General features: G+C 43.5%; 5 protein-coding genes across 11 annotated transcripts; 3 read left to right on the top strand and 2 right to left on the bottom strand.

Moving 5' to 3' along the window:
* Window positions 1-2,148: 2,148 nt before the first annotated feature.
* Window positions 2,149-13,543, top strand: LOC309342726 (serine palmitoyltransferase small subunit B-like). 2 transcript variants are annotated; one of them, XR_014156996.1, is made up of 3 exons: window positions 2,149-2,249; window positions 9,750-9,795; window positions 11,839-13,543. XR_014156996.1 is itself a non-coding variant. In XM_081863557.1 (3 exons), the coding sequence occupies exons 1-3, from the start codon at window positions 9,176-9,178 to the stop codon at window positions 12,080-12,082; spliced, it is 330 nt and encodes a 109-aa protein (XP_081719683.1). In that variant the 5' UTR covers window positions 9,074-9,175; the 3' UTR covers window positions 12,083-13,543. The 2 variants fall into 2 exon arrangements, 1 of the variants encoding a protein (XP_081719683.1); XM_081863557.1 differs by lacking the exon at window positions 2,149-2,249 and adding an exon at window positions 9,074-9,215.
* A 6,602-nt stretch (window positions 13,544-20,145) lies between these two features.
* NMD3 (NMD3 ribosome export adaptor) lies at window positions 20,146-39,319 on the bottom strand. 2 transcript variants are annotated; one of them, XM_081862573.1, is made up of 16 exons: window positions 39,250-39,319; window positions 37,685-37,774; window positions 35,661-35,795; window positions 34,040-34,136; window positions 32,601-32,681; window positions 31,096-31,224; window positions 30,550-30,640; window positions 29,975-30,053; window positions 29,398-29,494; window positions 28,481-28,598; window positions 28,088-28,233; window positions 27,038-27,150; window positions 25,437-25,509; window positions 23,900-24,006; window positions 21,996-22,066; window positions 20,146-20,482 (listed from the first exon to the last, which is right to left on the bottom strand). In XM_081862573.1, exons 2-16 carry the CDS (start codon window positions 37,726-37,728, stop codon window positions 20,349-20,351), a joined length of 1,515 nt encoding a protein of 504 aa, XP_081718699.1. In that variant the 5' UTR covers window positions 37,729-37,774; window positions 39,250-39,319; the 3' UTR covers window positions 20,146-20,348. The 2 variants fall into 2 exon arrangements, with proteins under 2 accessions (XP_081718699.1, XP_081718700.1); XM_081862574.1 differs by lacking the exon at window positions 39,250-39,319 and adding an exon at window positions 38,852-39,059.
* Window positions 39,320-52,290: 12,971 nt separating this feature from the next.
* On the bottom strand, window positions 52,291-67,071 carry SPTSSB (serine palmitoyltransferase small subunit B). Of its 4 annotated transcripts, XM_081862899.1 has the most exons (4): window positions 66,894-67,070; window positions 64,879-65,094; window positions 63,616-63,676; window positions 52,291-54,308 (listed from the first exon to the last, which is right to left on the bottom strand). In XM_081862899.1, the coding sequence occupies exon 4, from the start codon at window positions 54,274-54,276 to the stop codon at window positions 54,034-54,036; it is 243 nt and encodes an 80-aa protein (XP_081719025.1). In that variant the 5' UTR covers window positions 54,277-54,308; window positions 63,616-63,676; window positions 64,879-65,094; window positions 66,894-67,070; the 3' UTR covers window positions 52,291-54,033. The 4 variants fall into 4 exon arrangements, with proteins under 4 accessions (XP_081719025.1, XP_081719026.1, XP_081719027.1 ...); XM_081862900.1 differs by lacking the exon at window positions 64,879-65,094 and having other exon boundaries at window positions 66,894-67,071; XM_081862901.1 differs by lacking the exons at window positions 64,879-65,094; window positions 66,894-67,070 and adding an exon at window positions 63,951-63,974.
* Window positions 67,072-77,397: 10,326 nt separating this feature from the next.
* LOC309342204 (uncharacterized protein) lies at window positions 77,398-88,501 on the top strand. Its single transcript, XM_081862592.1, has 3 exons — window positions 77,398-77,483; window positions 82,771-83,376; window positions 86,948-88,501. Exons 2-3 carry the CDS (start codon window positions 82,773-82,775, stop codon window positions 87,835-87,837), a joined length of 1,494 nt encoding a protein of 497 aa, XP_081718718.1. The 5' UTR covers window positions 77,398-77,483; window positions 82,771-82,772; the 3' UTR covers window positions 87,838-88,501.
* A 6,488-nt stretch (window positions 88,502-94,989) lies between these two features.
* Window positions 94,990-110,667, top strand: OTOL1 (otolin 1). Of its 2 annotated transcripts, none has more exons than XM_081862629.1 (5): window positions 94,990-95,034; window positions 104,030-104,404; window positions 106,083-106,172; window positions 107,135-107,206; window positions 109,440-110,667. In XM_081862629.1, the coding sequence occupies exons 2-5, from the start codon at window positions 104,038-104,040 to the stop codon at window positions 110,336-110,338; spliced, it is 1,428 nt and encodes a 475-aa protein (XP_081718755.1). In that variant the 5' UTR covers window positions 94,990-95,034; window positions 104,030-104,037; the 3' UTR covers window positions 110,339-110,667. The 2 variants fall into 2 exon arrangements, with proteins under 2 accessions (XP_081718755.1, XP_081718756.1); XM_081862630.1 differs by having other exon boundaries at window positions 94,998-95,034; window positions 104,027-104,404.
* The last annotated feature ends 14,074 nt before the right edge of the window (window positions 110,668-124,741 follow it).

The following is a 124,741-nucleotide window of genomic DNA, read 5'->3' on the forward strand; positions in this document are numbered from 1 at the left end:
ACCCCCATCGTTCAACCCGGACACTGAGACCCAGCACCGAGGGCCTTCTGGCGGTTCCCTCATTGCGAGAAGTGAGGTTACAGGGAACCAGACAGAGGGCCTTCTCGGTAGTGGCGCCTGCCCTGTGGAACGCCCTCCCTTCAGATGTGAAGGAAATAAGCAGCTATCTTCTCTTTAAAAGACATCTGAAGGCAGCCCTGTTTAGGGAAGTTTTTAATATTTAATGCTATTTTGTTTTTAACACTTGATGGAAGCTGCCCAGAGTGGCTGGGGAAACTCAGCCAGATGGGCGGGGTATAAATAACAAATTATTATTATTATTATTATTATTATTATTATTATTATTATTATTATTATTATTATTTTAAAAGGCACTCACTGCAAGTGCTGACTCAAAGCAGGCCGCTTTGAAGTCCATTGGCAGGCATGGTTTGGGTTCAAATTGCACCTGCAAAGCTGGGCTCACTGATCACAGAATCTTAGGCTTGTAAGGGAAGGGAAAGTACCCCAAGGGTCATCTAAATTCAATCTCCTGCAATGCAGGCACCTTTTTGCCCAGTGTGTGTCTTGAACCCACAACCCTGAGAGTCTCATGCCCTATGACACTGATAGAAAGCCTGTTTGGTTGCACCAGCGTAGGGACAGGGGAGCCTTAGGCCCACAGGCCAAATGCAGCCCTCCAGGCCTCTCTATCTGGGCCTGAGGAATCTCCTCAACCGACACAATCTCCTCAGCCACACCCCTCACTAGTATCTCTCAGAGAACCTTTTCACTTATTTATATACCACCCTTCCTATGAAGATTGCAGTACAGTTTATAGTCTAAAAACACAAAAGTACATAACAACAAACAAAGCAATACCTGCCCTCGTTTTAAAAGACAGATTAATTATCCAAATATGCTCCCCAGAGATATTTCCCTCATATCATTTCCCTTACTATTTTTTTCTTTCTTTCTTTATATAGATTTTTCGTACTCTCTGCTTCTCTTGTTTTAATTTTCTTCCTCCTCTCTTCTTTGCTTCACTGGTGCAGCTCCCATGAGGGCTGTGTGGGCAGTTACTTGGGAGTAAGTTTTATTCCAAATCATGTGGAGTTAATTCCATCAAGTTTCCAAACACCAGCAAAGCAATTAAAAAGAACTACAATAACCAGAATGAGAAAAACACCAGTTGCCAAATTACTACTATTTTTTAAATAACTGGTTTTCCTCCACAGTCTTTAACAGCAGTCAGTCCCACGGAAAATTAAACAGAAGAAGCTTTTCTCACCATTTGTCTCTGTGTAAAAGGAAAGCAAATAAATGTCCACTGCTTTTTTTTTTTTCCATGCCAGAATGCTGTTAAAGGCATAAGAGCCGAACCCTAAAAAAGAAGTTGGCAACCTTAGAGCCAACAAGCTTCAGGAAAGAAAGAAAAAAGTCGAACTCCAAATAATGTGCAGTTTGTTAGAAATTGGCATAATTAGGTGCTTGGCTATTTCTCAGCCTCTTTTATGCTGAAGGGTTATGACCTGAACCTAAATCACATTTAAATACCCTCCAGCATTTCTCCGATGAAAATAGGAATTCTCTTCTTCATATCCTACTCTTGTGACTGGGTTGCCCCAGCGACTCTGGGCACTTCCAACATATATAAAAACATTAACCATTAAACATTTTTAAAAATTCCCTTTAAAGGCCTGTCTTCAGATGTCTTCTAAAGGTTGTATAGTTACTTATCTCCTTGGCTCGGGGTCGCATAACTCCATACCCTCCAACATTTCTCCGATGAAAATAGGGACATCTTAAGGAAAAGCAGGACATTCCAGGATCAAATCAAACGGGACAACTTTGGCAAATCTGGGACTGTTCCTGGAAAATAGAGATACAGTACTTAGAGGGACACTTGAAAGTGATAATTTCATGCACACCAGAGGAGGTCATTTTCCAGAAAATGTACCTAGGTCAGGATAACAGCCTTAAAGCTCAGCCATATCCTTCTTTATGATGGAACAACAGCTGTAACACCTGCTTTGAATAATCTCTGATTTATTCATTGGGGCTTACTTCCTAGCATCTGCTCTGCTCAGGCACCCGAAGGCAAAGGTGTAATTTAGATTTAGCCCTCAAGTGGGCGGGCAGGTAGATCAAGCCAGCTATGCCTCACCGGGCTTGGGAAAAATGCTTAATGACTCTCCTTCCTCAGTTTGCAATCAGTTAGCTTGACAGCCGAGTGCATCTGCAGCACTCTCTGATCCGGTACTTGAAAGGTGAGACTTTATTCTTCTTCTTTTTTGAAATGGGCTATGGGAAATACAGCACACCCTTTTTTGTCTGGAAAGGCACAGGATAACGTTTTATTTATTTTTTTGTTTAAGGTGCTTTTGTTTTTTGTTTTTAAAAAGTAAAGATGTATAACTTGGCGGAGATCCACAGTAAAGTAATGTGGGGTCGCAGTTTCTTTCCTCTGATTCTTGAAGGCAGTAAGAAAGTCAAGAACCTTAGAGATCAGGCAGTATCTTATCAGTTATCCAGTTGGCAAACAGAAAGAGATCTTCCCCAGTTTCAGTTTCTGTCCCTAGTTTCAATTACTGTTTGGTTCTCCATCCTTGTAGAATTCAATGTTTTGCCCTCCTTCAAGTAGTGTTTAAGGGGGGAGCTCTATCTTTTGTGACAATCTCCATTAGCCACTGTTTTAGAAGGTTCCAGCGAGACATGGAACCTAGAATACAGTTTTGTACTAAACCAGGGTTACAGATTGCAGATATTCCTGGCTGTTCCTGGAGAGCCTGGGGATTTAACCTTCGGTCATTTGCATGCAAGGCAGATGCTGTACTACTGAGCTACCACCTTCCCTATGATTTTGCCCTTAACCTCTTTCCAAGGGCAATCCGTGGTGCCGTGGTACCTCAGGTTACAGATGCTTCAGGTTACAGAGTCCACTAACCCAGAAATAGTACCTCGGGTTAAGAACTTTGCTTCAGGATGAGAACAGAAATCGTGTGGCGACAGGGGGAGGCCTCATTAGCTAAAGTGGTACCTCAGGTTAAGAACGGTTTCAGGTTAAGAATGGACCTCCAGAATGAATTAAGTTCTTAACCCGAGGTACCACTGTAGATGAATCTCGTAGCCTTCCTGGATCTCCACAACCAAGTCTTTCTGGGGCTGGTGGAGAGCAGCGGTCTGGTCTCCCATCTCCGCTTCGCTTCCTTACTCAGATTGTCTGTTTGGAACCAATCACATTCAGTGATTGAATTGCAAAGACCTCCCCCCACCCCCGGGACACGGGTGGCACTGTTGGTTAAACCACAGAGCCTAGGACTTCCCGATCAGAAGGTCGGCGGTTCGAATCCCCGCGACGGGGTGAGCTCCCATTGCTCGGTCCCTGCTCCTGCCAACCTAGCAGTTCGAAAGCACGGTCAAAATGCAAGTAGATAAATAGGTACCACTCTGGTGGGAAGGTAAACGGCGTTTCCATGCGCTGCTCTGGTTCGCCAGAAGCGGCTTAGTCATGTTGGCCACAAGACCCAGAAGCTGTACACCTGCTCCCTCGGCCAATAAAGTAAGATGAGCACCGCAGCCCCAGAGTCGGTCACGACTGGACCCCACACCCCCAAGTACTGTCCAAGAAGTCAGTAAGGGGGCTGAGCTTAAACTGGTAAGGGGCAGGTGAGATGTGAGGCATGTGGACTTCTTAACCTCCATAATTAAAGCAGCCCCATCAATCCAGGGATGGAGGATAAATTTTGCTTGGGCAAAATAAGAGTCAGTTTAGGCATCAGACTGATCAAACTTGCAGCTGGATCTTCCTTCATCTTTTACCACACCTGAGGTATAGCAGACAAGGCAGCCTCAGACTGCATACAAATATAACATTATCTGAACAGTGTGAGCTGCTGCAGAACATTTATTTCTTCAAGGCTGAGCATGGGAAACATTTATTCTCTGAGTCTGAGCTCTAGACACTGGCTGTGTGCAGCAACTGATTGGCTAGCACCAGTGCTGCAAACTCCCTTCCTCTTTGCTTGAGTGGTTTTGCATTTCTTTCTTGAATAGCTTTTGTAAGAAGGAAAAGGTGAGGGGTGGACCAGAGACAGGGACAGGCAACCCACAGCCTTATAAGTATTGTTGGAGCTGTAACTCCCACCCCCCTGACCATTGGCCATGCTGGCTGGGGCTGATGAGAGTTGGGAGTCCAACAGTATCTGGAAGTCTGCAGGTTTCCCATCCGTGGTTTGAATTAATGAAAGAATAATGTGGTGCTTTATAAAATGTATATAATGTACTGTGCAGATGTCAGACTGATGTCCTGAACTGGAATTCAAATTGCTGACATATTTGTCTTTTACATAGCAAAGTCGAAAAAAGATGAACTCACATAATGGCAGGAAAAAACTCATTAAATGTTGTAATATTATGTTACACAAAGCATTATGAATTCCAGGTGCTGATGCTTACAGGTTGCATGTGGTTTTCAGTATGCACTTGAGCAATGCTCTCATTTCCTTTCTCACTGACAGAGCAGAAAACTTGACTTCTGACACAAACCTTGAGTTGTTGCTGCAGTGAGGGGCGGGGAACCTTGTGAGGAGAATGAGGAGTCCAAAGGGACTAGCACCTTTTCGCTTTCTTACAATGTGCAGTCTTTCCTGGTTTTACAGGCCCCATCTGCGCTATACATTTAAAGCAGCATCATACCATTTTAAACAGTCATGGCCCCCTCCTTCCCCGCCAAGAATCCTGGGAACTGTAGTTTGTTAAGGGTGCAGAGAGTTGTTAGGATACCCCTATTCGCCTCACAGAGCGACAATTCCCAGAGTAAATTTAATCAATCCCTCCACCCAGGGAACTCTGGGAATTTTAGCTCCATGAGGGAAATAGAGGTCTCTTCAGAAGAAGAAGAAGAAGAAGAAGAAGAAGAGTTTGGATTTGATATCCCGCTTTATCACTACCCTAAGGAGTCTCAAAGCGGCTAACATTCTCCTTTCCCTTCCTCCCCCACAACAAACACTCTGTGGGGTGAGTGGGGCTGAGAGACTTCAGAGAAGTGTGACTGGCCCAAGGTCACCCAGCAGCTGCATGTGGAGGAGCGGAGACACGAACCTGGTTCCCCAGATTACGAGACTACCGCTCTTAACCACTACACCACACTGGCTCTCTTCAGAACTCTCAGCTCCCGTAACTGTAGTTCTCGAGATTCTTTGGGGAAAACCTTGACAGCTTAATGTAGCATGACGAAGCTTTAAATGCATTGTGTAGGTGGGGCCACAGTCTGTGAGAGAGTTCTTTGTTGCTCCCATTTTACAGATGGTGAGAAAAAGGCTAGGCAATAAAATGTCCAAGACCATCCATCTATTCCCTTGGTGGCTGGTGCCCCCTGGGACAACTAGGGAAGAAGGCAGGGAAACTAACAGTAGGTTAGTTTCCAATGATTGGCAGAGCCACCCTTTGACTGGTGGTAAGGAAAAAGTTGAGGGAAAGCTGAGATGGATCGGCCTTCAAATGATCTATATTTCCCACTGGCCTTTAAAAAAGCACCGAGCACATTGTTAATGCTGCAGGGTCCTCTGAGGACATTATTTGAAATTTCAGCTCACCTTTGGCAGGGCTTTGTCCATCCATCCCATTGAGATACTATTCCTGCAGCACCAGAGGAGTAAACGAAGTGCCTTTGTGCTGATGCTAAAACATCATCCTTTGCTTCCTCTGACCTGTTGCATTTGTACAAACAGATGACTGAGCTTTTTTTTTTTAAAAAAAAAAACTCCCCCAAAAATGAAGTTTTAAAGCTATTTTTAAGGAAATTTGCAAAAAACAAACACTCACTTCCAGCATGGGTTGCCAAACTCCTGGGTTTCCCTGGACATTTTCAGCACTTTTGGACAGTCTGCCTGGACAAATCCTGGATATATCTGGGAAATCCCAGATGTATGGCAGCCCTAGACTGAATCAAATCAGTCTGGGGCACAGGAGAAGTGGAACCATCCCCCTGTAGGCTAGCAACCCAAGAAAAATAAGTAATACATCATTCAGAAAAACCCTTCTGTGTTTGCTCATACAGGTACACTTATTTACATCTAAAGGCAGCTACGTGGATATTGCCAAAAGGCACATACAGCATTTGTATGAGCAGGCACTGTGTCTGAATTGCTTTAGATGCCTGAAAGTGCTTTTGGCCCTTGTGCCAGATACTTGCTCATTTCCCTACCAATGACGAACAGCTCAGCAACTGCAAATAAGAGCCTTCTAAAAGCTGAAATTAAAGCAATTAAAAGAAGGAGTCCCTTGAGGGGGAGTCTTTGTTATATTTTGAGTTGACCTACAGGCTGCAGTCTTATGTACTATTAATTCGAAGGTCTTGCTTACAGATAAAGATACTTGGGGCTGAGTTGCCAAATCAAAATTTCCAACCTCTTTGGATACGGACTTTACACGAGACCTTTGTCAGCAAAGCTATACTGAAGAATTATGAAAGCCCATGAAGGCAGATCTGTTGGTTTTGATTTCATTTCCCAATGTGTTTGTATTGCTGGGAAAACTAAGGCTTATAAAGGGTGTTATCTGTTGAGAAATGGTCAGTGGGATTTTGCATAATAGTTTTTAGGTTTCAAGACAGATGTAGCGGTGCTTAATCTGTGGAACTCACTCCCACAGGGGTTGGGGCACCGACTTGCATGGGTTTAAAAGACTGGACAAATTCATGGATGAGATGACTTAGTTAGTGGCTACTACTCAAGAAAAATATGCTTTGCCTTCATAAGTGGATGAAATATGCTTCTGAATATCATTGGCTTGATCCAACAGGCCCCTCTTGTTTTCTTCCATGCTCTGGAAATGCTAGTATTTCCCAACCTGCTGGTGTTGTTTCTGTTCCACCCTCCATTAAGTAATGATCAAAGTCCTCAAGTAGGTGGATTATTTCCATAACAGCCGTAAGTATGGAAGTCTTGTTTCAAGCTTGTCTTAAGGTATCCCTCCAATTGAATATGTCAGAAAGGAGACATAAAAAGATTGTTTATTATTAATAGGGCATAGGGTTGATCTGCAGAACTTGTTACCAGGCTAAATGCAGACCAGCAGACAAGTATGGCAGTGCACCGCAGAACTGGTAGGAACCAAGCTAGATATGGCAGGGGTAGGCAAAGTGCTGTGCTCCAGATGTTACGCTCCAGCTGCCATACACCACAGGCCACAACAAGCCTGGCCATTTTCCAGGAACGCTTGGAGTTGAGGTGCAGCAACATCTCAAGGCTTACCTTGGAGATGCAGTGTTAATTGCATGCAAGCAATTAGCACACACGTTTGTTTGTTTTTTGAAAAGCTAAAGAGCTACCACATAGGAGATGGGGACAGGATCTTGATTGCTGCACACTTGATCTTGATTAAGAATGCTGCTCCCTGAAGCTGCCATTGGACCCGGGAAGGAAATTCATCTGCCTAAGGCTGCAAAAATGGGGGAGCTGAGTATCTTCAGGCCACTGTGCTTGTCTAAGAGGCTGGCTTGGGTTGCCAAGTTGAACACTCTATACTCAGGTAGGGTTTTATTTTAATGCTGTGGGTTACAGGGGAAGGCACTTTCTGCCTGCCGCAGTCCAGGCTGCTTTCAGATTGCCCAGAGGCCTGTCTCAATGTGGAGGGGGAGGTTTCATTTATTAGACTTATTAGTCGCTTGTCACTCCAAGGTCTCCAAGCAAATTAGAGCAAAACAAAAAACAAAAAACCCCACCCAAGATAGACAGGGTTGCCTTCACCTGACAGGCAACTTGGCCTTTTCCAATACCTGACTGTAATTCACCTGCTTGGAAGATTCTGCCCCGGTCCACTTCATGCATGAATTGGATGAAGGACAGTGTCTTGTGAATAAAGGCCAGCCCTTGGAGATCCATGGGTCTCTGCTCATGTCAAGATGTTGCTCGTGGCTTGGATATGCATAGGATGAATGCTTAGCATACGAAGGCCTCTGTGAGAGATGGAATCCCAGTTGTGCAGGGCTCCTGTGAAAGGGTTCATATGTAGCAGTCTAGGTGCATAAGCTTTCCTTCTCCATGTGCGGATGTCAGGGGGTGGGGTGAGAAAGCCACATGACCTCAGGAGTGGGGCTCTTCTGTCCTTTTAATTGCATGGCCCCCCTTCACATGATTTACGTGTGAAGGGGGCTTCCGTATTACAGACTGAATGCGGTGCAGGCGTCTGGTAGCTGAATGATGACAATGAACGACCTGTGGGTCTGCCCAGGTCTAAGATGCTGCAAATGTAGGCAAGGCCAATGTTGCGTTGGAGTTGGATTCAGCTAAGTTATTGCACTAGTGGAAGCCACTGCCATGAATCTAGCTAGTGCAACAGGACTTCCTGTCATCCCCAGATGGGAGAGAAGGAGGGAGATTGTTCCATATGGCAACATAAATGCATGTTCTGACTGAGCAACTGCCTGAGCACATTGCTGGATTCCACCCTTGGGTAAGGTAAAAAAAAAGAAAAAAAGAAAAGGTAAAGGACCCCTGGATGGTTAAGTCCAGTCAAAGGCGACTATGGGGTTGCAGTGCTCATCTCACTTTCAGACCAAGGGAGCCGGCCTTTGTCCGCAGACAGCTTTCTGGGTTATGTGGCCAACATGACTAATCCGCTTCTGGCGCAACGGGACACAGTGACAGAAGCCAGAGTGCATGGAAACGCCGTTTACCTTCCTGCCGCAGCGGTACCTATTTATCTACTTGCACTGGCGTGCTTTCGAACTGCTAGGTTGGCAGGAGCTGGGACAGAGCAACAGGAGCTCACCCCATCGTTGGAATTTGAACCTCCGACCTTTCAATCGGCAAGCCCAAGAGGCTCAGTGGTTTAGACCACAGCGCCACCCGCATCCCTTGGATATACCCTTCACATTGTGGGAAATGGAAGGTAGCCATACGCAGTGCTGATGAGGGTGGAGGAAGTACTTCCCTTGAAACACAGTTTGCCTCCTCTAGCCATGGGGCAAAGGCCACAAGATGCAGACCTGTCTAATCCAGCATCTTGTTCTCACAGTGGCTGACAAAATGGCTGTGGGATTTGAGAACTGGAGCACTCCTCCCTCCTGTGGTTTCCAGCAATTGGTCTTCAGAAGCATTTTTTCCTCCAACTGTGGAAGCAGAGCACAGCTACTACGGCCGGCGAGCAGCCATCAAGAACCCTCTCCATGAATGTGACCAATCCTCACTGAATGCCATCTAGCTTGGTGGCCATTACTGCTTCCTGTGGCAGTGAGTGCATGAAGAAATGCTTTATTTTAGCTGTCCTGAATCTTCCAACACTCAGCTTCATTGGGTGCCCATGAATTCTACCATTATGAGAGCAGGGGAAGACCTTTCTCTATCTACTTTCTCCATGCCTTGCATAATTTTTTAAAAACTTTGCGGGGAGGAAGAGACCCTCGAACAGTGATGGCCAAACTTGGCCCTTCAGCTGTTTTGGGACTACAGTTCCCACCATCCCTGACCACTGGTCCTGTTAGCTAGGGATGATGGGAAATGTAGTCCCAAAACAGCTGGGGGGGGGGGGAGTTTGGCCATCACTGCCCCAGAATCCCCAAAGGAGGCATATCTCAGCATATGTGTGTCCCCTGGGCTTTTGTGCTGGTGACCCACCCACCTCTTCTAGGTCAACTGCCTGATCCCTAATCTGTATTAAATTATTTAGCATGCTTTCTGATACAGGTTTTTTTTTTTACACGTTACTTTATTTTGACACTTCTGGTGTTTGTAAGTTGCTGACTATGTTTCTCCATTGCTTCCTAGGAGTGGCAAGAATGACTAATCTTCAGGAAATCGTGAGTGGATACAGGTAAGAATGAACTCATAATTTAGGATTATTCTTGCAGAGAGCACACCAAACTTCCTTCTGTTAGGAAATATAAATGTTATAATTCCTTTACGTACTGAGTCGTCCTTCGTTAAGCCCTTCTGGATGAGTTTGAATGCGGTCAACTTGTTTTTAATCACTGATTTTATCTGTACTTTAAATAAACACCTCACACTGTTTTATGAAAGGACTTGAAGGCTTTTAAAAAATCATTGTGGCACGTAACTCCTCTTAAATAAAAATTGAAAGGCCTCCGAAATATATGCCCTTGATTGCATTTGGCAATCATTCTATATACTGAACCTTCCAAATGTTTTATACTAATATTGTTCTGACAGGTTCATATATAGAGCTCAATAGGTTGGCACATCTGTGCTTTAGTACAGGTCAAGCAACTTGATTTAGGCAGGCTTTTGCAGAGGCTGAAAGAAACTCAAGCCACTTCCAGTTATTGAGGCTGCTAGCCATAATAAAAATAAGAATAACAACATCCAAACACAAAATAAGGCATCAAAGACAGAGTGAGACATACTTTGATTTAAATTTTTTTTTTAAGAAAGACTCTTTACCTGAGAGTGTATGTCTGATATGCTGTAAAACAAGTTGTGAAATCTGTCGGTTTTTTTGGCATTTTTGATGTGTCTGAATTTCAGGCACACACCTGATTAGCCCTGAACCTAGGTCTGTTGATTTCATTGGGTCTGCTCTGTGTAACACTTATTTAGAGACAGCTTTGCAAGTTTGATGAACTGAATGCATGGGTAACTTGCAACTTATGCCCATTTGACACGTGCAATTTCAACTTTATGTGGTTGGAATTGCACAAATTAAATGCATGGGAGGCAGAGTGCTTTTCCCAGCGTAGAAAGAAGGTTTTCAGCTCTTAGACTTGCTTGCTGGGCTGTGGGAGGCTCTGGGAAGCTCTTGCAAGATCTCATGATAACTCAGGAACAGCCCTGCAAATTCTCACAAGAGACTCCTCCCAAAGCCTGGTAAACAGGGCAGAAAGCTTAAAAACTCATTGACTTCCTTGAAACATAATGACAACAACAACAACAACAACAACAATTTATTTATTTATACTCTACCCATCTGACTGGGTTGTCCCAGCCACTCTGGGCAGATTCCATTACACATTAATAGCTTTCCTATACAGGACTGTCTTCAGATGTCTTCTAAAGGTCATATAGTTACTCATTTCCTTGACTTCTGATGGGAGGGCATTCCACAGGATGGGTGCCACTATGTAGAGGCCCTCTGGCTGGTTCCCTATAACTTCACTTTTTGCAGTGAGGGAACCATCAGAAGGCCCTAAGTGCTGGACAATGGGGGTGGAGACGCTCCTTCAGGTATACTGGGCTGAGTCTGTTTAGGTCTTTAAAGGTCAGCACCAACACTTTGAACTGTGCTTGGAAACATACTGGGAGCCAGTGAAGATCTTCCAGGACTGGTGTTCTATGGTCCCAGTGGTCACTCCCAGTCACCAGACTACCTGTTGCATTGTGGGTTAGTCGTAGTTTCCAAGTAGCCTTCAAAGGTAGCACCACGTAGAGTGCAAGTTCAGGTGCAGTTCCAAAGGAGTGGTTTGAGTACAGTCATACCTTGGTTTTTGAACAGCTTAGTACTCAAATGTTTTGGCTCCTGAACGCCGCAAACCTGGAAGCGAGTGTTCCGATTTGTGAATGTTTTTTGGAAGCCAAACATCTGACACAGCACCCGCGGCTTCCGATTGAGTGCAGGAAGCTCCTGCAGCCAATTGGAAGCCGCGCCTTGGTTTTCTAACATTTTCGGAAGTCGAACGGACTTCCGGAATGGATTCCGTTCGAGAACTAAGGTACGACTGTATGCGTATCTTTGTTTATCTGCAACCCCCGGGGATGTAACCCCCGAGCAAGATGCGATTGCCCGTATCACTTTTTGAAAACGAAAAATAAAACCCCTAACCCCAAAATGATTGTTCTGTCTTCTCTGTTTCCTCTGCTTTCAGTTCAAACTGTATCACCCACACTTTTGTTGCTCCAACAGGACGAACTTCGAGAAGCAACGATTAATGGCGGCGAGAACGATGAAGGGCGTGAAGGATTTTATCTACTGGCTTTATGTTCAGTACATGCTGGTCACGTGTGCCTTTGACATGGAACCCTGGGAAGAAGTGGTGATGCATTTTTTCACTGCCACCACTCTAACTATGTCAGTGTTCACAGTTTATTTGTTCATTCCTACCCGTTTGAACCAGGCTTTCCAGTTCTTTCTACAGCTAGTCAAGTAGCTGAAGTGGACGCTTCATGACTGAGCTTGGATAACTAGATGTATTTTTGCCACATTTCTGTAAATAGAACAATTTGGAAGTATGCGCAGGTCTCTTTACCCCTCGCCACTTTTAATCCAGTGCATCGGTACACGCGTTTGCCAGTTGTGATGACCATTTTTTTAACAACAGTGAATCACAGAGGAACACAGGAAGGTGAATCAGAGCACTGTTCCACCTGACCATCCCCAGAATTTTAGACTGGTCCCTTCTCCACCCTACTTGGAAATGGCTGGACTTGAACCTGGGACTTTCTCCATGCAAAGCTGATGAAGGAACACTACATGCCACCTAGTCCGGCAACAATTTCTTTTCATTGTTTGACTCTCTTCTAGTGAAGAGGAAAGAGAAAAGAAAATGAGGCGGGAACATAGAGAGAGGGAAGGAGGGAGAATTCAAAGTATACATGCTTAAAAACCATTGCAGATAGGCCCCATGTTACAGGCTGGCACTAAAGATGGGCCCTTGGGTTTGAAAGAAAACTGAAGGCTGTTGAAATAAGCTATGGTTCTATGAACGGGCACCCTACATTATGGATTTATTATTATTTTTTTGCAAGCCACACTCTTACACCTGCAGTTGACTAGAAGGCAGCGTTATGTGTGGACAAAGAGAGCCATTGTTGTCATGACCTTAGCGATGTTTCCTTGGCCTGCTCAAACATCCCTGGCTGATACATGCTCAACAAGTCACTGAAAACTCAAAGGGAAGTGATGCCATAAAAGAAAGAAATCCTGCCATCATTAGCTTGCAGGGATTAAGGTTACAGGACTAGTTGTCCTAATAAGGTAACCTTGCTGCGAGAGTCCAGCTGTAGGAGCAGGAGCGTAGGAAGGGGGTTGCGGTGGATGCGGCCCGCCCTGTGTGCCCCCACTGGGGGGGGTGTGACAAAATGCCAGGCAGCACTTACCATGGGGCCTGCAGCGTGCCTGAGCCATGTATCTCTCCTGGGAGTGACGCAGTGGCTTGAGCGCCCGCAGGCTCCACACTGCCCCAAACAGTCCGCCTGCTGCCTCCCCCTCAGCTGTAGGGTGGCTGAGTGGGAGGAGGCAGGCAGACTCCTCCGAGGCCCCGCGGTGCCCCCATGGACGGTTGGCCCCGCCCCTGGGCGCAGGGCACGCACGCTGCCTCAAGCGTCCGATCGGCTTGCTCTGCTGCTGGCACCAGGGGTGCTGAGTACAGTGGTACCTCGGGTTAAGAACTTAATTCGTTCCAGAGGTCCGTTTTTAACCTGAAACTGTTCTTAACCTGAAGCACCACTTTAGCTAATGGGGCCTCCCGCTGCTGCCGCACGACTTCTGTTCTCATCCTGAAGCAAAATTCTTAACCCGAGGTACTATTTCTGGGTTAGCGGAGTCTGTAACTTGAAGCGTCTGTAACCCGAGGTACCACTGTATTTTAATAATAAAACTAGTCACCCAAGTTTGAAATTGCCCTTCATTTAGCTACATGCAGTAACTACTTGGGCCCGTGCCATCTGAACAACGCTGTAGAAGTAGGACCTATGGGATATGGTTCTAGCACAGCAGAACAGCTCAGCAAGAACATAAGGGCTCTTTGTGAAGGTCAAACATCCTTTTCTTTCAGTTGCCAGCTGGGAAGCCAGCAAACAAAACCCGGGTGCAACAACACTCTCCACATTTGTGATTCCCAGCAACACATTCAGAGGGGCGTTTGCCTTCAACAGTGGAGGCAGATCATAGGCTTCTCTTCCATACACTTGCCTCCTCTTTTAAGACATCGCTATAACTTGTGGGAGAAAATTCCACAGTTTAACTGTGCACTGTTTGAAGAAGCGCTCTTTTTGGGTCTATCCGAAATCTTTCTGCTTCGTTGAATGGTCCCCGATTGTACAGTGGTACCTCTGGTTACAATTTTAATTCGTTCCGGAGGTCCATTCTTAATCTGAAACTGTTCTTAACCTGGTACCACTTTAGCCAATGGGGCCTCCTGCTGCCAGCACGCAATTCCTGTTCTCATCCTGAGGTAAAGTTCTTAACCCGAGGTACTACTTCCGGGTTAGCCGAGTCTGTAACCCAAAGTGTTTGTAACCCAAGGTGTTTTTAACCCAAGGTACCACTGTAGTTATATGAAAGGGGGGGGGGGCGGGAATGATACTTTTGTCATTGCCTCCACATCATAGATAATCTTGTACATGTTCCTCCCTGCCACGCCTTTTCCCCTACACTAAAAAGCACCAAATGTCACAACCTTTCCCCATAAGGGCGTTCCTCCGGTGCTAAGTTGCTAGAAGTTGCATCATAAACACATATAGGAGGCATTGGGGATATGATGTGAGCAGAAACTCACTTACACATCATCCCATTAACTCTGAAGCCTTCAGAAGCCATAGGAGGTGCTATGGAGATCAGTATCAGCGGGCAAACAGCAGCTTAACAGTGATTTATCTGGCTGCGTAGGGTGCTTAAGCTCTTTATGATGAAACATAATACTGGACTGTTACTTGAGTGTTGAAAAGATGACTGAGAGAATATATACAAATTCTAAAAGTAGCAGTACACACCGAGAGTAATAAAAATAGAACAGTAATGGCAGGATGATAGCAGTTAAACTGCAAGTTGGGGCTTAACCAACTGCATGTAGAAAATGTTCAGAAAACGCCTCCAATGTGCAATTTTTCTTAATGCATAGTTTTGTTTTTGTTATCACAGGGAAGCCCTATCATGAGGGAATTGAAATGTGCCATGTCTCTAACAGAGAAATGCACCCTATGTTTTCTTACAAGCTTTCTTTCTGCCTGTTGGCGGTTGGAGTCCTAATATGCAGTGTCTCTCTCATGTAAGAACAGGAAAAACTCCTGCAGCTTGATAAGGCTGATGGGACTAGAGACCCCTGAAAGGTGCAAAATGGAAGCTAAATGATTCTGCCGCCTTTGCTGGGCTCTGAAATATTTTCCTTCACTTGCGCACAAAGGTCTAGTGGTTAGATGACTGGGGTTGAACTGAAGAGACTAATAACAAAAAAATGATTTTTAGAATTGGGAAATCAAAGGGAGCAAAGAAGATATTGCAGGAAGTGGACTGGTGTCACCCAGACTGTTGAATCCTGCATGCTGTTTAAATTAAGGACATTTATTATATTTTACACGATTTCCCCCTTCTTCCATGGGCTGGTGGCAAAGCAGAAAATCCCATCTTTCTAGTGGTGAGCCCTGCTGAGCTAAGCCTTAGCACTGGCTCAGCATGTCGACTGAACAGGGACACATGGTTAAGCTCTCTCCTTACTCATATGTAGCCCAAAACAAACCATGGCGCAACAATAAAAAGTACAGAGAAAGAGCTGGTTCAATGTTCATGACTTGGTTTTCCCCCCAGAAATAAAACTTTTCAAAAACACATTTAAATACAAAAGCAAAGGCGTTTGCAATGTTCCATTTTCTTTCCATATTCAAGAACTTGAGACATACTTCCTACAGGTGCAAGTGACAAACCTAGAATTGTGTAACACAACCCCCATAATTCCTAGCATTACAAAACCGTATCTTAGCATTCATCATGTTTGGAGATTTTCTTTAGTACTTATGTCCTAGTTGAAAAAGTCCTCTTCAGCCTTCTCCTTCCAGCTATCTCCTAGTCACCTTACTGCTTGTTTCAGAACTTCTTGGGGCAAGCTGTGCACATTCTCAGCGCTTACAGCTGACACTCACTATGCTAGTGGGGCAATCATGACAGTTACAGGCAAGAAGAGCACTAATCCAGCCGTATCATATGGTGACAAGGTATTATTATGCAAACCCACACCGTTTTATTGGATTATATCTAAACTCTGAAGCAAAGCCTCCAACGCCTGAGAATGCTGTTTTATCAATGTAGATGTAATAGTCACTTTCATAACTTATTTTGTATACTCCCAACAGCTGTAAAACAGGACCTACCTATCACTCTCAAAGAGCATAAAACAAGCTTATACAGGCTAAGGCAATCTTTTTCCTCAGATGTGGCTGTGATTAAAGACAAAGGTACTGGTTATTTATTTACAGACACAAGTACACAAGTGTCAGAGCCGCCCCCAGGTCCCAGCTCACAAAGGACCAACGCCCGGCTGTAGTTATGTACAAAAGTCTTTATTGAAGTTCAGTTTCCATTTCAAAGCCGCAGCGTGCAACTCTACGTCTTAAAGCCTAGACCGGCGAAGTTCCGTCTGACTCTCCTCCCCTTCCACACCAGTTTAAGACTCTAGCCTTGCTCCACCTCTTCCTTAGCTCCTTCCTCCTCTGGGCCCTCCTGCCCGCTGGGGTTTCATCCTTTCTGGACTCTTCTGACGCTGACCCCCCTGATTCTTGCCCCTCCTTCCGGCGGGCTTTAGGACCTGGTTCCCTATCCGGGCTACCTGCTGTGCCGCTCGCCTGTACATTTGAACTTGGCGCGCGCGCCCAGCCGGCAACCTTCCTCTTGACCGTTCCCTCGCTCTCCGATGGAGGCGTGGCCAACCCTGACTCATCTTCTCTCGCTGGTGGTGAATACACTGGCCCTGATACCTGGGACTCCTCCCCCCCACTACGCTCTGGTGGGGAAGTTGGTCCTGATTTCCAACTGCTGCTCTGGGAGTCCCTGCTGGCCCCTTGCTTCTGGGGTGTCCCCCTTGGGGCCCCCCTTGCCCTGGCCATCGGCGCCCCCTTCTGTGAATCTTCCGATTCGCTGGAGAGGCTCATGGAATCTCTCGGGCTACTGTCATCTTCTCCTACGCTGCCCTCGGATTGCTCCCCCTCGCTCTCCATCTCCTCCCCTCCCTGCGCTCTCGCTGCGTCCCTGACAACAAGGTTTAATTATATTATTACTATATAATGAAAAAATCTACTGTTGAGATAGTAACAAATGAATATTTCAGTTTTTTCTTCACACTGTCATTAAATGTATCTCTTTTCAGCCCAGAATCACTAGCATATGCTTCTCATCAGTAAAAGATTATCTCTAACCTACTAGTGTTTTGTTTTGAAACATGCCTCAATTAAGCCTTTCCATACCTGTATTTGTCTTCACATGAAAGCATTAATGGATCAATTGCCAGCTCTTATTGCGTAACACATTTCTGACAGATGACACTCTGTAATAGTAGGGTTGCCTTTTCTTTTGCTGACAAGTCTTCTGTAGCTTTCACAAGTGCACGGCAGGAGCAAATTGCAACAGCCAAAGTCATCCTATTACTTCATGTCCATGAAAGGAATTTCTGCCCGACACACAGCTACAAAAGGCATCTTAAAACCAACCTAGTTCATGCTGATTTTTCCCAACTTCCCCTCTTCCTTCCCATGTCTCATCACTATTCTCAATGGTAAACCTATGGGCTGGTCCTATGCGCAACCACATCTTAGGCACTTTATTAATAAAGTGTTAAAAGAGCAGGAACATTGTCAGGGAAAAGACAATGGTTGAAATAAATGTGTTTGGGCTGACGACATGGAACTCCCTCAAAAAACCAGCACCCTCCCAACAAGCTGCATAATTTACAACACAGCCTCTCCCAATTGTGTTGAGATCACCTCATGGAAAAGCATCCCTATTTGAAATGGTTGCATCTTGACAGGTACCTCCAAGGTCAAAGATTCCCCAATTTATTTTCCCCATGAACCTCTTGCAAATTGTTGAGGGTCTTGGGAGAACCACTTAACAATGTTTCTGCCTGTTGTAGTAATTGCAGTGTAGTGTGCTAGATGCTGTATGGTTTTTATTTGTATTTTTGCTGCTGCTTTTATTTCTTATACAGTGATACCTCGGGTTAAGTACTTACCGTATTTTTCACTCTATAACACGCACCAGACCATAACACGCACGTAGTTTTTAGAGGAGGAAAACAAGAAAAAAAAAATTCTAAACGAAATAGTGGATATATGATTTTTGTGGTTCATGCTGTGGCCACAGACATGTGATCTGACAGTGAGTTTGGAGTAGCCCAATGCAAAAATCCTGAGGATCCATGTGGATCCATGCTTTGTAACCACGGAGGAGGGAAGGAAGGGGAACCATGGATCCTCTGCTCACGACTGCAGCAGATCCCTCCCGCCATCCGTAGGCATTCGCTCCATAACACGCAGACATTTCCCCTTACTTTCTAGGAGGAAAAAAGTGAGTGTTATGGTGCAAAAATTACGGTAATTCATTCTGGAGGTCTGTTCTTAACCTGAAACTGGTCTTAACCTGAAGCACCACTTTAGCTAATGGGGCCTCCTGCTGCTGCCGCGCTGCCGGAGCCTGATTTCTGTTCTTATCCTGAAGCAAAGTTCTTAACCTGAAGCACTATTTCTGGGTTAGCGGAGTGTGTAACCTGAAGCATATGTAACCCAAGGTACCACTGTATCTTGTGTTTTATTACACTGAAGCCAAAACATGATAAGCTGGAAATGAGTGGCAAGACTCATGAGATGTCACACACTGGCTGGACACAGAAGAACAGTGGGACGCACCAGCTGGGTAACCCCCAAGGGAAGAAGGCTCAGAGCCAAGGGACTGGTGGTGAGACGATGACTAGCAGGAGGGGGAAGATTGGGCGGAGGTGGTGTTGGAAGCAGAAGAGATAACGGCTTCGTGAGTTCAAGGGAGAGTCTGTGGCAGAGAGAAGTTCAGAAGTGGAAGCAGCCTGCTTTTATTGAAATGTTGCAATACGGTTTTGTTTCTCTGCCTACAGTTTTACTCATCATACTGTCTGAACCAGCTCACCCAGAAAAGAGTTGTTGTTTCTAACGAAATGAGTATTACTTCAGGCCTATAGCAGTGTCGGTTTTCTTTACTACGTGGGTATAACCTGTGATGAAGCAGTTCCAGACAGAGGTTTTTAAAGAGTCAGACAATGCTGGTGGGCTTAAAATGGAAGTGACCAAAGACTTATGAATGAAAAGTACTTACACCATATTGTGCTCTTGCCTATCACCCACCCTGCACCCAAATTTAGGAATCTCAATGAATGATCATAATGCTGTACTATGAAGTAGCCAATATACAGGGGCACAATTTTTATTCTTAACACAAGGGAAGATTGTATAATAACTTTGATCTGGGATCAAATGTTTAAAACAAACATTTTCAACTACAAGTTACATGAACTCCGCCACTCCCAAGGAGCTACTTTGGTTGAATAAAGAAAACGGGTCCATGTCATTCTTAGAATCATAGAATCATAGAGTTGGAAGAGACCACAAGGGCCATCGAATCCAACCCCCTGCCAAGCAGGAAACACCATCAGAGCACTCCTGACATATGGTTGTCAAGCCTCTGCTTAAAGACCTCCAAAGAAGGAGACTCCACCACACTCCTTGGCAGCAAATTCCACTGTCGAACAGCTCTTACTGTCAGGAAGTTCTTCCTAATGTTTAGGTGGAATCTTTTTTCTTGTAGTTTGGAACCATTGCTCCGTGTCCGCTTCTCTGGAGCAGCAGAAAACAACCTTTCTCCCTCCTTTTACACACGCACATCAGTTCCCTTCACCTGTGCAAGAGACAGACATGTAGAGATGGATTTCCAGAACAAAGATGCAACCTCCTAAGCTTCCCTTCCCTTCCAAGAAAAACAGTAGCCTGCCTCAACGGGACTGACGCAAAGTTAACTTTTAGAAAGCCTGAGCCCTAGATAGAATGTGGCTAATTTTCAAAGCACACAGTAACATCTCACTATGGGGCATCAGCTGCCAATAACGCTAGAGGGAATTAAAATTAAGCTTCTTGTAATCTAGGGCCTATATTCTAGACAGTTATTAGATGCCTGTATTACAGAAATATGAGTTCCATCCACTTTCCTCCACATTCTTCATTTCCTGCAGCTTCATATAGCAACTGAATGCAAGATTTGTATTTCTAACTAAATGGTAGTTTAAAGTAGATTAGAAGAGTTTATGACGTTACTGGGAACAGCCCTGCAATACACATAAACACACCAGAGATCCCAGGTGCAGATTACAGATTGCCAAAGCATAAACAAATTCAGGGAGTGACACGGCTTTGGAACTATCTTTGTATTTGCATACCTATACAAATTTAGAAACAAGTAAAAATAATCATAATCACACAGTCTGAATGCCGTTCAGGTTTAGTATATATCACAATGAATTTATTAGCCATTAATGACACTTTCCAGCATGATTTATTGTTGAACTGTTGTTCAAAATTTACTGTGATTATAACTTTGTACATCAAGTCTATGAATGTCTATAATAGGGTCCTGTAATAACTAGTTTTCCTTAAGGAAGAAAAATATTCACATTAACAAGACCTATTAGCTTATTCCGTCAACATATCAGCGCCTTCTCCGCCAGTAGCATCTTGAGATATCTGAAGATCTTCCAACATTTCAGCAAGGCTGATCCGGGGAATACCCTCATCATCCGTGTCACTTTCTACAGGAATGACTGCATCTATAAAAACATAAAGCAACATAAGACCTCAAAAGATAAAATAAAATAAAAATCACTTTATTTAACCAACTGAGCTAACTGTCAAACGGCTAGCCATTCTTTAAGAAAACAATGGAGATTCTTTTCAAAATATTTGCTCTCTCCCTGTACCTCCACAATAGCTTTAATGCCTGCTTTGTAGTCTAAACCTGAGTGATGGATAATTATAGTGCAAGATTAATTAGGATCAGAATAATTAATTAGGAATAGAATACTAATTATCCTTCCCCCAAAAGGTTGAAGAGAGCAAGCAGCAGACCACTTGCTTCCCTTTCGCCCAGGATTCATACCAAGTGCTTGTGTCTATTCTCTGCCCTGCTATTGTTAGTTACATGGCGGAATGAGGGCAGTATACACATACAGCCCTTTGTCTCCTACAGTTTGCGCTCCTTTCTATTCAAAAAACAAACAAACATAGACATAAATTCTGCATATCAGGGATGTTCAAGTGTGCAGAGGTTTCTGGATGGTAATACACTTCATCACTAGAGGGAACAAACTGGAAGACCACAAAGAAAATAAATGTTTGGGGGGCCCTGTCCCCTCCATCAGAAAAATAATGCAAGACTGCTGAAGTTTGGGACTAAGTGAGCTGCTTATCTAAGCCTTATCCTGAACAATGGGGAAAGGGGAATATATTTCTCTTCCCCTCCTTGTGTACAAAAGGATTTGGAGAGGAGTGGGGAGACCTGGGATCAACAAGAATATATCCCTTACTCTTATTTTGATTTTTAAAGGATACATTAAGCTGTTAGGGTTGCTGCCTGCATCACAGCTTAAGATCTCCTTGGAGCAGGGAATAATTAGGTTAAGACAAAGTTCCTTCTGACTGCCCCTAATTACTGCCCCACATCCTTTTAGCTTCAAAGGAGCCCAAGTCCTTAAAAGCTTACAGCATCCTGGTCCTGGGGAGAGAACCCTAATTTCATTTGCTCCTCCAGGGTACTCTTAAGTTGCTAAGGGCTTGGTCAGGCGGTCAATTTCCTCATCCTGTTTGCCAACTTCAGCTCATCAGATACTCTACTAATGTCAGACAAACTGTGCCTCCAGGAGGCGATTAAGTGTGCTTGCAGGAGCACAGTATTTTCCTGCATGCCAGGGAATGCAGCATGGTCAAGACAAAGCTTCCTTAAGTTGATGTAACCTGGGGAGATAGATGATGATGCATTACCAGTCCTAAGCTGGTCTAATGCATGCTCTGGGAAAGGAAGAATGCGACAAGAGATGCCGGCAGTTATTATGTACTTCTGTAGCTTCTCATCCTCCTAAATGTCATTAAATTGGCTTGGAGCATTTAGCTCCAGATACTTAGATCATGACAATAGACAGAAACAGTGGACAGAAGACATATTAACTAGAAAATTTAAGAGTAGCCACCATTGGTTGTGAATTCCAGACACCACTGTAGACAGGCAATATTTCTGGGCATTACAATACCGTAAAAAAAGGTAAATACTTCACGTAGGAAACTTACTTTTATAAATATTGACATTTTTTCTAATAGCCTCATCTTCTTCAAGATCTTCTAGGAAGTCCTGGTATTGTCTATAAAAGTAGAAATAAAAGTGAGCAATTTTACTACTTTTTCTGGGGATTAGGTGCATTCTAATACCATTATACTCATAAACTATAAACAGAACACAGAAAACTAAATATTTTTGCCTAGAGGCTATATAAACTATGTCTGACTACTGGGAAAGATGAACATTCACAAGCTGAGCAAGTAAAATTAGTTTGAAAAATTCAAATTAGAAAGTGCTAAGATGTGACATGGGAGATTCCTCATTGGATCTCTCCAGAGACTGACCCCTGCCATCAAACACCTCCTGCTGCTTTTACACACTGTGGGAAAAGACTGGTATCTGTAAAGTTATTATAATTATAATGATTATTTGTACCCCACTCATCAGACTGGGTTGCCCTTTCTTACCTTTCTTTCCCCCATCTGTTTCCATCAGTTTTTCAATTGTTTGACTATCATGCATTGATTTTGTTATACACTGCCAAGAATTCCAATAGTATAAATGGTATAATAATAATAATTTATTATTTATACGCCACCTATCTGGCTGGGTTTCCCCAGCCACTCTGGGTGGCTTCCAACAAAATATTAAAAAAAAACAACCATCAAACATTTAAAAACTTCCCTAAACATACTAAAATGGTAGTATAAAAGTGCTTTAATAATCACTTGTAGGAAAACAGGGTTTGTGTGGGAGGGAAATGGTTAAATATCCCCTCACCCAAGACATCAAAATTGGAGTCTGTTGTAGCTGTTTTACAACCGGAGGGGAAAACCACTCATGAGATTCAACCACACGTTACATCAATTCCAGTCTGAAACAACATCAATGTAAATTTCTAAAATGTTCAAACTCTGCGGCATCTAATTTACTTGCTGCATGTAGCAACTGGCGTTCTCGTCCAGATTCCAGCAATCAGCTTAGCCTATAATATTCCAGAGCTGAAAGGCTATTCAGTTCCTGCACTGAGGAACAAAGCTCTGGTAGCAAACTTTCATACACTAGTTTAGTAGGTAAGATGCACCCAAGATCATTCAGTTTATATCAAGTTAACAGATCCATGGGAAAACTGAGGTCGCCCATCCTAGAGCACACTATGTTGCATACTACTGGAAAACCACACTCCCGCAAAGGTAGAATGCAGTTAGGATCCTTCCACAAGATAAAAGTTCTCTTAATAATTTAGCAACAGCCCATCCTGCTATTTCAAGATGAGGCAATCTCCAATGTTTGAAATAATCTCAGTTAAGTCCTGTAGCATAAGCTGAGTTGGAGTGGATGGGTTTTGGGGGGTCTAATATAGAAAGACTGCTCTTATGTTCCATCTTGGTTTTGAAACTCAGTGAGTTTTGAGCTCACTGACTTCTTGGGAGATTATAGAAGAACATTAGTCTAGAAATCACCTTGTGATTTCCTGTCTAGATGTTCAACTTTTGCAAACTTTCAAAATGCAAAATACACAAAGGGCCAGTTCTCTCCCCCTCTGGGTCTACTGTCCCACATTTGCTTCATTTTGTGAAATCCATGTTGCAATTTTTATTACAAAATATCTTGTAGATTGTAGGTTTCAAGACTTAACAGAACTCTTCACATGGCACCCATGATGGAATTCAGCCACAAGCCTCAGCATTAGTCTAAACTCAGGGGGAGCCAACTTGGTGCCCTCTAGGTCAATGGTCAGGGATGATGGGAACTGGAAATGAACAACATCGGGGGGATACAACTTTAGCTACCCCTGGTCTAAAGAGCATGCATGAAATCAAAGTTGTTTTCTCTACCACCTTATTTTGCTCATAAAATTATGTAATGGGTGGTTGAACAAATGGGAGATAATACAGAACAGCCCCCCCCATACCTTTCATCATCTGTATCCATGCCCTCTCTGTCTCTTTCTAATTCTTTCAGTTTCCAGTTCCTGCGACGCTGACGTTTTGTGCGATCATAGCTCTTCTTGATCAAAACCTAAGAATGGAAAGGGGAAGGTGAGGTACTGTGTCAGAAATACCACTTACAGAACAATACTAAGGGATCCATTAAAAGAGAAAGCTTAAATGAAAATTGGTATTCAGGGCCGTCTTTAGCATATGCGCTGCCAGGGTGCAAAGATCTGCCCAGCGCCCCACCCCCCATTTATTTAGCCGCCCCCAATGTAGTTTAGCTGCCCCAATTTTTTTTAGGGGGGCAACTCCAAATTTGTTGAGGTTTTTTGCCCCCCCCCCCGAATACATTTGGCGACCCCAGAATTTGGCACCTGGGCGCCCTGCACCCCTGGGTAAAAACAGCCCTGTTGGTATTTGAAGCAACTACAGAACTGTAGTGTTAAAACTGACCACAAGGGGCAGTGGGGGGAACGAATATTGAAGGAAGCTATTAAATATTTTTGTACTGCTTTGCATAAATGCTCAAAGTACTTCATATATATTGTATATTACTGTAAGATTTGCCAGCATTACTGCCTCCATGTTAATGTCTGGGAAAGGAAGACAGACACGGAATGTGACATATTATACACACCGTCAGTTCATGGGTGGAATGACATTTGAAGCAGAGACTGAACTCATCGCTCATACTCTTAACTATTCCACCAGAATATTCAGGTTTGCAATCATTAAAGTGGTGTTAAGATTTCCATATGACAAAAAAAAATAAAGAAAAAACAGAAAGTATAAAAACCTCAGTATAAAAACACCAGAGATATATTGGCGGGACTAAATAATGCATCTATGAATAAATGAACAAAGGTACAAATTCAGGAAAAGCAGGAGGGTGATTTTTATTTTTAGCAGTATCAATGACACCAAAGGCCACTATAGCAGGCTAAGCAACACAAACTTCATGGGCTGTATGTGGACCACCAAGGCTCCAGTTTCTGCTTCTGGAATGACTACACATACTGGGAAAGGTATAGTGAAGTGAGCCTTCATGACCTAGACAGAATCGACAAGGCTTCCATTGTCTAGCATTATGCAGAAGCAAAAGATTTGGGGAGGATTTTCATCAAATGACACTTTTCTTGACCTAACAGGCAGAAAGCACAGAGACACTAGTGGGAGACAAAGGGAGCAAAGTTGTGCAGGATGGGCATAAGGCTTGACAGACAGCTTAGGCTGACAGGAAACGAAACCCAGACATATAAAGGGAATCAAAGACTATATAATTTCCTATGCTAGCAAAGAGATTGAGATTCTTGGTCTATATCATGATGATCTTAATAATAATAATAATTTTTATTTATATCCCGCCCTCCCCAGCCAAAGCCGGGCTCAAGGCGGCTAACAACAATAAAACAGTACAACATTCTAAAATCATTTCATTATAAAATTAATTCAACTCAACTGTTCATCAGTGCCCAAATGTTTGTTTAAGGAAGGAAAGAAGTATCAAAAACTTACCACATCTGGAACATTATGTGGGTTCATCTTATTTGCAAATTCATCATTTAGATTGCAGTTCACTAAGTCAAACCTAAAATAAGAATATGCAGAAGGGTTTCTTTGTTAACTGTATCATACTTCTACACAACTCAGAAATGTCAATATTTCTAATAGAAACAGAAAAGCAGAATGGGAAAGAAAATGTAACAAGAACAGCAGCAGCAGCAGCAGCAGCAGCAGCAGCAGCAACAACAGGCACTGCTGGTATGTAAGAAGGAAAAGTTTTGAAAAGCAGAGGATGTTCATACAGAAAATGTAACAAATAATCAAAACAGTAACAAGAATGGAGACTTGCTAAAACTCAAGACCTTGTACCTTTATTAAATGTCAAATTATCCACCTACTTGGGCTGCCTTAAGACTGGCATCGAGAAGATTTTAATTGTGTTTTAAAATTATATAAATATGTCCATTTAACAGCTTGGTTTGAGATATGTTATAGAGGCTTTGATATAATGGTGACAGATCAGAGCTCCATACATTTTGGCTTGGCTTACTTGCTACTTTTATTATATATGGTTGCCATTAGCCCATTCTGCCCTGCTTCCACTGCCTCAAATCCTCTGCATGAGGATTTAATCTCCCTGCATTCTGCATGGGACTTTGGCAGAAGCCTGGAGAGAAACAAAGTTTGTGGAGCATTTGGTGCGAAAATGATTTGTAATAGCAATACGACAATATTTATTATGGGCATCTAAGGAGTCAGCATGTGAATGACACGTTACAGCCTTCAGTGTTCTCTTTTAATTTTCCCAATCCTGAAGGCATGGCACAATGCCACCTCTAAAAAGTTGTTGCAAAGGGATGTTTTTAACTGTGGAGTCCTGAAGTGTGTATAAGGGATGCTGGAAATGGAAGAAGAAAAATTCACTCTAAGGGCTCTAAGAGGACAGGTCTGGCATCAGAAGGGCAGAAGAGCTGAGCATGGCCTTGAGGCTAAACTGGTGCCATTGTTGTCCTGATTAGAACCTGTTGCTAGAACATCTCTGCTTGATGACGGTCTCCAAGAGAAAAACAGCAGCATTTATCGCCAGGATTAGCATTTACTGGGGGTATGCACAGAAGTCCTTTAAATGGTTTGTTAAAATTCAGAGAACTCAGGCACTTGCTAGAAAGGGAGAGGCACTCACCATTAGGGAATGGGTTTGTAGAACCCTGCCTCCGACTAAAGTAAAAAGCCTATTACAAACAAACATTGCTCTTAAAAGATTCAGCTTTGTGAATTACTCTGCCTTTTAACAAGTAGGTGCATGAGGGTAAATACTGCCCACTGTATTTTGCACTAGCTATTAAAAGGAAGTTCTTCTCAAATTTATCCTCTTCCTTTTAATGCAATGTTGTCATCAACTTTCCCTATAATCATTATATTGCAGAAAACGTTACCCAGTGCTGTCACACCTCCCAGCTTTCAGAGTACCTTAAGGTTTCAGAAAACCAGCTCCAATTAGCATCAATTAGCAAAGTTATTAGTTCTGAAGGGGCACAGCCCTGCAGCCTTCTAAAGTGGTATGCAAGAATGGAACTGAACATCAACCAGAAGCAGAATAGAGCATTACAAACCCCAGCACAAGATCTCCAGGATTCAGAAGATGCCCCAAGTGAGTACGACAGAAATATTGGGTATCGGTATTCAACTCTGATGTTTTCTGCACCCAGGCTTCAGCAAGTGTATGCTTCAAAATAACAAAGAGAAAAGAACACATATGATTAAAAATGAAACCTGGATATGTTAAGAGTTGAACCAAACCTTCTCTCACATTTTATAATTCAGCATCTTAATTTCCCCTCAAACTGCCAATTTCCCCCAATTTATCCTTAAGGAAGTGTGTATCAAATATATTCGTTGTATGGTTTTTCTAGCAATGTACTGAAAATGCCACTCCATGTATCAATGGTATATGCTGGATGCTACACCGACCTACAAATTGATTTTGCAAAGCATGTCATGTCATGTCATGTTGAACCAAAGCTGACTAAATAATGTAAAAATAAAGTAAAACCATGCAGATTTGCTTAATTTATACGCCACAAAGATAAGTTTGCTTCACATGGAGTCTGAGTCACTTTGATGCAGAATTGTGATAGTTAATGCACTTTGTACACACAAAGTGTACAGTAAGAATTGATTCATAATAATTAAAAAGGATTCTCTTATTTTTCCTTCTTTATCCACAGCAAAAGTTGGCGTATTCCAATGTGCATAAATGCTTTTAATTTTTATCTACCTGAGATATTAAATGGACAAAGATGGACATGACCTTCTTGGGAGTGATATCTCAAATGCAGAACTCCCTTTCAAAAGAAGCACACCTCATTCAAAAATACAAGAACTTAGACTAACATGTAATTCAGTGACATAGCTTAAAGGCAGAGCACCTACTTAGGAAACAAAATGCCCAAGGTCAATCCTCAGCTTCTCCAGTTAAAAGGTTCTTAGGGAGCAGATATGGGAAAGAGTTGCTGCCAGTTAGAATGGCAAACTGGGCTAAATAGATCAATGGTATGACAGCTTTCAAATGACATGTGACAGAGTTAAACAATTCCAAGGCAGGGAGAAAGATCTGGCCAAGCTTCTAGAAGAGGCGCAAATAAGAGAATAACAATTCTTACTTTGTTGGATTTCATGCCTGCACCAGCACCTTGTTTTCTCCCATGGGCCTTGCTGATGTCCATTACAATAAATTCCTCCAACTGCTTTGGCTGGAACAAGCTGTTAAAAGGATGACGCCAGTAAGTGTTTCCATCCACTTCAGCAACTGAAAGACAAGAAATATAGAAGTAATGCAGATGTTACTTGTAAGCCACTATTCTGATTTGTGTGTGTGGGAAAAGTCACATAGGACTGATATTCTCTTCAATGCACCTGATGCCATCATAGTAGCCTGTAGCTTAGTTTTTCAAATACATCAACCTCAGGCTCATGTAAATTTCTGCTGATGGGAGTGTGATTCCTATTAGCATTACTGGATTACATTTTAATATGAAAAATATCAAAAAACTTACTCTGCAGTGTATTAGGATCAATGAGGTGAATGGCACTAGTTATTCGGAGGCAAATACAAATCTGGCTCATATTCCCAAGGCTTTGAGCCAGCTTCGGAGACAAGCATACAACATTGTCCTGAACAGAGAGAAAAAAGAAGGAAAGAAAGCAAAGCAATTACAAAACAAAAACAAAAACAAAAAGCTCATCAATTCCTATTGTAAATCTGCTGTTAGAATGACTAAAATGCTAAAAGGAGGCCTGGGAGGCCTGAGGATTAGGAAACTACAAGCAACTAACTAAATCCTTTAGCTGAATTTCTGTAAAAGCTAGTAGTTAAGATTTCAGACCGTAAGAACTGTAGGCGCATTTCACTTGTAAAATTTCTTAATCTCTGAAATCGTTAGAGCATATTCTCCAAGTCTTTCCCAAACACAAAAGTTCCAATTGAAAAACAAATACTTCAATATGGATTTTATTGCCATATCAATGTGTTGTACCAGCAGTCTAGAGGAAAAACTGTTACTGCAGTTCAATAATTAACATTCTCAAGAGGATTCACACATACTTGTTTAGTACTTGATGACTCCTTATGTGTTGTGTTTGGATACTGGATGGTATGAAAAATTCTAGCTATGACATCTCGCTCACTCATGAAAGTTATCCCTTCAAACTACACTAACCAGAGATGAAGATGTATGTGTAAATCTGTACACAGGCCCTTTGAAATCCATGCTAGGATTGAAATAGATAGCTTGTTTTCTCATATTATTGTGGTTTTAGGCTACAATCCTATATAGACTCATTGAATAAAATGGAACATATGTCTTAGCAGATTTAGCTTCTACAGCACTGGCAGTGCAAACAATCCATTTAGCAGGAAGTCCCCCAAGACAGTTTCTTCTTGATTACGGGCTAGGAATCAAGTCAAAAATACCTTGCATACTGGAACAATCTCCACAGAAAATGTGCTTTTGTAGTTATACGTATTGCTATGAATGTCATGAGAGATCAAACGCTGGGATGACTTAGACCTGAAATTTTAAAAAAACAAATCCAAATCAGAGATAACAAGGAAAAAAAAAAAGGAAATTCTATGGCTACAATAACAAACTGGGCAGGAAAGTGAAAACCCCACAAATGACAAAAAATAGTGAGAATCTTTGGTTATGTTTAACAATCCACTCCTAAGTTCTCAAACTGGAGGTGTGTGGGACAAGGGACCCTAAAGGGGAAGTTCCAGGATGGGTCAGCATCTTGAAGGCAGAAAAGAAAGCTGCTTTCTCTTGACAATTAAAGTTTAGCATTGTAGTTGTTGCAAGCACCTACAAAAAGGCAAGAGGCAAAGGCACTACTGCCACCACTGCTGCCTCTGTGATATAAACAGATTCCCTGATCCAGGTAGAGCAACACTGAAACTACTTCTATGCACTAGCTTCAGTGGGACTAAACTAAAACACTTTAATTCATGATGCAGCTATGCAAAGGATCACACACTTTAAAGACAGTCTTACCTACAAGGAACTGTGCACTGAAGAAAGTCCACCATCTTTTGAGCATGTTGTTTTGAAGCATAGTAGAAATCAAGGCCATCTGAAAGCATGTATATGGAATTAAAACTCATGGCGGTTCATATTGATATATTATCACAGGGATCTATATTCCTCAGAGCTTTTATGGATTTTCATGCAAGTGCCAAGTCTACTTCTCCCTTCATTAACAATATATTATGCTTATCACAAACAAGCTGTGAGGGAATGGAAGGTTGGATGAGGTGGTGGCTTGGTGAGCAACACAAGCAGGCATGGCAGCCCCAAGTAATAAATATACTTCTCTTCATCTCTATGCAAAATATTAATTATATGGGTGATATCTACTGTTAGCCACTGCAGAACCATTGAAAGCAATGAAGCCCACTGATTTCAATGGGTGTACTCCAAGTGTGACCAACGTTATATACACAAAACATCATATTTATTATATGCCAAAGCTCTGATTTTGAAAAACCTAGCCTCTCCTTCATGCCTGAAAGTACTTCATATCATATTTGCTTTTACAAGAACTTAGTCGCTTCATAAACATCACTCACCATGAATTTCTTTAATCCGAAGAGTATTCTGGTGAAGCCTATGTTTTAAAATCAATTGCTCCAAGTAGTAGAAAGTCTTTTTATGTAGAGTCTAAGAATAAAAATAAGATTTGTACACATCACTTTCATGTAAAGGCCCCCAGGGCATCTGAAAATGTGGCTGATCAACAGGGTTGCTATTTCACCCAAGGTCCAAACAGATCATAAGACCCTGGAAATTACTTAAGCAGGAATACATAAATATGCAGCACTATATTGTATTTACTCAGCATTAAGTTCGAGCAAGTTTAGTGGAACATACTAGGACCTAGGCACATGTATAATTGCCAAAAACATTGAAGCATTTTGTAGCTTATTCAAAATTCATTAAATTTCCATACCACTCTTCACCCAAGCATCACAGGGGAGATTACAATATAAAATATGTACCATAGTAAGAAACAAAAACAATACCCCGCAACTCAGAGTTTAAAAAGCCATATATTTTATACACAAGTTCAGTACACGAGGCAACCACAAATGCATGTATATATAACACAAACATACCTTCTGTCTAATTTGTACCACTGCTTTCCAGAAGTCCTTAGCTTCAACTCGATGGCAGTCATCACACATTTGAGACTGAACAACATACTCTATTATAAAGACTTGCTGAAGAACTGCCCCATTGATCACCTATGGAAGGAAGTTAAGTGCAAGATTAAGTTTTTCTGTCATCTCTACTAGGTTGTTTCTGGAGAGTAACCTTTGACAGTCTACCTGTGTGGTTGAAGCCAAAGAGTAACATGGGAGAGAGTTCTTTGACCCCCTGCCACCTGTGTTATGGGGTTCCACAGGGTACCATTTGACCCCATTGTTATTTAACATCTATATAAAGCCACTGAGAGCGGTCATTAGGAGTTTTGGAGCAAAGTGCCACCAGCCTGTTGATGGCATACAGCTCTCTTTCTCTTTAACATCTGAATCGGGCTTTGCAAGGCCTGGACCTTAATGAAGTGGTGGAGCAACTTGCCTCAACTAGAAGTCAGGTATTTAGAGTTGCCAGCCCCATGCTATGGAATACTCTTCAAGCAGAGATTTGCCGGGTATCCTCACTTTTGACTTTCAAGCATCTGTTCATGTTTTTGTAGCAAAAGGTCTTTGCTACTACTTAATTTTTGATTAGAAAGTCATCTAAATAATTATATGCATTTTAGAAAAATTAAATGGTATTTAATGTTCTATTGTTGTTGTTGTTGTTGTTTAGTCGTTTAGTCGTGTCCGACTCTTCATGACCCCATGGACCAGAGCACGCCAGGCACTCCTGTCTTCCACTGCCTGATGTTCTATAGTTTATGCCATCTTCTATAACGTGGTGGTATAGAAATACTTTCATATAATTTTTGTATTTTATCATTGTAAACTGCTTACAGATGATTGAGGTTTGGTGGTCAATAAATTGTTTAAATAAATTAAAATTAAAAAGTAACTGGCATTAAAAGAGATACAGCTAATAGCCCAAATGCTCTGAGGCAGTGTTCCCCAACCTTGGGCCTCCAGCTGTTTTTGGACTACAACTCCGATCATCCCTCACTAGCAAGACCAGTGGTCAAGGATGATGGGAATTGTAGTCCAAAAACAGCTGGAGGCCCAAGGTTGGGGAACACTGCTCTGAAGTATTGAGTCTTAGCTCAATACTCCAAGCTTTCTACTTAGCTATTTTTTCTTACTCTTACTTTCTTACCTCACAATTGTGCTATAAAGCTGACTGATGGAAATGGAAGGAATACAAGTGGAAGGAATACAAATATCATTAAGTCCGGTCCCCAATCCTAAGTCTGGATCCCTTCAATGTACAGAAACCTCTAGCCTGGTTCTATACATGCTTATATGGAAGCAAATTCTAGCATTTTAATGGGACTGACTTTCATGGTCCATAATATGGCTGTAACATTGTTCAGAACTCAGCAAGTCACAAGCAAGAACATCCTTGACTTCCTCTAGCTAACACAACATACTCCTGGGTTCCCTAATAATTTTGATTTATAAAAGTCACTCCAAAGTCTAATCACCTCTTTTTGTACAGTCAGCTTTACTTTAAGTCTTTTGGAATGTGGTTCAGTCCATACAAATCCTGCTTCGATCAACCGCACCTGTCAGGAGGAAAGAGCATGCATGATTACCATTACTGTATATTTCTACAAATGCTGAACAACAGAAATGGTGCCACATAGGTCTGGGCTCTTACATTCAACTAATGTCACTGTTAAAATACAGGAAATGATACATGGCATTTATTAAAACTTTTAATATTCCATTTACTATTATGTATGTCTCCTAATCAACAAATGATGACAATAATCCCTGCTTCCACTTCATGGCTTGCTTCTGCCCATTGGCTTATTGACTTTTGCGTTGAACGTCAGCTCACCTTCATGCACAAACTGGAAATTCATGGAGTGAAATCCTGTACAGAGCCATAAACTGCTGTTTAGAATATACCCCACCCAACTGCTATAAGAACCCTCTAAGTTAGCAGCAAATACTTTACCTTACATCAATGGAACCCTGACACCAATGGAACTGCTACATCAAACATATCCCTACACCTATTAGCACTTTAAATAAATCATCATCTCTTTGCCAGCTACATAACAGCATAATTTCATTTGTCTGAATGCCTATTCAGACTTGGACAAGATGGATGAAAACATATTTCATAACTTAATCACATTATCTGTATTTTTAAAGTTTTATGCTGTGCCTTATAGTGTAGCCCTGATGTTTTACAATATCGTGGTAAATAAATCTTTTTACAAATAACATTTCACCCACATGTTCCTACTACTCTACTCTGAATCTCTTGGGCACGACAGCTCTCAGGGAAAAAACCACAATGTTGTAGCCACCTAACTTTAAGTGTCCCTCACAGGTTGGGGTTTTGTCACCTAGGCTATTACTGCTGATGTCCTTCACAGCTTGGGACACAAGGAGCACTGGGAGAAGTGGGGTTTTTACTCAGATGGTCCAACGGCCATTCTGCTTCTCAATCTCTCATACAAGACTGCTTGTTGAATGATGAAGATATTTCAGGCGACTTCCATGTCTAGCCACATCATGAAAGTGGTATTTCTTCAGTGCTTCTTATAATTTTAATTATGCTTTTTTCCTCACAAACAGAACTGGTGAAGAATGATAACCCAGTCCACTATGTTTCTGTGGATGCCTATGGGTATAGATTCTAATGGCATAGGTACTTGTGAACACAGAATCAAGGAACAGCTCTTTTGTGGTAAACATGCCCGAGTACATACCATTAAGGAACTATCATTGTATGCCGTGCCCCCAAAATAGAACTGGAAGGTACAACCAAAGTACATCTGCTTGGAGAATCAACTCATTATTAGTGGCTAACTCCACGTAAGAATCACAGCTTTCACAAGCAGAATGAAGTTTACAGAAATATAGTAGACTCCAATTTCATATAAAAATATAGAGCTACAAGACTAACCTTACTAAGGGAAGCTTTGATTTTTTTAAGGCATAATGTCAGAAGTTCTCTTGATTCCAAGGCACACTGAATCCAAGTTCCTGGTGGTTGAAGGTATCTAAAATTGAAAATAAAAGCAATACATGAAATTGACTCAACCCAAATATATACAATGATGTGCCTATATTTAAATAGCATTATAACTACATAACACTAATAAGCCACAAAAATAATTTCCTAGTCTTTTGGATCTGAAAATAATTCCTCATCATCATTCAACAACTCATTGCTTTCTACTGAATGCCACAAAAACAGAGGTTTATGGTTCACAATGTTACAGCCAGAAATGGTCAAAGAAGTTGTGATTAAGTATGATGCATTCATATGCACCTGCTAACTCAGCTGATCAACATGCACAACAGATGTAAACAGTGAAAGGTTTTAGAATTTTGACTAACAATAAGGAAAATTTAAGTCAAAATGTCATTAGAGGCTGGAGGTAACTGACAACTCAACAACTACCTCAATTAAGACAAACTGACCTTCAAAGAATATGCTATACAGTGTGAATATAAGTTTATTGTGCTAGCCAAACTCCATGATGAAGGCAGAAAAACACGAACAATTTCAAATACAAAATATAAATCAAGGCTTATTAATTAAATTTACACATCACCCATCATCTGGGGACCCATGTGATGGTTTACAGTATAAAAACACAGAAATACATAACATAATAATGAACAAAACAATAACCCCCTCTACAAAACAATACCCCCCAAAACAATAATGCCTCCATGGTACATTATAATGATATTCAACATTAATGTATACTAATTATATTAATGTCCTTATGTCAGACAGCTACTTCTTTAAATAAAATGTAATATCTTGGCATGAACAGCAATGATGTATAGTCAACGCAGCAGTCCTATTCACTTTAACTGCCCTTATGTATAAGAAGTTTCTGGTGGATTGCATCTGACTGGTGACACCAAACAATAAATTTTAAAAAGATGAGACTGTCTCACATCATGCAACAAAAGAACAAAGCACTCTGTTTCAGAAGACTCTCAATCTGTCTGCCCATACCTTCCACAAAGTATATTCCATATTTCTTGGAAAGTATGCAGGTAGCTACATGCCCCCTACATGACATTTCTCTGTTCAGCAACTATGCTCTGAAAATCCCTAATGACGTTGTGACAATTGATGTTCTGGTGATTATGAAGTGCTTCTTTCCCCACTACAAGACTTACTATCTGTCTCTGCAATGTGTGCCACAAAAAGAAGGCATGGTAATTGACAATTTTTGTATTTCTAGAGAGAGGGAACTAGCCATTGTTAAGCTGATGCTTCCAAAACCCTTGTTGAAACCTTTTATCTACCGAAACATGCAGAACAATCCTTTTTGAATACCTGCTAATTCTGCTTAAGGACTCTGGCCACAAGCAGACTCAAGGCCTTTGCACACTATTTTGCATTTTTTTCCCTTAGCCTAAAAAAAAGTTTTGCTTGACTGTGGATTAAGGCATTTTTTTCTGGATCTACACATCTACTTTTACTTTTTAAAATGTTTATATAAGCACTCAGGAAAGTTATGTTATGTCAGTGCCCTTAAGATTGAGAAAACAGTTGGTACCTTCCACATTGTTTGCAGAAATGAACAATGACTTGCTTAGGAATTCCTTCAGTTATGTCCACTTGAGTCCGTAAACATGCTACACACATGTTGGCTGGATTGGGTGGAATTGCAATGCCACACTGGCAGCACAGGCTAGAAGGAAGAAAGAAAATGACCATTGAAACCGAAATGCACAAAAGACAAAGTCATGATTATTCCCTGGATAGTGTTATAATTCAAACATATGAGACCAGAGTTCAAATGCTACTGAGGCAACTCAATGGATGGCCTTCAGTAAATAGTTCTCAGTTGCATGTGCCTAGTTGGCTAGATTGGTGTAAAAACAATCTTGTTTTGAGGATGAACAAGGTAAGAATTGAGCTTATTCAAGTGCTTTGATGCAAATATTAGTAATAATCTGAGAGTCAGGTCTGTTCTTGCATTTCACAATTCAATTATGAAGCACTTTGTAGATGCACCTGACAAAGTAGGTTCTGACCCATGAACAAGTAGGCAAAATGACTATTTGTTTCTAGCACTACTAATTTCTAATGCTTTGATATTCCGACACATCTGAGAGTATAAATAACAGGAGGACATGTATGGGGAGAACTGCTTCTTAGAAAGTAGCCCTGCATGGCAAATTCTTGCATAGTGGAAAGCAAATAGTCCTCCACATATAAGTTTTAGTCCTCCACATATAAGGAGATATCAACTGATTTCAAACAAGCAACTTATTCATTTATTTCATTTATATCCCACCTTACCTCCAAGGTATCATACAGAGCTCCCCCCCAATCTATTCTCACAATAGTGAGGTAGGTTCAGCTGAGAGTGAATGACTGATCCAAGGTCACCTTCATTGCTGAGTAGGGATTTGAACCCTGGTTCCCAGGTCCTAGTCCAACACTCTTAACCGCTAGGGCTGGGTGATATCAGCTTTTCAACATCATGGTGTTTCGCCAGCCAAACATCACAGTTTGGCAATATACCGTGATGCTGAAGAAACAAGCTGCATTCGCCTCTGCCCACGAGGCACCTGGTGAAACTGCCCCAGCTCTCACCTCAGGAACTGAGGCGGTTTCACCCAGCGCTCGTGGGCTGGGACAACACAGCTTGCACAGCTCAGCTGGGGATCGGGAAGGTTCCCGCTCCCCAGCCTCACGGATTCAGCTTGCTTCTTCCTCTGCATCATATGAGGGCAGAGTGCAATGGCAGTTTCACTCAGTGGTACAGTGGTGCCCCGCAAGACGAAAAACTTGCAAGACGAAAGAGTTTTCCGTCTTTTGAGTCATTCTGCAAGACGAATTTCCCTATGGGCTTGCTTTGCAAAACGAAACGGCTTGTGAGTTCTTGCGAGTTTTTTCCCTTTTTCTTCAAGCCGCTAAGCCGCTAATAGCTGCTAAGCCGCTAATAGCCGTGCTTCGCAAGACGAAAAAACCGCTAGACGAAGAGACTCGCGGAACGGATTAATTTCGTCTTGCGAGGCACCACTGTATATCGCTGGTGAAACTGCCACTGCTTCTGAGTCCCTCTGCTGGCACTGCCACTGGAGGAAGGAACGCTGGCGATATACCGCTGAGTGAAGCTGACATTGCAGTATGCTCCTCATACTGATCCTGGTATATCAATATACCGTATTGGCCTGAATATAAGTGTCACTTTCCCCCCAAATTCCGACTGTGAAAAGTTAAAGTGTGGCTTATATTCGTGACCTTACAGTATGCAGCCAGGAGTGCAGGGCAAACAGGGCCCCTGCGTAGTCCTCCGTCCTCTCTCCTAAGGCCAGGAAGGGAGGGAGAGAGGAAAGGGAAAAGTTGCTCCCCCTCCCCTGTATGCAGCCAGGAGCAGCGATGAATGGAGCGGCTTCTATTTGGGTATTTTCTCCCCCCCATCAATTTTAAAGATGCGGCTTACATTCGGGCCAATATGGTATCACCCAGGCCTACTAACCACTACACTATAGTGACTCTCCAGCACATATATCACATGAAGGACAATACTCCTTCCTGTATGGCTGTCAAAGACAGTATGTTACTCACATGTTCCCCTGGCTGACCGTTGCAGGCTCTTTCATGTATTCCATCTCTAGCTTCACACGTGTTTCCCAAGAATGAGACACGCATTAGCACCTAGTAAGGTGAGAGCACAGGTTAGGGTCCACCTATTAAAGAGAGTGTCTAACATAAGAAGAACCCAACTGGATCAGATCAAAAAGCCAAACATTTAAACATCTTGTTCTCATTGTTGTCAACCAGATATCTATGTGGGTGGGATGTTCTTATGTTTTTGATACTGATGAAGCTCAAATACTGAGATGCAAGTACTAAAGGAAATGGGATAGGGTGGTGACATATGTGAAGCACCACTTTAGCTAATGGGACCTCCTGCTGCTGCTGTGCTGCCGGAGCATGATTTCTGTTCTTATCCTGAAGCAAAGTTCTTAACCCGAGGTATTATTTCTGGGTTAGTGGAGTCTGCAACCTGAAGCGTATGTAACCTGAAGCGTATGTAACCTGAGGTACCACTGTACATTTAAAGCAGCTTTATACCACTTTGCCATTGACTCCTCCCAAAGAATCCAGTGAACTGTAGTTTATTAATGGTGCTGGAAACAGTAGTTCTGTGCTGGATAAACCACACTTCTCCGGATTCTTTGGAGGAAGCCATAGCTTTTAAAAATGGTAGAAATGTTCTTTAAAAGTATGGTGTGGATATGTGGGGTCCCAAAGCTGCTAAGGACATCAGTGCTGGCATGAGGGGACATTGAGCTGACTGCGTACAGCAACAAATTGCCTGTCTAAGACACTATTAACATTATTATTATTATTATTAATTAAATTGGCTAGTCACTTCCATGGCAACCCAAAGTGACTTGCAATACAGTACAACACATTTGACATCCAGGAAAGCAGGGGCTTTTTGACTGGCTGTAAGCATGGGCATAGCCAGCATTTGTGTTGGGGGGGGGGGCAGCACCTCCGTTAGTTAAGTGTTTTTATTGATTTAGGGGGGCAGCTGCCCCCTTTGGCTATGCCCATGGCTGTAAGCCCAAAGCAACACGTAGTGGGGGGGGGAAGCAACACAGTACGGTACTGAAAGAAAACGAAACACAGATGCCTCTTTCGAGCTTACTCAAACGAGATTTAGATCCTTAAAAAAGCCCATCCAAGTAGACGATCATTTTTTTTTTAAATCCACCAATCCACCATATATGTGATAAAGCCACGTTCTATGGCCCGCTCTAGATAGGGCAAAGGTCGCGGGGTCCCTTGGCAGCAGCAGCGATCTGCACCCGCTCAGAGGCACTCTTGCCCACATGGCAACGCGGCAAGCTCCACAGTTTCGGAAGCAGCGATATCCAGCCCCGGGTGGAGAGGTGATGTAGCACTTCGGGCCGGCGGTTAAATTAAGAAGAGGAGGAGGAAGGGAAAGAGGAGCGGAGGCGGCACGTGGCGGTTGGGCCCAGCGCAGCTCAGGGCGCCAACGGTCGTCTTGCGCGCGCCGAAACGGCCTCCCCCCTCCCCGCGCGCGTTCCTCTCCCCCCCCCCCCCCGCGCAGAGGCCCCACAAAGCGACTCGCGCTCGGTTTCCCCCTCGCCTCTTACTTACTTTCTCTTCACGGCCAGGTCTACGCCTCGCGTTCCAACGTCCTGGAAGTGGAGAGAGAGAGAGAGAGAGAGAGAGAGAGAGAGAAGGCACAGCTCTCGCGAGAACGGTGGGAAAAGAACGCCGAGGGGGGAAACGGGAAGTCGCCATGTGAGTGGCGACGTAGAGGTAAGGAAAGCGTGTTTTCCCCCTCCCCGCAGGTTCAGTTGAGAACCGGAGGCGTAGGGTTGCTGTCGTCGGGTGTTGCTAAGCAAGCCCCCGTTGTTCAGATGGAGGCGGGAGAGATAGAGACAGAGGCATGGGCAGGTGGCGGGAGAAGTGCACTCTGCAGATGCTCAGGGGTCCCTTTTTCTTTTCTTTTTTCAAGGCTGACTTCATTAAGCTTGACTCGTTGTAACAGGGAGATTGCATCTCGGCAGAGCAAGCGTCGCTTTCCTTTCCGTTCTTCACTTCCAATAAGAATTTTATTTTAAAAGAGCAACGAAAGTATCACCATCATTCCTCATCAGTAGCATTTTAATATATCGCTTAATGGGCAAAATCCCTAAGCGGGTTTGCATAAAACACAGCAAGATAATAAATAAATAAATAAATAATAAATAAATAAGTAAAACCCGAAAATACAAAGAAAGGCAACAGTAGAAACAGAGCAGTCGTTAACAAAGCTTTGAGCTAAATATCAATAAATAACAAAACAGATATGTGCATGAGATATCTATTTTGTAATTATGCAATATAAGCAGTAAAACTGTTGGCATCCGTGTATAATAATAATAATAATAATTTTATTTATACCTCTCCCATCTGCTTGGGTTGTTGTGGAATTCCCATCTAAGTTTTTTACTCAGACTCATCAAAATTAATGGGTCTAATTTACTTGTGGTCACTGACTTCAATGAGTCTACCACAAATAATTTGGGCCAATTAATTTCAAGTGGCCAGATTCGGCTACCTGGTTCGGAAAGTGGAAGGCACCACAAGGGTTAGGGCAGTGGGGCTTTCACCTCTTCCCCTGCCCCACGCCGTCCCCAAATCCGCTCTGGAGGGTTAGAACAGACCTTTCCAAACTTTTCATGTTGGTGACACACTTTTAAAGATTTGTTATATGTCTCTGCCACCCTTCATTCAAACAAATCTCCAAGCAAGCAAGAGTCCAAAAATCCATCATGGTGTATTTCTCCTCTGTCTCATTTCTCCTCTGATACCAACTGTAAGACCATCTTTTAAGCATGAATTTTACTACCCCTTTCTTATTATACTTGATTTTCAACCATGTCACCATTAACGTTGCCGGCCTTCAAGTTTGCAGGTACATCTTTGTAACACAGAGCTGGTCTACCATTGGGCCTGGTGCTTCAGCCACTGATTTGGAATTTTCACCCTTAAAACAGGTCTACAATATTGACTGCAGCCTTGGCAAAAACAAACAAACCCCACTGTTATACCCAGGCTACGGCTTAAAAGCAGGAATTGGCTTTGTCCGTCCTTTGCCAGGCACAAGTGCTTTGATGGCTTGAATGAAATTGTGGTTCTGAAGGTGCCCAGCATATGGCAGAAATGCTGTGTCTAAACTAAAGCAGCTACCAACATCTTTGCTGTAGCAATTTGGACTAAACAGAGTAGTCACTTGCTATAGACCCTTTTCCAATTGTTGCTTTTTAAAAGTTTATTCATACAGTTTGGTTATTAGGTAATGAGAACAAAAGCCAACAGCAGTCAATCTCATTGATATGTTATATAAGATTAAAAAAACTAAAAGAAAAAGTGGGAAAAAGAAGAAAGAGAGGGAGGGAATAACAGGGGGTGGGGTGTGTGTTCAAATATTACTACAGTGGTTCCTTGGTTCTCCAACAGAATGCATTCTGGGAGTCTGTTCAACTCCTGGAACCGTATGAAAATCAAGGCGCTGCTTCTGATTGGCTGCAGGAGCGTGAGCTATCCTGAGAAGATAGGGGTGGGAACATTGGTGTAGCCAGGATTAAGGGGGTACTTTTAACGCTCTTCAGTAATATTTGTGGATGGGGGGGGGGGCTGCTCAGCAAGCAGAAGTTCAGGGACACATTCTAGCCTGGCCAAAGCACTCACAGAAGGAAGTCAGGTGAGGGATATGGCCTGAGGACAGTTCAGTGGGCCAGATATAAAGGTTTGGAGGGCCACATTTGCCCCACCACCAGCCTGAGTTTTCCCATCCATGTCACGGAGGCTGACCTTAAATGCCAGTTATAGGGCAATGCCTGAGACAGTTTTAGAGGGATAGCTGGCTGTGCTACAATATTGCATGAAAAGCAGCAGAGAATCTTCTGGCGACTTAAAGACGAATGGTACGTCTCCACGAAATTCTTCATTTTTTCATGAACTCACTCTGCTTTGTTTTGCCCTGTGGTAAGTACCGTACCCTCCTCATTTGCAACCCTTTGTGATTCTTTTGAAGCTCAAAATACAGCTTTGGAAATTACAGGCTTTCGCTTAGTGCTAGAAGAGATGGTGCAAAGCCTATCCTTTGTGTGAAATGGGTCTATTTTGAAGTCAGAACTGTCTGACGTGACTCCGCTTCCATTACAGGTTTATTTTTAACCACAGATATGCTGAACTTCAGGTCTCTTCACTCAAAATAAATATTCTGATCCCTTCGTTAGCTCGGGACATTGGCAGTGCTTTCATTTGCCACATGAAGATGTATTTGTGTTTGCTTACAAACCATGCTAAGAAGCTTTTGTAGCTCCTAGGAACCAACCAAGGACATGGGTGGCACTGTGGGTTAAACCACAGAGCCTAGGGCTTGCCGATCAGAAGGTCGGCGGTTCGAATCCCCGCGATGGGGTGAGCTCCCGTTGCTTGGTCCCTGCTCCTGCCAACCTAGCAGTTCAAAAGCATATCAAAGTGCCAGTAGATAAATAGGTACCACTCTGGCGGGAAGGTAAACAGTGTTTCCGTGGGTTGCTCTGGTTTGCCAGAGGCGGCTTAGTTATCCTAGCCACATGACCCGGAAGCTGTACACCGGCTCCCTCGGCCAATAAAGCGAGATGAGCGCCGCAACCGCAGAGTCGTCTGCAACTGGACCTAATGGTCAGGGGTCCCTTTACCTTTAGGAACCAACAAAGCAGCCTAGACCAGGGCGCCAAGCTGTGGAGGGTGCAAGGAGGAGAGTCTGGGGAGGGGAGAGTGGGAAGGTAAGCGAGGCGGAGCGGGGGCTTGGTGCCTGCGCGCCTCCAGTGCCCGTAGGAGGCGCTAGGACCGTGTTTCCTTCCTCGGCTCGCTGTAAATTGTGATCTCCAAACTAAGCAGCCTTGCCCTCTCCCCACTTCCAGCGGATTTAACTTTCTACACCAAGATCAAGGGCTCTCCCAACACCGTATCTCTGCCCTAGCACCCCTTTCCCTAGCAAAGCCCCGCTCAGCACATGCTCCTGGGGTGAGAAACCGGGAGAAGTTTCTGGCTCAATCGGAATCCGGGAGTGGTCTGTTTTTGTACCTCCCCCAGCATAAAAGTCTCATCACCCCCAGCCTTTTCCGCCCCTCCCTGCGCCGAAGACTACTGCGCAGGATGGGCGCTGGCAAGGGTGTGCTCCCCGCCTCTCCGGCTTGCTCAGGCTCGGTGTTAAGGCTCTCCCTAGCATCCTCTGCTCCTTGCACCTCTTCTCTACTGGAGGTGGGGCTTTCCTCCTCGCTGGAAGAGGAACTGCTTCACAAGATTTTTGGAGGCTCCCTATAACACAACTGCCCTTCCATCTATCGTCTCTGAGCCGGTGGCAGTTCCCTGACACCTATTTTTTTCCATAAAGGAGAATCCCCCCCCCCCCCGTCCATTATATAGGACAACCTCCTCCACAATGCCAGTTTAACACATGACCTGAGGAAATGAAATGCTACTTTTATAGAGAAATAACTTAACCAGAGTTGGATCACTTGCCTAACTAGCTCCATAGTGTCTACACTGACTGACAACAGCCCTCTGGGATTTTTACACGGTCCTGTCCCAACATATCTGGAGATGCCAGGGACTGAACCAGGGACCTTCTGCATGTGAAGCAGATGTTCAGCCGCTGACACCAGTTCTAGACCACACATTTAAAGCACATGGCTTTCTCTAGAGAATCCTGGGAAGTGTGGCTCTATGAGTGGGAAGCTACAGTTTCCAGGATTCTCTGGGGGAAATCATGTGCTTTAAATGTGTGTTGAATGTATGATGTGGGAAATGGGGATCTTTGCACCACAGCGCCGGATATGCTTAAGACGGCCCTGCTGGAGTACCATTTACCATAGCAGTGTCTGCTTTGACTGGCAGAAGTCTTTCCCATCACCTGCATCCAGATCATTTTAACTGGACCTCCTGCATCATTCAAAGCATTTTCTGTACCACTGAATTATGGTCCATCTAGTTGAAAGGTAAGGCTTATCAGAGTGACAGGGGCTACAGTCAATCCCATTCTTCCCTAAAAAGCCATCAATTTCTGCCATACCAATGAAGTCTCCAAAATTTGGTGACAACTTAGCTAAGCCCCAACAGTGTGTGTCTGTTAAGGGATGGTGGAGGCAGAAGGGTGCACAAGCTAAATAACTTCTTCCTGGGAGCCTGGTGCAAAGTGAATATTTGCTTGGTGGCTGGGAGTTATAGACCTACAACATCTGGAGGGCACATTGCCTACTCCTGATATTTCCATTGGGTGCTTTGTTGTTCTTTAGTTGTTTGGTCGTGTCCGACTCTTTGTGACCCCATGGACCAGAGCACGCCAGGCACTCCTGTCTTCCTCTGCCTCCCGCAGTTTGGTCAAACTCATGCTGGTAGCCTCGAGAACACTATCCAACCATCTCATCCACTGTCGCCCCCTTCTCCTTTTGCCCTCCATCTTTCCCAACATCAGGGTCTTCTCCAGGGAGTCTTCTCTTCTCATGAGGTGGCCAAAGTATTGGAATCTCAGCTTCAGGATCTGTCCTTCCAGTGAGCATTCGGGGCTGATTTCCTTAAGAATGGAGAGGTTTGATCTTCTTGCAGTCCATGGGACTCTCAAGAGTCTCCTCCAGCACCATAATTCAAAAGCATCCATTTTTCAGCGATCAGCCTTCTTTATGGTCCAGCTCTCACTTCCATGGGATGTAGACTGATCTTCTCCAATCCTCTGGCCATTGCTGAGTTTTCCAAACTTGCTGGCATATTGAGTGTAGCACCTTAAACTAATTCGCCACGGCAAGGCATTGATCCATGAAGGAGTTGGATGCTTTAGAGTCCTCAAATATTTATCCACTGTGCTTTTTATTAGGGTCTATAATCATACCGACCAGTGATTATCGCATTATCTGCGTGCAAACCTGTTGCAACTCTCTTAATCACAGACTTGACTTATCTCAGCATCTCTCTCTCTGTTCACTGGGTTGCCAGAGGGCAAGCCGGGGACCTGTGAGAGGTAGGAAGGGTTGGTATGTGCAGAAAAATGGGGGGAGGATGTTTAAACAGCAATACAAGCCAAACCTGAACTGCCAGCTTTATCAGGCTTGACCATCACTAGACCAAATACAATCCGGCAACACCTGACATATGCCAAGTATTTGGATACAGGCTGTTACTCAACCTGCAGGAAGACTATTGTCAGAGTCACCCGTGGTCCCAGCTCACAAGAGACCAAAGTCCAGTCCGGCTTATGTACAAAAGTTTTTATTGAAGAACATTCTTAGCTTCACAGCCGAGCTCCGTGACTCTACGTCTGTTACGCTTAGACCGCTGTTGTCGCCTCTGAGTCAGTCCCGCCTCTACACCAGTTTAAGAGGCTTGTACTGGTCCACCTCTTTCTCTCTTTCCTTTTCCGCAGGGTCTTTCTGCCCCCCTGTGTTCTCTCCCTTCGGGACTCCCCAGAGGCTGAATCCTCTGGCGCCTCCTCCCCCCTCCTTCGGGCTTTGGGACCAGGCTCCTCCCCAGGACTCTCTTCACTTCCGCGCGCCTCCCATTTTGAACTTGGCGCGCGTACGTTGCTCCTGACCTTCCCTTCGACAGTTACACTGCCCTCGATACTACTTTCCTCCCCTTCCGGCAGGACGTCTTGCCCTGATCTCCTTCCCCTCTCTGCTTCCTGTTCTGCTCCTTCTGACACACTGGTCACTCCACCCCCTTCACTCCGTTCCGGCGGAGCAGCCGGTCCCGATCTCCAACTCCCACTGGGGGTTCCCCCTTCGTTTCCCTGCTCCTGACTGCTTCCCCCTCTAGCTCCCCTTGGCTTGACCAGAGGGGCTCCCTTTTGGGAGTCCTCCGATTCACTGGACGGACTCATGGACAATCTTGGGTCATTGTCGTCCTCTTCCTCGTCACCCTGGAATCCTTCCCCCTCGCTCTCTGTCTCCTCCCTCATCTGCGCCTCTCTCCCTGAACCCCTGACAACTATGAACATATATTTTGATGATGCATCCTGAGATGTATTATGGGAAACTTTGGAAAACTTTGAAATGTAACCCATTGATTGGGGCTTCTTCGATGTAGCTGGGAGCCTAGTTGCAACCATAAAGATCAGGCCTCCTGGCTGCTGGTTTGCTTCAATTTCTTGGCTGTAGTCTTGTTTGACCTTCCAACCTAAGCCTGCGGAACTCACTGCTGCACTCTTTCAAAGTCATCCAAGTTGGTGGCCATCATTGCCTCTTATGGTAGCAAGTGCCATAGTTTAACCATGCACCAACATTCAGTTTCAATGAATGCCCACAAGTTCTAATGTTATGGGGGGGACGACTTTCTCCACGCCATCCATTATTTCATCTGCTATCATATCTGCTTCCTCTCACCTTTTCTCTAAACCAAATGCAGCAACTTTTCTTCACAGAGGAGACACTCTGCCCCATTGATCAACTGGCTCGCCCCTTTCTGTAACTTTCCCCACCTCTACAATATCATTTCTGAGGTGAGGTGAATGAAACTGCACACAATATTCCAAATGCAGACAGACTATTTTGTTGTTTAGTCGTTTAGTCGTGTCCGACTCTTCGTGACCCCATGGACCAGAGCATGCCAGGCACTCCTGTCTTCCACTGCCTCCCGCAGTTTGGTCAAACTCATGCTGGTAGCTTTGAGAACACTGTCCAACCATCTCATCCTCTGTTGTCCCCTTCTCCTTGTGCCCTCCATCTTTCCCAGCATCAGGGTCTTTTCCAGGGAGTCTTCTCTTCTCATGAGATGGCCAAAGTATTGGAGCCTCTGCTTCAGGATCTGTCCTTCCATTGAGCACTCAGGGCTGATTTCCTTCAGCATGGATAGGTTTGATCTTCTTGCAGTCCATGGGACTCTCAAGAGTCTCCTCCAGCACCATAATTCAAAAGCATCATTTCTTTGGCGATCAGCCTTCTTTATGGTCCAGCTCTCACTTCCATACATCACTACTGGGAAAACCATGGCTTTAACTATATAGACCTTTGTTGGCAAGGTGATGTCTCTTCTTTTTAAGATGCTGTCTAGGTTTGTCATTGCTTTTCTCCCAAGAAGCAGGCGTCTTTTAATTTTGTGGTTGCTGTCACTATCTGCAGTGATCATGGAGCCCAAGAAAGTAAAATCTCTCACTGCCTCCATTTCTTGCCCTTCTATTTGCCAGGAGGTGATGGGACCAGTGGCCATGATCTTCGTTTTCACGGCAAGGCAGTGATTCATGAAGGGGAGACAGACTATAGGTTTGTACAATGGCATTCTGATTTTGAAAGTTCGGTTTTTCCAAGCATGTGTGATTAGATACAGTATGTCATGCCTCAGTCCCACTGAAATCAAGCTTATGTTAGTTATGACTTAATTAAATCCCATTGGTTTCACTGAGACTAAGGCATAACTAACTTAGCCGAGGTCGAGCCCACAACAATGCAATGGAACAAGTGAGGCCCTGCTACAAAATGTTGCAGCGTGGAGCCTTTTGTTCAGGTTTCCAAATACTCTTGGCAGGTCCACTAGTGCAAGGTGCTTCTGGCTGTGCAGTGGAACTTCCCCCTCTCCTCTCCCCATGTGCCCATTGCAGCCCCGCCCTCCCATCCCTTCTGGGTGTTTCCCCAAGCCTCCTGAGCAGATCTGGGAAGGCACAACCTGTGCATGGGGAGAAGATGTTCCATAGCACAAATGAAAATCCTTATGCTGATGGCATTACTTCATCAAACTAATGCAAGGCAGGATTCTTTTGCCAGCACCAGGACAGCATTCCAGGCAGGTGAAATAAAAAATTTAAGGTCTTATATATATAATAAATGTTCATAAATGTACCAAGCAAAACATGTACATAAATATATGAACCACGTGTCTGAAGCAGTGCAGGAAAACAGCCCGGAAACCATTTTGACTCCCAAACTGACCAAATGATTTCTCTGCAAGGTCAAGGAAAACAGAAAAGCCTCCCCATGGTCTTTTCATTCACAAATCCTGCCTTAAGGGCATGTCTGTGTATGAATAGGGTGAGCCTGTGACCTGTCTCAGGAACTAAGTATTTATCATTACAAAAGACTGGCCAGGCTCCCCAGGGTATCCAATCAAGTAAGCATTAACATCTTAAAAAGTAGAGACATCACCTTGCCAACAAAGGTCCGTATAGTAAAAGCTATGGTTTTCCTAGTAGTGATGTATGGAAGTGAGAGCTGGACCGTAAAGAAGGCTGATCACCGAAGAATTGATGCTTTTGAATTATGGTGCTGGAGGAGACTCTTGAGAGTCCCATGGACTGCAAGAAGATCAAACCTCTCCATTCTTAAGGAAATCAGCCCTGAGTGCTCACTGGAAGGACAGATCGTGAAGCTGAGGCTCCAATACTTTCGCCACCTTATGAGAAGAGAAGACTTCTTGGAAAAGACCCTGATGTTGGGAAAGATGGAGGGCACAAGGAGAAGGGGACGACAGAGGACGAGATGGTTGGATAATGTTCTCGAAGCTACCAACATGAGTTTGACCAAGCTGCGAAAGGCACTGGAAGACAGGAGTGCCTGGTGTGCTCTGGTCCGTGGGGTCACGAAGAGTCGGACACAACTAAATGACTAAACAACAACAACAAAGCATTAACAGGTAACCTGCCAGATAGGAGATAAACAACAGATTTCTGGTGTAGACCATCCCTTTTTGTGATGTAGGTATGATGTGTCTGGGGGTGGTGGTCTTGAGCTACACCCCTTCTGTTATGTATGTATGATGTGTCTGGGGGTGGTCTTGGACTCCAGGACAGGCAATTTAAAATGTCTATACAAGGGTGGGCACACCTGGGTTCTGGGTCCTCCTCCTTCTCCTGCATGTGAAGGGGGCACCCTGTTTCAACAGTTCAATAAAGATCAAGCTGCTTTGCTTCTCAATATTCTCTGGTTGGCCTCTGTTATTTTCTCCGACCGATGGAGAACCTACAAAGTACTCTATAAGGCCTCCAGAAGGGAATAAGGGCAGATTTTTGTTTATTGCACAGGAAAGCCTCATTGCACAAGCGGCTTTCTGTTCCTAAAGGCTCCATGCAGCCTCTTTCAAGGACTGTCTTTGCCTCAAAGCACTTTATCCTGATGTTTGGTTAATGGCGACTGCAATCAAATTGTAGAGGCATTCCAGAAGCATTGCATGCATTCATTCAAAATGAGCAGAGGGACAAGAAGGAGCTAATGAGACAGGGGACTCGGAAGAAGTATCACAGCAGTTTAGGTCAGAAAAGGGAAAACAACTGAGGAAGACGGGCTTTCACTGTCAACCTGTGCCTGAAGCTCCTGCCTTCCAGGGATGTTGCAACAAAGCATCAACAAAGCCTTCAGACAAATAACTATTTCCATGCAAAGTAGAAACAGCCATGTTCCTCCTCTTCAGAAGCAGAGATAATCAAGAAAGGAAATTGTGCTGTAGAAAGTTACCTAGAGACAGACACAGGATGAATTTAAAACAGGCTGCATTGGCTGCTTCCAGACAGGGAGGTCTTGTACTCATAAATCACTCTTCTTCTGTAGCCTATAAGCAGAATCTCAATTGGCTTTCCACACTATGGATACTGCATTTTTCTGCATGTTCATCTTGTTATGTTCCATCTACTGCACAGTGTTAAGTGTAACATACTTTCTGTAAGGAGAGGAAGGTCCAATTTACCTCAGTGGACATTTGGGGCAGGGGAAATTCTGAGCAATCCTTAATAATAAGAACTAATTATTAATTTTGCATTAGGCATTTTATTCATTTAAGCGTGATAGCTTTTTGACATCTCATGGGTAGTAATGGGCTAAATGTTCAATTATTGTTTTTGAATTAGAACTGTTTAGTGGAAAACGTTGCTAAAATGGTGATGATCAGAAAACAGCTCTTTTTTAAACATTTACTGCTGCTACAGTGTTCTAAACCTCCTAGAAAAGCGTGGAACCACTATTATATTTAAACATATATATAGCTGGGAAAGTATTTTTGCACTAATTAATGTACTGATTAAAACATTAACTGGCCTATAAAATAGTATTTCTGGAAAAGTTAATAGTGAACATGTGCCAAAAGCTGTAATGGGTTCATCCTTGCCCACATCAAAACCATAGCTTTTGAAAGAAAGAGAGGATGAATGGGAAGAGCATCTATTAACTGTTGAGTTTGCACCAATCTTCTGTCCTCCTTAAAAACACACACACACACACACACACACACACACACACACACACACACAAGCAGGCAGACTTTTTGTGCCAAGGAAAAAAAGATGGAAGCAGAACCTGCAAAATGTGAGTGAATGAGGCATGGCAATTCCACAATAAACGCATCATACAGAAACAGCCACTGCAGATGTTAACACCTCTTCCAACCTGGGCTGCAATCCTGCACCTGTGTGCACAGGAGGACAGGGTGAGGAGTGGCTCCCATAGGAGGTCTCCTATGTCAGAATGCAGCTATATTGGGCACATGGATTGATGTGCTTGGAACATTGAACACAGATGATGAATATCTGCAGAAGCATCCAACAACCCCTTCTTCCCCAGATCTGCTGGCAGCTCACACAATTAGGAGGGGCTGTGGGATGCATCTGAGCATGGGAAGAGCTCCCAATGGACGTATCATTTCATTTCTTCCCCATTTTGTATATCTACTGTTTCTTCCAGAGGAAAACCCAAAGTAGGAAAACAGTACTAAATATAAAAATGCGGATCACTCAAAGCAAAACATAACGATTTATCAAATGCTATAAGCAAAATGTAGCAATCTATCAGAATAAAAGGGCAAGTCAAAACTCCAGAGTCATGGCATCTGTTAAATCCTTAGGAATTCATTTAACAATTCCCACTGACAGTAAAATAAGGCTATGTACACACCAGCAGCTTAAAACTCAGGAAGGTGATTTCCCCCTGCTCCACACACCAGGAGGAGAGAGAATGGGGATGTCTTCACCTGATGCACATTACCTGATTTGTTTTCTGTATAATGGAGTTGTCATCTGCATGTGTGCAACAGGGGAGTTGAACCTGGAGCCTTCTGTATGCTCTACCACTGACCTATGGCCTTTCCCCTTTTGTCTGAGGTTCATCTCTGGGACATCTCTGGGCAGGGCTGGGAGAGAACCTTTCCTGAAACTCTGGACAGCCACTGTCCAGCCACTGGAGATAATACTGAACTAGATGAACCAATGCGTGGCTCCACATAAGGCAGTTTCCTGTGTTCAAATGAAAAGCATAACACTACCATATGCACACAATACAATGATTATATTATCCACCTTTGGTCCCCACCCTGCAATCAGCCATCACCAGTGGCTCCTAGAAGCTGTCAGCATGCAACACAGGCCACACCCCAGGAAAGGGTTTAGACTGGTTGGTTAAACCAGGTGAGGGTAGCCAGTGGGTCTCAAACCCTGGGTGAATTAGGGACTTCTCCTGCATGTGAAGACAGGCTCTGACAGTTTGAGCAGATGAGGCCAATAGTGGGTCCAATGGTCAAGAAGGTGGCTTCTGCACATGCTGTAGAGGGGGCAGATGGGTCTTGTCAACCTGGGAAGGTCTTCTTCTTCTTTGGCAATCACTCGTAGCTGAGTAAGATTGTCTTCCATAAACACAGTTCCTAAAAAGGGCTGCTCAGTCATGGATACAGCTGCTGAGCTGCTGAGCTGCCTCGTTCCTTGAGTCAGAATGACTGAATATGTATCCACTGCCCATGTGCTGGTTCATGACTAGGGGCTTCCAGATTTCACAATCCTGCCCCCGTTACCATTTGCCAGTCGCCATGGGACTTTTGGGGTTTGGGTTGGGTTTTTGGAAGACGCCTGTGTGTGAATTTGTTTTATGTTGTGTAGATCAGTGCACACTGACCAACGCACAGTCTTCACAGTAGGGCTCTGTTCCGATGGCATGAAGTAGTCACGACTGCAGCCTTCATCTGCCTTCACAGCTGTTGTAACATACAGATTGTTATCATCTGCCTGTTCTGCCGTTGAGGACTTCTTGATTCATTCTTTGTCTAGCTCCTTCCCTTTGACCTTACCACCTTGGGTGACCCTGCTGGGAGTATGAGATTCCCGACGGCTTCACTCACAAGGGTCATAGGAACATGCAAGCCCACTCACCACGACAATCTAAGGTAGCCAATCTAGGAGAAGGAAAACTCTGAACCTAAACCTCCATTGCCTTGAGGGATATCTTTAGGAAAAGAAAAGGCTAAGGAGAAAACCCCACACAAACTTGGAGTCCCCAAGACAGTTGGATGGCGCCTTGTACGCCCCCTTCTGGCAACTCCTGCAGCCAAGCTGGTAACAAACATATTGTTCTGCTTTCCTTTGGACCACATCAGGAAGGCCGAGGGGGGGGTCTTGTCATCTGGGCAGCCCAGGACCTCCATACACACTGCCCAGGCTTGCACCCCAGGGAGGTCACTTCAGTGCTGCTAACACAGCAGTTTCACTTCACCCACGGATGTGCACTCCATTCTCTCTTGAGATGGACGGAGGCCAACAACAATTAAGAAGCAAAGAAACAAGAGCATAAAAATTGCCCGGGCTTCATTTAGCGTTACAAGGAGTGACAATGAACCTGTCTTAACAGCTGCCTTCACCCCTTCTCTCACTATGAATGGAGTGAGCACAATTGCATCCCTAACAAATGACACACAGGCACCTCTTAAAATAAACTTAACTTTATTCTTGTTTCTGCAAAACAGCATACATGTTCAGATCTCTTAAATCTTCAAGACACGTCTTTGTGACAGAAACAATGTAACTTGCTTTTTTTTTTACATGCAGTGTCTCACACAGTCTGCATAAAAGAAGCAATTTCCTGATATTGCATGTAATTTTGCAAACACTGAGTGTTATTTACATTTAACACTTAAAATCGCCTCCAGCAGTTGTAGAGTTGCGCATCGCTGCAAGAAGCACATCTAGCAGATATGCAAGCTTGCCCTGTGTGGCATTCATATTTCATTTAGATAAAAGTATAACATTGACACATTTAAAAGGCAAAAAGAAAAGTCGGCCCAAGGGCAGCTTGCTTTTTTGCTTTCTAAAAAGGGAAATCTCAGTATTGAATCTTCCATATAAATGCTTTTAGAGCCTTTGCAGCTATTTGGATATTGCTTCTACTTCTAGAATAGCATGAACACATGCTTTATTTACCTCGTGTGAAAAGTAACAGAATAGGAAGTAGTTCTGTATTTGGCATTCAACAAGGTGAACTCCATGCTGCAAGGCAAAACAACAACAAAACCTTCACCGTAAACAACAGGTACAGCTCCACTCTGTTTCCTGCAAAATGTCAAGATTTTTAAAAACATATATATTGCAATGGCTCCTCCCCTCAAACCCAGATACACTTTCCTGTCCTGACAGAACTATAACATATTTGAGATACAGGCTCTTGATTATTTCATGTTTGGGATCCAGAAGGAGCTTTACTTGAGGGAAAAACACTTCTACTCCCATAAGTCGGCCCTCCACCCCATTTCTGCCAAGTCCTGCCTCCAGTGGCAGCCACCTGCAATACATCCATCACTTTTGTGGAGGGTCCCTCACAGGACCAGCTTTTTGGGAAGGTGGGGGAGCAAAAGGGCTGCTGTGGGAGGAAGGAGAGAGAATACCCCTCTGCGTAGGCAGATTTCTGCTTAGCCTTCGCCAAACCAGGTGTGTGTTTCCCAATTTTGCCCTTCTCTACTCAGAATACATAAGCTGAAAGTCATCCCTTTAAATCCAGGTGTAAAGTCCTATATAAAAAGCTACTTTATATGTGTCATCAGGGAAGAACTGGGCTTGGGGAAGCATCACAAGAGAAAAAGTTACTGAACTTTTATAAAAGCATCGTTTTCAAAACAAAAAGCCTTAAACGTTGTAATTGTAAGGGTTCTTCTTACAAAAATATTCGCAGATTCCTTCCTGCTAGATAGGAAAACGCTCAAGGTATGATGTGTGCAAGACAGGTGAGCGAACCACATGCAAGACTGACCCAACAGTGGTCCCCAAAAGGTGATAATGAATCAGGTTCACTAGGCATTTAAGATGTGTCACATAGGAATGCAATTCATACAGAGGTTCTTAGCAAAGCAACACATTACAAGGGGAAGTTGTCACCAACATCCCAAACCTACGCATATCTACTTGGAAGTAAGCTGCGTTTGATGGGTCTTACTCCCAGGTAAGCTTGGATAGGATTGCAGCTTCAAACAGAATAGAAGATGTTCCAATGAGAGAGAGCCAGCTGGTATTTACGGCAATGACAGCCTGGCTTGGTTAAGAGAAGGCGGAATCTGCATACACATCAACCCACATGTTCAAAATTGCTTCCAAAACAAATACAGTCAAAGAAAGAGGAAGACTGTGGTGTTTGTTTTTTCCACTGCATGCAAAGAACTGCTCGTTGGTGCTGGTGGGATCACTCCATAAGCGAAGCAGTACTTTCGGGTTGACTTCCAAATATCTGCGAGAAGAACTCAAAAGCCAAGCGGATGTGGATGGGGATGAAGACGTAAGCCGTGTAGACCACCATGGCAACCACCGTAATTGTGATGGTGTGAAACATGGATCGTTCCCAGGGCTCCAGGACGTAGCTGCAGGTGATCAGGAGATACTGGTAATACAGCCAGTAGATGTAATCCTTCATTCGCTTCAGATCCATCGCTGGCTCAGGCTGGCTTCAGGAAAGCGGATCTGTGAGAGAAAACAGGAGAGTATAGCTGCAGAGAAGAGAAGGGAAAACCTTGTAGCAGGGAATCTGCAAGACTAGAATTACCAGTGCTCTTTGCAAGGCAAATGGGTTGCTACCCTTATTTGCAGAACGGCTTAAAAATAACCTGGGGTGCTGGGTTTTTATTTCACAGCTGCCCATTAATCCCCATCATCAGGTGTGTGTTAATACACAGGAAGACCAGTAAAAGGCCATGGGCTGAATATATGTTTGGGTGCAGGAGGTTGTCTACAAGTGACTATCCTAGGGGTAGCCAAGATGTCCTCCAGGTGTTATGGAGAACAGCTCCCAGCATCCCTGCCTGCTGGTTTGTGGCTTATGAGAGTTACTTTTGTCCCCCCCCCCCCCGTCTTAGGTTTAAAAACAATACAAATGAACACTTATCTTAAAAAGCATTTTTTTGCAGTTTTTATGATATGTTTCTACGCTGCCTTGAGACGTATATAAAAGGTGATTCATAAATATAGCCATCCTTATCATCTGATGAATTTAGCACTCTACATCCTAGAGAGTATTTGCAGATGTCCAGATTGCTGAGGAGCTCACACATCCCAAGGTGTCACAGGAGTGTGTTTGTCAGTAATCATACAGTTCAAAATTCAGGTAGGTAGCTGTGACGCAGTCGCAATATATAGAAAAATAAAAAAAATTGTCCAGTAGCACCTTAGAGACCAACTAAGTTTGTTCTGGGTATAAGCTTTCGTGTGCATGCACACTTCTTCAGATACATACAGGTGAAACTCAAAACATTAGAATATAATGAAAAAGTTCATTTTTTTCAGTAATTCAACTTGAAAGGTGAAACTAATATATGAGATAGCCTCATGACATGCAAAGCAAGATATGTCAAGCCTTCATTTGTTATAATTGTGATGATTATGGCGTACAGTTGATGAAAACCCCAAATTATCAGTATCAGAAAATTAGAATATTAAATGAAATAAGCAAAACAAGGATTGCAAATAGATCTTTCGCTAATGGGGCCGCCTGCTGTTGCTGCACCGTTGGCGCGCAATTTCCATTCTTTTTTTTATTATTATTAATTTTTAAAGAAAATTTTTCTTTTACAAATTATTTGAACACAATCATATTCCATATGTTACAAATTTTTGACTCCCCCCCGCTCCCCCTGCAATCCTCATACTTTTGTATTTATTCCGCATTTCCTTTATAATTATATTGCCAGTTTATAAATCTTTACAGCTCTTTTCCCTTTCACAATACCCTTTCTCATTCACAAAGCCTCTTTAAATCCAACTAGCATTGTCTGCTCATCACAAATGTTTTCCAGATAAATCGTAAACTTTCTCCAGTCCTGAGTGAACTTGTGGTCTTTCTGGTATCTGATTTTCCCTGTCAATTTATCTAGTTCAGCAAAGTCCATCAGTTTCTGCCTCCATTCTTCCAGTGCAATTTCCATTCTTATCCAGGCGCAAAGTTCTTAACCTGGAGCAACCACTTCCTGGTTAGAAGAGTTTGTAACCCAAAGCGTCTGTAAGCTGAGGTACCACTGTATTAAGGCAGGGTTGGTATTCAGCTAAGTTTAACTCAGCATAAACCTAATGAAATTAATGGACCTATTCCCCACCCCCCATGGGTGTACTCTATGAGTAAAATTAGGTCATCCTAAGTATTTATCCCTGAGTGCTCCAAGTCTCAACTCAAGCCATATTGCCCAATAAGTGTAATGTCACAATCCCAGAGCGTCACTCTAACAGCACTGCAAGAATTTGCAGGATTCAAATGCTCAAAGCAAGCTTATTAACTCTGAGCTAATCCTTTGTTGTCAGCATCTGAACAGAAGCCAACAGAGCTGGTGCCAGAGCTGGCGTCACTGAAAGAAGGCTTGAGTGTCAGCATTATGAATGTAAAAAGCTTCCAAATTATCAGATTGCACCAGAAACACCTTAAGCTACTTTGAATCCCTTTGAAAAATGGAGGGGGTGGGGTCATCCAAATAAATAATGTATTGTACCAAGTAACTGGAGATCAGAGCAATCTTCGTCGCACACATTACTTCTGGTTCCTTGCTGTCTGGAACAGTTAACCAAGTTTGAGGGCATGATAATTGGAGGGCGGCCATGTGCCTTGACTTTGCAAAGGGCATTCCTCTATCTGAAGGGCTGTAACCAAAAGAGCTGTGTGAACATTCAGCACAGCAGGCCAAATTCAATGGAACTCCCTTCCATTCAGGGTGCAAGTCTCCCAATTCCATGGGCCACACAAACACCTGAGGTCACTGTTAAAGAGTACTCATGGGAAGTGCGACAAAATATTGCTGGGTCTCTTCACTTCCTTGCAGGAAAATCATAGAATCCCAGAATCGCACGGTCTCTGCCACCATGGGAGTGGCATCCGTTAAGGCAGACCAGAACCAGAAGCGTGAGCCCACCAAAACTCTTAATCAGGCTTAATTTTAACAAAACAGAAGCGTGGATGGGATGGGGAGAAAAAGCTGTCTTGGTACTGAGGCCATAATGCCTGCGTTGGCCAAACATTTATCTCTGTTGCACAGGAGGGGCATGGCTACAGGGGCATAACTATGAGGGTTGTCGTAAAACAGCACCTGCCACTGCATCACAGTCTTGGAGCAAAACTTTATAAGGAGAATCTGAAAAATGGCTTTGGCTCCTTGGACCCAAAACCAGATTTTCCAGCTTTTCTGTTGCATACCACTGCTCAGATCAGTTTGATCTACTAAGTGAAAGATCGAGGGCTTCTTCCTGAAGGCGAGGCTCACATCTTGCTTACTGCCTGTCTCCTTTAGAGAAATATTTATATTCCTGGCCAATGCCCATTTAATTATTGGGGCCTGAGCGGCAAGCTACACATGATACTAACTAAAAATATGGGTAACTAAAAGGATAACTAAAAATATCAAATCAACGCAGCTCTGTCAGGGATGGAGAACAGGAAGAAGGTTGCATTAGGATGGTGCTGCAAGAAGAGTTAATGTTTTCCTCATGGCAACACCCACCCAAACAGTTTATGGTCCTGCTTATGGTATCTGCATTGTGCCCGATTCCCCTGGCCAAAAAAAGCAGGCTTTGGTGGGTGAGCACTTCTGATCACGGGTTGATAGGATTAACTCTAGTGGCACAATGCCCCAATCTAATTTATCCTGCCCTTCCTTTATAAGGCTTAACAAAACAGCCAGAGAGTGGATCATTGGTCTCTGTAATGGGTAGAGTTTTGGCCCGTTGTGTTGGAACGAAGCAACTTGAGGCAGCAGACACACTGACTTGTGGTTGCTCTCTTATTTGATTTTAGCTCTCTTCACCGCATCTTGACAGTTTTGGAAAATTCCGGGTACCAGTCAGGTATCTCACCTTATGCACAAGAAGTGGAAAGGAGCACCCCGCTCCCAGGGTTATCACACCAACAATCCATTGCTCTTCTACTGTTCTCTGTTAAGTTTTGTCAGATTACAGCAACCGAGAACCAGAGAATTGTGGAGCGGGAAACGAGCCCGGGGGTCATCTAGTCCAACCCCCTGCAATGCAGAAATCTCAGCTAAAGCATTCACGGCAGATGACCATTCAAATTCTTCTTAAAAGCCTCCAAGGAAGGAGAGTCCACCACCTTTCATGGGAGTCTGTTCCTATGTCATACAGTTCTTACTGTCAGAAAGTTCTTCCTGGTGTTTAGTAGGAATCAGATGAAGTCATTGGTTTGAGTCCTTCCCTCCAGAGCAGGAGAAAACAAGCTTGCTCCATCTTCTACCTGCAACTACAGTGGTACCTCGGGTTAATAACTTAATTTGTTCTGGAGGTCTGTTCTTAACCTGAAACGGTTCTTAACCTGAGGTACCACTTTGGCTAATGGGGCCTCCTGCTGCCGCTGCTGCACGATTTCTGTTCTCATCCTGAGGTAAAGTTCTTAACCCGAGGTACTATTTCTGGGTTACTGGAGTCTGTAACCTGAAGTGTCTGCAACCTGAGGCACCACTGTACTCATTTTCATTTTTTTGAACTGACACTCAGAAGAATCTTAGCACCACTGGAAGTAATAATTACCAGAGCGTACTTGACCAGGCTGGCCTAGTCACTTGCAACAAGAATTGCCTCCAGGTAGGCAGGCCAGGAAGCTTTATAAAAACAAATTCTCCCTTTCTCTCTCTCTCTCTCTCTCTCTCTCTCTCTCTCCCTCTCCCTCTCCCTCTCCCTCTCCCTCTCTCTCCCCCCCCTCTCTCTCCCCCACCAGCATTCTCTTCTTCTTCTGTCAAGCCACATGTGGCTGACGGAGGGATGTATGTATGTGCAGGCTAGTAAAAAACAAAACTGGCAAAACAAAGCTAGCAACTTTTATGAGTTTACAGTGTGTGTAGAAGTAGTAGTAGTAGAAGAAGAAGAAGAAGAAGAAGGAAGAAGAGTTTGGATTTTATATCCCGCTTTATCACGACCCGAAGGAGTCTCAAAGTGGCTCACATTCTCCTTACCCTTCCTCCCCCACAACAAACACTCTGTGAGGTGAGTGGGGCTGAGAGACTTCAGAGAAGTGTGACTAGCCCAAGGTCACCCAGCAGCTGCATGTGGAGGAGCAGAGATGCGAACCCGGTTCCCCAGATTATGAGACTACCGCTCTTAACCACTACAGCACACTGGCTCGAAGCATCAATCTGAGCTGTGAAAGCACACTCAATACTTTGTCAATGGACATAAGAAAATAGTCCCTGCAGAGGACTGAGTTCACAGGCAACCAGACCTGCAAATGTGAAGCAGTAACCAATTGTATACAATAAAGGTTGGCTGTCTCAAGTAACATCATGAACCCACTCTTCAGTTGCAGCTTTCCAGCTCTTTGTTGTTGTTTTTGAAACCTTTAAAGCAATGAATTTACATGAACACGTGCTTTAAAAAAAGGTAGGGGTGGAAGGAGAAAATGACACTGAGATCTGCATCTTAAATCACTGCCACATCTATCTATCCAATGCAAAGCATGGGGGAGCCAATATCCACAGAATCATAGTTGGAAGGGACCCCAAGGGTCATCTAGTCTAACCCTCCCCCAATGCAGGAATCCTGCCCACAGTTGTTCCTATGTGGGCTCGAACCACCAACTTTCTGGTTAACAGCTGGATGCACTGACTCATTGCTCTCAACACGTTTTTTTTAAGGGAACACAATCTTATTTTGCAAGACTTGTTTAGCTATTATTTTAGGACATACCATAGAGAAACCCAACTGTACCGGGTTTATTAACAACATACACACACCGAATATCATAGGAAATGGTCAGGGATAATGGGAGTTGTAGTCCAACAACATCTGGAGAGCTCCACGTTGGTCATCCCTGTTCTGTAAGTGTTAACTTCTTTTGCCACAGGATAAGCATATTTGCAGAAGCTTTCTGTTTTAGACTATGCTTTCCATACGCAACAACAAAACAAAGGAATCAGGGTTTAAAACAAACCAGGATCACAGGTTGCAGGCTGTATTTCATCTGCATGCCTTTAATACTGGAGAGGTCACAGATGTGATGCCTCAGAGTGGTCCACAGTCAAGAAAAAAAAGCATCTGAGCATCTTTGGACTCATAGCAGCCAACTCCCAATAAAATATTTAAGGGGGCTGCCCCCTACAAGTTGATGGGCATTGCCATTCAGATGGTGTGTGTGAGAGCCATATCCTGTGACTGATTATGCAGGATGGGGCTTACCTGTCCCCCCCCCCATATTTTATCCAAGTTAGCACCCATTTGGAATGCTTCCCCATGCATCTTCTTTGCAATCTCATCCTCTCTCTATCTGCCCTCAATGTGGCTCCTGGGCTGCCATTGGCTCAAGACGACTCAATCCATCATTCATTATATGGGCAGAGACTCATTCAAACAAAACAGACAAAGAATAAAAACATGATAATTAAAACATCCATTCACGGTGCTCATATCGACAAGGCTGCATATCTCACCCCCGTAGGGGACAGCTGCATATTCCTGCAATGCAGGGGGCTGGACTAGATGAAGCTCAGGGTCCCTTCCAACTCTGCAATTCTATAATGTAATGAAGAGGATAAAGACATGAGGTGCAAATTGCAGTCAAAATGATAGTGGCTTAGGAGAATTCAAGTCAGATGCTAAGGTCCCCACCGCAGAGGCAAACAGAAATAGTTTCTCACTTCTTGTTGAGATCAAGGTGTGATGATTTTTTGGGGGTGGGGTGGGGGGTGGGAGGGGAGAGAATCTGTGCAAATCAGCCTAATATCAAGGTTTTCAGAATACTCCACCCCTAAACAAAACGGGACTTCTAAAATGCCCCCATAAAAAAAATCAAAAGCAAAAATTGAACACACGGTCAAGTTTGAAGAAGCGTTCTGCAAAACTCGAAATTTAGCTTTCCGCTTTATGGGTTTTAGGTCATTCCGATAAAGGCACTATGATACTGTTTCCTGTATACTCAGGCAAAGCAAACTTTACTCCTCAAGTGATTACAGTTGTGGTGTCACGACCGTGCTATTACATGGGGCACTCCTATCTGTAAATGGGGCACTCCTGTGCACCTTGGATTAGAAACAGTAGTAGGTGGTGCACTCTGATCACCACACCACTGTGACTCTAGCAATGTGGGGAAGTTTTCTAGTTCTCCAGAATGCTTCACCAGATGGGCTGGCAAAGCTGGCTTGATGTTGCTGCCACAAGCCCCTGCGCTGGGTCTTAAGATAGAGTAAAAGAAGAGATAAGCAGACCTGTAGCATAATCCTAACCACGTCTACTCAAAAGTAAGTCCTGTTGGATTCAGCGGGACTAATTCCCAGGTAATTGCAGGTAAGAGTGCTGTCTTAGGATCCCCTCTGATACTACTTATTTTGGAGAAAGTCACACCCAGCTCCGCAAGGGTTGTGATGACATGGTTACTTCTTTGTAAGCATAAATAGGTTTGCACCATAGATCTCACTGTCTCTAATGTAATATATTCCTGGAATAATCTGGGGTGTGTGTTGCCAGTGCTTTTCTTCTAGAAAAAATGGTGCCCGTACTTACCATGAAGTTGTTATAGTACGTGCCACAATTTTAACCAGTGCTTTTCTTCTAGAAAAAATGGTGCTGGTACACCTTTTGTACCCCCAGAAGAAAGTACGGTATGCTGCTTAATAGTAATAATAATAAGGCTAAACTTATAGTGAACAATGTGATCACGGAAGAACTTAAAATAGAGAAAGGGACACGCCAGGGGTGCCCAATTTCCCCATTACTCTTTGTTTCGGTCCTGGAGGTTTTGCTGAACATGATAAGAAAGGACCAGCTGGTTAAAGGGGTCCAGGTCGGAGCGAAACAATATAAATTGAGAGCTTTTGCAGATGATTTGGTACTTACATTACAAGAGCCAGAATCTAGTACTAAAAGGGTTTTGGAATTGATGCAAGAATTTGGTCAAGTGGCAGGATTTAAATTTAATAAGTCAAAAACTAAGGTATTAGAGAAAAACTTAACAGTTACTGAGAAAGAGAAGTTTCAGAATGAGACAGGTTTAACTGTGGTTAAGATTGTAAAATATTTGGGGATCAATATGACAGCTAAAAATATGAATCTATTTAAAGACAATTATGAGAAATGTTGGAAACAAGTGAAAAAAGATCTAGAAATTTGGTCAAATTTGAAGCTTTCCTTGTCTGGTCGAATAGCAGTTATAAAGATGAATGTATTGCCTAGAATGTTGTTTCTGTTCCAAACATTGCAAATTGTGGACAAGATGGAATGTTTCAAGGGTTGGCAGCAAGACATTTCTAAATTCATCTGGCAGGGCAAAAAGCCCAGAATAAAATTTAAGATTTTAACGGATGCAAAGGAAAGAGGGGGATTTGCCCTGCCAGATTTGAAACTTTATTATGAATCAGCAGCTTTCTGCTGGTTAAAAGACTGGCTGCTTCTTGAGAACACAGACATTTTAGATTTGGAAGGTTTTAACAATTTTTTGGGGTGGCATGCATATTTGTGGTATGACAAGGTTAAGGCTCATAAAGGCTTTAAAAACCATATTGTCAGGAAAGCACTGTATAATGTCTAGATTAAATATAAAGATTTGTTGGAGAATAAAACTCCAAGGTGGCTGTCACCAATGGAGGCAAAAGCTTTGAAAAAACTTAATATGGAGTCTAAATGGCCAAAATATTGCGAAATTTTAGAACAGGAGGGTAATAAGTGGAAATTGCAGAGTTTTGAGAATCTAAAAGATAAAGTGCGAGACTGGCTTCACTATTATCAAATACTGGAGGTCTATAAGTTGGACAGGAAAATTGGCTTTCAGGTGGAAAAATCAAAACTGGAAACAGAGTTGTTAGAACCCAAAACTAAGAATCTGTCAAAAATGTATAACTTGCTGTTGAAATGGAATACGCAGGATGAAACAGTTAAATCAGCTATGATTAAGTGGGCACAAGATATTGGTCATAACATTATGTTCGCTGACTGGGAAAGGTTGTGGACCACCGGTATGAAATTCACGGCATGTAATGCCTTGAGAGAGAATATTATGAAAATGATCTATAGGTGGTACATGACCCCAGTCAAGCTTGCAAAAATTTACCACTTATCAGATAATAAATGTTGGAAATGTAAAGAAAATGAAGGTACATTTTTTCACCTCTGGTGGACATGCCCAAGGATTAAGGCTTTCTGGGAAATGATATAATGAAATGAAAAAGGTATTTAAATATACCTTCTTGAAGAAACCAGAGGCCTTTCTCCTGGGTATGGTTAGCCATGTGGTGTTAAAGAAGGACAGAACCTTTTTTATGCATGCTACAACGGCAGCAAGGATTCTTATTGCAAAGTATTGGAAGACACCAGATCTACCCACCCTGGAAGAATGGCAGATGAAGATGACAGACTACATGGGACTGGCAGAGATGACTGGCAGAATCCGAGACCAGGAGAAAGAGACAGTGGAAGAAGATTGGAAGAAATTTAAAGACTATCTTATTAAACACTATAAAGTAAATGAAGGCTAGAAAGATATGGGTTTAAAAATTAGTGGTTTTCAGGAGCGTTGATTAAGGAAAAAGAACAGAATTATCAAAAACTATAGGAAATAAGGGAATGGATTTGCTGATAAGACAAATGAGATTAGAATACAGAAGGGAGAGGTGTGAGGAGGTCGGGGAAATTAGGTTTAAGAAAATAAGGTTTGAAATTATACTTGTTTTTGGTCTTTTGTTTGTGTATGCTTTTAATGTTGTTTGTGTTTATATGTTTTAATTGGAAACTTTAATAAATATCATTTTTTAAAAAAAAATAGTAATAATAATAGAAAGAGAAAAAATGAGAAAGAACTCACCACAGTGCTTCGAAAGTTAGGCGAAGGATGCTCCAAACTTCTTTACTGACTGGACTCTTCACTGCACAGAGAGATCAGAGAATGGAGTAAGGAATTTCTCCACCTACTCTCTGGGCTGCTATCCACCCACTTTGACTGCCAACCCAGTTCCAGAACAAGTAGCTGACAGCGCAAACACACACACATGACTTGGTCCACCTTCCTAGGGAGCAGCTTCTCAGCATGCGAATTCTCCTTTGCCACTACTGGCCGAGAGCCAAGCAGAGCACCCTCCCCAGCCGCCAACGCAACCAACAAAAATGCACCACCTATACTGTTGGGTGTGTGGGTGTTACCCTGAGCACATGGAGCCACTGTTGATGCTTCCACCGTACTGCAGCTTCAGTTCATATATTGGGAAAGGGCTGTTTCCTCCTCTATGGCCAGGGATATTTAAAGAAGGGCATCACGTCGGCAGGGGTAAGGTGGCAGGGAGAGAGACGTGTGTCTACGAAACCAGGAGAAGGAAAAACACCAGGAAGGTTGCAGGCATTTAGAGGGGGGGGGGGAGAGAGAAGCCTTTTCATTTTGCTTTCAGCAGGTTCTCCCCCCCCTTTTTGGGGGGGGGGGAGGCTGTTGGATGCGCCAAACCGCAACACCCAAAGGCAGCACTAAAAGCTGCCAAGACTGCTCCTTCCTCCCCCCCCCCAGCCTTTATTATAATAAAACAGTTAAGCACCTTAAGCGGCTTAACGCCCTTCTTATGGCACGAGCTGTTCCTTTGGGCTCCACAGCAACTAAGGGCATGGTAAAAGCGTGGTTAAAGTTGTTGTTGCTGTTCTTAAAAAAAAAAAAAAAAAGGTGCCCCAGGAGTATTTGCTGGCATTGCTACGACAGATAATAATCATAATCATCATCCTATTAAGATCATTCCCAGCGCTCGTGGCGTGGGGCTGCCCAGCCTCCAAGCGCCTCGCTCGGGAAGGGAAGCCGCAGCCCCGCCGCAGCCCGGAGGAAAGGAAGGGCAAAGGGAAGGGCCAGCTAGCTCCTTCGTCCCCAGGCCGCCCTTGTTGCGTTTTGCCTAGCCAGGAGGAAAAAGAGAGGCAGACGGCAGCATGGCAAGAGCTCCGAGCAGGGAGGACACAAGCGCAAAGGAAGGAGGCCGTTCCCGCAGTGGCGCATGGCGACGGAGGCGAGGCGAGGCGAGGCGAGGCGGGCTTCCTTCCCCTCCGGATTCCCGCCGCGCCCGGAGACACGAGAGCATCTCTCCGTCGATCCGCCTACCTCTAAAGTCTCTTCTGCTCCATGCCGAAGGAGGGCATCCCCCGCGCTCGCCTCCGGCCGCCGGGTCGTCGCCTCGATGCGAGGGAGCGCGGCGTCTGGGCGGCGTCCGGCACTCGGGCGCGGGGGCGACGCTTTCCAGCTTCCTTCGGCAGGAGAAAGCCGCCCGGGGAGGAGGAATCTTGCGCTGCGTTAATTCCGAGCACCCCGGTCATTACGCTATGAATGGAATAACAAGCAGCCATCCTTAAAAAAAAAAAGGGGGGGGCACCTGTGGCCCTCCTGGAGTTCTCGAACTTCTTATTCCTCGCCAGCCAAGCCAGTGCTGGGGGATGATGGGAGATGTAGTCCAGCAATAGGTAAAGGTAAAGGACAGTTAAGTCCAGTCAAAGACGACTATGGGGTTGCAGTACTCATCTCGCTTTCAGGCTGAGGGAGCCAGCCTTTGTCCACAGACAGCTTTCCGGGTCATGTGGGCAGCATGACTAAACCGCTTCTGGTGCAACAGAACACTGTGACAGAAAGCAGAGTGCATGGAAATGCCGTTTACCTTCCCGCCACGGTGGTACCTATTTATCTACTCACACTGGTGTGTTTTCAAACTGCTAGGTTGGCAGAAGCTGGGACAGCAACAGAAGCTCAAATCGCCAACCTTTGGTAAGCCCAAGAGGCTCCGTGTTTTAGACCACACTGCCACCCACGTCCCAGTCTAGCAATAGCTGGTAGGCCAAAGGCTGCTCCCACTCCCCACCCTCAAGAAAAGGCCTGCTCCCACCAACCACCTTGGAGATACCTGTATAAAAGAGAACTGCAAACTCCTTCACACCACACACTGTGCCTTCAAAGCACCTTTGAAACCCTTTTCCCCCCTCAAATAATTCTGGGCCTTGAAGTTTACACCTCGCAGAGTTAGAATTCCCACCCCCACCCCCGTCAACAAACTGCAGTGCCCAGAATTCTTTGAGGGAAGGAACATGTTCCCAATGCGGTTGGAAAGGGCCACATGAAAGGGGATCTTCTTAGCAGCTGTATGCTCCAAAGTCAAGCATTTAAGTACACAGAGTGAGGACACCATGTGCTTCAATTTCATAAGAATGGTCTACATGCTCTGTCATGAACAATGGAACTTTCTAGAAAACACAAGTCAAGAACACTTTGGCGTACTCGCAATAATTTGTCCACGCATGCACAGAGAAAATAGTAGATCTTGCAGAAAGGCAACCCGTGGAGAATAGCAACAGTTGTTGCAAAACATCCCTAATTTTTATTGTATAATTGTATAAATATAAGATTATTGCATGATCTTAGAAGCGGCACGGCTGTAAGCAGGCACGGCTGCGACTATCATGAAGAGACCCTGCACTTCTGAATTTGCCACCATACCACTGTGTTTGACGTAACTTGTGAAAGAGGGAACATGCAAATGTTTCTCCATAGATTCAGGGGAGTCTTTAGCATATGCGCCGCTGGGGTGCAAAAATCTGCCCAGCACCCCCAAATCGTTGAGTCTGACAATTGGCGCTGTTGTGAATGACAAGCGCCGCCGCCAGCACGGCGCGTCTTTGGTAAATGAGCACACAAATTTGATACATTTTGGTAAAACCTAGGTATATATGTATTTCGTTTTTTCTAGCTTGATCAAAATTATTTATTATTTCATTACAGGTAGATAGTTAAGAGCTTAGGCGGCTTCAGCGGCAGGGGCCTGGGGCCCCCCAGAATTCGGTGCCCAGGTGCCCCACACCCCTTGCACCCCTGGGTAAAGACGGCCCTGCATAGGTTACCTCAAAAGTGCATAGTTGGAGGCTGTTAGATGTCTCAACAATTACAGTTTCTACTTTTTGCTCTCCAGTATACATAGCAAGCAACCCTCTTAGTGTCCTCAAAGTCAATCAGGTGTATATTATCCCATTTGCACTTGCAGGCCTGTGTGACAAACCTCTCATCCCTTTGTTTGTTAACTGAAGAACCAGATGGCACCTATTTAAGGAACCTGGAGGTGACCCAGGGACCCTCACCAGCCACTCCTTTTTATGTTAAGATCACTGTGCTGCAAACTTTATAATGCTGGACATCTCTTTGAGGATTTAACTGAGGCTGCTTTTTCACTTTTGAACTTGTTTCATGGTGAACTTTTATGCTGCAGATGATGGGACAGCGCAGCAGGCTGATGTACTGTGGATCACAAAGGTTAGAACTTGACAGTTGGAGGCTGTTAGATGTCTCAACAGTTACAGCTCCTGATTCTTGCTGTTAGCTGTCCTTTCCTGTATATATAAAAACCAACCCTCCTAGTGTCCTCCGAGCCAATCAGGTGTCATGTGAACAACCTCAGGCTTTTAGGAAAGGTGGGGTATAAGGCTGCAGCACTACATATGCTTACTTGGAAGCCAGTCCTACGCTGGAGCTTGCTTCTGAATTGTTGTTTAGCCATTTAGTCATGTCCGACTCTTTGTGACCCCATGGACGAGAGCACGCCAGGCACTCTTGTCTTCCACTGCCTCCCGCAGTTTGGTCAAACTCATGCTTCGGGAACACTGTCCAACCATCTCGTCTTCTGTTGTCTTCTTCTCCTTGTGCCCAAATCTTTCCCAACATCAGGGTCTTTTCCAGGGAGTCTTCTCTTCTCATGAGGTGGCCAAAGTATTGGAGCCTCAGCTTCACGATCTGTCCTTCCAGTGAGCACTCAGGGCTGATTTCCTTAAGAATGGATAGGTTTAATCTTCTTGCAGTCCATGGGACTCTCAAGAGTCTCCTCCAGCACCATAATTCAAAAGCATCAATTCTTTGGCGATCAGCCTTCTTTATGGTCCAGCTCTCACTTCCATACATCACTACTGGGAAAACCATAGCTATAATTATACGGACCTGTACTAATTCACACAGATAGTTGGTTAGAAAACAATGCTGTCTAGGTCTGCCATCATCCCACACATTGGTTTTGTTCCCATGTAATGCTAAGATAAACCATACTAACCTAACAAGAGCTGGCTGGATCAGGCCAGTGTCTCATCTATTCCAGCATTCTCTTCTTACTGTGGCCAACCAGAGTCTGCCAGCACGACCTGAGTCAACAGCATTGTCCCCTCCTGTGGTTATTAGTAACTGATATTCCAAAGCCTACTGCCTCCGACCTTGTGGGCAGGCATAGCCATCTCAGGTAGCCTTATCTTCTCTGAATTTGCCCAGTTCTCCATTGAAATTGGTGGTAATTGAAGTAAGAAAGCCTGTTGAAGGGAGGGAAGAAAGTCAACGCTCGGCAGAGTGTGGGGAAAGAATGTGGGTAAACAACTGTTAAATTACACTGTATTAAAGGAAAAACCAATAAAAAACATTTACAAAAGAAGAAGAAGAGGTTGGTGGCTATCGCTGCCTTCTGTGGGGCCAAGTTCCATAGTTTAACTATGTGCTGTGTGAAGACCATGGCTTACTTAGAGTGAATGTGCTGGCTTACAGGGAGGAGATTGCAGCTGCTTTGCTCGTTCCCAGGCCTTTTAGCTCAGTGTGGCATGGAAGTCAGGGATGGCCCATCCTGTTTTGACACCTGAGGCAAATTGCGAACGTACTGCTCCCTGTCCTCCCCTCGTCTTGCCAAACCGGGCTGGAGAAGATGAGCTTTGGTGCTGTTCTCAGGAACACCACCTCTTGCCAAACTCGGCAAGGTGTTGCTGCTTGTTGGAATGTCTCCCTTTTGCTGGTGAGACGGGCATTCCAACAGTGGTGGGGAGTGCGGGACACCACCTCTTGTACTTCTGCCACCTGAGGCAGGTGCTTCACCACGCCTCATTGGTGGGCCGGCTCTGATGGCAGTTAAACCAAGGTTTGGTTTAGCCTGCCACTCAAACCTGGAGTAGTGGTCATATACTGTTTTCCTTAACTGCACAAGGTGTGTTCTTGGTTACTAATAGCACTTAACCGTGATCCTAGGTTCGGATGACACACTCAGGCTCACCTCAGCATTGCCCTGAGCTCAAAGGAAAGTGGCAGAGCAAAACAGGTGTGAGCTCCTCTCTGGGTGTCTCTTTACACTCTTTCTTTACACATTCCCTCTTTACACTTTGAGTAACTCTCCTTTCCTCATTATGTGTAAAGCAGTTCCAAGAAGACTCTTGGAAGCCACAAATAAAAACATCTTGCCTTTGCTAATCTCCAGTAGATTGAATCGTGCTTTAAAAACAATTAAATGGGAAATTGGGGTGTCACAGCAATTCCTTAACAAATGAGATCACAGTTTTTTGACAGAAGACTGACAACCTCAAATGAGTCAGAACTGTAACCCTTTGCTAGGTTTGCAAAATAAGAGTCATATTTGCAATAATGATACCTTCAAAGGACTAAGATTAATGGGTCTTATATAAAGCCTAGTGAACGCTCAATAAAACTTGCTCTAATGCTATTAAATGGCAATGGCCCCAATGATGCAGAGGGATGTAATTTTTCTACAACTCCATCACAAGGAAGTGTAATTAATAGATGCCATGTTCTGACATTAACTTAATCCATAGTTTAGTGCTGTGTGGGTGAGCCTCGTATTGTTTTATTGTGTTACAAAAGGCAGGTATTATATTGTTTTGACTTGCAAAGGCTTACTACTTCTCTGACAATTTACAGAAGGAAATGGTGATATTAAACTCTTGTTGTATATTTAAATAAGTAAGGGTGCAATCCAAACCCTGTTTATACTGTACTCTGTGTGTTTTTTGGATTGAGCGCAGGTATTGGATGCTCAGATCCATCACTATTGCCCAGAATTAAAGTATAGTCCCATCTTTAAACTGATTTATGTAAGAGGGCAATGTTACCTGGGTTGACCTGCAGTTGAAGGAGATTGCCTGCTTGTTGTTCTAGGAGCTGATCAAGACATTTAAGACACATTTTTTTGGGGGGGAGGGGGGTTTGAACAAGTAAAACATGTTTCCACATTAATCCAGAAAAACAACTGTGACCTGGCCATCAGGAATTTGGAAAATTTTGCCCTAGCTCTGTTATGTTTTCTGAATTCTGTTCTGTTCCATTTGTACTACTCTTAGAAAGGTTAGGTAGGGACATGTCAGGGACTGGGCAGAGGAGGAATGGTGGAGACCACCTCCCCAGCCTGACCCTTCCAGAGAAGAAGACAGTTCAGAATTACAACAGGGGTTTGAGGGAGGTCACAGCTCAGAGGAAAATAAGGGAAAAATACACCCAACTCTCTTTTTCAGGACATCATAGTACCATTTCCTCTACATTTCTAGATGTTGAGGTGGTAAAACAGGATGGATACTTACTTGTGAAACCTTTTAGAAAACCCACTGATTGTAATTCTTTATTGCATTATTCCTCCTTCCATCCCAGGCATCTTAAGGATAACTTACTGTACGGCAAACTATTGAAAATTAAGAGGAATTCCTCGTTACAGAATGATTTTTTTAAGTAGAGCTGATGGCCTGTCCAATTCTTTACTTTCCAGATTATATCCTAACCAAGTGATTAATTTGACGAAAAAAAGATCCTTAGCTAAGGATTGCTCATCACTTTTTCCCCTAATGCCACAAACATTGTCCAATACACGGATCACGGGATCCTTAGAATTTACCATGTATTCAGATAGGATCATTAGGATCATAAGAAAACACTGGCATATCTTGTGGAATGTCCAAGGCTGTTCTGATTTTCTACTTATTGGCCTTAGGAAAAACTCGGTCAATTAAAGGCATATTGGTCCATTTTGCCTCCATCTTAGTGTTCTTCGATAGTGACTGACCACGCCTACCATTTCTGTTTATTTGACTCCTATTATTTGTGATTACATGTCTTCTGTTCATGAACTGTGAAACAGTATAATGTTATAAATATTTTGTGAGTGCATTATTAGCCACTTGTTGCTTGTGGTTGTTCAGAACCATTGGCCCAATTGGCTGCAGGAATACGATCTGGCCTGCGATAGGCTAGATGACCAGGGAGGTCCAGGGCCCACCTGCAAAGCCACCTGCTCAAAAGGGGGCAAACAGACTACTCATATAGATTCACTCATGTTCCAACACAGATATCTCACATGAAGACTCCTTGCCCTTAAACTTACAGGTCTTGTGTTATGTACTGAAGTTCTCACCCTGGGCCAGCAGGGGAATACTGTAGATAGTTATGCAAATAAGGGATTGAAAGTGACGTTCAGTGGATAGTTTTAGAAAATTGTTACAGTTACGTTGTACTGGAGCTCTATATAAGCAGGCTGACTGAACCCTTCAGTTCAGTTCTGGCCTGTGAATAAACAAGAGCTGTTTGAAGAATTGCTGTGTCGTCTGATATGTTCACTCACAACTTAACATCTTGCATAAGCAATAACAAGATATGGAAAGATGTGCAATGCATGTGTTGCTTAAATATGACCCATTTTGTACCAACTACTTCCATAAAACCACAGTTTCCTTCAGTGGTTGGGAGAAACACCGGAAGTGAGGACAACTCCCGGGATGGTGGACACAATTTTCCCCCTGAAAGTTTCTAGTCATCTGTGTTAATCTGGTGAGTCAATCAACATATAGTGCACATCATGCCCAAAACTGGCCAGCGCACCAATATTCATCGGATTGCAATAGAGGTTTGATTTTGCTCAGTAGCAACTCAGTAGAATGGAGTATAAAACTTACCCAGTAAAAAAAAAAAAAAAAAACCTGGTTGTATTTTGTATTCTCATTTTTGTACATTATGTTGTGAACTGCCTTGCCTATATTTGAGGCTTCCACCATGCTTCTGGCTGTAAAATTCACCAGTTGCCTGAGGGTTTTCTCTGTTTTGAAATTGGCATGTGTTTGAACCTTTTAGTGCATACCCTAGTTTTGTTTTTCAGGGACTGTTCTCTTGGCTATAACCTGAAGCATTATCTCAGGGCCACCCACAGTTGGCTACAATCTATGTATGCTGAAGGTTTAACACAGATAAATGTTAGATAGCATGCAGGTGTATATGTGTACCTGAGAAGAGACCACACCCTTTTCCAGGCTGTAATCTGCACTTCCAGTAAACCTGAGGGAGTAAATACATTGTGCATACATTTACTACTACAGTAATGCATTCACAGGATTAGCAGATTGTCCTCTAGTAGCATAAATGAGGAACGCAAGCACGAGAATATTGTACCAGAATATTGTTTGTGTTTGTGTGTGGAAAGAGGAAAAGAATATTTCCATAATCTCTGAGTATGTTAAAAATCCCCCTTTCCTCCAAGCAGCAAATCAGGACATTCTTCTTATTTTACTTGTAAACGATAATCTTGCAGTTTTTTTCAGAAACAGGCACTCCCACTTGCTGTCTTGGTCAGTGTGGCAGCAGCGGCCACATTGGGAAGGATTCTGCTCCAAGGTTATTTAGGCAGAACTGTCATTTACCCAAAGGTATGGAGCTCCTTTCTTACCTTAGAGGGGTGTGTGAAGGAAAAACACACATGCGTGTCAGAAAAGCGAAAACCAGAAAGAAAATATTTGGTCCAGAAAACATAGTAATAATGGCCATGAAAAACAACATTGGCTGGAGTGGAATATTCCTTTGGTCAAGTGTGGCTGAGTTCTGTGCATAGCTGTCAACTTACAGATTTGAAAATAAGGGACCAGCAGCCTTGAAAACAAGGGACCAGCAGCCAAAACAAGGGACCTGCAGCCTCACCTGTTCCAGGCACTCCAGTCTTCCTGTCCTCCTGCAGTCTGGTCAAACTCATGCTGGTAGCTTTGAGAACACTGTCCAACCAACTTTGTAACCAGAGGTTCAACTGAATAGAATCTGAATCACATGCACCACAAGGCCTATGTAGCCTCAACTTAAGATGGCTCCCCGACCTGGCTTTGCACTGCAAAGTTTGCAGCAGCACATGCAACAAAATGGCGTCCAGCATTCAAAAAACCCCTCAGCTTGCATTAACTAGCCACACACAAGGCATGCAAGCTCCACCCCCCAGTCGTTCTTAGACTTCTTATTGGGTGAGCAACATAGCCAAGCAACACAGTTGGAGCCTCCCTCCTCCCTGGCTGGGAGGGAGAGGAGCTGCTTCCTTTGAAATTTAAGGGACATCATTTAAGGGACATTTAAGGGACATCCATCAGTAAGGGACAGCAGCGGGACATGGCGCTGGAATAAGGGACTGTCCCTTCAAATAAGGGATACTTGACAGCTATGGTTCTGTGTTTGTGGTCACTGCTGCAGGCTGAAAGCTAGAAATATATTTTTCTGCATCCACAAACCCCTTTAGCAGGCTGCATAGTAAAGCTAGTGCCACAAGGCAGTGATTGCCCCTTGCAGCACGGACCAAGAATCTCTGGTTCTCCATTCCATCTTAGTGTATTCCCCTTGAACACACAAAGTACAGATGGAAGACAGAGAAATCCAATGGTAATTAACCCCATGACAGCCCGGCTGTTTCCTGGGGTGTGGCCACTGTTGCATCCTGACAGCTTCTAGAAATCACAGTTGAGAGCTGAGTGCAGGGTGGGGACCAAAGGTGGACAAACTACTCCAGAAGGAGCAGGTGTCAGCACCCCATACATCTCAAGCTACAGGTAACCCACATCTTATGCAGGGGTTATGTTCTGGGGATAGTGTGTTTATGCAAAAATGTGTATGCTTGCACACACCCCTTGAAACCACCCCGTGCGAGCAGTCTTACCTTCCAAAGTCAGTGCACCAAATGGACCTTACTCCCGCAAACAAGGCAAACAGCTTTTAAGCAAAGCAGAGAGCTGAAAAGCTCGTTCTGTGCTGGGAAACCCCTGCACAAAAGAGCTTTTAAGCTGCCGGCCTTCTGCACATTTGGCCTTCAGCAGTTGAGATCACACATGTGAAATGCACATAAGTTGCGAGTTAACTGCACAATGAAAAGCCAAAGTAGACAGACAAACAAAAGTGTTTGTGTTGTGAGAGCAGTGTCCTCTCCCACCTTAACCCCAGCCCCTAGGAGATGGTGTGCCACTTCAATTCTCGCCTTCAGGGTTTCCTCAAATGTTGGCATTAGAAGAATGACATTTCCAAATGTTTACGTGCGAAAGTATTTGAAGCAAAACAAAAATCAAGGGAACAGCTGTAGCCAGCAAACAAGAATGAGGAAAGGTGCAGAGAACGACAATCAACAAACAGTACAAGTATTTATTTCACTGGTGCCTGAGGGTTTTGCCCACAGTGCTAGGGAAGGCTCATATATTCCTTACAGCTGTGGGTCTATTCATCTGTCATGGCCAGGTCTGTTGATGTCCGTAGCAGTGTTGGCTCCCTTCAACTTGGCTCAAGGACTGTTGAGCCCCCTCATGCTTTCATCTCTCATTGGGGCCTCGGGTTTATTTATAGCTGCTTAACAGTTTTGGTCACCCTACTCCGCAACTGCTCACGGAGGCATACTTTGCACAAAGCCTTGAGGCCCAAATTGACGTGATCTTTTTCATGCAGCTAGCTTTTATGTAGTTTTCTTTAACAAATATTTTGCAACAGCCTTGGGATGGGCAGTACTGAGATAGATCAGGGCACTGGCTTAGGGAAAAACTGGGCATTGATTCTATGATTCTAAGATTCTATGTTAGTCCTTTGGCCCTGTTGTGCTATCAATCAGACTTGCTCCCCCCCCCCCCGACTTGCTATTTATACTTCCCCATGTACATGCAAACCGTTTTTTTAGGCTCACAGGCACCTCTGGATTTGAGTGACTGCTGTGGGTGCCACTGCCTCTGGTCACTTTTCTCCCCACTCCTCCAGATTAGCTGCCCAGAGAGACAGAAAGCAAACAAGTGCACATGCACTTCGCTTTCTCCTTACTTGCACTTCCTCGTTCCCGTTACCCATCACTTTCTTGTTCCTTAAATTAGAGTCAGTCTCTGCTTACTATATGATTGTAGTTGAGTTAAAGGGATGCCTGACCATTAGGTCCAGTCGTGGCTAACTCTGATGTTGCGGCGCTCATCTCGCTTTATTGGCCAAGGCAGCCGGCGTACAGCTTGGCCAGCATGACTAAGCCGCTTCTGGCAAACCAGAACAGCGCACAGGAACGCCGTTTACCTTCCCATCGGAGCGGTACCTATTTATCTACTTTGACGTGCTTTCGAATTGCTAGGTTGGCAGGCGCAGGGACCTAGCAACAGGAGCTCACCCCGTCGCGGGGATTCAAACCGCCGACCTTCTGATCGGCAAGTCCTAGGCTCTGTGGTTTAACCCACAGCGCCACCCGCATCCATGACTGTAGTAGATCCAGGTTTAAGCACACTAACTAGAAGCCACCGTCACATCTGGTTTGGCCCTTCCTTATCCTGCTAGTAAATCTGCCCCCATCATGGATTACTGTCACGTTTTGTTGTTGCTAACTTTGGACTGTCTATTCTGTTTCAGGGGCATTATTTTACAAAGCGTTCAGTTTTTGTGGAAAATAATTTGCAGGCACATGTTCAGTCTGTGTTGACCAGCCTTGCAATCTAATGGAGCAGGACAAAAGCGATGTACAAATCAGTGGAGCCTGTGGCTCATAAGACAAGCCGGCCTTTATAGTACCAGGCAGAATGGATACCTGAAGGAGCGTCTCCACCCCCATCGTTCCGCCTGGACACTGAGGTCCAGCGCCGAGGGCCTTCTGGCAGTTCCCTCACTGCAAGAAGCAAAGCTACAGGGAACCAGGCAGAGGGCCTTCTCGGTAGTGGCACCCACCCTGTGGAACGCCCTCCCATCAGATGTCAAAGCGATAAACAACTACCTGACATTCAGAAGACATCTTAAGGCAGCCCTGTTCAGGGAAGTTTTTAATGTGTGACATCTTAGTGTATTTTTGGTCTTTGTGGAAGCCGCCCAGAGTGGCTGGGGAAACCCAGCCAGATGGGTGGGGTACAGATAATAAATTATTAATGAATGAATGAATGAATGAATGAATTATTGTGTGGTATTAAAATAGATCCATATTATGCATACGGAATAATCAGTTTGCATAAAGGTAGTTGGCTTTGAAGTATTGCTGACTTCTTCATAGCAAAAATGCTTCTGATTGGGTAAAGTTGCCATCTGCTGGATGTATCTTGCTGTTTTGGGTTGAATAGCTTCACAATATGCCTTCATTTAGCACATGCAGTGGTTTCCTAGTAAAAAAAGCTCAACAACTTTCCTGATTTTTATTTTTTGAAATATGGCAACCCAAGTAGAGACAAACAACTAAGATGATCTGTTTATTCAGCATTCATCCTGAGCATAGTGAAAGGCTGCTTTTATTCAATTTTTGTTTGTTTGTTTGGCTCCATTTACCACAGCATTTCTCATATAAACCTTCAATTGTTTTCAGTTGGCATCACTTTGCTATCTCTTCTCCTTCTAATCAGTTGGCGAACAGGGCTTTTCTTAAGATCCTTTTGGTGCAATGCAAATCATAAAATATTTTCCAAATGCTTTGTGGGAAAATTCACAATACACAAACAAATCATATAAACCTTTGTGATCTTTGATGTGGTACTGAAGACTCTGAGCGGTGAAGTCCCAAGTGCAAACTTCACCTAGGCTATGAACCACTAAAAGCAGATCCAAAACAATAGTTGTAAAACAGACCCCAAAGAGGCCAAATGCTATCGATTTCCTTATACAGTGGTACCTCGGGTTACATATGCTTCAGGTTACATACGCTTCAGGTTACAGACTCCACTAACCCAGAAATAGTGCTTCAGGTTAAGAACTTTGCTTCAGGATAAGAACATAAATCGTGCTCCAGTGGCGCGGCAGCAGCACGAGGCCCCATTAGCTAAAGTGGTGCTTCAGGTTACGAACAGTTTCAGGTTAAGAACGGAACTCCAGAATGAATTAAGTACTTAACTTGAGGTACCACTGTAGTGCAAAAGACCATTCTGAGATCCCTTCCAGTTGACCTGTTTTTATTGAACATTCATCCTTATTTGGTTTTGGTGAGATTATATGATGTTGTATCAATGATGTTGCTTCACACTCTCTATCGCATTTTCCTGTCATTTTCCTTTTTGCAAAACAGTCAGATTTTGGGGGGAAGTGGGTTTGATGTCTTAGAATATAAAATCAACTGTAATTGTACACTTTGAATTTGCTCATAGGAAAGTGAATCCCACTTGAAATCATAACAGTCTGGGAGCACCCTGAATATATCTAAGTAAATAACAGCAAAAATGCTTTGCATGTCTATTCGGAAATAAGCCCCTTTGAGAGATCAGTGGGATTTATTCCTTGGAAAGAGTGTTTAGGATTGCAACCTAAAAAACAGATAATCTTTTAATCCAATTTCTATTACTTTGAGGGTTTTTTGGTTTTGTTTTTTTGGTGGGAGGTAATGACTCATGGCAACTTTCCAGTTCGTTCAAGGATATCCAAGGTAGAGGCTCAGAATGCCCAAGAGGAAATGAGCTTAATTTTCAGTCTGTAAAGTATAGTTTCTTCCATGTGATAATCACAGGGTCTGTTGTGGGAGTACTGCATTTTTGGGCAAAGATTATTACTTTGATTTGCTTCTGCTCCAGGGAAGTAATGAATGCAGGAAGGGAGAAAACAATGTCACTCCAGTTTTCTGAAGACCTTTCTCATCTGGATCCTCCCTGGTTGTTTATACAAGCCTTTCCATACATTCAGAAGAGCATGCATAGAGGAGGAGTGGGTACATGCAGGTAAAGGTAAAAAGGTAAAGCACCCCTGGATGCTTAAGTCCAGTCAAAGGTGACTATGGGGTTGCGGCGCTCATTTCGCTTTCAGACTGAGGGAGCTGGCATTTGTCCACAGACAGCTTTCCAGGTCATGTGGCCAGCATGACTAAACCGCTTCTGGTGCAACAGAACACCAGAAACTAGAGTGCATGGAACACCATTTACCTTCCTGCCACAGTGGTACCTATTTATCTACTCACACTGGTGTGTTTTCGAACTGCTAGGTTGGCAGGAGCTGGGACAGAGCAATGGGAGCTCAAACCCGTTACAGGGATTCAAACCGCCGACCTTCTGATCGGCAAGCCCAAGAGGTTCAGGGGTTTAGACCACAGCGCCACCCGCGTACATGTACACCAGTCCTAAGGATAGGCAAGCGTAGTCAATTTTAGTTGGGGGTGGGGATGGGGGCAGGCCCTGGCATTCACATGAGATATTTAGTGCAAGTGCCTGACTATTTCTGACATTTCATGCTTTCACTGAACTCAGCACCGAAATTGCAATATATCTTGCATCCTGCTCTGTGTTGTCTTTTAAAGGCCTCACCTGAAAATCGTGAGGCATATGTTAGTGTCCATGGGGAACTGGTGACATATAAATTAACTGTGGTGATATAGGCAAACTTGTCAATTTCAGTTTCTCCTTTCCCCCATACTCCACATTTCTGCATAGTTTTTGGTTTTTTTAAAGTCCCCGTGAAAATTCACTGTCACTTTAGTTTGATTTTCTCTACTTTGATGAATGAATGAATGAATGAATGAATAAAAGAGATAAGAAAATGTGTGGGCCTCTGAAGAGATGCCTTTCCAAAAATGTGAAGCAAACAAGGGAATAAAAAAATGGTCTACTGTTGCTCTCTAGTGGACTAGAAGGTACCTGCAATGTGCCAAACCTGCAATCACAATAGAAGTTGCTGCTGGGAAAGATAAATAAGGAACTCATTCATTGGGACGTTGGCAGTTGTTCCTTGCTTTCTACTTTTGTGGGTGTCGCCAGGTAATTCATAGTACTCTTTTTGCCTATCATTGCAATTATAGAATTTTAGGACTTACTGTTGTTGTCACTGAATTATGTAAACATCAGGGGTCTTGTGGCAAATACTGAGGCTCTCCCTCCACATATTTGGGGAGAAACCCTGTTGTGTATGCGGGGAGAGGACTGAGCCAGACTCTACAGGTCCCACATCATACCCATTCTGCATCTGTAAGAAATTGATCTTTTTGTGCGTTGGCATCTACACTGTGGAACTCCTTGCCGATTGATATCAGAAAGGTGCCTTCACTGAATTCCTTTTGGCACCTGCCAAAAATGTTTTTTGTTTAGACATGCTTACCCAGATATCTAGAATCCCGAAGTGTTTTTAGTTTATTGCTGGCTTTAATTTGAGAGTCCCATGGACTGCAAGAAGATCAAACACATCCATTCTTAAGGAAATCAGCCCTGAGTGCTCACTGGAAGGACAGATCGTGAAGCTGAGGCTCCAATACTTTGGCCACCTCATGAGAAGAGAAGACTCCCTGGAAAAGACCCTGATGTTGGGAAAGACTGAGGGCACAAGGAGAAGGGGACGACAGAGGACGAGATGTTTGGACAGTGTTCTCGAAGCTACCAGCATGAGTTTGACCAAACTGTGGGAGGCAGTGGAAGACAGGAGTGCCTCGCATGCTCTGGTCCATAGGGTCATGAAGAGTCAGACACGCCTAAACGACTAAACAGCAACAATAAAATTTCCTGAATGTTTTGTTTTTGCAAACATTTTTATTGCTTATCTTTTTTTTTTTTTTGCAAACCACCTTCATTTATTTTATTTTATTTTATTTTATTTTATTTTACAATCAAGCAGTATATAAATTCTATGAAATAAGTAAATACGGTAAGTAAATAAATAATAAAACAAACTGGGGATCACTTGCTCTTCTCATAATTAGGCCATGACTTCTCGACTATATTTTAAGCCTCCTCTCCATTTCTTTTCCTTTTTTGCAATACTTTTGGCTGAAACCATTTTCAACTAGTGTGCGTGCCCAGAAAAATAATTAGCCAAGGGGACCTCTGATACAGAGTGAAACTGTACGGGATGGGGGAATGATTTATTATTATTAATTTTTGAACTTCTATTGTACTGTTTTTCTTCCAAAACCTGTCCACCCAGCTGTCGTTCACCTCCGAATAGCAGCATTGAGGAGAAGTAGAAGCCTTGGTAGTGGCTTTGGTAGCGGGGAATTTGAGCAGTGAAATGGCATGGGAACAGAAAGGGTTAAAATCCCTTCCCCCCCCCTTTACCATTCTAGGACACTTCTTTGGATTGGGTCCCCTGTATCTGTCCTCCTCTCCCCAAACAAAGGGCTGCAACCAGTTCTAAGCACAGTTAGTTAAAAATGATTCTTGATGTAACCCTTTAGTTTGGGTCTTTAATACATCTGGAAATGTTGTATCTAATCCTTAAAAAGTTAATTTCTTTTGAGAAAGAAACGAAAAAGAGGGAAGTTCTGCGAAAACAGTTGCTCCTTATTCCTCTTAATAACAGGTATTGAGAAGCAATCACCGGTTTGGAAAACTAACCTATCTTTTCAGATAACAGAGGTCATTAAGAACAAGTTTTATTTATTAAAATACAACAAAACAGTGCATTTTGCAGGCTTTTCTAGGAAGCAATTATTTATACCAAAGAGTAGCTTAGCCCCTCCTGCATGCTTTTCTTTATTGTACAAAATACGTGGTCTTTGTTTGAGGTTTTAGTATTTAAGTCAGCTCAGTTTGCCATTTCAGCATCACGGATGCGGTGGGGAAAGCATCTGAGTATTCTGAAGACTCCTTCCAGGTAAACCATCCATCTTGAATTTACTACTTGTGCTTACTAACCATTCCCCCCCTACAGGAAATCAGAATGATTTTGCTTCCACGTTGTACAATCAAACTGTTGGTGGGCTCTCAGATGGACTGGCGTTTAAACAAAAGGTCCATTGAGTCTAGCTAGTTGGCAGTAACCCATGACAGGGCCTTTTTGGTGGAGTTTCCCAGTTTGTGGAAAGCCCTCCCTAGTGAGGTGCATCTGTCCCCCTCATTGCTGACTTTCAGGAGAAATGTAAAAAAAATATTCCAGGTTACCCAGGCATTTGACGGCTGAAAAGCACTGTTCCTAGGAACCCTGAGATCACTAATTGAGAACATTTTAAAGTATTCCCTAGGCTGGATCTACACACAGGGACCTCCCCCCGCTATAAATAAGTTATAAATAAAATCATTATAACAAAAGAAGAAAAAAACCTCTATGTAAAATGCATAGGCAAAGCTTTGTGCTCTGTAGCGCCATCTAGTGCTGCATGTTTATAACGCTGTAACATGGATAATGTAGTCTTTAGAGTGTTTTAGGTGGTTTCTAGTGTAAGAGCTAACTCCTAGGGGCCGAGGTCCCTTTGCCCCCCATAAAATATTAGAGCCCCCCCAGTTGATAGGCATTGCCATTCAAATGGTGTGCATGCCCTGTACAGTGGTACCTCAGATTACATATGCTTCAGGTTACATACGCTTCAGGTTACACACTCCACTAACCCAGAAATAGTGCTTCAGGTTAAGAACTTTGCTTCAGAATAAGAACAGAAATCGTGCTCGAGTGGCGCGGTGGCAGCAGGAGGCCCCATTAGCTAAAGTGGTGCTTCAGGTTAAGAACAGTTTCAGGTTAAGAATGGACCTCTGGAACGAATTAAGTACTCAACGCGAGGTACCACTGTATCACGTGACTGATTACGTGGGGTAGGGCTTACCTGCCCCCCCAATATTTTATTCAAGTTGGCACCTCTTGTTTCTAGACTGTTTTAAATTGTTTTAGAGTGTTCTAAACTGTTTTGTTGCTGTTGTATTTTTAATATTTTATCATTGCTTCGTCTGTCACGCTGGGCTCCTTCTGGAAGGAGGGTGGGATATAAATAAAACGAATGAATGAATGAAATAAGCAGCTTAGAAATGGAATTTTAGGGTGCCCCATGCTTCCAGAAAAGGAACCCAAAGGCTGGTGGAGAGAAGGAACTGGCCTGCTCAAGCCCCTAGCAATTTATAATAATTATCCTGGAAGAAGAAGGGTATTGGAGTGGTGTGGGAATTTGTGTGTGTTTTAAAATCCCCCTCCTGCACTTTATATATGGAATGGTTCAGTATGTAAAACTGTGTGACCCCCCCTGCCCCATAGCTATAAAATGCTCAGATGTGGAGCACGGGTAGCGCTGTGGTCTAAACCACTGAGCCTCTTGGGCTTACCTATCAGAAGGTCGGCGGGTCGAGTCCCTGCAACGGGGTGAGCTCCCGGTGCTTGGTCCCAGTTCCTGCCAATCTAGCAGTTTGAAAGCACGTCAAAGTGCAAGTAGATAAATAGGTACTGCTCCGGCGGGAAGGTAAACGATGTTTCCGTATGCTGCTCTGGTTTCGGTGTTCCATTGTGCCAGAAGCAGCTTAGTCATGCTGGCCACATGACCTGGAAAAACATGACCTGCGGACAAACGCCGGCTCCCTTGGCCTGTAAAGCGAGATGAGCGCCGCAACCCCAGAGTCGTCTGTGACTGGACTTAACTGTCAGGGGTCCTTTACCTTTTTCTTTTTCTTTTAGCCCCTTTATATAGCACAAAAGGGTGGGGGAGAGTCCTTTATCCCTTCTAAGATGTCCTGGAGGACTGTTCTGTATTTCTGGGACTGCTCAGCCCAAGTCCATCTTAAATTTGCTCAAGGGGGAGGCACAGAAATTTCCCTCCTTCACAACCACCCTGCGAGACAAACTAGACTGAGAAGGGTGGCCCAGTGACCTTCCATGGCTGAACAGGAGTTACCCTGGAACATAGAAGTCAGGCCATTACACCAAGTCAGGCCATTGGTCCATCAAGTTCAGCACTGTCTGCTCTGACTGGCAGTGGCCCTCGAGGGTTTGAGACAGGAAACATCCTCAGCCCTACACAGAGATGCATAGGAATTGAACTTGGGAACTTGGAACCGTCTGCATGCAAGGCAGATGTTCTGGTCTCTCTACCCCTGAGTTAGAACCATGACATCTCTGGTCCAAGTTTGGCATCCTGAACATCATGCTACCCTTGTTCTTGATGGTCTGAGGCTGTTAAAGTTTAACACAACATGAGCCCTGTGAATCGGCATAATCAACACAATCCCGGCAAAACAACATGACTGCCCTCCTCCCAACTGTGGTTTATAATATTAATTCATTTCAGTCATGTTCATTTCAGTATTTATGTATATATTTGCGCCTTTTCAGACATGCTTCCCATACTCCTGATCCAAGCTCTGCTCTCCAGCGCCCTCTGGAGCCCCGCGAGGACAACAGCCATCGTCAGCTTTTCTCCCTACCCTCTCTTCACAATGGAGTCACTCAGCAGTGTCGCTGAAACTGAAGACCCTAAACAAGCCTTCACTGTTCCCCCTGATCAGGACCCAGAGACCAATGTAATTGATCTGGTCACAGATGGTGGGAGTCGAGCGAGTTCCCAGATCGCCGTGACACCTGCGGCAACCTCTTTCTTTAACGGGGTGGGTGGAAGCAAGAAGAACCTTTTGGAACCAGGGGCCACCACCACAACCACCAGTGCCATTGGATCCAGACAACAGGTGGCCCTGGAATTGTTCACTGCTCCAAACACAGTGCATACCTCCCCGGTTATGGGTGTTTCCAGGGAGGAAAACCGTACTACCCGCCTGGTTCCATTTTCTGCGACTAACAAAGGCCTTGCAGTTGGCGACCGCGTAGATCCTGCCTTCTCAAATGCACCAAAGGGAAACAGCTCCGATACTGAGCGACACTGCTTCTGTAAAATTCCAGGAGCCGAAGGACAAAAGAGAGACCAAGGTGAAAAAGAGAATGTGGGTAATTGTATCGCTTAATGCCTTCAGGTTGCCAAAATCTTTTTCTTTCTTTCCTTTTTTTAAAAAACAAAAAACAAAACTGAACGCCATTCATTTATTTTCTAATTAAAAACAACCGTATCAGTATCATACTGAAAATCCCCCCAAATCCAAATGCTCTGTGCAATGAAGTAAAGAGATACTCGGCGGCGGGTAAATGGACAAATTGTGTCCCTCGCGGCTCGCACACAAACTTGCCGGTGTGCAGGGCACCAAACGCCAGCAGAGCTGCCTGACCCATAACACCCATGTTCTCCTTCTCATAATCTGGTAGTATTTAGTAGCAGACCATCTGCAATTTTATAATAAGCCCCAAGACTCTGCTGAACCCATGAAGCACCTGCAACGAAGCAGCGTGACTTGGACAGATGTAACTACAGCGTGAGGTGACTGAGATAAATGAGTGGATTTCAAAAAGCGTTCTGGGAAATCCCAGGGCTCCTTGTAATCTTAGCAAGGCTTCCTTAATAAGGAACCTCAGTAATAACTGCCAAGTTCCTGTTCAGGAAAGCTTGTCCTCCACTATTGATGGTACAGTACTACAAGATGTTCAGCTGCAGCAGTTTGGGGCAGTGCTGTTTTTCTAGGAAAAAGAGGTCCCGGAACTCACCACAAACACCTCCCTTGTTCACTCAGAATGGCAATGGCACCCACCTGAGACGTGCCAGAACTGAGAGTTCCGGCTGCCAAAAACAAACAAACAAACAAACAAACAAACAAACAAACAAACAAACAAACAAACAAACAAACAGCCCTGGGTATATGCAGAGCAGTAATAAGGCCCACCAGAAATGGCCAATGTTCTTCATGCGCTTTGTATGTGTGTGCAGCCTAAAACATTTCCCAGACTCCTCTGCAACCCACAGGGTCTCCGCAGCAGACGTGCAAGAGATTCTTGACTAATGTCAATGTGGGAAGAGTTCCTGGGAAGTAGAAAGTTGGAAAACTATTGGGATAAACAACAGACTAACAGACTAAAAATGACTGGTTCTGAAGACATCATGGCTTCTCAGCAGAAAAGCATTCTGGATCTCCAGTGTTAGGCCAAGGCATCTGACTTAAGGCCCCATTTGTGCTATACATTTAAAACAGTATCTTACCACTTTAAAGAGTCATGACGTTCCCCCCCAAAGAATCCTGGGAACTGTAGTTTATTAAGGGTGCTAAGAGCTGTTAAGAAGCCCCGATTCCCCTCACAGAGCTCCAGTTCCCAGAGTTCCCTGGGAAGAACCACTGCTTGTTATACCACTCTGAGAAACAAAGCTCTGTGAGTGGAAGAGAATAGGCATCTCCCAAGAACTCTCAACATCCTTAACAAACTACACTCTCCAGGTTTCAGGGAGTTCTTTAAAGGGACAAGATATGATTTTAAATGTATTGTACAGATGGGACCTGAGTCAAACCATTGGTCCATCCACCTCAGTAGGCTCTGCAGGGTTTTGAACCAAGAGTGTTTCCTAGCCCTACCTAGAGACACTGGCGATTGAAACTGGAACCTTGTGTGTGCAATGCATGAGTTCTTCCACTGAGCTGCAGCCCAGCTAGTAAAGCATGGTGGGGGTTTAAGCTTCCCACATCTAGCTTAAAACAGCTCTTTGATCTACACTGGGCAGAATGTTCATGAGGCTTGCAAATGCTGGGGTTTTCTTGCTTCTGCATGAATGCTATGAACTGTGGCTGTGGTGTTTAATTGATTAATCCACCAGACTAATTGCTTAAAAAACTTTTAATATATTATTAAACCAGCACACCTTTTTGGAAATGCTTATGAAACTGCAGACTGCAAGCTTCATTTAAACAAATCCCATTCCCTTACCTAGGGAAGACTGCATCTTTTAAGATGATTTCTGTTGCGATACAAAATCAGAACTATTGGTTAGACCCATATGTAAGTGTAGGCACATTTAACCTAACGATTAATCGATTAAAATGTTCTTAATTGTATTGCATCCCTACCATTAACACACACAGCACAAGATATATTCAAAGGTGGTTTCAGCCTCATGTGAAAATGCCAGGGGATTCATGTCCTGGCATTAACCATTATGTTTCAGAAGTGTTGGTGGTGCTCAGTTCAGTGTGGAATATGAATGTGTTCGGCACCTCCTGTGCAGTAATTGAGAAAAGCACAAATCCTTTCTAGAGGGGTGCATAATTCACCACACGGAGCTGTAATGGCTCATTTGGAGACACACCAGAGTATCATATAAATGAGTACATTTTAATGATTCTTTAAATATGATCTCAGGGACTCCTATGGTTACAGTCATTGACCCAAAGTATGATGATAGTTACCATGATGCTGATACCATCTTTTCATGCATACATTTAACTGTAAAATTCAAAGCTGTTTCTTGGACCTTTTGGGTGTTAGATTTAAGCACCCATCACAAAACAATATGTAAGGGTTACTCATAGGCTGGTGAAGGTAGAACACACTGGGCAAAAGTTGTTCAGTTAAGGGCTGGGTTATGGCATTTCAGTTACCGTATTTTTCGCTCTATAAGACGCACCAGACCACAAGACGCACCTAGTTTTTGGAGGAGGAAAACAAGAAAAAAAATATTCTGAATCTCAGAAGCCAGAACAGCAAGAGGGATCGCTGCACAGTGAAAACAGCAATCCCTCTTGCTGTTCTGGCTTCTGGGATAGCTGTGCAGCCTGCATTTGCTCCATAAGACGCACACACATTTCTCTTTACTTTTTAGGAGGGGAAAAGTGAGTCTTATAGAGCAAAAGATACGGTATATAGCAATGTAGCAGTACTATTTGTTGTTGCTCCTCCTTGAATAGTGTCGGTGTAGATCAAAGAACAGCATTTTGCTGCATTAGGCTGCAGGTACAGGACCAACCCTACTGAGAGCTCTATAGTACAGTGGTACCTCGGGTTACATACACTTCAGGTTACATACGCTTCAGGTAACAGACTTCGCTAATCCAGAAATAGTGTTTCAGGTTAAGAACTTTGCTTCAGGATGAGAACAGAAATCATGCTCCGGTGGCACAGCAGCAGCAGCAGGCCCCATTAGCTAAAGTGGTGCTTCAGGTTAAGAACAGTTTCAGGTTAAGAACAGACTTCCGGAACAAATTAAGTACTTAACCCGAGATACCACTGTAATAGATTTTGTTGTCTTGTTTCTTGCCCCCATGGAACACAGACAGTTGCCTTGCACCATGTAAGACCATTTGTCCATCAGGCCCAAATCTGTCTACTGTGAAGTGGCAATAGCTTCACAGGGTCTCATGCAGCGACATTTCCCAGAATTTTTAAAGGAAAGATGCAAGGATTGAGTCTGAGACCTTCTGTATACAAAGCACGTCCACTGAAGTGCCCCCTCCCCTATAGCTGCATGTTTTACAGAGGAGAAACTGGAACCTGCAGTGATGCTAGTCAAGATTCGTTTGGTCCTGTGTGTGTATAAGCATGTTACTGTTTATACTTCAACTTAGTACAATTTTGCTATATGTTTTGATTGGGAATTTTTCTCAGTTTATATGACAGTGGATAAAGATCTGCTCCTGTTTCCTTCCAGATGTGCTGAGACTTGCTAGGAGAAGAGGAGAACTGCGGTCTTTGGTAGACGTCGGACAAGGCAGAACAGCGCAAAGGGGGGATTCCAGATCCAGGGCTGCTGTAGGTAGACCAGTGTCCCCTCATCAGACAGAACAATATGGTGGCTCTACTGATTTTTCTTTTCCAAGAGGTGACAAAGGTGAGGTTGGGAGCCCTGGCCCCATAGGAATTCCGGGGCCAAAGGGAGACACAGGGGAACATGGAGAACCAGGCCCAAAAGGTGACACTGGACAGAAAGGTGACCCTGGGGAGAAAGGAGAAAGAGGCATAGCAGGTGAGAAGGGGGAGATAGGACCAGGAGGGCCACCAGGAATTCAAGGAGCTCCTGGTTTAAAAGGAGATGCAGGGATGCAGGGAACAGTTGGTGCCCCTGGGAGAGAAGGGCTAACTGGACTTCCAGGCCGAAGAGGTGAAAAGGGCCAGAAGGGGGACTGTAGATCGGTTGAACCTGTAGCCTTTTCAGCTGGCCTTCAGAAAAGGAGAAGCTTCCCATTGCCAGGATCCCCAGTGAGATTTGAAAAGGTTTTCCTGAATGAAAATGAAGCATATCATGAGGAATCAGGCATATTTACTGCCAACACTGGAGGAGTCTATTCTTTTAGTTACCACCTGAGTGTTTCTGGCAAGGCGCTGAGGGCGGCGCTCTTCCATAACGGTGAAAGACTTATGCAGGTGTCAAGCGTAAGGCAGCCTCCGCAGACTGTTTCCCAGGTCTCTGGATCGACGCTGGTTCACCTCTCTGAAGATGATGAGATTTGGCTTCAGATTTTGAATGGCTCTCAAAACGGGCTGGTGGCTGATGAAACCACTGATTCTGTATTTTCAGGGTTTCTGTTATACCCTGATTAATTTAACATTATTACATATAGGGTTGGGAATAAGCATCCCACACCTGACAGCTTTGTCTCTTGGATCACATAGCATACCTAATATTTTCACATTTTTCTCAGTTTCAGAGTTTCAGATTTATTGCTAGGTTATTAAGCTGTAGAACAGCGGTGGCCAGTTCTTCCAGCTTTACCATTAGATTAGCACGTGCAGAACTTTCTAGAGGCCTAAAACCAGAAGCTCTAATAGACTTGTGAGATTTTACGCTAGGTTTCTAGCTCTCATGATACTTGATTAAACTGTTCACTAAAGGGTGATTTTAAGGTTAAACTTCTTCACTCTTGCTTTGACAGTGGCTTATTGTCAGTTCTAAAATTAATGTGTTTTTATTTTGCTATTTTTATTATTATTATGAAGCAGCATTTCATCAATGAGAGTCAGTGTGGTATCATTGTTAATTGCTTGGATTAGAGCTGGGGACTGACACTCTTAATTACTGGCTGAGACTAGCCTTCCTTCCGAGCGGCCTTGCTTCCTTGACCATTAAAGACGATTTCCAAACAACATGGAAACAAGCAGTGGAAAATATAATAACAATTTTAGGATTTAATCCACAGATCTTACTTGGCATGGGGTATGAACAAGCAAAAAACAACATTAAACAGAGAGTGGTAGATACTGAACAACAGGTCCCCCAAATTTCTAATTAGTGAAACTAGAAGATACTTGACTTCCCAAATGCCATACATAGCTAATCTTGAAATACCAAAACAGCAAAAGGTTTTCACCTTGGCCCGTTATCAGGCCCTCCCTTCAGCAATTCAGGAAGGCCGTTATAGGAAGATACCTTACGAGGAGAGGAAATGCCCCTGTGGCTCTGGGCAGCAGGAAACAACGGAGCATGCCCTTCTTCATTGCCAGTATTATATAGACATTTGAGCCAGGTTTATCCAGCCCATCCTATATAAATTTCCAGGGCGTTCAGAACAAGACAACATCTCCCTATTACTACAGGACGGAAGCCCAGAAGTCACATATTCAGTCGCCAGATCCTGCGCTGCCATAATAGATACTCGTCGAAGGATGGTCTATGCTACAAATCAGTCCTAAAATTGTTAGATCTGTATCATTGAAGCCCGACCCCATATAGCTGTTTTAACAGGTCTTTTTTCATTCTTCTTATAAGTTTTTATTCACCCATTATTTATGCTTAATCAAATATTCTATGTATATGTTTTCATCTACAGTTGGTTCTTGCTCCCATTTATTTAATAATTATTCACTTAGATTCATACTGTTATGCTATTTATTTAGGTGTTTTGCTTATGCTGGTCTGTGACTGAATAAAGTAAATTCATTCATAGAGCTAGGGAGGCCCAGGTTGAAATCCTCACTCAAGGATGAAGTCCACTAGAAGATTTTAGATCTGTCACCATCTCAGAATTCACCAATGTGGTGCCCATGGGTGCCTGGGTGAGCAAGTGCTGTGGCCGCTGATTTAGTTGCCATTTTCCCATTGATGGGTATGGCTGATGGGGGAGCATGGCTGCACCTTTTTTTGGCCCTGTCTCCTTTCCTGCTCTTTAATATGTGGCAGCCATTTTATGTCATGCCACACTCTCCATGGCAGCCATTTTGTGACTGGTGTTCAGGGCACTTTCTCAAAATTCTAAATGTGCCCAATGGCCTCAAAACTGTTGGCACCCCTTCTTGCACACACCTGCCTGGGAGTAAACCCTGCTGAATGCAATGTGGCTTAAGTCTGAGTAGAAATGCATAGGACTGCATTGCAAGTTTGAAGATCCCACCCTGTCCTGAATTACTGAACATTTACACCCTTCCATTTATATCTTCTTATGAAGCTGCCTTATAGAGAGCCAAACCATTGGTCCACATAGCTCAGGATTGTCCACAGTGACTCTCAAGTGGTTGTCAAATGAGTTTTCCTCAGCCCTACCTGGAGGTATTTTTCTGTCATTGTTCATTTGTGATGGTCGTGGAGGGTGAAAAGTCGTGCATTAACTCTCCCTTTTTGGTAATTGATTCCTTTCTTTAGGAAATAAAATTTTAGTGAAGCGTCATGACTTTGCCCCTTTTTATCAGAACTGCGGTGTCTTTGTCGTACCTTTGTGCAAAATGATTTACTTATTTTGTGTTATGTGGATGGTTTGATCTATATAAGTTGATGGCTTAAAAATAATAAACTGCAATTCTGAGCATGGGCTGTTTCAGCCGTGGACTCCTGAGTTTACTTTGCTCTAGACTCGTTGAATACGTGCTTCAGTTCTTTGTCATGCAGTGATATTCCCCAGAGCTGCTATCTTCTTCATGGATCCCACATTACACAGCTCCTCCAACTAGTCAAAAACTGCTGATGTTCTAACAGAGACACCTGGAATGATGACTCCAAAAGCTTCTGTGGGGATCCTTGTGTTTCTTGCACTGCTCCTATAGACCAATTAATTCCTTACCTGGCCTGGAAAGCCTAAATTGACCTACTGAAAGATGACCATAGTTTGTGGCTGAGTGGGAGGGTGAAGCTGTTCCTAGCTTCCCTTTCCTGTTCTCAGCTGACTTTCCCAGAGCTCCTTCTTGGGTCTCTGCTTTCTCAAGTCTTATTCCCCTTTCTTAGTCTGCTGTCCCTGGCTTCAGTCCCTTGCTGACTCCACACTCTCAGCCCTTATCTCCAGCTTCAGGTAGTTAATGAAGTGCCCTCCAGATCATTATCATAGAGTTGGAAGAGACCCTGAGGATCATCTAGTCCAACCCCCTGCTATGCAGGAATATGCAGCTATCCCTTACGTAGATCATGCCTGCAACCTTGGCGTTATCTGCATTGTTCTCTAACCAATTGCGTTATCCAGCTGTTTAGGACTACAGTTTCCATCATCCGCGGCCATTGGCCATGTTGCCTGGGGCTGATGGTGACGTGAATTCTACTCATATTGATTCAGAGCAGATTCCAACGTATAGTCAGCAGAGTAAAAACTTAAACACGTTGCAGGATTCCCGAAAATAGACGAGAGGCAATTAATATTTCATCCAGCAGAGCTTTACTGAAGGCAAATGAACATAATGGTCACAAATCCAATACATTCAGGATTGGCCCTGTTCATAAGAAATCCAGTTGCAGCAGACTTAACTTAAACTTACAATGACTTATAATAAGACTAAAACTTCAACACTAAGCATACTATATACACAACACCACGCCAGAAGGAAAGAGAGATAGAAAGAAAGAAAACCCACGCTCCTTCTGGCTTTATTATTATAGTCAGCATGACCTTGACAAAAAGAGATAACAGAACCAGTTTAAGCCAGCTGTACTCAGCTTCTCTGAAGGAATAACCCAAACATTATGAACCTTCTGCTTGTTTCTAGGCAGAATAGAAACTTACGTGTCAGCCATAAACTTCCAGCTTGCACCAGTTTCTTTCACACAGAGAAGCTTCCACAACCCTCTTGAATTAATTAGAATAGGAAAGATCTCTACACATCAGATCAATGGAAGTTAAAGTCCAACCACATCTGGAGGGCTGCACATGGAAGGGAAATGATCTGAACTAATTGCTTGAAGATGGCTTTTCATATTGGGCCTTGTGCAGCCCAAGGGCCCCAGATTGCCCAGCCTGATGCATAGGATTGCTTTGACGATTCTTTGTAGTTAATAGGTTTGCTCCCTGCAAAGTGTGTCATAGACTCAGAATTGTATAGCTGGGAGGGACCCAAATAATAATCTAGTCCAAACACCTGCAATGCAGGTATCACGGTCAAGTGATTTCAATGCTACCTTTCAGTTTAAAAAGGTTCCCAGGGTAGGTCACAATGCATAAATCATAATTCTATCAATAAAATCATAAAAAAGAGACAACAAATCCTAATAACATTTCTTTTTTTAAAAAAAGCCAGATTCAACGATTCCTTCAGCAGTCTTTTCAGGCAGCTGTAATTAAGATCAAGGGAGCAGAAGCATTTTGAGTATTGCAGGCAAAAGTAAGTCGTTTGAAAAAGGAGAGATGAATGTGATACTGTCCTGAACTTTCTTACTTTAAATGAAAAAAAGGGAAGGGAGAAAAGAAAAATATAAGCAGCTTGATCTACTATTTAAAATAGATTGCACTTCATCACTTTCCAGGGCTGGACATAATTATAGACATCCCCTTCTTTTAGATATTCACACCATAAAGCAATTCAGATAAACGGTATTGTTTAGAAAAATGATGCCAGTCAAGGAATGGATGAGGAATGAAACCGAAATGTTGTTCTTAAAAGCAGTGGGTAACTTTGCTGATGCACAAGTAAAATTTAAACTTTTTGATTCAAAGTGTGTGCATCATAATTAAGATGCAATTGATTGAGCCCAAGCAAGCAATTTCCTTCCAAATTGCAAGGGCAAATTGCCCTTTTGTAACAACATTGCAGTTTTTGCGTCTGTTATTATATTTCATTTTCTTTCCAATTTTTGGATGCAAAGCTATTAGCAAAAAGAAAAAAAAAGAAGAAAAAAAAGATTCACCCCTCTTGTAATGCAGTAGATTTATCCCTGAACAATAAATGAAAGGCAATATGCACTCTATTGGTTTCATACTGTTTATTGCTACTTACAATAGAGTGTAATTAGAAACATTTTAAACTCTATAGCCATTAAAGGGAGATTCTTGCCCATGCATCACCAGCAGTTCATTGTGGCAGGAGCTTAGACTTTGTCCTAAAAGCTGGTTGTGCAAACATTACCTACCAGCTAGGTCCTTCTTTTTCTGAATTCAGATTGAAGCTAGTTGGGTTTTTTTTTGGGGGGGGAATGTAACAAAAATGCAGTATTCCACAAGAAATGACAGGATAGATATGGATTGTAGCTAATGCCTTATGAACACCATTTCCCAAACCAGTGGTGGGAGCATGCTGGATGCAGAGTAGAGGGGCATACACAGCCTCATAATATTTAGCTATGCTCAGCTTCTGGAAGTCCTCAATAGGAAGTTTTAAAAACAAGCAAGCAAACAAATGGTTTAGCTGTACCTAATCACCTGGGGAAATTTCACTTGCAGTACCTACAGAATATCACAGGGCAACAACCCCAAAATGGGTATTTCCTGCTATTGATCCTGTACTAGGGAATGTTCTTCCCTATCTTATGCATGAAGCAGCAGCAGCAGCCATCAGTTGCTTCAGGTGTCTTGTAGACACCTTTTTTTTTTTTTTGCCTAGGCTTTCCTCGAGAGACAGTGTAGTATTGTGGTTAGAGTGTCGGTGGGCTAGAACCTGGAATATGGGGGTTCAAACCTTACTTGGCCATGAAGCTCACTGGGTGATGTTGGGCCAGTCACTGCCTCTCAGCCCAACCTACCTCATAGGGTTGTTTTGGGCATTAAATGAGGAGGGGAGCAACTATATATACCATATTGAGCTTCTTGGACAAAAAGGTAGGATACAAATGCAATAAATAAATCCTCTGACCCATAAGATTTGGGCCCTGTTTTTTAAAAAAACCATATTAATTCCTTGAATCCTTGCTTTTATATTGCTGTTTTACTGGTCTTAGGTAATGCACCACTTGAAAAAAAAAGTGGCTTATAAATGTTTTAAATAAATACATTTATATTTTGACTTGCGTGCTGCATCTTTCTCTTTCTCCGTTGAGCATGTCACTCTCATGGCGCCCAGAGTTCTTGTGCACAGGTGAAGATTTGTTTAACCATCAGTTAAGAGAGCCAGTGTGGTGTAGTGGTTAAGAGTGGTGGACTTGTAATCTGGTGAACCGGGTTCGCTTCCCCGGTCCTCCACATGCAGCTGCTGGGTGACCTTGGGCTAGTCACACTTCTCTGAAGTCTCTCAGCCTCACTCACCTCACAGAGTGTTTGTTGTGGGGGAGGAAGGGAAAGGAGATTGTGAGCCACTTTGAGACTCCTTCGGGTAGTGATAAAGCGGGATATCAAATCCAAACTCTTCTTCTTAAGCAGCCTAGCAGACACACTCACTGACAAAGACCGACAGAAGTGAGGCGTTTTGCTCTGAAGAGGCCTGGAATCTGCTCAGCTTTCCATTCCCCCCCCCCCCCCATAAATCTTGACCTCAGGAGCTCTGGGTCAGGAGTTCCTAAGTGGGTGCCAATGGAAGGCCACCAACCCCACATATTTCTGACAAGCCACACAGTCTATGAGGCAATGATGATTAATAGCCTAGTCCTAAAACTTACTGCGCCAGCAAATGTGCATTTAGCTCGGAGTGTAGCAGCAGTGATGTTATTGCACGTCTACACCCCTGCACACACTGGAGTTGACAACCGGTTTTGCTCCCGCATCAGCTGATGAGAGAAAATCGACAAGTGTATATTTTTACTGTTATCCTTATTAGGAAGCTTTCCAGGTGAAATAGAAGGAAAGCAAATAGAATGCAAGTGCCTTAAGCAGATTAATGCTATCAGTGAGGATGATAAAGGTGGGCTGGTCTCAGGCCCCTTAAGTGTCCCAATTTACCTGTGACATCACGGATTGGCAGAAGCCACAGGGCTTCTGTTCCCAATCCCAAATGTCCTAATTTTGCTCTCCTGAGGTGGTTGTGCCAGAGCAAAGGACCCAAAGACAGTGGCAGGGAGGGGGCGAGGAACAGAGGGGCAGTGGGGTGGTGGGGATTCCCTGAAATGCCCTCCCAAAATGTTGGGGGGGTATGCAAGATGACTATAACAGAAGTGACTTTACAGCATTGCAGTGAAGGTGGACTCATTCCACACCACAAAGAACTTTACAAGTTGCCATCTTGGGTGCCTCAGCTGTCTGTCTGTGAGATCTTTATAACAGAGGCTACTTTATAGCATCGTTATGAAGGTAGACACATCATATGCTGTAAATAACTTTCTAAGTTGACAACCCCCCCCACCGTCTAGTTACTAGCAACTGCTTTCAATGTAGCTATTAGAGGAAAACTCTATTGTCTCTAAAGGTAAGTAGCAAGTGCCCAAAGAACAAAGAACCAGCTGAAAAACCGACTCCTGACCCGCAGTTGGCATTGAATTTGCATTTACTCCAATTTCAGTGTCATGCTGTTGACTTTCTAGAGAAGTCGCCAATCCCTGTTCTTCCCTGTCTACCGCATCCTCTCATTGGCTATGATTAAAGTAATTAAAGAAATAAAATAGATTGCAACCTACCAGAGAATAAGATTGGCTCCTTCGATGTACTATGCAGGGTGAGAAGTCCCGATTAGAGGAATATTCATAAGGTAGGAGATAAATAACAAAATGTTTCACTCATTTGAAGGAGGGCTTTTTACAACAAGCGTTTTGGGCTTCAACTGTCGCTATCAGTAGAGTTTGATTCATGAAACCAATTATGTATGAAACAAGAGTGATGACTTTTTCCTGGAGCAAAGTTCAAGATGGAGGTTCTGAGAGCAAAGGAGAAAGAACTAGAGCAAGCAAATGTTTTCTTAAGGTTTTTCTTTATAGACAACTTCTGAAAACATGAACTATCCAATTTTATTAGAGAGTAGTAATACTAATACTAATAGTAATACTAAATAGTAATACTAAAGCTGAGTTGGGGGGGAGAGAAGAATACTAAACGTAAATTAAGTGTAACTAAATATATTTGGATATTTTGGCAAAAAAAAATGTTTATATGGAAGGGCCTTCTATGAAATACAGGGTCTTCAAGGCAGCTGATTAGATAGTTTCTTACATCAAATGATACACAGATAAATATACAATGAACTTGGAACACAGGAAGATGCCTAATACCATGTCAGAGTGTTGGTTTGCCTAGGCCAGTGTTGTTTACACTGACTGGCAGTAGCTCTCCAGGGCCTGCTGAGGTATCCCTGCATCAAGAAAATATTACAAAGACACTGTAAGGAAACTGCCTTATATTGAGGCAGAATATTGGTCCATCCAGCTCAGCCTGCATTGACTGGCAGCAGCTCTGCAGGAATCTTCAAATAGGAATCTTCTCCGGTCCCACTTGGACAAGGTGAAGGCAGTGATGGAAAAAGAATAAAGGGGGGATAGTAGTCAGCCAGGGTAACTTTGCTCAGTAGGACTTCCAGGTAAGCCTTATGGTGCAATCCTAACCATAGCTACTCAGGGGTAAATCTGAAATGAATTACAGTGGCACCTCGGGTTACATATGCTTCAGGTTACAGACGCTTCAGGTTACAGACTCCGCTAACCCAGAAATAGTACCTCGGGTTAAGAACTTTGCTTCAGGATGAGAACAGAAATCGTGCTCTGGCGGCGCGGCAGCAGCAGGAGGCCCCATTAGTTAAAGTGGTGCTTCAGGTTAAGAACAGTTTCAGGTTAAGAACAGACCTCCGGAGCGAATTAAGTACTTAACCCAAGGTACCACTGTAAATGGGTTTTACTCCTGAGTAAGTGGAGTTAGGATTGCAGTCTTAGTGGTACAAATAAACTGCAAGTACCTTAAGCTCCATTTATTAAATTGGACTTATGTGTGATGATGAAGTCTACAATCCTGCCATACCTCCAATTTCAACATGCAGCTTTATTCGCATATACAGAAGTTTTGTAAAAACTTGCATTCAGATATATTTTAGGTTAACTTCTTTTTATGGTTGATCTTATGAGTATTCTTTTTTAATGAAAAAGTTTATATTATAGGTAAACCTCAGAGGTTTATTGATGATTATGTAACAGTATGTAAACCCTATTTTAAAAAAGTAACATAAAAAATAAAGTAAATAAATAAACCCAGCCATGCGCACCATGGAACAAAGTTATACTTCCAGATAAACATGGAAATGGCACTATTTTTGTTCAAATGCCTCTATCATCTATCTATCTATCTATCTATCATCTATCTATCTATCTATCTATCTATCTATCTATCTATCTATCATCTCTCTCTCTCTCTCTATCATCATCTATCTATCTATCTATCATCTATCAATGAATGAAAGTAAGAGGTAGGTCAGGGATGAAGACATTGGGGACAATTCCGATTTATCAGTAAGACGACAACAAACAGGTTGTAGCCAAACAGAAACATATGAACATAAATTGTACAGCAGAACCGTACACAAACACTTGACCTATACAATAAATAAAACATAGATAAAAACAGAAAATTAGATTAGAGACTGTGCATGCAAGATTGGGGCTCTGACACATGTTGGCATTTCCTGTCCATGCAGGGCGTGTTTAGCATATGCGCCGCCAGGGTGCAAAGATCTGCCCAGCGCCCCTTTTTTTAGGGGGGGTGAACTTAAAGTTGTTGACCTTTTTTTAGGGGGGGGAATATCACTTACCTGTAACAATGACACAGTGGAAAAAACTGTATGCAGTAGGTAAACACCCCTTGCACCCCCAGGTAAAGACGGCCCTGTGTTCAAGCATAACACAGAACTTCTGTCACGAGGCAGCTATCTCCAGTGGCAAATTTGGGGAGATATTTAAAAAGCGCATAATGCTCTTAACCCCCCCCCAAACAATTGCTTCCTTAATAAAAAATCCGAAAATTTCTTCTTGTGTTATATCTTATTTTTTTTTTTAAAAAAATACTTTATTAAGGGTTTTCTTGTTTTACAGTGTAAGTGTAATGCCTCGTATTTTTTCCCCCCCATGTAACATTTTTACAAATCCGTTTCATTTGTTGAGGCATTAGGGGGAGAAGAAAAAAGAAAAAAAAAAGAGAGAAAAAAAGAAAGGGGGGTGGAGGGAGGGGAGATGGATGGGGGTGGGGTCGGGTAGCGGTGTTTCTATTATGCTTAATGTATGTAGAGTTTGGTATCAGCGTGCTTGTGTTGTTCACTTGTGTTCCTTTGGTGGTGAGAGAGGTTGAAATACCCTTTGGTAGTGTGTGAGCCAGGTGGAATGGGAGCAGAAGGTTCTAAAACATTTAGGTTTCAATGCCTAAAAGAGAAGGTTCTCCCTGGTACTTGGGTCAGGGCTGAATTTGCAGATATTCTTTTTTTTTTTATTTTAAATATATTTTATTAAGGGTTTTCTTGTTTTACAGTGTAAGTGTAATGCCTCGTGTATTTTTCCCCCCCGTATAACATTTTTACAAATCCATTTCATTTGTTGAGGCATTAGGGGGAGAAGAAAAAAGAAAAGAAAAAAAAAAAAAAGAAGAAAGGAGGGTGGAAGGAGGGGAGATGGATGGGGGTGGGGTGGGGTAGCGGTGTTTCTATTATGCTTAATGTATGTAGTTTGGTGTCAGCGTGCTTGTGTTGTTCACTTGTAACACCATAACCAGACACTGGAGAGACCTGTCAGGAGTAAGCATGGACCAATGGTACCAAATAGTATGGGAAACAGCCCTACTAGAAAAATTAACTAACAAACTGAAACTGACACGGGGACAAACAGAAGAAGACAGCTTCACCCCGGTATGGCTCCCCTTTATCACATACACAGCCCAACAGGACAATGACAATAATCCACCAACAGCATACAAATCAATATGGCTAACTTGATCCAAAACACCCACCCACCTCACTCACACATGAAAACAAAGATCACCACAGCCAATCACAAACAAACAATCACATCCTAGGCCAACCCCAACCTCTCTCACCACCAAAGGAATTTGCAGATATTCTATATGTTTCTCGACTGCATTTCTGTGCTGTCCCCATGAAAGAAGCAGCTATTCAGGGGCTTCCAAGCTTTCTCTCTTTTCTCTGATAATCCCGGCATCGCCGCTGTTACCACCCTTCTCTTCTGTTTGCGGGTGTAGCATTTGATAGCCATGGGCCTTTCCAAACTTTCCTCCCTGAGCGTTTAAGGTGATGTTCTGCTTCAGCAAACCTCACAGGCCATTACCTTGCTAATTGTTCGAGTTACGGGAGTTCATACAATGGGACGGATTGTCCTCAGCTGCTTGGAGCAGAACATACCAGGGCTTCTCCTGAAAAGGGAAGTGACCACATAACCTTCTTCCCTCAACCTGTTGCCAACATCGTGAAAAACAGCCTTTTTGTTGTTTGGCTCTTGGCTGACTCTGAAGCTGAGGCTTTGCAGATGTGTGCCTTATTATCAGCTTGTTGGCACAAAGCCCTCTCATCTCATTGGAGGCAAAGTGCTCCATGAAGTAAGCAGGCCGAACTTCTGTGTGCACATGATCACAGCAAATCCCATTTGGGCGAGATCTGAAAGAACCTTCAGGAGAAATAGATAATCTTCTCCTGATGTTGTTCTTCTAAACCCCCCTGAATTTGGTTACTTATACAATTAAGTTAATAAAAAGTACATTTCTACACTTCATATTAACATATGGTCACATACACTGATTCTGGTAGGAAGGTCCACATGAGGCTAGGCTTGGGAGTAAGTACTCAACCTCAGGATAGTTTATAATCCCATTTTTCCAATCCTGAATAATAATAATAATAATAATAATAATAATAATAATAATACCTACACAGAGAGAGGGAGTTAACTTACATGACAGGCCATGTAACGGTCAAGTTCACAGAAATTTATTATGAACACCAGGAATTAAATGACCCACATATTTTTTTGCTTCATAAGACAAAAGGATGCTTACGATACAGGTGACCTAGGGGGTACCAGAAGGTGTAATTCAAGCAAAATAGTTTATGCTACAATTAACAATTTAAAAACTAGTGTGGAGCTCGTTTCTCTAAATTTCAAATGAATTTTGTATCATGACAACATCAATACAAAAAAAGTCCCCCTGTCATGTTTCTTGGGCTTGTGAGACCTTATCTACAGGTTCTAGAATCTCAATAACTTTCTTCGTGAACACTGAAGGAAAACAAAATTCAAGATTTTTCACAACACCAAGCAGCCCTGAATTTTCCAGAGGATCCTATTATTAATTTTCTCCTGTTCTTAAAACAAGCTGTCATTGTTTAAATAGTGGTTGTCATTTTCTGTTATGTCACAAAATTTCACCCCCCCCAAATCCTTGGGTGTGTGTGAATTACAGCTCATGGGGGGGGGGATGGACACACATGACACTGCACACATCCCCCCCCCCTGCATGGCTATTGGGGCTGCCTCCTCATAATGTACCATCTTATATTTGAATGGACTGTATGAAACCACATATTGTGCATTGCATGTTTTTGAACTGAAGGGAGCCGCACTCCCTGAAAAAAGTATACAGTGGTACCTCGGGTTACGTACGCTTCAGGTTACATACGCTTCAGGTTACAGATTCCGCTAACCCAGATATATTACCTCAGGTTAAGAACTTTGCTTCAGGATGAGTACAGAAATTGTGCTCCAGTGGCAGCAGGAGGCCCCATTAGCTAAAGTGGTGCTTCAGGTTAAGAACAGTTCCAGGTTAAGAACAGACCTCCAGAACGAATTAAGTACTTAACCCGAGGTACCACTGTATTTTTTTTATAGATAGAAAATCTGTGAAACAATGTGCTGAGTTCTTTTTTAGGCTTCTCACCACCCTTCCTGAACCAAAGATGTCCATAATAAGTAATTTATGTGAAATTTTATGAAAATGGAGAATCAGATATGGTCCAAAGATGACTGCACCTTCCTAATGCACTGAGTAAAAAGTGCCTAATTTTGCTTCCATTTATTCCTTCCTATTAAAACCTTTCAACGTGTGTAATTATGCTTGACTTGATCATCATTATGGAATTATCTCTGATAGGGATTCAGCTGTGCCGTCCTCAGAATGAGCTACTCTGAATGTTCTTCGGCTGCTCAGAATGTTCTTGCTCACTCAACCTTATGCACCAGATGTTTTTTTTCTTCAAGTTTTATTAAAGTTGGTATTAGTAATGTCGCAGTGGAGAAATGTTAATTGAGCTGGATACCGGTCATGTTCTTTCGGTCCTCTTGTAAAAAGTCTGGAATTCTGAACTGACAGACTTCTAACAAAGGCAACTGTCTTCCTGAAATATTAAAAGAACATTGGAGTAGTCAATGTTGTATCAGCGGGTGTGTACTGCTGCAAGAATGGGATCTCATGCTCGATCTTCTTTCAGTTTGAAATTTCCACAGCTGCAGATTTCCACAACTGCAGACTGGATGTAAAACAGCACAACAAGGTGGTCTGTTGTTGCAAGGGATCCAAAGACCTGAGGAATTCTCAGGTGACAGATTCTGGAGTACCATGGAGAAGGTTACAGCCTGTGTGTGGACTGTGGAGTGGGATCACACATCTAGGCTCCACCCACCCAGTGGAGGCTGGTTCACTAGGGATACTGCTGCACAACACAAAATTATCTCTCATTTCCATGTTATTTGCAAACTCCACTCTCTCCTGCCCCGGAAATGAGTGCTAAACACGTGCTATATTTTGTTGTATTTCTGGAAGTGGCCTTTTTTTTGTCACGCAAAAGTGCAAATGTAATGCAGAAATTATAATATATTATTTATACCCTGCCCATTTGGCTGGGTTTTCCCAGACACTCTGGTCAGCTCCCAACAAAATATTAAAAACACGATAAACATCAAACATTAAAAACTTCCCTAAACAGCGTTGCCTTCAGATGTCCTCTAAAAGTCAGATACAGTAGTTGTTTATTTTCTTGACTTCTGATGTGAGGGCATTCAACAGAGCGGGTGCCACTACCAAGAAGGCCCCCTGCCTTAAACATATGAATGGAATTCACTGATTCTTGGTATAAATGAATCAGCCATACAATATGCAATAGATAGCAGGCATTAAAGGCTTCTTCACACCGTTTTTTAAAAGGAGAATAGCTAAAAATGTAGCTATTTGAATAGGACAAAGAAGTACTTATACCAAACAAGTATAACCAGTGCCTTTTCTTTTTCCTAGAGGAAAAGGTGCGAGAGCACACCTTCCTCAGAAGACCCACCACAAAGAGGATATTTGAGGCTTGTTGAGGCTGCTCTGCTGAGGCATGGAGAGAGGTTTCTGTGCCTCAGCTGAGCAGCTTAAAAAGCAATCCCCTCTTTAGCTCCCGTGAGCCGGAGCAGCATGGGGGCTTGATCAACTAAGACAGTTTCCCCACACACCAGCTATAAGCTGGGAGGTTGACGAGCTTCAGCAAGTTGAGCTGCACGTCCAGCTTGTGAAGAGACCTTCTCTGGAGACTGTAGAGGATGTTCCCTTTGGGATCTGTAGAGGATCTCCTTGTGAGCCAGAGGCGCAGTAGGGCTTTGCTGAGGCTGGTCAGTTCTCTCCCCACGAGTCCGGTGCCCAGTTGAGAGGTGCTGGAACACCATTCTGGAGAGTTCCGGCTGAAAAAATGCCAGGGAGATGGAATCGACTGTTTCTCCCTGTTGAGCATGCACTGGAGAGCCACTTTAAGTTACATTTTGTAGGTGTACGCTTCACATGCTTCAAGTGTACACCTAAAAGTAGAAAGCCTGAGATGCACGTGCATTTCCAAAAATACGTGCCACTTATGAGGAAACCATGATTGGCTGTAGCCCTAGCCAATGCCATCATTACAAGGAGTGCAGTGGGGGCCTGCCCCACTCAGGGGTATTCCAGGATCCTTTCCTGATCTCTCAGTTTTCATTAGAAAAACAAGATGCTAGCCCAGTATTCTCTAAACTGGTGCTCTCCAGATTTTATAGCTGTTCTAGCTGTTCTGAAATTATTGCCTCCCCCCCCCCCCTTAGACTGTCTCAGAAGAAAATGTCTAACTAAACACTAGAGATGGAAGGACCTGTCATTTTCACTTCCCTCTATTTCTCATTTTCCCAATCTCAAATTAAGTTCACCACATTTCTACATCAACTTTTGTAAACACTGGTTGGAGAACTGTATTGCAGAATTTGCAGGTGTCTACAGATGGCTGCATTTCAGTTTCAGTTCAGCTTGATCGATTTGTCTTTAACTGGGATCTGAATTTCTCCCTCTCCCTATGCAAGGCTTTCTGTGTAATTGTGAACTTCATGTGACTTCTGACTATGTGGGGAGCCTATACACCTACCAGTATATGCACACAAGTGCTCCTTTTCAGACTGGCACAGTGATTGGACCCAATGGTGTCTTGCAAGAACAGTCAGACCAACTCAGGATCCAATAGACGCAAGGCTGGTTCAGTCCCTCCTCCTCTCTCCCTCAGTAATACATCGTTTCAGGGCCTTCTGACTATCACAAGTGTGAATTTCAGCATGACGCACCTACCTCTCTATTCACCCTTACATTTTGAGGGTGGAAGGGGAAGCTCATCACAAGGAAAGTAATACTTGCTTCACTCCATTGGCCGTGGCCAGGGGAAGGCAGACTCAGATACCAGAGCTGGGCACAGGGGATGCTTGTACGCAATCCAATTCCCTCCAGTCCAGCAGAAGCTGGAGTTTTGGATTGTTCTGCCCATCTTGTTCATAGGTCAAAGGAAAAAAAATATGGACAGCTGGTCAAGCCCTGACCTAAGAGATACAACTGACCACAGAGATTGGGCTGTTCTGATAAAAGGACGTAGTTATTATGGAGAACATAATTGGGGCTCTGTAATGAAAATAATGCTGAAACCGGCACCGCTCCTGAAGCCAACAGTCCTGTGTATTTGATAGTTTGTACTCATGCGATTAATTAGTTCTTGGAAGAGTTTTCTTATCTTGTGTAGGAAAGAGCAGGGACTGGGTAACTGAGTGGAGTGTGAAAAAAAAAAAATTTTTTTTAATGGTCCCCAGGCAGCCGCTTTGGTGTGGGCCAATGTTATTAGAGATAAAGAAAGGCTATGCATAAGGAAGCATATAGGGTAAAGAAATGTTTAATTAGTTGAGATAGACCTACAGTGCCTTGCTATCTTTTGGTGCAAGGTGGCGAACCTAGAGGAAACGTTAACTTTGCTCTAGCTTGCTATTTCAGCAAAATACAAGGTAGAAGCCCTTGCTATTTCAGCAAAACACATTAGCGTTTGAATATTTGGACTTAGGCTCCAAATATTTGAGAGAGTGTCACCCAAATCCCTCTGGATCCTCCTAGATGTTAAGGTCTATCTTCCTGAAAAATGGGGGTGGCGGTGGCCAAGGAGAGGGCATTATCTGTGATAGCCCCTAAATTGTGGAATTGCCTTCTCAGAAAGATGGTCCTGGCTTCTTTGATATGCAGCTTTCAGCAGATGCTGAGGACACGAGACCTGAGACATGTCTTTCCAGTACCCATCCTACTCCTGCGACTGTAATCTGTTGTAACTGCGTTTAATTCTGAATTGTTGTAACCCTCCATGGAACCTGCTGGTGAAGGGAAGGGAATATATATATGTATTTTTTTTACTAGTAGTGGTAGAAATAGTAGGAATACTCTGAAGCTGTGACTGTTGCATCTATCTTTTCCAGCAGCTGCAGAAATGGGGAGCATGCACTGGTGGTGTGCCGTTTTGGCAGTGGTAATCACTGTTGCTAAACTGAGCACAGAGGGCAAAAGTACCCCATCGCCCAAGTTCACAAAGATAAAAGTGGCTGGCATGGAAGACAGCGATGGCCTTGGTGCATCTGATGCTTCACCCACTGAAGACAACCATTTCACTGAACCAGCAGAGACAAGCGACTCCACCTTGGAGCTCTCCACTCCAAACTACGCCTTCCGAACAGCCACCACTCTCTTCCCCTTTGAAAACTTCACCCTCGACTCATCCGACTTCTTCTTTAACTGCTGTGATTGCTGTGCTGCCACCCCAGGGGAGAAAGGTGAACCTGGAGAGCGAGGATTGCCAGGTATGGGAAGGCAAATGCACAACTGAGTGATTTATGATGGCCTTTTGTCATTCATATTTCCAGACTGAAATAAGCAGGGTGTGTGTGTGTGAGAGAGAGAGAGAGGAGGGAGGGAGGGAGGGAGATAAATAGGTGCAAACATTTTAATAATCATGTCAAGCGCTGGGGAAGAGAGATGCGGTGCAATGATCAAGGTAAAGCTAGAATATATGAAAATATAGATTTTTAAAAAGGCAAGACAGGATCTGTTTGTCTCAAGCATCTGGTGGAAGTATACTGCTGCTGAAACAGTTCTTAAATTATTTGGGGGCTGGTGAGTAAAAAAGAGCAGCTTGCTGAAATCCTTAAGCCCTGCTCCTCAATTTTAACCAAGTCACCCCTGTAACTTTCTGGGAGAGCAGTCCAAATCCACTTTGGGGTGGTGGTTTGGATTGGGAAGAGTTGCCCTTCGTTCCAGATCTGCTGTCCTCCATTGGCCACCTGCAGGCTGATGCAGGGTCACTGGAGCAGAGTGTCAGCAGCCAGCCAGCAATAAATCACATGGAATAAGTGAAGTTAACTCTTTATTAGAAGAAGCAAGGTCCGCTCAGGAGCACCAGGTCTAATGGGTACAGCAACTCTTCTCAGTTGATCTTGCCCCCATGAGGTGGAGACTGAAAGTCCCTGCCTTCCCACAGCTGCCTAAGTCTCCTCCTCTCCAAGGTTTTCCCAAGCAATCTGAGAGGGGAGGAGAACTTGTCACAGCAGGAGGGGGAGATACCCTGGCTTCTTCACCAACATAACTCATCTTTGCCTCTTGGCCTCCTTCCTCTCCTGCTTCTGCTCCTGGACTTCTCTCTGCCAGAGGCTCTTCCTGCTCACTGAACCCTGTTAGCTCTTCAGCTTCCAACACCTCCTCTTCCCAGTCCTCTCCCTCTGAACATTGCCAATCCCAGGCTCCGAGCCTTCTTTCGCTGGTGCCTTCCACCATTCCTCTGCATCTGGCTACTCCTTTTGCTCACTGCATGTGGGCATTCTGGGGCATGGAGGTGGGTGTTGAGCCAACTTGGGATCTATTGGATCCTGAACCAATCTGGCTGCCATCGCATGATGGCAGGAGGCCTGATCCAGGCCTGATCACTGCACCAGCTCCATGCCAGTTCAGTGATGTACTTGCCTTCCCTTTCACCCTGGCTGCTGTGTGTGGCAGGGCTAAAGATGCAGCAGAGTTAAGTTGTCTCCCTAAAACAGTACCTAAGTAACTAAGGTGACTAGAACAAAAGGCCCCTTCTTCAGGCCCTTCTGTAACTTTTGAGCATTCCTGTATTTAGCTTCCATGGCTAATGACCTACAGTATGCATCTCTTTTAGGATTTCAGAAGTCTGCTAGTTTGATAGCAACAACATCAATGAGTAATCTTCATTCTTATTTAGTGTCTGTGAAACTAGATGCAGTGTAAAAGAGAATATATCAAGGCCTTGTTGGCAAACTTGTGTGGTCATGCAACTTGCTTCCAGGGGGACAGGCCTGCTGCTCTGTTGCAGCAAAAGCAACACAACATCTTGTGAAGCTTTCGAGACCAACAGCAGTCTGTCACGGCGTAAGTCTCATGAGATATTGAAGTGGTTAGCCCTCAAGATGCTACAAGACTTTTTGTTTTGCTTGCAGCAGATTTTTCAAATGTCCACTCTGTAAATAGGTCTGAAAGGAGAGGCAGGAGAAAAAGGACTTCAGGGTCTACCAGGAAGTCCTGGACTACAAGGTGCGAGAGGATTCAAAGGAGACAAAGGTATGGACACTGATGAAGTGAACTGTTTGAAAAATGAATGGTGATTAGTTTTGCACAGTAATGTCTTCGGAGCACAAAATGAAGGAAACCACAACTTCTTTCACATTTTCAGGCTTGAAACTCTTTTTTCAGCTTCTGAACTCCAATAGGGTTAGCATCATCAGAATCATCTTGCCCTTCACCCTCAGGTTCCAGACTGGGTTACAACCCTCAATGTTAAGAAAAGTCTAAAACAACTTACAATCACAGACAGTGGTGTAGCATTGGGGGGGGGAGGGGTCCAAAGGGTCAGATGCCTTGGGTGCAAAACTATTGGGGTGCAAAATTTCAGAAGAAGAAGAAAAAAATAGCACACCCTCTCCCTCAGCCTGTGCCTCTCTCAAGAGGCAGTGAATACTCTTCGTTGCGCTGCTGTTGCTGGCAGTAGCAGCAGTTTCGTGGGCGCCTTGCCCCCAGATCTTTAGATGAGGCTGAGGCAGCCTACTGAGGAGGAGGAGGAGGCGGCGGCAGGTGTGCTTGAGTTGGATGAGGCCAGCCAGCCAAGCAATTAACCAACCAACCAACCAACCAACCAAGGTTGGATGTCCAACTCTCAGGGATTGGACTACCTGTAATTCCTGCATTTCAGGGGGTTGGACCAGATGACCCTAGGATCAAATTCTACAATTCTATGATTCCAGCAGAATTTATTCTATTTGTCTGAGCATCTGAGCATTCTATTTGTCTGAGCATCTGTATCAGGAAACCTTCTTTCACAGGTCACAATTACCTGACGAACAATTGAATTCATGGAATGCAACCTAAAATGTTTATTTGCACTTACTATATGTTTGTTTGGAACGAGATGTGCCCTCATTTTAAGTGAAAGGCAAGAGATGAAATGTGATGTATAAGTCATTGGACATGTAGGGACATCGCAAAGAACACCAATAACAGAGCATTCTATTGTAAAAATGTCACAGGAGATAAAGGAGAACATGGAGCCCAAGGAGCAAATGGCATCCCGGGATTTCCAGGCAAGACAGGAGAACAAGGTATGCCACATTAAATTTGATGAGAGTTAGGGAGATGGGACTGTTAATAAGCATAAGAATTTTACACTCTTGTTGAACCCAATTTCTTCCATTGGCCACAAGTTGTCACCATATGCCCAGCTGTCACATGTCAATGCTAAGCACAGATTGTATACTGCTTGTAGTGGATCAGTGCCTAGTTCTGGGCTGGGAGGTGGATGAATGAGTGAGGCCTGGTGACAAGGGAAAAGAGGCCCAGAAAATCACAAAACCATGTGAAAAGTGGGAGATGGAGAGATGGGAGATGGAGCAGGATACGAAGTTACAGGAGTGGAATATATATATATACAGAGAGAGAGAGAGAGAGCGCGCGCGCGCATACTGTTATAGTTTGGTAAAGTATGTTTGTACATGTGTAGAAAGAAATAATCTAATAAGAATGCTGACTGAAAAAATAAAAGAAACATAAAAATAAAGACATGGCAAACAAAGCCATTCTGGCTTTAAGGTAAAGGTAAAGGGACCCCTGACCATTAGGTCCAGTCGTGACCGACTCTGGGATCTTTATTGGCTGAGGGAGCCGGCGTACAGCTTCTGGGTCATGTGGCTTACATGTGGCCAAAATGGAGGCAGTAGCTCATACTGCAACTGGCTAGAACTTAGAGAAGAAGCAGGAAGGAAGAAAAGTCCGAAAGGAAGTGGTCTTCTTCATCAACAAGCGGCTACTAGAAGGACTATTTGAGGAGTAAGAACAGGTTGTCTTTCAGTTTATTGCCCCCTCTCCCCGATTCAGGTAGCAAATTGCAAGTATTGCTGTTTACTCCCAACACATACTAGATCATTTTGCTAGAGAAGCAACCAACAGCCCTCCCTCCATGCCTCCTTGGTGTCAAATTATGCTAACTTCACCCTTGAAACCTTCCAGGTATTTAAACGAAACACCAGTAGATGGGTTGCTACCATTTTGCTATGACACCTGGTTGGGAATGACATGCTCAAATTGCCATTTCTTGTAGTCTTGTGCTTCTCTTCAAGTTTTTTCCTCTTTTTCTTTTTAATCACACCAGGCTACACAACCCTTCTAGTCGATACAATTACATCGTCTCAAAGTTCCTTCCCTGGTGGAGGGGCTCTTGGACCCCCATGAGAGGTTATGACTTCACATCAGGGGCACCAACAATAGGGGGTGAAAGGGGCTTCGGCCCCCTCAATATTTGTGGGCAGGGGGCTGAGCCCCCCCAATATTGCAGAAGCTGCCATCCCCTGTTGCTAACGGGAGATTGTTGGTGCACCGGGTGGGGGTGGGACATGTCATGTGACACCCCCCCATGCGTGTATGTGTGTGTGTGGGGGGCAAGTTGGTGCTCCTGCTTCACATGTACAGTTCAATGCCTAATGGACATTTGCAAAAAAAAAATAGTATCCTCTTTTGTGATAGGAGGGGCCAGGCAAACCAGGTAATCACACACCTGTGAAGCCCTGCACCATGTTCTGGGAGATGTGTGAGGTATTTGGAGGGGGTGCTGTGAGCCGACTTCTCCTTGGAACAGCTGAGAACTATAGTGGTCATCAGATGTTCCCAGACCCAATGTCACTACACGTTTCTCTCCGTCACCAACCTGCTGATAAGTATTGGAAAGCTGCCATATACCGAGTCAGATGATTGGTCCATCTAGCCAGTGTGGTGGCTATTTCTGATACTTAGTGGTGTAGTGGTTAAGAGCGGTGGACTCGTAATCTGGTGAACCGGGTTCGCGTCCCCGCTCCTCCACATGCAGTTGCTGGGTGACCTTGGGCTAGTCACACTTCTCTGAAGTCTCTCAGCCCCACTCACCTCACAGAGTGTTTGTTGTGGGGAAGGAAGGGAAAGGAGAATGTTAGCCACTTTGAGACTCCTTCAGGTAGTGATAAAGCGGGATATCAAATCCAAACTCTTCTTCTTGTAGCTCACTATTGTCCACAGTGAGTGACAGTGGCTCTCCAGGGTCGGTAGTAGATAGAGGACATTCCCAGGCGTACCTGGAGATGCCAGGGATTAAATCTGGGACCTCCTGCATGCAAATTAGATGCTCTGCCACTGAGCTACGGGCCCTTGCTATTCAAAGAGCTTTCCCATTGGGATTGCTCCTCAGCATTTATTTAGGCTAACCAGCTGTGCTGAGCAGGGAGGAGGCCTGCAAGAAATTAGCCTGTGAATGTCCCTTGTGGTTTACTTGACCCCGTGACCCTATATTTGTGTCTTTACTATTTCTAGGTGAAATGGGATTCAAAGGAGACAAAGGAAACTATGGCCTGCCCGGCGCCAAGGGGCAGAAGGGCAACAAGGGTGAAACGTGTGAGAACGGCACCAAAGGAGAGAAGGGAGACAAAGGGGAGCTGGGATTGCCAGGGATCGATGGGGAAAATGGGGAGAAGGGAGAAAAGGGGGAGCTTGGGGAAAAGGGCTACTGTGGAGATCCTGGTGATAAGGGTGATAGGGGAGAACGGGGGGAGATTGGGCCCAAAGGAGACAAAGGTGTCAAAGGAGACATGGGGGTCGAGGGGATCCATGGGATGGATGGGCAGAAGGGAGAAAAAGGCGACCAAGGTTTTAGGGGGGACAAAGGTGACCCAGGGCCAATTGGGATAATGGGACCCCCTGGGGTGAAAGGAGCGAGCGGCTTCAAAGGAATCAGGGGACCCCCTGGGAAGAAAGGAGCAAAAGGTCCCAAGGGGTCAAAGGGCGAGATCTCAAGCCCCCCCAGATCAGCTTTCAGCGTTGGCCTGTCCAAGCCCTTCCCACCTCCCAACATGCCTATTAAGTTTGACAAGATTCTGTACAATGACCAGGAAGATTACAATCCCTCGACGGGGAAATTTAATTGCACCATCGCTGGGGCTTATGTCTTCTCCTACCACATGACCATCCGAGGGCGGCCTGCCCGCATCAGCATTGTGTGCCAAAACAGGAAGATGGTCAGGTCTCGGGAGACCTTGTATGGGCAAGAGATAGACCAGGCTTCTTTCCTAACCATTCTGAAATTAAACATAGGGGATCAAGTTTGGCTGGAGGTCACGCGAGACTGGAACGGGGTTTATGTTAGTGCTGAAGATGACAGCATATTTTCTGGTTTCCTCTTATATCCTGATGAAACGCTTGACACCTTACTATAAGTATGGTGTCTGGATTTGAATGCATCACCAATAATTTCCCCCCCTTTCTCTCTTGTTTATTTTAAAGAAGCATATTTTATAATCCATAGCATAGTCCGCAATCCATATATTTATAATATTTCTTTTAAAAGGCATGTTTATTAATTGTATTGCACTAAAACACGTAGAATCTATTTCAGAGCAAATTTTTATTGTTGCATAATAAAATGTAATAAAGGTTTTATTTTTGGCAGTTGTCTGGTTCAGCTAGTTTCCCTGATGTTCTCCAGATGTTTTGGCCTACAGTTCCCTTAAGCCAGGCAAGTCCAAAGTCTGTTTCAGGGGCCTAATCTGGCAACTTCAATCCTAAAGAAAGCTCAACAACTTTGGTTGGCCCTCATGCATGTTCACTTCATCACATCTGGCCCTCTTTGAAAAAAGTTTGGGCACACCCAACAGTCAGGGACAATAGGAGTTGTGGTCCAACAATATCCAGAAAACACCAGGCTGTGGGAGGTGGTGCTGGATAAAACCTCCAAAAGGAGTTCATGTTTTAATTTTTAGCTAATTAAAATTATTCTGTGATCTCATCTTAGTTTTAGATTAATTCAGACATGGTCAAGCTCTGCATTCCTTCTGCAGTCATGACCTTCCTTGGAGTGGGCATGGCTATTGTAGAATCTGAAAAAGGCTTGCAGGATTTTACCTAAAGGTATCTGCATTGAATAGCTAAAAATATCTTGTGCTCATTTCTTCCAGTCACATTAATCGTTTTAAGAAAGTTTGTTTATCAATCCAATATCATCAAGTGCAATGAAAGTTTGATGTAGAAATTGTATCATATAATCAATGTATTAAAATAAGTCTATTCGCTCATCAAATTGCTTTTGTACTTAAGTAAATTGCATTCCTTGGAGTGTTCTATAATAAAGTAATATGACTGTTTGATTGCAAGTGTTTCTTCTGCATAATATATAGATGTGAAACAAAATGGGACACAAATTGTGGTAATCAAGTGGTGAGAAAGCACATGAAGAATGCAAATGTGTGAACCAATCCTCCGTATGGTTTGGGAGGCACGAACAGTCATTTTCCTCACAGAAGATGCATTATGGCAAAGTTTGGCAATGGCTAACCAGTAGCATTGGCCGTGTTTACATATAGGACTAAGTGATGGGTTGCCTAGCATAAGTGCATCTTGTTTGACTGTCCAAACTTGCAGTGCGATTTGAAGCCATGGTTTGTTGTTGGCCTATGAATCATGGCTTAACTGTGGTTTGTCATTACATCAGAACCCAGCTTCCTGGCTTAACTTTGGCTTGTTTTTGTGCGCCTCCATAATTGCTTGCCAAGAGCAGCTGTCGAGATGTAGCCCTCTCTCTTTCTTCTGCCTGCCACCAGCCAACTCCCCCTGCATCAAATTCTCTCTCTCTCTCTCTTTTTTTTAAACCATTTTTATTAACTGGCCAATCACATCAAATTAAATCACATCATATAAATTCCGAATTACAAAGCCAATTTTTTAAATTTTGTTGGGGGACCCATACTTCAAGATCCAAAGGGGAATTCAGATCATTATTACTGCGTTAATGTCCAAATCAGTCCCAATCAGTCCAAACAAAGTTCATAATTCTATCCAGTCTTATCTTGGTGTTGCCACATCATATCTTGTTCGTATAATTTCTCTTTTTCCTTTATGATCTCTTCTGTTAGTCTCCTTAAGCCGATAGCAAGTGTAATAATCCTGTGTGGATTTCCCGTTCCTCCACTAAGTCCAGATGGTTTCTATATATCTCCTTCGTAGATAACATCACTTTTTCCATCGTAAATTTTGGCATTTGTCGCTCTTAAGTCCCACCGAGGAGTTGATTCACGATATGTAAACAACTCTATTTCTCTCTTTCTCCTCCCAGACCCAAGAGCTCCCACAATGCCTCACAAAATGGCGAACGGCATTTTTTCCTGACTGCGTCACTCCAAAACTCTTAGCTTTCCAGCTTCATCTTGAAACATTGCTTTGGATCGAAAGTTTATCTCCACACAGCCTTAAATCCACAGCTTAAGTCCTTAATTTCTGACTCATTAGGGGAGGGGGATTCTTGTTAAGTCACATAAAAAGGTAGAGGCAGGTTTCCCCCCCTCCCCCCTCAGTCATTTGTCATACCGTATCTTGACGTTCTTCTCGTATTTTATTGTTGTCTTGTTATCAGAGATCTCTTCTGTCAGCAGTATTTACTCCCCTTTTTCCTTGATGTATGTGCAATTAATCACGTCCAAATTGTTTCTTTTAAAGATCATTGCAACCAGCGGTGCGAATCGGGGACGGCGTCGAGGAGTGCCGAAAATCCCACAGGAGGGCTTTGTGCCTAGTGCCCCCACCCCCACAAATTCGGGGGTGGTATAGGGCACAGCAGGCAAGGGCCGTCCCCCCCCATAATCCTGGGGGGGTTAAGGAGGCTAATTACCCCCATCATAGCCTCCAAATTACCTCGTGTGGGTCGGAGAGATGTTATTGTCAGCCATCTTCCGATGCGCCACTTAGTGGCCCCCCCTGCATCAAATTCTCCACAATAAGCAAAGTATGAAAGCAATGCTTCTGCTGTTTTGCTAACATTTATGCAGCACTGCATGCTGAAAACAGAAGGTAAATATTACCTCAAGTAGATCATCTGATCAGTGTAGAAGAAGCAGCTCTTAAAGCAGCTTTTTCCTTCCAAGCCTAGATCCTCTGCTATTGGACTACCAAACAACATTTCTTGGGCCCTTGTCTGAAAACCTCCTCCTACTTCTCTTTAGCTTCATAACGTCTCCTTAACCCACACTTGTGTCTTTTACTCTGCTATTTACCCTCACCCTGGCACTGGGAAGCAGACTACTGTGCCTGCCTCACAAGGTCTTTCCAAACAAGCCTCCCAAAATATATCAGATGGAGGCAGCGCTGTTCTTTCTGTTCACAGCAGGGGCTGAGATGACACAGAGGACTGAACGAAAAGGCTCCGCCCGTGTTATTAGCCCTCTCTCCAGGAGTATCACGTTCGGGGGCTAATACAGTTTGTTTTCAGACTAGTGTTCCTGGTAGCTTGAAACTACACTGGAAACACGGCGATTTACCCAGATGGAGATTGCAACTGCCACAGTCGCCTTAATAAGCTGCTTGATGTAATCATCTAACAGCAGTGTGCTCTCCTTGTAGGATGTGCCATTTGTCACTGTCATTAACCTGTGGGAAGCAGGGGGTGAAAGTGGTTGTACACTGATAGCAAAAGAAGGAAAGTTAATGATTTTGCCTAGCTGAGTTGCAGGAAAGATTTCTCTGTGTGAGATAGATCGATCTATCATCTATCTATCTATCTATCTATCTATCTATCTATCTATCTATCTATCATCTATCATCTATCTATCTATCTATCTATCTATCTATCTATCTAATCTATCATCTATCTATCTATCTATCTATCTATCTATCTATCATCTATCTATCTATCTATCATCTATCTATCTATCTATCTATCTATCTATCTATCTATCTATCTATCATCTATCTATCTATCTATCATCTATCTATCTATCATCTCTATCTATCTATCTATCATCTATCTATCTATCTATCTATCTATCTATCATCTATCTATCTATCATCTATCTATCTATCTATCTATCTATCTATCTATCTATCTATCTATCATCTCTCTATCATATCTCTCTCTCTCTCTCTCTCTCTCTCTCTCTCTCTCTCTCTCTCTCTCTCATCTATCTATCTGTCTGTCTGTCTATCTATCTATCTATCTATCTATCTATCTATCTATCTATCTATCATCTATCTATCTATCTATCTATCTATCTATCTATCTATCTATCATCTCTCTCTCTCTCTCTCTCTCTCTCTCTCATCTATCTATCTATCTATCTATCTATCTATCTATCTATCTATCTATCATCTCTCTATCATATCTCTCTCTCTCTCTCTCTCTCTCTCTCTCTCTCTCTCTCTCTCTCTCTCATCTATCTATCTGTCTGTCTGTCTATCTATCTATCTATCTATCATCTATCTATCTATCTATCATCTATCTATCTATCATCTATCTATCTATCTATCTATCTATCTATCTATCTATCTATCTATCTATCATCTATCTGTCATCTATCTGTCTATCTGTCTGTCTATCTATCTATCTATCTATCTATCTATCTATCTATCATCTATCTATCATCTATCTATCATCTCTCTCTCTCTCTCTCTCTCTCTCTATCATCTATCTGTCTGTCTATCTATCTATCTATCTATCTATCTATCTATCTATCTATCTATCTATCATCTATCTATCATCTCTCTCTCTCTCTCTCTCTCTATCATCTATCTGTCTATCTATCTATCTATCTATCTATCTATCTATCATCTCTCTCTCTCTCTCTCTCTCTCTCTCTCTCTCTCTCTCTATCATCTATCTATCTATCATCTATCTATCTATCTATCTATCATCTATCTATCTATCTATCTATCTATCTATCTATCTATCATCATCTATATGATAGAAGGATGTGAAGATGTCGGGATGTGTGTGTGCGCGCGTTTGTGTGTACAGCAGGTGTGGGGAACATTTGGCCATCCAGATACTGCTGAACTGCAACTCCCATCATCCCTGAACATTGGTCATGCTTCCTAGGGAAGTTGGGAGTTGTAGTTCGGCAACTTCTTGAAGGCCAAATGTCCCTCACCCTCACTGGTATGTTTGTGTGTTGCATGTATTTGCATGTGGGTGAGAAACTGTGGAGCAGCTGTGTCCATTGACAGCTTAGGCCTGGCCCACATTTTGACCCTGCTCCCACTCGAGAAGCTGGCAACAAGGAAATGTGGCCTATGGGCCTGAAAGGGCCTCTGCCTCTGCAGCAGCTGAGTAAATCAGTGGATTTTTCTTTCATCTCCTCTCTCAGGAGCATCAAAGGGAGCACTTGCAAGCGCCAAGTGCAGAGCTAAGATGCCAGGGAAGCAGGTGTATTGTGCACTATAGAGCTGTTGTGGTGAAAAATGAAGGTGCTTCACTGTAAGCAGGGGGGCTTCATGAAGATGAATTCAAAATGTAGCAACCTTGAAACAAGGAGTTCCTCTGAAAGAGACATCGTATTATTTGTTTCAGAGAGAGCCATACCAGGCCGAACCAGATTAATGTGGTTGTCAGTTTTATGCTCCAGAAGGGGTGCTTTGAAATGGAACTTCTCATCAAATATGCTGTCCCCCTTGGTGGAGAACTTTAAAAATTGAAACATACTTGTGGCCTTTTTATTGTCGCATTCCCCATAATTCACCAAGCTTTCTACCTGTTTCACCGATATTACATCTTCCCAGTTTTACAAATCTATTTTTGTTAATCCTTCTCCCATTGATTTGTGGGTTCATTCCCATTAATGGAGCCATGTGGGTCTATGCAAGGCAATAAGGCGAGGCATTGGAAATGGCCTGAATACATGACATTGGCCAAAACACCCAATAGCATTGTGTGCTTAAGCTGGTGTGTCATTGCATCATTACCTCATTATCTGATTATCTGTTGAATGTACAGGGACATATGACTGAACATTTCAAAATATTGCTGAATAAATGTTGCACAGGTGTTTGTGTGGGGAGAGTTTAAAGTCAACTCTTGTGTGGGGAACTGTTTTGAGCCTGATGGATGCATTTTCCTGTTGCCTGTTTTTTTTTTTTTACTTAAATATTTCTATACTGCTTTCCATAAAACACCATTGGCCAAAAGGATGGCAGAAGCTGTCGTCTAATAACATCTGGATGGCACCATGTTCCCACGAGGCAAGACACAGTGATAACAGCAAGAACCTTTATTGAACTAACAGAACTGGACAACAGGGGCAAAGCAACTGCTTATATACATTTCTGAAGGCCTGGGCCACTCCCACTCCCAACGTGATTGGCTGTCTAAACTTCCAAGCTGCAAATCATGACTCAGAGTTTAAGAACCAATGGCAGAGGCCCAAATCCTGAAATGTTCTGTGATTGGATATCATCTATCGAATGAGAACACAGGGGCTCAGAATCCTTAGTCCAGACTCAAGCTCAGGCAAACACAGACCACTGAATACGTAACATTCACTACCCCTGCAAAAGATCACACATCTTTCAGCTGTATGGGGGCTGTATGGGGACTCCAGCTGCAGGGGGTGGACATCAGCTCTCTCTGTAGCCTTCCAAAGCAGTTTCTAAGATATATCATAAAAGAGAGGCACACAGGCCGCCAAATTCCCTGTGTATGCCACCATAAATGAGATTCAGGAGAAACTGCCAAAAGATGACTGTCACTTTCCCTGGGATGAAAGCAGAAGTCCTTGTGGATGGGTCACTTCTCAGTGTGTCTTAGAATCCTTGTCCCCATGGATGGTTAAAGGCAGGGACAGTCTATGGGCTGTGTAATTTCAAAAGTACCCCTGAAAACATCCCTGACAGAAATGTATTGCGTGTGTGTTTGTGTGTTTAAATGCAAGCTGATGTCCGGATTGCATGCCAGATACCAAACTCTTTGTGAAATCCCCTGCAGCTGGAATCTCAGAAGATTAATGCTCCTGACTTCCTTGATATTTGAACTTATATAGTATCAGGACAAGGCGGGAGGATGGATAAATTAATTGCTCGCTAGCATTTTTATTATTCTGCACAAATGGGTGCTGGTGCTTCAGAGGCAGAAACAACTACAGAATCCTTGCCTCCAGCAGTCACTTGTGGAGATAAGGCTGTCAAATGGAACAAGAAGAGCTATAAAATATAACCCTTAAGATTAAGATAATGCTTTTAGCGCTTTGATGGGTAACCCCCCTAATATATGGTGTCTGGTCAAGGTGCCTCAGGCTCCGAAGAATACACTCAAATTGCATTCATCTGGGCTTGTAAACTTTAATTTTTTGTGGATTAGTTTTAGAATAAATTGTAGCAACACTTCCTGTTTTTTATTACTATTAAAAAACTTATTTGCATGTAGCAGCTGTGAATTCCTAGTTGCAAGGAAAAACACCACAAGATTTCTGTTCGTTTTAAAAGGGCCTCTTCTTATTCTCCTGTTATAAGAGTTAAAATAGTGACCCCCCCTTGATTTATTATACTATTAAATAGGCAAAGCAGTGTAATGTTCTGACCCTACTGGGAAATCCCAGTTTGAGGGGCTACGCTTCAAATATCACATTAACAATGTGTTTTCTATTTCCCTCTCCTGTTTTTTGAAAAGAGGTTTGTGGGGGATCCAGCTGGTATTAGAACTTCAAATGGATAATTGCGTCTGAAGAACAGAGAGAACCAATTCTTTTGAACAACCTGAGGGCCAAGAGAAGCAATATGTTACTGAGGAACAGGGGCTACCAAATCATGTAAAGGTTTCACGTAGCTCAGTTAGTAAAATTTCTGTAGTTGCAATGGGTTTGTGTTTGTTAGTTTGCACTACTGCAGCTAAGAAAAGGATCCATGCTTCCTGACAGAGAAAATCCATTGTAATGTATATCCTTCAGGACACCATGTGTAGACTTGTCATCTAGGTTATGGTCTCCAGTTGCTTGCTTATCCTAATGGCTCCACAGATGAACAGTATTATAAAGAAGCTGTTGACTGCCATTGTCATGTCATTGTCCCCTTTGCAGCAGCTTAATTCTGCAGCAAGTACCTGGCTGGAAGATGTCCTTCAACTGCCCTTGAAAATTGCAGTTCAAAATAATTTCAAGCTTAGGGCTAGTTAATGCGTGAAGGGGTTAAGACCACAGAGCTGTATTCCTAGACTCAATGAGGTCACACCTCCTCACCTCTTGTGAAGAAGGAAGTGAAGCTTCTTTCTTTATTCTCTTCTTCCGATAAAAGGAAGGAAGAGCTAAAAGACAGTAGAGGTGAATTGTCACATCTCCTTCCATTTGGGCTTGACTTAAGCCAAGTCTCTCGTTAAGTCAGGGCTCAATTCAAAGTACTGGTTTCAACATATAAAATCTCACAGCTCAGGAACCACCTCTCCACATATGAACCCACTGGCACCCTGAATCAAACATCTGCCATTTCTCATGTGCCTTCCCTCCAAGAGAGGTTGGCAGCTTAAGTATATGTCTTTTCAGTGGTGGCCCCCTGACTGTGGGATGCCTGGTGCCTTCAAGACCAATGTTTAGGTGTTCCCATTCACCCAAGCATTTGAGTCTTAATTGGGTCATAGAGTATGATCATAGTAACTGGTGTTCATATTGAGTAGGGTGGGGCAGGATTTGTCCTTTCTATGTTATTGCAAGTGGATCACTTTTATTATTTTATAATTGCTTTTATAATTGTAAGTCGCTTTGACACTTTTTGTAGTAAGCGACAAATAAATATAATAAAGCACCACAACTAATACTACTGTTACCAATACTATCCTTCCAGCTGTCCTCAGATCTCTGGAGGAGCCTTCAGAATCTGGTTGCTTCTGTGTGGTAAACATAACACATAGCTAGACCCTCAGCACCCATCAAAGAGCCATAACACCCACACATGTCATTTTGTTTTTCTTTCTTTAAGAGTTTTGCTTCCTTAAACTCCAACTTACAGCTCTCCACTGAGAAATCATTTTCTATTAAGTGAAATTTAAGTCTTGAATTTATGTCTACATTGTTAGCCTTAACGGTCCTCCATTCTGGGCCTCCAGTTATTAGAACCACTACATAGGAAAATTGGATTTTGTTTCAATGAGGACAAACTAATAAAACAACTACTGGTTTTTATTTTAGTTGGGATGTGATTTAAGCAAGTAATACTCCATTTTATGGGACCCTTGGAGTACTAGGCTGACATTTCTAGAGGCCTACATAAACTTTCATGGTCCTATAACACTATATTAAGCTACAGGGTCTTCATAAATATGCAAAATAGCTTTAATAAGATCATCGGCCATGATTGTTCATCAATTTGGTATTGAAAGAGTACCGATTTAGTCAATAAAAATGTCTTGCCTATGGAGCTTGTGCGCTCTAAGTTTATTTTATTTCATTTAAACGAGTTAATAAAATGTTAGAATAACAGGGTCACACCACTTGTTTAAGAGAATTTGCTCACATGGACATTCTGGGACTTCATCTTACTGGGTACATAGCTATGTGCTATTGCTGAGTAGTGGGGAACCAACTCACCAGCATGTTCACTCAGAACTAAGTCCCACCGAGTTCAACAGAACTTAATGCCTAGTAGGTGTGTTTAGGATTGCTGCCTTAGCTGGAGGGGAAGTGGTGGTTATAGAAAATTTATAAACTCAAATGTAATGATTATGACTGGAGAGAGCAATGGTTGGCACATAAAGTGCCTGTGTTTTATATTGTCAGGTTAAAAATTCATACCAGGAAATGAAGAATTGGTTGGATCGTTATTATAAATAGAGCCATAGCAATTTTATACTTCATCACCATCACATTAACTTAGAAATAAATGCCCAGGGTTTCCATGGGATACTGTATATTGCCAGGCATGTGTGCTTTTGTTGGGATTTAACCTTTCATATCCTGACAGCAGACCAATATAGTATCGTGCAGAGCAGCATGCAGTAGATGTTGCCAGATCAAGATGAATGTGGTCCCATGAAGGATTGTGAACTGGGCAAGAGAAGACAAAGAAAGTGATCTGGCTGGGAAGCAGACCTGTCGGGCTGGCAGGTCCTATCTGGATATGTGAGTATGAGTTCCTGCAGTTTATTTACAGGACTGTTGGGAGGATAACAGCCGGAGGGAATGGACCCAAGGATGGCTGCTCTGAACTCCTTCAAAGAAAGGTGAAGGTATGACAGGAAGCAACACTTTGGCATTTTGGGGGGCCCTTGAGCAAGACACCCTTAATTTGCTCTCTTTCTCCTTGAGTCTACCGCTTCGGTGCCATTCTTGACAGCTGCTCCTCTCCCTCATCACTGCTACCAGGACAGAACCAGTGAGCAAGTAGACAGTGACAGCTCCTCCTTCTCACCAACGTTCTTGTTTGCTTGCTGATCTCCACATTGGACAGAGAGAGAGGTGTAGGTTGCAACTGTGAAGAGGAAGAGCTGGTCCAGGGGGCCTCTGGTCACAGTAGATGTTTCTGGGAAGCCCCCAAAAGGGCATGAGTGCAACAGGGCTCTTCCTACTTGTCCTGAAGTCCCCAAGATAAAATATGCTTTCCCCACTGCCTTGATATGCAGCACCTGTCTTTCAAGGGAGCCCAGGCAGGTCAAAGAATCTGGCTATATATGTGTGTATGTTAAAGCTATGGTTTTCCCAGTAGTGATGTATGGAAGTGAGAGCTGGACCATAAAGAAGGCTGATCGCCGAAGAATTGATGCTTTTGAATTAAGGTGCTGTTGAGAGTCCCATGGACTGCAAGAAGATCAAACCTATCCATTCTTAAGGAAATCAGCCCTGAGTGCTCACTGGAAGGACAGATCCTGAAGCTGAGGCTCCAATACTTTGGCAACCTCATGAGAAGAGAAGACTCCCTGGAAAAGACCCTGATGCTGGGAAAGATGGAGGGCACAAGGAGAAGGGGACAACAGAGGATGAGATAGTGTTCTTGAAGCTACCAGCTTGAGTTTGACCAAACTGCGGGAGGCAGTGGAAAACAGGAGTGCCTGGTGTGCTCTGGTCCATGGGGTCACGAAGAGTTGGATATGACTAAATGACTAAACAACAACAACAACCTGTTTCATCCATCACCATAAGCTCTTAGGACCCTTCTGGTACCCAATTAGCTGCTCAAAACACAAGACAAAAGGGTTCTTGCAGACCAGCTGCCAATCACTTAGTGACATGCAAGGATGTCACCCACCTCTGTAAAAAGCTTAACAAACAGAGTTGCCAGCTAACGCTTCCCAGCAATTCCCCCTGCTGTCCCATAAAAAGTGGGGTGCATTTATCAGTTCAAGTGGCATTGACTCTCTGGTTCTGTTGGTCCCTGGCACTTCACACTAACAAGTTTTGCATTCTTCCATTAACATGAAAATTGGTGGAGAAAATGTCTGCAGGCTGGCGTCTTCTCACTTAATTCCCACCTCCCCAGTGCTCCCCCAGAAGACTCATAGCTGTTGGAGACTGATTAGTTGAGCTTCTCTTGGATGTTGGAAGAATTTACTCTTAAGTCCACAGTTTAATACACAACCTCTCAGTCCAAATGAAAATAAAGATGGCCTCTCTTGGGCCACTGAATTTTATTAATTAATGGGAATGGGCGGGAAAATAATGAAGAAAAGGAGTGGAGGAGGGGATAACACTAGTGTATTTGTTTTGTCTCATTTAACTTATTTATGTGGTGTTCAAGTTTACTTTATCTTCCATCTTGCTTCTAGTCAGTGTCCATAAAGGCCTCCAGAGGTTGCTGGACTACAACTCCCATCAGCCATGATCACTAGTTATGCTGGCTGGGGCTGATGGGAGTTGGAATCTGAAAAATGTCTGGAGGGACAAAGGTTGATATAGAATTCCCAGGTGGTTCTTTGTCCAGGCACTGATCAAACCTAGAACATGCTTAATATTTGTACATCTCAGCCGCCAAATTCTACACAATCATGTTCAGTTTTTATTATCTAATGCAGGGGTCAGAAGGGGGCTGGTCCACTGTCCCTCAGATCTTGTGGGGTGCTGGACCATATTTCTGGGGGGAAATGAATGAATTCCGATGCCCAACAAATAACGCAGAGATGCATTTTAAATAAAAGGACACATTCTACTCATGCAAAAACACGCTGATTCCCAGACTGTCTGTGGGCCGGATTTAGAAGGTGATTGGGCTGGATTCGGCCCCCGGGCCTTCGTTTGCCTACCCATGGTCTAATGCTCAGCATGTTGAAAAATGCAATGTTTACTGTCACTTAGAAGATAGCCTCTTTAAATTAAATTGTTCTGAATTTCTACCCCTGCCCACCCCATAGTCCCAGCTGCAGCTAAAAAAAAGTTAATGTTTGTGTCATGGATGCTTTAGCTGAGATGCCTGCATTGCAGAGGGTTGGACTAGATGAAACTTGGGGTCCCTCCCAACTCTGCAATTTGTGCTGATGCACAAAATCCTCCAGTTTGTGTTGTGTCGGCCCAAATCCATACTTCTTTTTTGGGGGGGCGGGGCGGGGGGGCGGAACAAATAAATGGGAATGTTAAAATGCACATTGACATCTTGTAGAATAGTCTAGCAGTGTCGCTTAGCGTTTTATTGTTCTTAGGTGACAGATAGAACACATAGAAATCACCAGCAGAGGGCAATGTTGCTCTACATCAGATGAAAAGGCAATAAAATAAGACGAAAAATTGGACGCTTAGGCTTCTGAAATCAGTTTGGGGGGGGCAGGAAAGGGGACTCCTAGCATCGAAATGTCCTTTGCCTTGACTTGGAGCTTAATATATCTAAAGCTCAGGGAAGAAATATGGTGCCGCTGGAGACAATAAGGGGCTGGAGATCTCTGGAGCTATTTCTTACACATTCTTGGGTTACAAAAGCGCAGGGAGCATTTACAGTGCCAGCCTCATTTTTGGAGGGTGCATGGAAGGCTGAGTACAGGCCACCTGCTTTCCTCTCTTGACTGGCTGCAGAGGGGCAAAGAAAGCCTTGCTTCAGGTTCCACATCCTTCTTAACAGCACTGATAGATAATGCAATGCTGACTGCTGATTTGGTGTATCTGCAAATGCATCTGTGCAGGTTGCTGGGCTGCAGCATCTTTGAAATAAGCAGCTTATTCCCAGGAGAAAAGGTACAAGCAAGCATTAACAGGGACGCCCAAGCAAGCAAGCAAGCAAGCAAGCACTTTTAACCCCAAAGGCACTACCAGCACCCTGGAATCCTGAATCCTGCAAACTACACCAAGACTGAGGCCAGTGGTGGACCTTGGGACCTCAAAGCTGTGCCTTGTCAAAATTGGGTGCCCCTGCCTCTCACCTTCCATTATATATCACAATTGCAGCATCCCAAGGCACCATGTCTAGTGCAACTAAATAGGCTGCATCCTCTCATGGATGTTTGCAAACTCTCCTAAGATATCCTGTCTTGTTAAGCCATGTCGTATTGCATATATACATGATGGCAGCGTTCTACCTCCACTGTCAGAGGCAAGATGCCTCTGAATCACATTTTCTGCAGTCGGGTCCCGCAGTCGGATCCCATAGGCATCTGATTGGGGGCTGTGAGAATAGGATACTGGACGAGATTGGCCACAGGCCCCACCCAGCAGGGTCCTTCTTACACCCTTACGATGTGCATTCCATGCCAATCGTTCTTTATAAGATCTACCTTCCCCTCTAACGACAGCCTCAGAAGGATTGCACTTCCCTCCTCTCTTCAAAAACACAATAGGAAGACTTGGAAGAAGAGCTTCAAATTATTGCACACCGCATCCCACTAAACTCCATTCCACCAAGACATTGAAACACCAACACAAGATGATTATTAATCACTTCCACAGTGCACTTCAGCGTATAAAATGCTTTGCAGTTCTTAACTCATTTCTCTTGATAACTCAGGCTCTGAGCAGGTGGTTATTGAATGTGTAGCTTATATTTGTTACCTAGGGATGGGCAAATCTGTCGTTTCTGGTTTCTCTAAATTTCTTGTTTCCCCAGTGTTAAGTTCTTTACATTTCTGCATCAGCCTGGTATCTTTTTATATTAAAAAATCCTCATGAAAATTTCCCAGCATTTCTCATAATATATACACTTTGGCAAGCAATTGTCCTTAATATAATACACTTCTGCATGTGGACTCTCCCAAGGATCATCTAGTCCGACTCCTTGCTGTGCAGGAATCTCAACAAAAGCCATCAAATGACAGATAGTCACCCAACCTCTGTTTAAAAACCTCCAAGGAAGGAGAGTCCACTATCTCCTGAGGGAGTCTGTTCCATTGTAGAACAACTCTTACTGTCATAAAGTTCTTCCTGATGTTTAGTTGGAATCTCCTTCTGAAGTGAAGGCACGAGTCAGGTGTTGGTCATCAGGTGTGCTGTGCATAAGCAAGCTGCCAGCTAGCTCTGTTGAGGCTCTTTTTATTAGCACAATATGCAAAACCAGTCAGATACATTTTGGACTGTGACCTCTACATATCTTCCATTCCCGAGATCGAGGGGTGGCACAAAGTTATTTTGGCACCTGTTTCCACTGCGTCACTTTCCCCTTGCACAATGTTTTAATCAAAAGAGACATAGGTCCCAGAGACAAAGTCACAGACAGGGCATGTCAGACTACTAAGAGAGCAAAAGGTTAGATAGAGGGCATAATGTTCAGACAGCTGTAGTTTGTCTGCGGGTGGAAGTGTGCTCCACGCTCGGTGGGTAGAAGTGTGCTCCACGCTCGGAGGGCATAAGTGTGCTCCACGCCTGGCGATCATTCCTTCATCCTTCCTTGCAACTTGAATCCATGGGTTCTAGTCCTACTCTCTGGATCAGGAGAAAACATGTTTGCTCCATCTTCCATGTGACCGTCCTTTA

This window comes from Podarcis erhardii (assembly GCF_964252035.2).
Source record: "Podarcis erhardii genome assembly, chromosome: 5".
Lineage (NCBI taxonomy): Eukaryota > Metazoa > Chordata > Lepidosauria > Squamata > Lacertidae > Podarcis > Podarcis erhardii.

What these genes read in the sequence shown, in the direction of transcription:
- LOC309342726 (XM_081863557.1), top strand. Translation starts at nt 9,176, where the DNA reads ATGCCATCTAGCTTGGTGGCCATTACTGCTTCCTGTGGCA. An exon ending in CATTACTGCTTCCTGTGGCA is followed by an intron (nt 9,216 to 9,749) that starts GTGAGTGCATGA and finishes ATTGCTTCCTAG; the next exon opens with GAGTGGCAAGAATGACTAAT. An exon ending in GAAATCGTGAGTGGATACAG is followed by an intron (nt 9,796 to 11,838) that starts GTAAGAATGAAC and finishes TTGCTCCAACAG; the next exon opens with GACGAACTTCGAGAAGCAAC.
- NMD3 (XM_081862573.1), bottom strand. Translation starts at nt 37,728, where the DNA reads ATGGAATACATGAAAGAGCCTGCAACGGTCAGCCAGGGGAACAT. An exon ending in CAGGCATGAAATCCAACAAA is followed by an intron (nt 27,151 to 28,087) that starts GTAAGAATTGTT and finishes GTTATTTTGAAG; the next exon opens with CATACACTTGCTGAAGCCTG. An exon ending in CACATAATGTTCCAGATGTG is followed by an intron (nt 24,007 to 25,436) that starts GTAAGTTTTTGA and finishes TTCCATTCTTAG; the next exon opens with GTTTTGATCAAGAAGAGCTA.
- SPTSSB (XM_081862900.1), bottom strand. Translation starts at nt 54,276, where the DNA reads ATGGATCTGAAGCGAATGAAGGATTACATCTACTGGCTGTATTACCAG.
- LOC309342204 (XM_081862592.1), top strand. Translation starts at nt 82,773, where the DNA reads ATGCTTCCCATACTCCTGATCCAAGCTCTGCTCTCCAGCGCCCTCTGG. An exon ending in AGGTGAAAAAGAGAATGTGG is followed by an intron (nt 83,377 to 86,947) that starts GTAATTGTATCG and finishes GTTTCCTTCCAG; the next exon opens with ATGTGCTGAGACTTGCTAGG.
- OTOL1 (XM_081862629.1), top strand. Translation starts at nt 104,038, where the DNA reads ATGGGGAGCATGCACTGGTGGTGTGCCGTTTTGGCAGTGGTAATCACT. An exon ending in TGGAGAGCGAGGATTGCCAG is followed by an intron (nt 104,405 to 106,082) that starts GTATGGGAAGGC and finishes CTCTGTAAATAG; the next exon opens with GTCTGAAAGGAGAGGCAGGA. An exon ending in AGGATTCAAAGGAGACAAAG is followed by an intron (nt 106,173 to 107,134) that starts GTATGGACACTG and finishes AAAATGTCACAG; the next exon opens with GAGATAAAGGAGAACATGGA.